At 35.1% G+C, this 144179-nt stretch overlaps 1 long non-coding RNA gene across 2 annotated transcripts; it reads left to right on the top strand.

The window, feature by feature from the left end:
* Positions 1-41179: 41179 nt before the first annotated feature.
* Positions 41180-140832, top strand: LOC108404661 (uncharacterized). 2 transcript variants are annotated; one of them, XR_012128764.1, is made up of 7 exons: positions 41180-41246; positions 41679-41754; positions 63225-63263; positions 96979-97190; positions 102292-102444; positions 128999-130204; positions 139382-140832. It is a non-coding gene; the product is annotated as an uncharacterized lncRNA (long non-coding RNA). The 2 variants fall into 2 exon arrangements; XR_012128765.1 differs by lacking the exon at positions 128999-130204.
* The last annotated feature ends 3347 nt before the right edge of the window (positions 140833-144179 follow it).

The raw sequence follows: 144179 nt of genomic DNA, 5'->3' as shown, positions 1-144179 counted from the left end.
TTTTTTTTTGTACCCTCTACTTTTAGTATTAAAATATCAGAAGCATGTAAGCATGTATGATATGTCCACATGGTCAGTCCTTAGCTATATACACATCTGATATAAAATACTCCTATTTTAAGAACCTGTTGCTGCAAGTTGGAATTACTTGAGAAAAAGTGTATGGCTGGGGATTACCATAAAGCATATGTAATTTAAAGGTTTGCTACTCTGTATATTCAGCTTCATAAAGTGAAGAAAAAAAACAGGAAACAAACATATTCTTGAGTGAAGCAACATCAGATATAAAATGAAATAGGTGACTCCTGTGCAATTCTTAAAGGAATTCAAAATGATGAAAAGTATTCTCTTTGCTAGTAAGCTTTATTAACATTTTGACAGTTACCTGAATTTGGAACTTTTGATGAACAGGTCTCTTGATTTTATGAACCAGAAGAATTTTATGCACGTTGGCTGTCTTTACCTCCTTTTGCTTTTTACAAAGACAAAACTATGCAAATTCAACAAAGAGAATTTAAACTGGAAAATTTCTCAGGAAGCTACTTTGGCTAGTCTTTCTTCAGGTTTTGTTCCCAATTCATATTGTATAAAATATTCAATTTTAAAACTTCATTACACAACAACACATATGTCTGAAAAGAATGAAATATAGTATCACTGCACTAAGGTAGAATAAAATTTAATAAACTAAATATCTCTACCTGTTTCACTATTATGTATTATAATATATAATTTGTTTTGATTTTATATTGTTCTTTTGATGGTTAATTTTCTTAAATATCACAATCTTTTTCCATATATCACACATTTTGATGTAAAAATATTTAAAATATTACCATTTCAAAAATTGAATACTCATATTTAGAAACACAAGTATTTTTTGACAGAGAAGGAAAGAACTAAAAATTGGTTGGCAGAAATTGATGTTTTTACTCATTGTGAAGATGTGGGGTGAGACAAGTGAAGGTGCGCAAATGGTACAAATTTCCAGGTGCAGTAGTGAACATGTTCTTTAAAAAGTTGTCTTTGAGGACATTTGCATATATCTTAACACCCATGAGAGTGCCTCTGTTTGATAATGAAATATGTATTTTATTAAATTTTTCAATCTAGAAATGGCAAAGCAGGTCTAGGGATTTGGTACACTGAGGATAACTGAAGGGACATTATCATTTCATGTTACTATAGTATTAATTACATACTATGAGGCATTAACATTGCTGTATCAAGAATCAAACTGCTTGAATTTGAATTCTGAATTATAGCTTCTCTCCCTTATTTCCCTTGGGAGGAATCTTAAACTTTATCTACTTTATTCTCTCATCTGTCAAATGAAGATAACAATGATATGTAGCTCATATGTTCATTTTGATTGTTGAATCTGCTAATACAATTTAAAATTTTGAGCAGTCCTTGGTCCTTGTACTCAAAGATGTTGGCAATATTTATTTTAGCCTTCAGTATGCTACTGATGACTGAGAAGGATATGTGCTTCGGTTCATAGAACAGCTAAAACAGAGATTAAGAGTTTCTTTACATTAGAACCATGTTCAGGGTGCAGGGTAATGTCAGAGTCAGGTATGGCAAGAAAGGCCTGAATAACGTGTCCTGCCACTGACATTCATGAAAAAAGGATCTTATCATACTGTTGGAGGTGATTGTGTTTGCAGTGTCCAGAAGCAAGGATTGCCAAGAGGTTTTGGATTTTCAGTGATGTAATTATTTTTACCTTGACATTTTGTAGATTACTGAACAGTTTTATAAAGTCCTAATTCCTATAATTCTTTGATATATTTACATTGAACATGTGTAATTCTCTATTCCACTCTGTAGCAGGCATATACCCATTAGATATATAATGATTGAAAACTAAAACTCATTTTTCAGATTTTATACAGAGCACCTGTGTTAGACAAATTCACTCCATCTGACACGAATGACTACACTATCTTTCTTATGGGAAAGCATCTGTATTTAAATTTCATTCCTTACATAGTCAATACCCATCAGAGTTAAGTTTCCGCTAAATGTTCAATAGCTGCTAGTTGGTGATCTTGACGATGAAAAATACACTTTTACATTGTTAACTGAGGAGACTATTTATTATTATGACATATAACTGTCTAGTACCATTATTCCAAACATAATGGATGGGGTGGGTCATGAGACTATTTTACCTTCCCGGTTTCATCCTAACTCAAATAATTGTTTTTAAAACCACACCTTTAAGGAGGAACAACCTAAGACAGGCACAGTCGCAGGGGGGCCATCAGGTGAGAAATTGGAGATCAACAGAGGTGAGGCTTAGAACCTCATCCCCCCTGTTTTGAGAGAAATCTTCTGCATCCGTGGATGTTTTGTTGCCCTTGTCTAGCTTGGATTAATACTTAGTCTATAAGCACACACCTGATCATCTACATTTGCCCTCTTACAGCACTAAACTATGTTTTCTACCTTTATTTTGCATCTACCTATCACTTCAGCATTTTATTTAAAAAAATAATAATAAGGGAGAAATGTGGGATTCACATATAAATCAAGTATAAAAATCAAACAAATATTCATATTTGACCTGATTGTTTATAGTTCATAATGTGTGATCAAAACTGAAAGTTTCTGTGATGACTGCCCTTGCACTGTTCACCATATAAGAACTTATTCACTATATAAGAACTTGTTCACCATGTAAGAACTTGTCTGTTATGCTTCAGAAGATTGGAGACTGTTGAGAATTAGGCTTGGGGTTGATTAATGATTGTGCATTGAATCCCCTATACAGAATTTTATTGTTGTTAACAACCATTTGATTAATAAATATGAGAGAGGCCCTCTCAAAAAAATAAAATAAAATAAAATAAAATAAATGTTGTTTAACTACAAAAAAAAACACACCTTTAACTACCTATACTATATAATTATCATTCTTCCTTGCTGTGACAGATTAAAGCAGCCTGTGAGTTATAAAACTGATTTAATTCTGGGTAATAAATGCCTTTCCTCAAATTTTAAACACCTTGTTCTTTTTATATGTATATATATCAAGAAACTTTCTTGATGATAAATATCACTTCGTTGCTAAAGCATTTTGCAGCTTTGATTTTTTTTGTAAACTCAGTATATTTTCAAATATTTCTATTATTCACAAAATACTTAAGAATTATTATTCTTTCTGTAGCTACAGGATGATTCCTTATTTTCTCTCTTGGGACATATAAATAACTAAGAGGCCACCCTTGGGAAAAACTGGATCCAGAAGAGGGTGCTATAGCTAAGTGGTGGATAACATACATAACAGATGAAACAAAATAAAATAAAAATTCTTTAAGGTAAATCTGGTTATGCATTCAATTTTTTTAACTTTAATGAATAATTTTATGATTTTGATTTTTGATACTCTCCTATGCTTTCCTCTTCATAAGTGAAATTCAATCTACCAATCCTTATATTTACTTACTTGTTTTTGTGGCTGTTGGTGAGTGTCTGTTGTACCAGATACTTGATTTCAATACCTGTTCTTGAATGTAGTTCTGCTCTTAAAATTAGGTGGCACGAGATTGCAAATAAAATAACATTGTGAAGAAAACATACCTCATTCTTCTTTTAGCATAAAAATTATTTTCAAGAAGGTTGACACCATATATTTCATTTCAAACAATAATTAGATTGCATAGAACTTACAATGTATCACATACTATAGCACAAATTTTATAGAATAGAAATTGTGGTTCAAAATGATAAACTGACTGTGGAGTAGAAGGAAGTTTTCAACCAGAATTCCCAGCTGGCCTTAACAGTGATACGCATATAAGAGCCTGTTTGCACACCAATGTGATGTTTACTGTGGCAGAGCCACCAGTTCCTCATGGGGTTGCCAGTCCAGGTAAGGGGTGAAGAGTGGCAGCCATTCTCTCCTCCCCTCTGTACCGACTTGGTTAGGCACCTGCATGTCACCAGGGTGCCACTCACGGAGCTCCTCACAGAAGGGGAGGAGGAAGGAGAATGTGCTGTGGCCAGAGAGAGGCCTTGGAAGTGCACTGATCAAGAGAGGGCCCAGCAGCCAGGGATAGGAGAGAGAGTGTGATGGGGAGAGAGACTCAGCTGTAAGAAATAAATTTTTTAGTCCCCAACCTACCCTTTCTCTTATCATCCTTCCATCTCAATGGTTCATAAGGAACTTGCCCTGAGCAGGGAACCTCTTTCCTCCTGGAGCCACATTGACTGTTAGGGAGTATTTGCCAGATCTAAGACTTGAATGAAAATATTCTAATTATTATTATATCTCTAAAATCTAACGTGTGAATGTAAAATAAGGTAACGTTGTTACACCTTATAATTTGGAATGTAACAATTAAAATAGAAAAGCACGTATTTATACATATGCAGAAATAATCTAAAAGTGCCCCAGATGTATTACTAGCAGCTATAATGTTTCAAGTCTCTAAGAACGGGCTTTGGCTGCTGAAGCTTTTTTAATTTGAAGGAAAGTAAAGTTACTGCATTTATTCTTTCTTTATTCAGAAACTCTGAAATAATTTGAAATAGGTCTCTATAACCACAGAGTATGCCACAGAGCAACTCTTTATATATGAGAGAAAATAAAGATTTGTTAATTGACTTAATTTGAAAAATTTGTCTATACTATATAATTACATATTTTGTAGATATAATTTTGTCTCAGATATGAGCTGGGCTGTGTGTATTTTGTGTCTTTTGTCTTTTTTCCTCTAACTTCAGCAATTAGATTCAGCCACAACATTAGGTGACTGATGCAGGTCTATATGCAATATTATTCTTATGTACTCATTTCTTTGCTAAAGATCACAGGGTGAATAAGGTATTGCTCTGTTCCTCATCAAGTTGATAGTCTAATAAGAAACACGTGTAGGTGGACCATTTCAAAATGTAAGTTAGATATTGCCCAGGAGCTTACAGAATCACAGAGGACAGGCATAAATGTGGTTGTCATCTGGAAAAATAATTCCTGAACTCATCTTGCATGGTGTAATTTTTTTTACAACTCTTGCTCATTTCATGTTAAAAACATGTTCTAGAACATCACTTCCTTTAACTTCAATAATTATGTGTTGTGATGGAAGAATTTCCTTGTAATCCAGGCTTTGTTCCTGCAACAATCCAGGGGAACCACTATAGAGTATATGTCTCCATGCCTGTGTGGCCACCTTTATCCTGAATCTTGCCTTCTTTCTATGTTTGAGGAGAGCAAATCATGGTTCTTCACTCCTGCAACCCATGTGCTGCACTGGCCCCTCAGCAGTGGGCTGCTCTGGATGTTATGCAGGTGGCCAAGCCCTGTGAGGCTATTGGAAGCTAACCACTAACCTAACAACTCAAACTGGTTTGGGTAATCCATATACCACTTATCATACTGCTGTGTAACTGTCAAATAACTGGCCTGTTTCCCCAAGATCCTGCCATCTCCTCAAAAAAAAACACAGGATTTTCTTTTTACCTCCACAAAATCAAAATATATAATTAATTAGAAGACATTCAAGTTTGCATGGATTCAGAGCAGTAAATTCAGCCATTTCTTTTCTTTTTAGCTCCAGAAGCATGAAGAGTATTTATAGAAAATAAGGTCTCATTCATTAACCTCAGAGATGCCAAGAGGAGAAATGACATGTATAAATGCCATAAAGCATTTTTTTGTTGTTCTGGGTTTACATATCATATAACAGATTAAAGGAAACCCTGTGTCACCACCACACTGGGAGCAGTGGATGAGAAGAGTTTCGGGCTTCAAGGATAGAATATCAGCCTGAACACAGATGGGCCAAAGATCAGCCTCACCAAACTGGGGTGACCTTGAGACTGAATGGATTCTGAAGGCATTACATACTTTCTTCCTTGATGATAGCAGTGTGATATCATTAACAATTGCTATTGGGACCTACCTGTCTAAGTGTCCCCCAAAAATCTGAGCTGCTCCTTGTATTATATAGAGTGGTGGCTTCTCAACCAGGGGCTAACTTTTCCAGGCTTCTAGCGTTAAGCATGACTGTGCAGATAAATTCTTGAGAATGGAATGTATGTGGAAGCAATGTGTGCATATCTTTGGAAACCTATCAATACAAATGATTGGACCAGATTGTTACCGTTATTTTTGTTACTCTTTTTGAGTTGGAATAGTTCTTTATATAATCTGGTTAATATTCCCTGAACAGATACATGATTTGCAAATATTTCCTTCCGTTTTGTGGACTGTCTTCTTACTTGCTTGATAATATCCTGTGAAACATAAGATGTTAAACTGATGAATCCCAGTTTTTTACTTTTTTCTCTTGCTGTTTGCACTTTGATTTTATAGCTATGAAACCATTGCTTAATTCAGAGTCACAAAGATTTACACCTATGTTAATTCTAAGACTTTCACAGTTTTAACTCTGAGGCTCTTACATTTTGAACTTTAAACAGATATTTTCTTGTGCATTTTTCTAGTCATTGGACCTGGCATTATAACAATCAGATGGTTCAACATGCTCAATAAAATAAGTTGAATAATTTGACAAGAATTGATTCTAACTCTTAAAACTGAAAGGCATTATTTTTCACTGCTAGGATACCAATAGTATTGTGTTTTAAATTGTGTGTGTCCTGAAAAGAGGAAGGGAAAATTAGTTTACCAACATAATACTAAGCAGCTGTTTAAAATAGATAATCCGAACCATTTTGAAAGGCTCCCTTACTTACCTTGGAATTTGACTTTTGGGAACACTGGTTTCACTTTCGTTATTCCAGGATGCGTCTTTGGTATAAATCTTCTAAGTTTTTACTTAGAAAGTGGTTACTGTAACTTGTCAGTGAGTCAGAATCCTCAGGGAGCAGGTGTGTACATCACAGGAACTGATGGCACAGGTACAGAAGAAGGAGGGGGTAAGAGAACAGACCACGTGATTACTAATATCTTGTCCATCATCTAAAATCACATCCTATGAAAAGCATATCTGCACAAAACTAGACTACGACTTGGCCATTCTATTAAACACATGAACACTAACCTAGCTAAAAATTTTAGCATGTTTAGTGCAATTATACCAGTATTTGTTGTTAGTTTTGACAATATCTTATTTCAATAAGATACTTGAATAAGAAATATTTGCAACATTTCTGTACCCTTATGTTTAAGGTTTCTCCTGAAAGAAACATAGATATTTTTGCTTTACAAAAAAAATCTTAGTTCCTTTATAGTTAGTTTTTCCTTTCATTTTCTTACATCAAAATTATCAGCCTACATCAACTCTGGTAACCAAACAGTATGGTATGCAAATGTTTGATTTCATTATTTAAAAATTTTTGAAGTTAGGTGGTAACAATATGAATCCCAGGAGTCAAATTTCAACATTGGCATGCACTTCTACACTGTAATTACAGAGTGATATAATCTGGTAAAAATGAAGAAGTTGGTTAGATTGTAACTTGCTAATAATGTCATTAATTAAAGGACACTGTTCTCATTATAGAAATTTTTAAAAAGCATTGATAATGTGGACCAAAATCATACTGAGCCCACTACTTTTCAGAAAATAGATCTTCATAGCTAGTATTTTTATGGATGGTAAAACAAAGTATTTTGCAATATGCACGTCAGTGTTTGAAATTCTTTATTTTCTATTTAAGCCTTATGGATTACCTATCATTATTAGTACATTTAAGCAAGATTCACATACATTAATATATATTCATTTAAAATGAGTTTTTCAATATATATGTATATTTAAATGATTATTTATAAATATTGTTGAAAACTGTTTGCTTTTCTTTTTATTAAGTTGAGGACATTAGGAGCTCCTTCACATCTCAGATATTGAATGAAATTGTCTTTTATTTCAGTCTTATTTTATTTTAGTTTCCTTTTAGTCCCAGCCAACAGAGCCACACGCAAGAGCGCACATTCCTCCAGTGCAGCATTCTGTTTTCCATGTTTGGTGTCATTACAGACATGCTGAGCGAATTATTTTGAAAGTATCTGGTTGTAGCTCTAATTTGATATTCCTAATATTTGCCAATAATCTTTAAAATTTTTGGAGTTAAACTGATTTGGAAAATTTTTTCTTATAAAACACTCTAGTAAATCTAGGAGTTCAGAGATGAACAATATCAATTTCACATGATTTACCAATTGCTGGTGCTCATGTGATTATTATTTTCAAGTTTCCACCACCGTCACCGATGGTATAACCAAAGAGGTGAGATGGTCTGCCAAGTCCAGGCTATAGGAGGATGCCTTTGTATGCTGGCTATTCTAAGCAAACTCAGTGATAAAGTTTTCTTCCCCTTGATTTTTGAACATGCCACTGGACAAATCTAGGACAATTTGAGCATCAAATTGAAAAAATAGGAACTTATGCATGTCTCCACTTATAAGGAAACTTAATATGGAAATAAAGAGGCCTCATCTTACAGTAGAATGTCAAGTACTGATGTGCAACTGTGGAGAAAGTCTGGAAAGGGGAAATTTAGTTATAAAATAAATAAGTCATGGGACCTAATATACAGCATGGCAATTATAGTTTATAATACTGTACTGTATATTTGAATGTTACTAAGATAATATATGTCAAAAGTTCTCATCACAAGAAAAAAAAGTGTGACAGTGTAGTGATGGACTTATTATGGTGTTCCTTTCACATTTTACAATGATTTGATATGTCAGTATCAAATCATTATGTTGCACATCTGAAATCAATATAATGTTATATGTGAATTGTATCTCCATTAAAAAATCAAAAACAAACGAAAAAGAAAATAATTTCCATCATATGGCAAAGAAGGTTGTGGATATAAAGCTAGTGTGAATAGAAGAGGTAGGTAAGTACACCTAATTCTACAGAGAAGTTAATACAAGGGTAAATTCTGTGGGGCAGCAATATGTTTTGAATGTTCTTAAAATAATATGATAATAAATTTCGTAGACATTATGACCTGTATGACTTAAGACCAAAGTGCTCTGGAGCGAGAATATTCTGGGGCATTTCACAAAAGTAGAAAATAATGGTTTTCATTTTTCCTATTATTTGCTTAAACTGGCAACAAATATACATAAAATCACCACAAGCAATCTGAATACAAAGAACTTTGGAATATTAGAATTAAAAAATTAGAAGTCTCTTTGTACAGAATCTACATCAATTTATATATTTCACTTTTAACTTCCCTGATAATACCTTGAGAAAAAGTGCATTACATACCTTGAACAATATGTTATAATAATTTTAAAAATATAATCATTAACCATTTAAAAATGCTGTTACATTGAAATATGGTATATATTATACATACAAAAGTGCTTATTTGACATGAATAAGTACATTTCATTTGAGGCCTTTTATTCAGCATCTGGAAAACTGATTTTCTTGTTAATTAATTCTCCATGCTAAGTACCTTTTTACATTATAACTACATTAATAGTTACTTAATATAAAGAAATTGAGATTTCCCATTTCCATGCTGTGTATTTATGATCTCATCAGGTAGATATCTACCTATTGTGTATCTTATTTGGAAGTTAAAGGATTACTTGCTAAGACAAATTTTAGATTGATGCGAAGCTTACCTCCTAAAATTCGAAAAGGTTTACTCTCTTTAGTCACTGAAAACCACTCTTACAAGGGAAAGGGACTGGGGAGGATGGGTGCGTAGGGAGATACAAGGGGGAGAAAGGGGCATTACGATAAGCATACATAAGCATACATAATGTATCGCAGGGGGGCACAGGAAAGGCAGTATATACCGAGAAGACAAGTAATGATTCTATAGCGTCTTACTATGCTGATGGACCGTGACTGTAAGGGGGTATCTGGGAGGAATTGATAATAGGGGGAGTCTAGGAACCATAATGTTGTTGATCTAATTGTACATTAATGATTTCAAAATAAAAAAATAAAATAAAATATAATAAAATAAAATAAATAAAATAAAATAAAGTAAAAGGCAACCATTACTTGGAGCATTAAACAACCAGTAAGGAGCCCCAGATAATTTTGTTTCAAAAACTGTGTGCTTATGAACTAGTAACACTGGGATGTCATTGAACCTCCATAGATTCCTCACTTTGGCTATCCCTGCCTTTATCTGTAAATAGCAGCATGTGCCTCAGAGAATTACTATTAAGATTAAGAAAAAAATGTTATGTGAAAGCGACCAATTCACTATCTGGCATATAGTAGACACTCAATTTTTAGTTGAAATGCATTTAAGAAAGACACGTTTTGTTTTGGAGAGAAAGGCATCAATTTTTTTGAAGCACAGAAAGTGTTGGGATATTTCTTGGTGAAAATAATGAAGATTTAGAGAATATCATTGGAAGGAGGAAATTTTAAAGAGTATGTTAAAGAGGTGCTCCCCTAAATTGTGGAATAGAAGGGCAAATATTAGATTCTTACCTACCATTGTATGTTACAATTCCATATGCATTTCCATTTAGTTACACATACTCAGATGTGATGTTACCCTGAGGTAGTACAGCAAAAAACTTTTGGATGTTAATACTTTTAAAATCATCTACATTGAAGTATATTTAATAAAATAAAGTTCACCAATTTTAATTTTACAGTTAGATGAGTTCAGAGAAGTATACACTGTCATGTAAATGCCACCATAGTCAGAAATGTCTATTTTGGAATTAATGTTTTTTCTGCTATAGAATATTCTTTCCAGTCATATTTTATGTAGAGGTAAAGAGTCTGAAAAGTCTAAGTGCCTAATGTAAGACTCCACTGTAAGATACAGCACGTTGGGAAGAAAATGGTTCCTGTTTCATCTTCCATATGATTAGAAAATTTTCTTGCACTAAATACACCTGCTGAAATCAGTCCTTATCTAGTAAGAGCTGTATCTTAAATATCACCATCTTCTGTTTCCAGCAATCCAGGCCTATAAAGCCCTTTAATCCCTAAAAGCGAGTAATGAATTTACAATTGGCAGTTGAAAAATATGAACTCTTTAGCATCATATTCCTGTAGAAGTAATTCTTAGAGCAAAATCTACACTCTATCTTTTTAATCATTTACTAGATTACCTATTAAATGTCTTCAATTAGTACATAGTTTCTATATGTGAGAAAGAAAAAGTGGTAATATAATAACATAAATTCTCTGTTCCATGAGAGAAATATGCGTATATATGTAAAACATAAACAAAAACATCGCTTCAATTAAAATTCTTCTAATTAAACTATACACAAAATCCTAATATTTACAAATGATGTCTAGGTCTAGTTGTGACAGGCATAGGTATACATAAATACTGAAAAGCAGAAATATAATTCAATCCTAGTTGTAGCTTACAAAACCTTTGAAACACGTGCAGGTAAAAATTGTTCCTTAACTCAGTTATTAAAAGTGATGTGTTAAAATAACTTCCAAGAAATAATGGTGTATATAGTTTATCTATTTAGCTCTCTGTGCCACACTTTTAAATGTCATTCATCATTATTCTGTCATTTTTCTATGACTGTTGAGGTTATTTTCCTTTGGAAGCATTGTATTTAAATTTCTGACTCCTTTAACATCTTCTCACTACTTAAGTGCTTTGCAAATGAACATGACAGTATAATTTAAAGCTTGTACTTAATTGTCAGTATGTAAACAAACTAACAAACATGGTATTAAATTGGTATTTCAATTTGACATCCATTTATGCTGGTATTAGGCAGACAAAATACTTCCACTTTTCTTTTGCTTCTCATTATAATTATCATAGCCCTCCTCCCCTTCTCATGAGTAAGAAAATGAGTCTGCATGTGGTACAATAGCTATATTCCATTTAAATTCCTTATAGCTGCTGAGGATGAATAACCAATCTCTTTGTATAGCACCAAATGGTATTACTTGTATGGTGGCTTTTTCAACTACTTTTGTTGTTAGGTAGATAGCCTTTAAGTCTGAAACATCATATGTGTTTTGTGAGCCTATATATTTAGAGACCTCTGAAAAATTGTAGTTTTCTTTAATTCAACTAGGTTAAAGAACATTCTTTTTCATATCACTAGGTGTCAGTACGACATAGAAGTCTGGTAGGAGATAGGTAGAGAAGAAGTAACAATAACAGGAGTTGGGTAAAAAGTATTTTCATATTATTTGACTCGATGTTATAAAAATTATGCACCAGTAGGCACTATTGCTCTTATACTGTCAAGGTAACTAAGACATAAACATTAAATTAATATTTTTGATGTTGTATATTTAATAAGTAAACTGGGATTCAATTGAAGTAACCTGACCCCAAACCCCAAATCGCTGCTGATTTCGCTAAGATCAGCCTCTAGACAAAAAACAGGTAGAACGGGTAGGGACAGCTGAGTCTTTGAAACATTCTAGTCCCTCATGAAAAGATTTCAGATTCAATGAACAAAGGGAATAATCAGGAGGTTCAGTATCCACCTCCTCCTAAGTGCAAAAAGCAGCTGAGAGGTTTCACAATAAAACGTAACTCAATTTGTAAAGTAATCACTATGGATTAGACACTTTTCTAATTTAATAGATTAAATTATTTAATAAACAAAATATTATTATGAAGTAGTTTATTATCCTTTTTATTTTAGATAAAACTAAAGTATAGAAAGAAAAATTGAGTTGCCCACAATCACTCATGTATAATTGGGTGATGAAATTTGAACATGAAATTTGGTTCTACAGTTTAATTCTTTTATTCACTGTATTAAGTTGCTTCTTATAGATACATAGAAAAAAGAAGTTAAGAAATAATATTTGCTTGCTATAAAATAAATACATTGGTTTGGAGCACTAAGAAATAATAAGTAAAAATGAGGATCTGGGCAAATTCAAGCCATATGCCAATGTGCACTGAAAATAATGAGCACCACCAGCACCATCATTACTAACATTAGCACTGTTCTTTATATTTTATGCATGTCTCTCATTTAATCCTATCAACAACTCTATTTCCTTCATGGAACCTATAGTATCCTACTTGTACTATGATTTTAAAATAAAAGCATGATTATTTCTCTACTAAAATGGAGTCTTCTGCTTGAAGGCCGCATATGACCTCTGCTGCATCTTTATATTTCCCTATAATAAGTAGAGTATTACACATATTAGCTACTTAATGTCTATTTATTAAATAAATGAGTAAATGGATGTATGATCTTTGAAGTAAGGTATGAAATGAATCACTGTATGCAAAGCCAAAGAAAAATTTCAATTTCAGAAATCTCTAAATATGGGAAAAGTAAACATAGTGAATATAAAAATTGAATTGTCATGAGTATAAAACTATAGCTCCTAGCATAGTAGTTTGCACATAGCAATGAATATAAAAATTAGAAGACAGTAATATAAAGGCCTAACACCAAAAATCATTTTCTGCATTTAAATTATTCTGGTTAGATATTCATATTCTCATCCAAGCAATATATTAACAGGTGTCTTCTTTTTAGTATCACCAAGATTAATTTTTATGGTTGTTTTTATAAATTTGATTTCATTAGATCAGAAAAATTCAGACATTTAAAAATTCTAAATGCCGAGCTATTTAATTATTTGATTAAAATCTATGAAATAAGTCTGTTTCATTTGGATTCAACTGGAATACAGAAATGTGAATAGTCAATATAACTAGCCATAGATAAATGGAAAATTAGTAACTGTTTATAACTCTACCCTAGGAGAATGTTTAAAAACTGTCATAACTGATCAGGGCTAGGGGGACAAAAACAAAAATTTCAACAAAATGTTCTATTTGTCCAATGAAAAATTATTTATTTTTATATAAGAATGAGACACATTTTCATAAAAATATATTTCAGGGTTGAATGTGAATATACACTGTAATATTTGAAATATTTACCAATGGCATCATACTTTTTTGGTATTTAATTAGCATAAGTGCAAAGATTGGTTGGGAAAATATTCAATAATTGAAAACTGATTGTATATTATATGTAAAGGATGGATAAAGGACATCATGATCTCCTTGATTAAAGTAAAAGTTGCTAAACATGCTTAATAATAATATAAATAATATGCACACTCAGAAGCAAGAGATGAGGTGAGAGCAGATCAATGTCAAATATCTAGAGCTTATGGTTATAAAATCTTTAATTTTTACATCAGAAGGAATTGTTTATATGTATCACATAAAAATTAGTTATGAAGTAAACTTTATTCAATAAAAATGAAAATGCTACAACTATTCAATTTTTTACCCCAAGGGTAGTACTTTCCTTTTCACTTTTTCTCCAGCAGGACTTCACTGAATGTTGAAAAAGTCCATTTTAAAAATAATGTAGGTCTAAATGATAAAACTCCAAATTTATTGTAGAAAGTCTTTTCTCATTCTGAATCATTCTGCAAAAGTACAGTATGATATTCTGAAACTAAACTAGCACTTAAAATGGAGCATTTATATCATGTCAATCTATTTCAAGAGTTCAGAATAGAATGAATGCATATGCAACACAGTAAAAAGAATACTGAACATATATGAAAGAAGCATTATGTGTTTCATGAGAGGTAATTTGGAATATGCAGAATATATGTTACATAGTCAAAGAGTTTTTAAACATATTTATGACCATTCTATTATATATTAATATATCTATTATTATGTTTATCATATTCATAAACACTCTCTTCTATAATTCTGTATTGTGTAATATTATTCTACTCTATTATTTCTTTACCAAGAAAAAACATGAGCCATTTAAGAAATCACTCAGATATATTAAAATAGATGCAAATATATTAATGTACATTGATGCATATTTATATGTATATAAATTATATATATATAAAGTGCATGTACATGCATATACACTCCTATGTATCTAGATGTAGCATGGCAATATCAAATCATCCCAGAAGATAAGCATAAATATCTTAAACAGATAACAAATTGCTTAAGCATAATCAGACACTGTTAATTAAAGTGCCCGAAGATATAACATCTTCCAGGTCACCTAGATCTGTATTTTGGGCTTATTTGATCAATATCTTTCATCTGTCCCTCATCTAAAGAAATTTCATCAAAATCTTGCTCCATTTTTGCAGGGAGAGAAAAAAATTCATGAATGAGATATAAGAAAATAAAGCTCACTGTTTGATAGTACTTTCAATTCTAATCAAAGCCAGTGGTACGTGGTATATTGTCTTTCATTTATTTTTGGTCAACTCTAAGGGCAAAGGGGTGGCAAAATAGAAAAGGTAACTGTACCCCCACATTTGTTCCAAATGAAGAGACTATATATCTTTATGTTTCATAGATTCCAATTACTAGCTGAGGTACTTCAGTGCAAACTTTTCTCAAGATTCCACTGTAGATGTCTCTACAAAAGGAACTTTGAATATAAGCAAGCAAATGAACATTATTCAGCATTTACTTTGCACTATGAACATTGGTTAAGTAACTAGCTCCCTTTCAGATGGCTGGAAAAGAGGGAGATGAGAAACTTTAAAATCAGATTGCTGGACCACAAAGCTTTGGCCATTTTCTTTGCACATTTTCTTTATATTATAAGCTCATTATGTCATTCACTCAGACTTGAAGGAAGTACACCAGAGTGTGAAGTGACCAATATTAACCTGATAAAGATTATGCAAATACTTTATTTGTTTTGGTTATGCTGGTATTTCAATTAATACAGTATAAAAATTAGTTTCCTTTTATTTTTTTAAATATGAAAATTACAAAGATTAGTTCATGTTCAAAGTAACAACTGAAACACTAAAATTATATTTTAAAATAAACATCTATCTCCTCATTTTCTCATCTTTGTATCACCGTACTTACAACTTCAAGCTAATCAAATAAATATCCTAGTATATTGTCTATTTATTATACATCTCAAAAACTAACAAGAGAATTATGTGAATGATTTTTAACTATGAGATATTTATATCCACAAATCTTGTTTTGGTTTGTAAAGATTATGACAGCTTTTAAAATGTATCTTTAATATTGATATAATTGCTTTTAAAAAACCTTTATGTATCTTTTTCTCATTAAATCTACACAAAATCTGTAAGACAGAGGTGAAGTGACTTGCCTAAGACCATAAAGTAAGTGGCAGAACCAGAACAAGAGCCCAAGCTTTCAGTCTTATTTCAAGCACATTCTTATTTTTTCTCTGCTGTTCTCACTCTCTTAAAAAAAAAAAAATCAATTCAGTGGAAGAAACCTTGAAACTCTCTGGATATTCTTTAAAAATTATAATCTATAAAAGGGCGGAGCCAACATGGTGGCATGAGTAGGACAGTGGGAATCTCCTCCCAAAAACATATATATTTTTGAAAATACAACAAATAACAACTAATCCTAAAAGAGAGACCAGAAGACAAAGGACAACAGCCAGACTACATCCACACATGCGAGAGCCTAGCGCCTGGTGAAAGGGGTAAGATACAACCCCCGGCCCAGCGGAACCCGAGCATGCCTCTCACCAGCTCCTGGTGGGAGGAGAGGTATCGGAGCGCAGGGAGGGAGAGGGAGCCCAGGACTGCTAAACACCCAGCCCCAACCACCTGCACCAGAGCGCAGACACAGTGCATGCATGGAGGGCTGGAAACTAGGGAAACAGGGCAGCAAGACCTTTGAGCAGGTTCCAAAGCTGATGCCCCTGTGACAAAGAAAAGCGAGTGCTTTTTGAAAGTCTTAAAGGGACAGGGACGTAACAGCTGGACGGAAACAACATAGGTCACAGCCCAGTGGCTGGAAATTACAGGGAAAACCAGGCACACTAACCCCATGGGCAATAGCTCTGAGACCCCTCACAGAGGTAAGCAGCTAAACAGCACCTCCATCCATTACCCCTCTAGGGCGCTACCTCCATACCGGCCGGGCAAGACACAAAGTCCCAGTCTACACGCAATTACCCAACACAAGCCACTAGGGGTCACAGTTGTCCCAGTAAAGAAAGGCCAGTAGCAAGTGAAAAGTTTGGCCTTCCCAACTGACAGTCAACAGCACCTATCAACATGAAAAGGCAAAAAAATATGATCCAGACAAGACTAACCCAGACAGCTTTGGCATCTGCTACATATTCCCCTGAGAAGGAACCTGGGGAAATAGATTTAACCAGTCTTCCTGAAAAAGAATTCAAAACAAAACTCATAACCATGCTGATGGACTTGCAGAGAAATATGCAAGAACTAAGGAAGGAGAATACAGAAATAAAACAAGCTCTGGAAGGACTTCAAAACAGAATGGACGAGATGCAAGAGACCATTAATGGACTAGAAAACAGAGAACAGGAATTCAGAGAAGCTGATGCAGAGAGAGATAAAAGGATCTCCAGGAATGAAAGAATTTTAAGAAAGCTGTGTGACCAATCGAAATGGAACAATACCTGCATTATAGGGGTACCAGAAGAAGAAGAGAGAGAAAAAGGGATAGAAAGTGTCTTTGAAGAAATAATTGCTGAAAACTTCCCCAAACTAGGGGAGGAAATGGCCTCTCAGACCACAGAGGTACACAGAACTCCCATGACAAGGGATCCAAGGAGGGCAACACCAAGACACATAATAATTAAAATGGCAAAGATCAAAGACAAGGACAAAGTATTAAAGGCAGCCAGAGAGAAAAAAAAGGTTACCTACAAAGGAAAACCCATCAGGCTATCATCAGACTTCTCAACAGAAACCCTACAGGCCAGAAGAGAATGGCATGATATACTTAATGCAATGAAACAGAAGGGCCTTGAACCAAGACTACTGTATCCAGCATGATTATCATTTAAATATGAAGGAGGGATTAAACAATTCCCAGACAAGCAAAAGTTGAGGGAATTTGCCTCCCACAAACCACCTCTACAGGGTACTTTACAGGGACTGCTCTAGATGCAAACACTCCTAAAAAGAGCACAGAACAAAACACCCAACATATGAAGAAGGGAGGAGGAGGAATAAGAAGGGAGAGAAATAAAGAATCATCAGACCATGTTTATAATAGCTCAAGAAGCGAGTTAAGTTAGACAGTAAGATAGTGAAGAAGCTAACCCTGAACCTTTAGTAACCACAAACTTAAAGCCTGCAATGGCAATAAGTTCATACCTCTCAATAATGACCATAAATGTATATGTACTGAATGCACCAATCAAGACACAGAGTAATAGAATGGATAAAAAAGCAAGATCCATCCATATGCTGCTTACAAGAGACTCATCTCAAACCCAAAGACATGCACAGACTTAAGGTCAAGGGATGGAAAAAGATATTTCATGCAAACAACAGAGAGAAGAAAGCAGGTGTTGCAATTCTGGTATCAGACAGAACAGATATCAAAATAAAAAAAGTAACAAAAGATAAAGAAGGACATTACATAATGATAAAGGGCTCAGTCCAACAAGAGGATATAACCATTATAAATATATATGCACCCAATACAGGAGCACCAACATATCTGAAACATATACTGACAGAACTAAAGGAGGAAATAGAATGCAATGCATTAATTCTAGGAGACTTCAACACACCACTCACTCCAAAGGATAGATTCACCAGACAGAAAATAAGTAAGGACACAGAGGCACTGAACAACACACTAGAACAGATGGACCTAATAAACATCTACAGAACTCTACATCCAAAAGCAACAGGATACACATTCTTCTCAAGTGTACACGGAAAATTCTCCAAAATAGACCACATACTAGGCCACAAAAAGAGTCTCAGTAAATTCTAAAAGATTGAAATCCTACCAACCAACTTTTCAGACCACAAAGGTATAAAAATAGAAATAAACTGTACAAAGAAAGCAAAAAGATTCACAAACATATGGAGGCTTAACAACAAAACAACAAATTCCTAAATAATCAATGGATCAATGACCAAATCAAAATGGAGATCCAGCAATATATGGAAACAAACGACAAAAACAACACAAAGCTCCAACTACTGTGGGACACAGCAAAAGCAGTCTTAAGAGGAAAGTATATAGCAATACAGGCATATTTAGAAAAGGAAGAACAATCCCAAATAAATAATCTAATGTCACAATTATCAAAAATGGAAAAAGAAGAACAAATGAGGCATAAGGGCAGCAGAAGGAGGGACATAATAAAGATCAGAGAAGAAATAAACAAAATTGAGAAGAATAAAACAATAGAAAAAATCAAAGAAATCAAGAGCTGGTTCTTTGAGAAAATAAACAAAATAGATAAGCCTCTAGCCAAACTCATTAAGAGGAAAAGAGAGTCAACACTAATCAACAGAATCAGAAACGAGAAAGGAAAAATCACGATGGACCCCACAGAAATACAAAGAATTATTAGAGAGTACCGTGAAAACATATATGCTAACAAGCTGGGAAACCTAGGAGAAATGGATAACTTCTTGGAAAAATACAACCTTCCAAGACTGACCCAGAAAGAAACAGAAAATCTAAACAGACCAATTACCGGCAACAAAATTGAAGCGGTAATCAAAAAACTACCAAAGAACAAAACCCCCGGGCCAGATGGATTCACCTTGAAATTTTATCAGACATACAGGGAAGACAAAATACCCATTCTCCTTAAAGTTTTCCAAAAAATAGAAGAGGAGCGGATACTCCCAAACTCATTCTATGAAGCTAATACCACCCTAATACCAAAACCAGGCAAAGACCCCACCAAAAAAGAAAACTACAGACCAATATCCCTGATGAATACAGATGCAAAAATACTCAACAAAATATTAGCAAACTGAATTCAAAAATGCATCAAGAGGATCATACACCATGACCAAGTGGGATTCATCCCAGGGATGCAAGGATGGTACAACATTCGAAAGTCCATCAACATCATCCACCACATCAACAAAAAGAAAGACAAAAACCACATGATCTTCTCCATATATGTTGAAAAAGCACTTGACACAGTTCAACATCCATTCATGATAAAAACTCTCAGCAAAATGGGAATAGAGGGCAAGTACCTCAACATAATAAAGGCCACCTATGAAAAACCCACAGCCAGCATTATACTGAACAGCAAGAAGCTGAAAGCTTTTCTTCTGAGATCGGGAACTAGACAGGGATGCTCACTCTACCCACTGTTATTTAACATAGTACTGGAGGTCCTAGCCATGGCAATTAGACAAAACAAAGAAATACAAGTAGTCCAGATTGGTAAAGAAGAAGTTAAACTGTCACTATTTGCAGATGACATGATACCGTACATAAAAAACCGTAAAGACTCCATCCCAAAACTACTAGAACTAATATTGGAATACAGCAAAGTTGCAGGATACAAAATTAACACACAGAAATCTGTGGCTTTCCTATACACTAACAATGAACCAACAGAAAGAGAAATCAGGAAAACAACTCCACTCACAATTGCATCAAAAAAATAAAATACCTAGGAATAAACCTGACCAAAAAAGTGAAAGACTTATACTCTGAAAACTACAAATCACTCATAAAACAAATTAGAGGGGACACTAACAAATGGAAACCCATCCCATGCTCGTGCCTAGGAAGAATTAATATAGTCAAAATGGCCATCCTGCCCAAAGCAATATACAGATTTGATGCAATCCCTATGAAACTATCAGCAACATTCTTCAGTGAACTGGAACAAATAATTCAAAACTTCATGTGGAAACACCAAAGACCCCGAATACCAAAAGCAATCCTGAGAAAGAAGAATAAAGTAGGGGGGACCTTACTCCCCAACTTCAAGCTCTACTACAAAGCCATAGTAATCAAGACAATTTGGTACTGGCACAAGAACAGAGCCACTGACCAATGGAACAGACCAGAGAATCCAGACATTAACCCAGACATATATGGTCAATTAATATTTGATAAAGGAGTCATGGACATACAATGGCGAAATGACAGTTTCTTCAACAGATGGTGCTGGGAAAACTGGACAGCTACATGTATGAGAATTAAATTGGACTATTGTCTAACCCCATATACAAAAGTAAACTCAAAATGGATCAAAGACCTGAATGTAAGTCGTGAAACCATTAAACTCATGGAAAAAAACATAGGCAAAACCTCTTAGACATAAATATGAGTGACATCTTCTTGAACATATCTCCCCGGGCAAGGAAAACAACAGCGAAAATTAACAAGTGGGACTATATTAGGCTGAAAAGCTTCTGTACAGCAAAAGACACCATCAATAGAACAAAAAGGAACCCTACAGTATGGGAGAATATATTTGTAAATGACAGATCCGATAAAGTCTTGACCTCCAAAATATATAAAGAGCTCACATGCCTCAACAAACAAAAAACAAATAACCCAATTAAAAAATGGGCAGAGGAACTGAACAGACGGTTCTCCAAAAAAGAAATACAGATGGCCAACAGACACATGAAAAGATGCTCCACATCACTAATTATCAGAAAAATGCAAATTAAAACTACAATGAGGTATCACCTCACACCAGTAAGGATGGCTGCCATCCAAAAGGCAAACAACAACAAATGTTGGCGAGGTTGTGGTGAAAGGAGAACCCTCCTACACTGCTGGTGGGAATGTAAATTAGTTCAACCATTGTGGAAAGCAGTATGGAAGTTCATCAAAATGCTCAAAACAGACTTACCATTTGACCCAGGATTTCGACTCCTAGGAATTTACCGCAAGAACACAGCAATCAAGTTTGAGAAAGACAGATGCACCCGTATATTTATCGCAGCACTATTTATAATAGCCAAGGATTGGAAGCAACCTGAATGTCCATCGATAGATGAATTGATAAAGAAGATGTGGTACATATACACAATGGAATACTACTCAGCCATAAGAAAGCAAATCCTACCATTTGCAGCAAGATGGATGGAGCTGGAGGGTATTATGCTCAGTGAAATAAGCCAAGCGGAGAAAGAGAAATACCAAATGATTTCACTCATCTGTGGAGTATAAAAACAAAGGAAAAACAGAAGGAACAAAACAGCAGCAGAATCACAGAACCCAAGAATGGACTAACAGGTTCCAAAGGGAAAGGGACTGCAGAGGATGCGTGGGTAGGGAGGGATAAGGGGGGGAGAAGAAGGGGGTTATTAAGATTAGCATGCATGGGGGGTGGGAGAAAGGGGAGGTCTGTACAACACAGAGAAGACAAGTAGTGATTCTACACCATTTTGCTATGCTGATGGACAGTGACTGTAAAGGTGTTTATAGGGGTACCTGGTATAGGGGAGAGCCTAGCAAACATAATATTCATCATGTAAGTGTAGATTAATGATAACAAAAAAAAGAAAGAAAAGGGGTATTACTCTTGATAGGATAAAGCTAACTGTAAATCAACGATTAATGCATGCTTTAAATATCCTTAATTTTGACTACTTAAAGGGTGTCAGAAGATCGGCTATAGAGGTACATTTTTCTGCTAATACTCCTTTCTCTTAAAAAAAAAAAAAGCAGTTCCTGTGTGGTGACCTCCAATGAGTTCTACACAATTGTATAAAGGGCATATCAAAGTGTGGGCAAAGGGTCTGTTTGTGTTTATACAGAGGATCAAAGCCTAATTTGGCTACCCAGAAAATGAACTAAGATACGATATGAAGAAGAATTTCCAACATCAGCACTCTCTGGTAGACTTATACCAGAAGATGATCATCAAAAAACCTCAACAAAGATCCAGGCGCTGCTACAGCTGTAGGTGCACTCATCCCACAAGTTCCTGGACTTGCCATGGGAATGAAGAAGGAGATATCTAATCTGGCCTGTGCATACAGTAAAACAACAAATTTGATTGGATCTATACTGTTGGAACTCAACCAAGAATTAGGAGAAGTGCAAATTGTAGTGCTCCAAAATCTTACAACTACAGACTGTTAAAAGAACATATGGGATGTGAACAGTCCCCAGGAATGGGTTGTTTTAATTTGTCTGATTTCTCTCAGACTGTTCAAGTTCAGTTGGACAATATCTACCATATCATAGATAAGTTTTCACAAATGCCTAAGGTGCCTAACTGGTTTTCTTGGTTTCACTGGAGATGGCTGGTAATTACAGGTATGCTTTGGTTACATAACTGTACTCCTATTATGTTAATGTGTGTGTGCAATTTAATTAGTAGTTTAAAACCTATACATACTGAAGTTACTCTACAAGAAGGTATGTCAAAGAAATAATCAATCTTCCCAGGTTTTCTTCCACCTGCTACTTCTATAGCTTTTCTTCTTCCTTCATAATTATAACCCTTAAGTAGAATTCGTGCCTCATATCGAATTTACCGAGTATCATAATTCTTCCAAGTGGTAAAGACACCTCAAGACAAATGCTGGGCATAGAAGCCACAGGGCATAAATCTGCAAAGTAAAAAGCTAACCTTTTCAAACAATAAGGCTTCTCTCTCACTTACCAACTTAACATTTCCCTGTATGGCCCCGGAAGATGACTGGTTAGCCAGAGACGGGTAAGATTCCTCAAGGAAGGAACAACCTAAGACAGGCACAGTAGCAGGAGGGCCATCAGGTGAGAAAATGGGGATCAACAGAGGTGAGGCTTAGAACCTCCCCCCACCCGTTCTGAGAGAAATCTTCTGCATACGTGGATGTTTTATTGCCCTTGTCTAGCTTGGATTAACACATAGTCTACAGGCACACACCTGATCATCTACATTTGCTCTCTTACAACACTAAACTAAGTTTTCTACCTTTATCTTGTATCTACCTACCACTTCAGCATTTTATTAAAAATAATAATAATAAAGAGAGAAATGTGGTATCCACATATAAATCAAGTATAAAAATCAAATGAACATTTATATTTGAACTGATTGTTTATAGTTCATAATGCATGATCAAAACCAAAAGTTTTTGTGATGACTGCCCTTGTACTGTTCACCATGTAACTTATTCACTATGTAAGCATTTGTTCTCCACGTAAGAACTTGTACATTATGCTTCAGAAGATTGGAGACTGACGAAAATTAGGCTTGGGGTGGATTAATGATTCTGCATTGAGCATTGACTCCCCTATACAGAATTTTATTGTTGTTAACAACCATTTGATCAATAAATATGAGAGATGCCCTCTCAAAAAATAAAAATAAAAAAAAGTACAGACTTCCAATTGTAAAATAAATAAGTAACCAGGATGTTATGTATAGCATAAGGAATATAGTCAAAATATTGTAACAACTTTGTATTCTGATAGCTGGTAGCCAGAATTATCATGTATATAAATGTTGAATCACTGTGTTGTACACCTGAAACTAACGTAATACTGTGTGTCAACTAACCTTCAATAAAAAATAATTATCTACAAATATATATATATATATATAATCTATGTGCATAGTTTGTGAAGTTTTATTTTTTCTAAATCCCTACTGTAAAATTTTTCTGGATGGCAAAATTCTAATTACTGTTTTGTTATAAAATCTATGACAACATGCTCTAATATTAATTGTAAAATGTCTACCATTAGCATGTAATTATACAAATTGCAAAAGTTCAGAATTAGCCAAGAAAGCATAATAAATAATACTGGCGCCAAGATTAAGGAAAAAATATTTTCGTTATATGTAATACTGACTTTTGGTACCTATTATAAAAACATGTTATTTGAGTTCCTAGAGTGTCACCCTATGAAAAGATCAGAATAGAGAAAAACATTCAATGTACATTAATGATATAATTACTAACCTATTAGATCAAGATGAGATCTTTGAGAAATACAAATAAACACATGATGATTGTTAAATCAACCTCTATGAAAGGTGGAGTCCTCTAATTTGAAGGGCTCTGTGGGTGATTTGCTCAGAGTAAAGAAAGGGGCACAGTATCACTAGAGTACTGTTCTATTCTTTATACAACATTATTCATGATTATGGCATAATTTTAAAACATGGTTTTGAAGAGGCTATAGTATGGAATGCTGCAGCATTGCTCCAGAGCTTAAAGATCTGCACTGAGACACTTCTCTCATTACTTGCCAGGAACCTATCAAGGCATCTTCATATATTATTGCTACCTCTTAGACTCACAGCGTGGACCTGATGCAGAGCCTTTGAAAAATGGCACCTTCTAGATACATGGCAAATAGATAAGAGGAGAATTCCAAAAGAATATTGCACATGTGTGTTCCAAAATTCAAAAGCAGCAGCTTAAACAGTATACCTCCTTCAGTTGTTACAAAGGTTCAAGATGAAATATATTAACCTTTTTTTGGATGAGTTATCTCAGCATGTTAAAGATCACTCAGTCCCTAAATATTTCACTTATCATGAAAGACCTTTGGAGAGTTTATCTTCCAACCACTGGAATGTAGACGTCTTACCAATTTATCTGAAATATATGTTGATCATCAAGTCTTACTAATATGATGTCACCAAAATAGCACATTAGTAGAATGTTCTGTTAAATGTCAGTATAAGAAAAAAATTATTTGGAGTATATAGTGACAGAGCAGGAGAGTTAACTCTGTCCCAGGGCAAGACTACTACAGTCAGATGTTCTTTCTTAATGGGACTGAAAAGACAGAATGTACCAGATCAATAGCTGAATATCAGTAGCTGAATTTGTGCAACAGGCTGTGATAATGTGAGCTAGAAAAGATATCACATCAAGTGAGACAGTGAAAATTGGGGGCACAACTTCTTTTTAAGTTTCTTAACCATCTCTGCTATAATTCACCTGGTTTTTGCACACGGTAAATATAGTGATAATGATAAATATAATGATGTGGTGGGCACCATAAGGCTCATTCTGAAAGGCTGTATGAATAGTTCTAATTTGTGTGTCATTGCACCTGTGGTACAGTATTGCTTCTGTTATATTAATTTGGTCAAAGGAGGGAAGTTTTAAAGATTTCTATGTTGTCTTTTGACCAATAATGGATCTTACTTCATAGGTCAGGAGAACCAGTGGTAGATGTCTACTAACTGTATGTAACTATTCCAATTACACACTCAGGGATAGGTGAAATAGCCACAGACTGCAGACTGGATCTGTAAACTCACAGACTTCCTATGAAATGGTCCTGGACAAAGATCAAGTCCTATCACAGTACTTCTGTACAATCCCACTGTAAGAGGGTAACTATGATGATATTATTAGTGTTCCTCTAGATCCTGTATCCAACATCCCTTGAAAGATGTCTTTCCTCAGTTTGTAGTTACTTAAATAGCAATTGATATTTCTAGGGATCAGCTACTGCTTATACTTGCTGTAACATTACAAGATCCCTCTTCAAGGGAATAAAACCTCTGCACTTGAAATTCTTGATGACTTTTATTTTTCTCCTTGTAAACCCTTTTGCATATAGAGTAAATTAGCCATCAGTTAAAGTATATACTTTGTTACTCAGAGTGTGGAGCTAGAGAATAACTGCCTGTCATCATCTGGAAGACTTGCTTGATCATTTAAATTTACTGAATCAGAAATCTGCATTTTATCAATATTCTTAGTTATTCCCTACATATATTAAAATTTATGGCATACCAATTTCTACAAATATATTGACCACTTGTATATAGTAATCTTTTAAGCATCATCATTTTTAGCTCTAATTCAACATAAATTGAGGATAAGAACTTTTAAAACTCTTTTGTGCCCTGAAAATAGTCAAAAGATCATTACTTACTGAATTAAGAATGAAGTCTATAATTTTTACCTGCATTCTATTAGTGTATAGAAACTGCCATGCTGGAGTTTTAGCTCATAAATTATGGACTTGTCTCCCAATATGAATGACCTTTCTAAACATCTCACAGAAATCAGTACTTTCTGGTACCTACATTCTTATTGGTTCTAGGCTGTACAATTTTGCTCACAAGGTGTTCTATTAACACAAGGTATTATTTGATTTTAAATGGAGAAACAACTGTTGTTCTATCTCTATGAGTATTTAAACTAAAAGATCCTTTGCTCAGAAAGTAACAATTAAAGTACATTTTGAATCACAAAAAACAACTACCAGTTATATAATAAGTTCTTTTTCTACTTAACGATATGGTAAATTAGATGAGGATCCTTGTATCCCTCAAGTACAATTAAGTCAGATGGTTTGTTTTGTGTTTTTAAATTATAAAGTAACTTTTATTTAACAATATTCAAGCACATTTTCCAAACAAACCATTAAGCATTATTTTTGAAACTGTTGTGAACTGAGATTTCTTTATTCATTTTCATCCTCAAAATGGTCTGGTTGGAGAATAAACTTTGTATTATGTTCCAAAATAAAATTACAGAATAAAGTGACACCCTAAACACTCTTAAGCTATATCACATCCATGCAGACAAATGTAAATGCAAACACACCTAATCTAGACATAAATATATAGATATACATTTGATAGGTAGACAAATACAGCTAGTTGTCAGCTTTATATAGATTTAAAGGTATAGATAATAAAATACATTTAATATGTCACAAAACTTTCAAATTTGATAATCATCATTGAAATTAGACATCAATTCTCTTTATTTGACTCATAGAGACACTGTAGCTCAAAGGTATGAATGACTGTTAAGAAAGCAATTCAGCAGCAGCAATATCTAAATTCAGACATCCTGACTCCTAACACCCTAATCTCTTCTGAGGTTTCCTTTTTAGGAAGTAACGTTCCAGTATGGCTCTTCACACTGCCTGATTAACATACATTTTAAAGTTTGAAAAGACACGTAGGTACTACCAATAAAGCATGCTCATTTTAATGTCAAATAATCCAATACTTAATGCAGCATTCTTCACTTTTAACAGCCCAGTGGGATTCATTCTGCCACTTAATTCTTCAAATTATTAAGTGTCCCAATTGCATGTGAAATGGTACACTGCATTAGTATGAAGGTATAATCAATAACTGGGAGGTTCATTCAGTATTTTGAAGACGTTACAGAATGGAAGGTCATATCTGATGAGAATACAATAGCAAAAGTGTCACAGAGTGATGACTGTGATTCAACACTAATTAGAGTATTACTTTTACTTAGATGCAGTATTTAACTTGGTCACTCTCAAAAGTGCAATTTAATATCGAGTTCTTCTTACTTTATATATTTTATCAGCAACACAATTCCTAACAGAAATGTAAGATCAGTTCCTAACCATAAATGTCTTCGAAGTGTAATCCATATTTATGAGTGTACTAGATTAGAGCACATACACCTTTAAACAAGTGATATTGCAAAACATAGCTAAATAGGCATATAGTCAAGTTTCTAATATTTTCTCATCAAATATTTATTGTGTATCTGAGCATATTCTGAATTAAGTACAGTACTGGAATGGAATGAATAGTAGGACTGATTCATTTTTTTTAAATAACAATAGCTATAATAAGATAAACTATACAAAATTCTTCTAACATCCATTTCCTTGGTCACTATAATCTCAATTTTATAAATATGCCAACTGAGACAAAGAAAGGTTAAATTACCTGTTCAGCAATATATAACTATATAGGTGTTCATGATTTTTTTTTGGTATCATTAATCTACAATTGCATGAGGAACATTATGTTTACTAGGCTCCCCCCTTCACCAAGTCCCCACACAGACCCCATTACAGTCACTGTCCATCAGCGTAGTAAGATGCTGTAGAGCCACTACTTGTCTTCTCTCTGTTGCACATCCCCTTCCCGTGTCTCCCTCTACATTATACATGTTAATCGTAATGCCCACTTTCTTCCCACACCCCCTTATCCCTCCCTTCACTGCCATCCTCCCTAGTTCCTTTCTCTTTGGTAACTGTTAGTCCATTCTTGGGTTCTGTGATTCTGCTGCTGTTTTGTACCTTCAGTTTTTTCTTTGTTCTTATACTCCACATATGAGTGAAATCATTTGGTACTTGTCTTTCTCCACCTGGCTTATGTCACTGAGCATAATACCCTCTAGCTCATCCATGCTGTTGCAAATGGTAGGATTTGTTTTCTTCTTATGGCTGAATAATATTCCATGTGTATAGGTACCACATCTTATTTATCCATTCATCTACTGATGGACATTTAGGTTGCTTCCATTTCTTGCCTATTGTAAATAGTGCAGTGATAAACATAGGGGTTCATCTGTCTTTTTCAAACTGGGCTGCTAAATTCCTAGAAGTGGAATTCCTGCGTCAAATGGTATTTCTATTTTGAGCTTATTGAGGAACCTCCATACTGCTTTCCACAATGGTTGAACTAATTTACATTCCCACCAGCAGTGTAGGAGGGTTCCCCTTTCTCCACAGCCTCGCCAACATTTGTTGTTGTTTGTCTTTTGGATGGTGGCGATCCTTACTGGTGTGAGGTGATATCTCATTGTGATTTTCATTTGCATTTGTCTGATGACTAGCGATGTGGAGCATATTTTCATGTGTCTGCTGGCCATCTGAATTTCTGAATTTCTTCTTTGGAGAACTGTGTGTTCAGCTCCTCTGCCCATTTTTTAATTGGATTATTTGCTTTTTGTTTGTTGAGGTGCATGAGCTCTTTATATATTTTGGATGTCAACCCTTTATCAGATCTGTCATTTATGAATATATTCTCCCATACTGTAGGATATGTTTTTGTTCTATTGATGGTGTCCTTTGCTGTACAGAACCTTTTCAGCTTGGTATAGTCCCACTTATTCATTTTTGCTTTTGTTTCCCTTGTCTGGAGAGATATGTTCATGAATAAGTCACTCATATTTATGTCCAAGAGATTTTTGCATATGTTTTTTTGTAAGAGTTTTATGGTTTCATGACTTACATTCATGTCTTTGATCTATTTTGAATTTACTTTAGTGTTTGGGTTAGACAGTGACCCAGTATCATTCTGTTACATGTAGCTGTCCAGTTTTGCCAGCACCACCTGTTGAAGAGACTGTCATTTCCCCATTGTATGTCCATGGCTCCTTTATCATATATTAATTGACCATATATGTTTGGGTTTAATATCTAGAGTCTCTATTCTATTCCACTGTTCTGTGGGTCTGTTCTTGTGCCAGTACCAAATTGTCTTGATTACTGTGGCTTTGTAGTAGAGTTGCTTTGGGCAGGATGGCCATTTTAACAATATTAATTCTTCCTAGCCAAGAGCATGGGATGAGTTTCCATTTGTTAGTGTCCTCTTTAATTTATCTTAAGAATGTCTTCTAGTTTTCAGGGTATAGGTCTTTCACTTCCTTGGTAAGGTTTATTTCTAGGTATTTTATTCTTTCCAATGCAATTGTGAATGGAATTGCTTTCCTGATTTCTCTTTCTATTAGTTCATTGTTAGTGTATATGAATGCCACAGATTTCTGTGTGTTAGTTTTGTATCCTGCAACTTTGCTGAATTTCAATATTAGTTCTAGTAGTTTTGGAGTGGAGTCTTTATGGATTTTTATGTACAATATCATGTCATCTGAAAATAGTGACAGTCTGACTTCCTCTTTCCTAATCTGGATTCCTTGTATTTCTTGGTTTTGTCTAAATAGCATGGCCAAGCCCTCCAGTAATATGTTGAATAACAGATGGGAGAGTGGGCATCCCTGTCGTGTTCCCGATCTTAGAGGAAAAGCTTTCAGATTCTCACTGTTCAGTATGATGTTGGCTATGGGGTTATCATATATGGCCGTTATTATGTTGAGATACTTGCCCTCTATACCCATTTTGTTGAGAGCTTTTATCATGAATGGATGTTGAATTTTGTCAAATGCTTTTTCAGCGTCTATGGAGATGATCATGTGATTTTTGTTCTTCTTTTTGTTTATGTGATGGACGATGTTGATGGATTTTTGAACAATGTGCCATCCTTGCATCCGTGAGATGAATACCAATTGATCATGGTGTATGCTCCTCTGGATGTATTTTTGAATTTGGTTTGCTAATATTTTGTTCAATATTTTCGCATCTATATTCATCAGGGATACTGGTCTGTAATTTTCTCTTTTGGTGGGGTCTTTGCCTGGTTTTGGTATTAGGGTGATGCTGGCTTCACAGAATGAGTTTGGGAGTATTCCATCCTCTTCTATTTTTTGGAAAACTTCAAGGAGAATAGGTATTATGACTTGTATGTATGTCTGATAAAATTCTGTTGTGAATCCATCTGGTCCAGGGGTTTTGTTCTTGGGTAGTTTTTTGATTACTGCTTTAATTTCATTGCTGGTAATTGGTCTGTTTAAATTTTGTGTTTCTTCCTTGGTCAGTCTTGGAAGGTTGCATTTTTCTAGGAAGTTGTCCATTTCTTCTAGGAAATCCAGCTTGCTAGCATATAGGTTTTCATAATATTCTCTAATAATTCTTTGTATTTCTGTAGGGTTCATCATGAGTTTTCCTTTTTCATTTCTGACTCTGTTGATGTGTGTTGATTCTCTTTTTCTCTTAATAAGTCTGGCCAGAGGCTTATCTATTCTGTTTATTTTCTCAAAGAACCAGCTCTTGGTTTCATTAATTTTTTTCTATTGTTTTATTCTTCTCAATTTTATTTATTTCTTCTCTGATCTTTATTATGTCCCTCCTTCTGCTGACTTTAGGCCTCAACTTGTTCCTCTTTTTCTTAATTTGGTAACTGTGACTTTAGACTATTCATTTGGGATTGTTCTTCCTTCTTAAAAGAGGCCTGGATTGCTATATACTTTCCTCTTAAAACTGCTTTTGCTGCATCCCACAGAAGTTGTGGCTTTATGTTGTTGTTGTCATTTGTTTCCATATATTGCTTGGTCTATATTTTAATTCGGTCATTGATCCTTTGATTATTTAGGAGTATGTTGTTAAGCCTCCATGTGTTTGTGAGCCTTTTTGCTTTCTTTGTTCAATTTAGTTCTAGTTTTATCCATTTGTGGTCTAAAAAATTGGTTAGTAGAATTTCAATCTTCTTGAATTTACTGAGGCTCTTTCTGTGGCCAAGTATGTGGTCTATTCTGGGGAATGTTCCATGAGCACTTGAGAAGAATGTGTATCCTGTTGCTTTTGGATGTAGAGTTGTATAGATATTTATTAGGTCCATCTGTTCTAGTGTGTTGTTCAGTGCCTCTGTGTCCTTACTTATTTTCTGTCTGGTGGATCTGTCCTTTGGAGTGAGTGGTGTGTTGATGTCTCCTAAAAAGAATGCATTGCATTATATTTTTCTTCCTTTTATTCTGTTAGTATTTATTTCACATATGTTGGTGCTCCTGTGTTGGGTACATACATATTTATAATGGTTATATCCTCTTATTGGACTGAACCCTTTATCATTATGTAATGTCCTTCTTTATCTCTTGTTACTTTCTTTGTTTTGAAGTCTATTTTGTCTGATACTAGTACTGCAACACCTGCTTTTTTCTCCCTATTGTTTGCATGAAATGTCTTTTTCCATCCCTTGACTTTCAGTCTGGGCATGAGGTGAGTCTCTTGTAAGCAGCATAAAGATGGGTCTTGCTTTTTAATCCATGTTATTAGTCTGTGTCTTTTGATTGGTGCATTCAGTCCATTTATATTTAGGGTGATTATTGAAAGATATATACTTATTGCTATTGCAATATCCAAAGCTATTGCAGGCTTTGGATTCGTGGTTAACAAAGGTTCAAGTTTAGCTTCTTTAGTATCTTACTGTCTAACTTAACTCACTTATTGAGAAATTATAAACACAGTCCAATGATTCTTTATTTCTCTCACTTCTAATTCCTCCTCCTTCATTCTTTATATGTTAGCTGTTTTATTTTGTGCTCTTTTGTGTTTCCTTTGACTGCTTTTTTGGGTAGTTGATTTTATTTTTTGCTTTTGGTTAGTATTTGATTGGTCTGCTTTCTTTGCTGTGATTTTATTTTCTCTGGTGACATCTATTTAGCCTTAGGAGTGCTTCCATCTAGAGCAGTCCCTCTAGAACACCCTGTAGAGGTGGTTTGTGGAAGGCAAATTCCCTCAACTTTTGCTTGTCTGGGAAGTGTTCAATCCCTCCTTCATATTTAAATGATAATCTTGTTGGATATGGATATGGATTCTTGGCTCAAGGCCCTTCTGTTTCATTGCATTAAATATATCATGCCATTTTCTTCTGGCCTGTAAGGTTTCTGTTGAGACGTCTGATGATAGCCTGATGGGTTTTCCTTTGTAGTTGACCATTTTTCTCTCCCTGGCTGCCTTTAATACTCTGTCCTTGTCCTTGATCTTTGCCATTTTAATTATGTGTCTTGGTGTTGTCCTCCTTGGGTCCCTTGTGTTGGGAGTTCTGTGAGCTTCTGTGGTCTGAGTGACTATTTCCTCCCTCAGTTTGGGGAAGTTTTCAGCAATTATTTCTTCAAATACACTTTCTATCTCTTTTTCTCTCTCTTTTCTCCTGGTACCCCTATAATGTACCTATAATGTAGATATTGTTTCTGTTCTTAATTTTAAGTCAAGTTTATTTGCAGGGTATCTATTCTGCATTTATGCCAAATTTTAAAACAATTTTTTTTATTCTTGAAGGGTTCATTATGCAGAGATAGAAAAAAAGACAATTAGCAACACAACTAGGCACATTTTGGTGAATATGTAAAGGTTTAAATAAAATGAAAAGAGGAGTTTATAGTTAGCATTTAAATTTGCCTGGCAAATGTAGAATGAGTCTTAGATAAGGCAATACTTGCCCTTGGAGTTGGATGGTAAATTTTGATAGACAGTCAAAAAATATTAAGCTATTATAACAATATTGAAGGCTGTAAGTAAAGGGAATGAGTCTTGAAAGTCCCTGGCATGCCCAGTATTAACAAGCAGTTTGGTACCTGCAAAGTAAAATATATAAAGAATAGCAGAAAAAGTGGGTTCAGTGATTAGAGATGAGATTATATGAAGTTATAAGGATAAAATTGATGAATTACCCTACTTGCCATGCTAACATATTTTACCTTTTTCCTACTGGTAATGAGAAAAGCATAAAAAAATGATAGAGAGATTAATCTGGCAATTTCTGAAGGTGAAATGCAAGCAGAGTGACTGAAATCAAAGATGTCATTTGAGAGGATATTGTAAGGACTGAGCTGTAGTTAGATACACTTCTCCACTTATCCATGCATCTAATGAATAAGTGTAGATCAAGAATCAGTTTCTAAATTAATTATGATAGTGACATGTATTTGGATATGACTTGATAGCTTAAACTTGTTTTACATATTAATGGGAGTGGGGAGACACAAAAAGGCAACAGAAGTATCCTATCAGGATTTCTGGAGATGCAGAATTTGTATTAGAGAAATAAAGATACCTGCTCAGAGTCATGCAAGTAATACCTGAAGAAAACAAAATGAGGCCTTGAGTCCTCTGACTCACTCATCTATCTTATAGAAAGTTTCAAGTAACAAACAAAAGATACAGCATTTTACTCCGTATTTGTAAATGCCAAAATTTAATTTGGTTATCTAGTTTTGTAACATTGGATAGATTGATGCTCTATATATGTTTGTTTGTTTAAATTTATGACACTATACTAATTTTAATTCAACATTTGTTGTTAGAGGAAATAAATCACTGATAAGGAAAATAATACTACCCATATCTTAATATCACAGGATATACTGAGGCAAAATGTCATTGTTTTAATTCTTATAAACTATTGGGAATCTTGCCTTAAGTATGAATCCACTTCTTGTAATCCTTTTTGGATGTAGTCTGGTAGCAAGACTTTTGGAAATACACTTCATAAGCTCTCGAATCAAAGTTTTATTGGGAAGTAGAGATGGCTTGTGAAAGAACAAGAAGAGGATGGAGAATTTTTAGCTGAGCTTCCCCACACAACCTCAACAAAAGAAAGTCAAGGAGATTTTTCTGTCAAAGGGAATAGATGGGATTGAATCATGATAAAGCTTTAAAAAGTATCTCTAGACACATTCAGATCAAATGACACATGGCTAGCATCAACCAGTGTAGGGTATCCATATTTTTAATCCACGGATACACAGAAAAATGAAAACTCTCAGAAAGTGGAAAAAAAATTGGCAAGCAAACTGACAGAATATGGGGGGAATCTCTCATTAATAAGGCATCAGAAGCTGTATTATGAAAATACTAGCTAGACTTTAGCTTACAGCACATGCCAAAATTGCTTCAGGAAGGACATCAAGGAAAAAGCTAAGAAGATACTTCATTTTTATATCCATCACCAACAATCCACTGACCCAGAAACTTGGGAACACGGCCTTATCACAGCATATGGCAAACATTTATTTCCTCACATATCAAACTGACTTGTAAGTTAATTTAGGGCTCCTTCAAGCTCTGAAATTCCATATTCTCCATATTCACAGTATATTTAAAAAATAGGGTAGATAGTTGTAAATGTCACAAGTCACAAGCTGAAATTAGGGGCTGACAGCTGGTAGCACTGTACATTTGAAGATATCTAGTCATTAAGTGGAAGGGAAATATAACTTTCTGTGTTCTGTAAAATTTTTGAGAATTTGAAAGCCAGGCAAAAGGAATGCAAGGAAGAGACCGGGAGAAAAGCAAAATGATTATAAAGTACTAAAATAAAGGACTTGTACTAAAAATTCAGAATTTCTTGAGTTTAGCTAGAAAATTGAAAAACAGAATTATAAAACTTTCTAGGAGACTGAAAGGTAAACTAAGGGTACTCCCCATGTGGGAGTAATCTTTGTGCTCACTTTTTTTTAAATCTATAGAAAGCAAGAATATGTTGTTTCCATGTATAACATTTAGAATCACAAGAAAAGAACTCTCTAATATGAAGCAAAAAAAATAAGCAAATACTACAATAGAAGAAATAAAGAATAATGTCACAGAAATGACAAATCCGTTCAAGTCTATACTGAAAAGAACAGCAGAATTAATCAGTCAACACACAAAGACTAAAAATAAAAACTAGAAACAAAACCAAAAAATCAATAAACCAGTAGAACTCACCAGTTATTGAGTCATCAATGTAATTACCAAAGGGAAAGGGACTGGGGAGGATGGGTGGGAAGGGAGGGAAAAGGGTGGGGAGAAAGAAAGGGAGCATTACGATTAGCATATATAGTGTGGGAGGGTACGGGGAGGGCTGTGCAACACAGAGAAGACAAGTAGTGATTTTACAGCATCTTACTACGCTGATGGACAGTGACTGTGAAAGGTTATGTCGGGGGGTTACTTGGTGAAGGGGAGAGCCTAGTAAACATAATGTTCTTCATGTAATTGTAGATTAATGGTACCAAAATTTAAAAAAAAAAAGTCAAAAAAAATTGGGAACAAGATTTAACATGAGAATATTAAAAATACCAGATTATATTATCAGAAACTAAACCTCTTGTATACAGGAGAGGATGATAGCTAGGCAAAAGCAATAACCACCACCACGGTGCAGGCAAATTTTCAACAGTAATACAGGGAAGTTTATTTTCTACTAAAATCACAGCAACCAACCATATAAAATGCTTGGTTTTAAACCAAAATGACTACTCTTAAACAACATTTCTCTTGCAACAAGTAAATAAATATATCCTGGCATCTAATGCACAGCATAATGATTATGGTTAACAATAGTGTATTAGAAGCTTCAAAGTTGCTAACAAATTAGATCTTAATTGTTCTCACCACAAAAAAATGACAATTATGTGATATGACAGATGTGTCAGCTACAGCTGCAGTGGGGTAATCATATTGCAATATATATTGTATCAAATATATCAAATCAACACGTTGCACACATTAAACTTACATTATTATATACCAATTACATCTCAATAAAAAAATAAAAACCATAAGCCAAAATGACTAGGCATGCAAGGAAATAGGTGAGTGTATCCCACCTTCAGAGGGAAAAATCAGTCAATAAACAATTTCCACAGGACTTAGATTTTAAATTTAGCAATAACAAGACCTCGAGGCAAATATAAATGTTATAATGACACAAGAATGAAGCAAGAAAACGAAATGAAAATCATACTTTTTGGAAAGGTAGAAGTTTAAAATAACTATTTTCAAAATACATTAGTGTTGTGAAGAAAATAAGAAAATTATAAAAATGCTACTAAAATTAAGTGGATTTAGTAATTTTTTAGAAGAGATCCATTTACAATGAATTTATTTTGTATATATTAGTAGTAATCCAACATCAATTTTTAAAAATACGTTCAGAATGCCATTAAAATAAAGTACTTAGGAATGATTTTTGTCAAGTTGTGCAAGTCCTACACACTGAAAACTACAAAACATTACTGAAAATTTCCACAAGTGATTTATAGATTTAACATTATCCTAAATAAATTCTCAGTAGGCGCTTTATATATATGTGTGTGTGTGTGTGTGTGTATATATATATATATAAAATATATAATTATATATAATATATATAAAACTTGGCTAGCTTATTCTACAATTTATAAACATAACTCACATTAAAAAGCCAACATTAGTTTTTAAAAAAAAGAGGACTTTTAGTACACTACTGCTATACTATCAAGTTATTATAATCAGGACTGTATGGTACAGTCTTAAGCCACTGAAGTAGAACTCAGGGTCCACATGTTGATCTGCACATACATGGATTCAATATATTTTTATTAAAGTGCTAAGGTAATTTATTGGGAAAAGTATAACCTTTCCAAAAAAGATGCTGAAATAATTGGATTCTCTTCCGGAAAAAAAAAAAAAAAAGATCCTTCACTCTTACATCATCTCGTATACAAAAACTAATTGCAAATACATTACATAGATTTGTATTTAAGATGGAAAAGTCCGAAACTACCAAAAGAGAATTTGGGGAACATACGTGTAATACCTTCAGAGTGGCAAAGCTTTCTTTGACAGGGCACAAACAACACAAAACTTAAAAAAAAAAAGATAAGTTATACTGTGTCAAAATTTAAAATCTACTTTGCTGGAAACACCACTAAAAAAATAAACGCAGGGACCGAGACAGGACTGCGGGCTCTGGCCTCTGAGGAGTCTCCTCCTGGGCGGCCCGCCTGGCGCTCCGGGGATGTGGATCCTCCGCGCGCACCGGGAGGCGGGGACGCAGGAGTGTGTGACTCGCATGCGCTCGGCCCACCCGGCGGCGGCACCCTAAAAGGCCTGTGTGTCCTATTCCAGCCAGGTTCTGGAATCGCATCGAGCCGAGTTTCCCCGCAGATACAGCTCCCCGCCCCCATCCCTCACTCTTTTGGTTCCCTGTATGAGGTAAGGGTTCGTCTGCGGCCACCTCACAGGGAAAAGGTGACACAGGCAACTGGCACCCGACGACCTGGAGCCTCGCTGACCCATAGGCAGCGCGGCTGTCCTCACCTGCGCTCTCGGAGCCAGTCACCCTACTGACCCCTGTTCCTGCTCAGCAGCTTGGACGACGCTCAGCTGCAAGTGCTGCTCCGTGCAGCTCAGCTCCCGACGTTTGGATGAGCGCGGAGTAGCAGGTTTTACTGTGCCAGCATCCACCTCATCCAGCGCCGTTTGTGCAGAGCAGGCAAGGGGAGGTGCGTGCAGAACGATGAGGCATCTCCACCAAGGGCTGGGGTCTGGATCCTGGGACAGTTGGGCACCTCGAGTGACAGCTGTCCCTACCTTGAGGAGAAGGCACTGGCCTCAGCTGCCCTACCACAACCTGCTTAGAGAGCCTTGCCAGGCGGTAAGACCAGGCCTAAGCCTGACAGGAGGAGGAGAAATGAGGCACCCACCATCATCCAGCCTTGTTCTGTGGTCGCCCCTCCGTGTTCCTATGTGGAACACGACAGACACATCCTGTAGCAGATGCTTCAGATGGACTCCAGTGGGCGGCTGCAGTGGGTGTTCCTGGAGGGTATGGGGCCACCTGGCCGCAGGGGTAGAACACCATCTCTCTCTAACACATTGCTTCAAAACAAAGAAAATGTTAGGACCAGATTACTTCACTGTTGAATTATACCATTTAAAGATTAACACCAGTCCTCTCAAACATTTCCAATAAATAGGAGAGGCGGAAACACTTCCTAATTCATTTTAGAGGAGCACTATTGCTTTCATACCAAAGCCAAACAAAGAACTGCGAAGAAATTACTGACCAATATCCCTTATAAACGGAGATGTAAAAATCCTCAACAAAATATTAACAAAACAAAATAGGTAGTATATACAAGGATGGTACATCTTGAACCAGGTAGGATTTATCTCCAGAAACCAAAGGGATATTTTATAGACTGAATGTTTGTATTCCCCCAAAATTCATACATTGAAACCCCAATCCACAATATGATGGAATTTGGAGATGGAACCTTTGGGAGGTAGTTGGGTCATGAGAGTGAAACCCTCTAGATGGGGTCAGGGGCCTTATAAGAAGAGGTGTGAGAGCTTGCTCCTTCTCTCTACTCCACCTTGTGGAGATACAACAAGAAAACGGCCCTGTGTAAATAAGGAAGATGGCCTTCACCAATAGCGGGACCATGCTAACACCTTCATCTTGGACTTCTCAAGCCTCAAACACTGTGATAAATAAGTGTTTGCTGTTTAAGAAAAAAGAAGAAGAGAAAAGCCCAGTTTGGTAGAAAATATGTGTGAAGGATATATCTGATAGGAAACACGTATCCAGAATACATAAAGAACACACAACTCAATAATAAAAAGATATCTGTAATTTTAAAAGGGCAAACAATTTGAAGAGGCATTTTAAAAAATAAGATACATGAATGCTAATAGCACATGACAACATTGTAAACATTATTTGCCATTAGGTAAATTTAAATTGAAACCTCGGTGAGAAACCACTAGAAATCTACTAAAAGCTGAAAACATCAAGTATCAATGAAAATACAGAGCAACTGAAATCTTCATTCATTGCAAACTAATATAGTCACTTTTAAAAACAATTTGGGAATATATTAAAAAGTTAAAATTCATGATACCACTCTGGAATTTTACTTCGAGGTATTTCCCCCAAGATAAATGTAAAACTACATCCACACACATGGAATGATATGAAAATATATGTCGCAGTGCCTTCTCTCTCCCTCTGCTCCAACCCCCTTTTGTCTCTCATCTCTCTTTATGCTCCTGTCTGGCCACCACAACATTTTGGACTTCCTCAGTTCATATCCTATCTGGTTTACATTCTCTTGAGTATAAACTTCTGTGGTTCTGCTAGGTTCTGGAGTGTGGGAAGGGGGTTCCTGTCAGGACAAGCTTGGTGAGACAATTCACCATCTACAGAAAACCATATTCGTTGAGCCCTGTATCTCTCCCAAGTCCACCACTAGTTCCAATTTTAAAGAAAGTTGGTGCTCTAACACCTGGTCTTGAGTGTTTATGAGGTGGTAGGGGGTGAAGGTGGAACCCTACATTACAAATCTGCATCCTTCTGGTTAGCTCTCCATTATGAAAGCACTTCATTTTCTGCATTTTGCACTTACGTCAGTGAGAATTAATGAATTTTCTTTCCATCCTCCAAAATTTGTTTTCCTGTTCTCTTCATAGTTGTAAATTTATACATTATTTATACTTTATTATTGTCACTGTAGTGAATTTTCAAGAAGGACGATAGATAATAAATTAGATTTTTCATTTTTACCTTGTAATATTCTGTTAATTTTCCACCTTTTTCTTCAGATGTACAAACATTGAAGTCCATACATTTATGTCCAAGTACTGTACTGGTTAAATCATAGTTTGAACGTGTGGTGCTTTCCTTAGTTTCTACTATAAATATATATAATTTTATTTTGATTTCCTTGATCCATGAAGTATTTAGATGTTAAATTTCACAAAATATGGAGATTTAGGGGTTCATTTAAGGCACTAAGATCTAATTTTTAACTTGACAGATTATCAGGTAAATATAATTTCAATCTTTGTGACTTTCATTTTGTAAGTGTGTGTGCACTTGAGAAAACTATCATCTGATTATTGAATGTAGGATTATATGTATATACCCCTGGTATTATATTTTTAGAATTACCTATGTTCTTAAATTATATCCTTAATTGAATATTTTCTGAAACAAGTTTATTAAAATGTTCCATTATGATTATGGATATTACTATGGGTTTATTATAAAAACAATACTTAAAATTTTGCCCTGTATATAGAGAGAATATATTGTGAAGTGAATATATAGGTACTGTTGCTCTCTGCAACAATGGCGCAAAGGAGATGAACAGGAGCAGGCTGTTGCTCCCTGGGGCTAAGCGAGAGGGCAAGTGTCGAAGACTTGATCCTCCCCCTCCTTCTGAGGCAGGGCGAACACAAACCACACCAAGCCTGGAGATGTGTCAGCCTTGGAGGTGTAGCAAAACTCAGCTTTATTGCATCAGAAGCCCAGTTATATAGGGGAAGATAAGGAAGTAGCAAAAGCCAATGGGAATTGATTATCTCAGCTGTCACTAGGGTTTTAGGCAGGTTTCGGGTTAGGTGGGGAGGCGGAGTTAGGGCCAAGAGCATTCTCGGGAAGCTAGTTAGGCCATGAATGCGGAAGTAACGAGGGAGGATGGAAACCTCTGCGGCTGTCACAGGCCTAAAAGAGGCAAAAGGTCCCAACAGGCACAAGATTTTTGCATGTTGTTTACATTGTTTATTTTACTAGTATGCAAAGGCTCTATTTATTCCTAATAATTATTTTGGTATAGAGTCTACTGTATCTTTTATCCCTGTTGTTTTTATCTTTTTACTTTCACATTTCTTTGCTAGAGCCTTCCCTTTTTCCACTCACTTTGAAGAGCTCAGGATTATAACCATTGGTTTTACATTTGTGCATATAAAGTGTTGCCAATTTACTTTTTGTTAATTCTATTTTTCTATTTCTTTGCTTTTCCCCTTTTCCTGTCTTTAATTTATTACTCCCTCTTTCCACCTATCCTTTTCTCACTAACACTTAAATATTCCATTTTTATTATGTTATTGGTTACCCTTGATTTTTACATAGATGTTTTTTAAACCTTAAATAAATGTATGTTTTTTTTCAGGCAAAAGAAATATTATATAACTCAGAAATATGGATCTATGAAAAGAAGAAGAGTGTTGAAAATGGAATAAGTGAAGGTAAAATAAAATGCTTTTCTTATTTTTAATTTATCTTTATAAATGTGTAAGGCAAAAATATTAATGTATTATATATTTACAGTATGTATAGAGGTATATATGACAATAACAAAAAGGATGTAAAGTAGGAATTATGAATATTTTGATATATGTTCCTTATATACAGTTTGATATATGTTCCTTATATACAGTTAAGCAGTAGTAAATTATTTGAAGTTCTTGAATAATAATTTTAAATTTATCTTGAAAAAACTTAAGAAATCACTATTTTTTAAAAGTATGTAATGATAATAAAAGAGACAAGATGCAATAATAAAAACTGTGCATATAACCTAAGATAAAGCAGGAGAGAAAGAACAGTGAAAAAATGGAAAAGACCTAGCATTGGTGTATTTAATCCAACTTTATCAATAAATAGTCTGAAAACATCTATAAAAAACAGAGATGATTAGAATGAATAAAAATGACTTTATTCTTTCTACAAAAAATCCATTTTGAATATGGATAGGTAGATTAAAACTAAAATGTAACCAAAAAAAGATGTAAGCATTAACCAACAGACTGCTGAAGTAGCTGTATTAATTTCAGTAAAAGTAGACTTCAGAAGACAGAATATTGTTGAGAATAAAGAGGAACATTTCATGATGATAACAGGGTTGATTTTCTAAGAATTCTAAATGTTCATGCATTTAACAGAGCTTCAAATTAAATGAAACAATTAGTGATTTAACTAACAGACTAATTCACAATTAATTTTTTTTTTTGAGAGGGCATCTCTCATATTTATTGATCAAGTGGTTGTTAACAACAATAAAATTCTGTATAGAGGAGTCAATGCTCAATGTACAATCGTTAATCCACCCCAAGCCTAGTTCTCATCGGTCTCCAATCTTCTGAAGCATAACGAACAAGTTCTTACATGATGAACAAATTCTTACATAGTGAATAAGTTGTTTCATGGTGAAAAGTACAAGGGCAGTCATCACAAAAACTTTTGGTTTTGATCATGCATTATGAACTATAAACAATCAGGTCAAATATGAATATTCATTTGATTTTTATACTTGATTTATATGTGAATCCCACATTTCTCCCTTTATTATTATTTTTTTTAAATAAAATGCTGAAGTGTTAGGTAGATGCAAGATAAAGGTAGAAAACAGTTTAGTGTTGTAAGAGAGCAAATGTAGATGATCAGGTGTGTGCCTGTAGACTATGTGTTAATCCAAGCTAGACAGGGACAATAAAACCTCCACAGATGCAGAAGATTTCTCTGAGAACAGGGGGGGTGAGGTTCTAAGCCTCACCTCTGTTGATCTCCAATTTCTCACCTGAGGGCCCCCCTGCGACTGTGCCTGTCTTAGGTTGTTCCTCCCTTGAGGAATCTTACCCGTCTCTGGCTAACCAGTCATCTTCCGGGGCCATACAGGGAAATGTTAAGTTGGTAAGTGAGAGAGAAGCCACATTGTTTGAAAAGGTTAGATTTTTACTTCTTTGCAGATTTAAGCCCTATGGCTTCTATGCCCAGCATTTGTCTTGAGGTATCTTTACCACTTGGAGGAGTTATGATACTTGTTGAATTTGATATGAGGAATGAATTCTATTTAAGAGTTGTAATTAGGAAGGAAGAAGAAAAGCTATAGAAGTAGGAGGCGGAAGAAAACATGGGAAGATTGATTATTTCTTTGACATATCTTCCTGTAGTGTAACTTAAGCATGTATAGGTTTTAAACTACTAATTAAATTGTGCACACACATTAACATAATAGTACACTTACATAACCAAAGCAGATCTATAATTACCAGCCATCTCAAGTGAAGCCAAGAAAACCAGTGAGGCACCCTAGGCATTTGTGAAAATTGTCTGTGATATAATGGATATTGTCCAACTGTACTTGAACAGTCTGAGAGAAATCAGACAAATTAAAACAACCCATTCCTGGGAACTGTTCACATCCCATATGTTCTTTTAACAGTAGATAGTCTGTAGTTGTAAGATTTTGGAGCGCTACAACTTGCACTTCTCCTAATTCTTGGTTGAGTTCCAACAGTATAGATCCAGTCAAATTTGCTGTATCTGTACGCACAGGCCAGCTTAGATATCTCCTTCTTCATTCCAATGGCAAGTCCAGGAACCGGTGGGATGGATGCAGCTACAACTGCAGCATCGCCTGGATTTTTGTTGAGGTTTTTTGATGATCATCTTCTGGTATGACTCTTCCAGAGAGTGCTGATGTTGGAAGTTCTTCTTAATATCATATCTTAGTTCATTTTCTGGGTAGGCAAATTAGGCTTTGATCCTCTGTATAAACACAAATAGACCCTTTGCCTACACTTTTATATGCCCTTTATACCATTGTGTAAAACTCACTGGAGGTTACCACACAGGAACTGCTTTTTTTTTTTTAAGAGAAAGGAATATTATCAGAAAAGTGTACATCCATAGCCGATCATCTGACACCCTTCAAGTGATCAAAATTAAGGATATTTAAAGCATGCATTAATCGTTGATTTACAGTTAGTTTTATCCTTTCAGGGAGTAATCCCCCTTCTGTTTCTTTCTTTTTTTTTGTATCATTAATCTACACTTACATGAAGAATATTATGTTTACTAGGCTCTCCCCTTTACCAGGTCTGCCCTATAAACCCCTTTACAGTCACTGTCCATCACCATAGCAAAATGTTGTAGAATCACTACTTGTCTTCTCTCTCTTGTACAGCACTCCCCTTTCTCCAACCCCCCCATGCATGCTAATCTGAATACCCCTCTTTCTCTCCCCCCCCTTATCCCTCCCTACCCACCCATCCTCCCCAGTCCCTTTCCCTTTGGTACCTGTTAGTCCATTCTTGGGTTCTGTGATTCTGCTTCTGTTTGGTTCCTTCAGTTTTCTTTTGTTCTTATACTCCACAGATGAGTGAAATCATTTGGTATTTTTTTTTTCTCCGCTTGGCTTATTTCAATGAGCATAATACCCTCCAGGTCCATCCATGTTGCTGCAAATGGTAGGATTTCCCCTCTTCTTATGGCTGAGTAGTATTCCATTGTGTATATGTACCACATCTTCTTTATCCATTCATCTACCGATGGACATTTAGGTTGCTTCCAATTCTTGGCTATCGTAAATAGTGCTGCGATAAACATAGGGGTGCATCTGTCTTTCTCAAACTTGATTGCTGCGTTCTTGGGGTAAATTCCTAGGAGTGGAATTCCTGGGTCAAATGGTAAGTCTGTTTTGAGCATTTTGATGAACCTCCATACTGCTTTCCACAATGGCTGAACTAATTTACATTCCCACCAGCAGTGTAGGAAGGTTCCCCTTTCTCCACAGCCTCGCCAACATTTGTTGTTTGTCTTTTGGATGGAAGCCATCCTTACTGGTGTGAGGTGATACCTCATTGTAGTTTTAATTTGCATTTCTCTGATAATTAGTGACGTGGAGCATCTTTTCATGTGTCTGTTGGACATCTGTATTTCTTTTTTGGAGAACCGTCTGTTCAGTTCCTCTGCCCATTTTTTAATTGGATTATTTGATTTTTATTTGTTGAGGCGTGTGAGCTCTTTATATATTTTGGAGGTCAAGATTTTATCGGATCTGTCATTTACAAATATATTCTCCCATACTGTAGGGTTCCTTTTTGTTCTATTGATGGTGTCTTTCGCTGTACAGAAGCTTTTCAGCTTAATATAGTCCCACTTGTTCATTTTTGCTGTTGTTTTCCTTGCCCGGGGAGATATGTTCAAGAAGAGGTCACTCATGTTTATGTCTAAGAGGTTTTTGCCTATGTTTTTTTCCACGAGTTTAATGGTTTCATCACTTACATTCAAGTCTTTGATCCATTTTGAATTTACTTTTGTATATGGGGTTAGACAATGGTCCAGTTTCATTCTCCTACATGTAGCTGTCCAGTTTTTCTAGCACCATCAGTTGAAGAGACTGTCATTTTGCCATTGTATGTCCATGGCTCCTTTATCAAATATTAATTGACCATATATGTTTGGGTTAGTGTCTGGAGTCTCTAGTCTGTCCCACTGGTCTGTGGCTCTGTTCTTGTGCCAGTACCAAATTGTCTTTATTACTATGGCTTTATAGTAGAGCTTGAACTTGTGTAGTGAGATCCCCCCCACTTTATTCTTCCTTCTTAGGATTGCTTTGGCTATTCGGGATCTTTGGTGTTTCCATATGAATTTTTGAATTATTTGCTCCAGTTCATTGAAGAATGTTGCTGGTAGTTTCATAGGGATTGCATCAAATCTGCATATTGCTTTGGGCAGGATGGCTATTTTGACGATATTGATTCTTCCTAGCCACGAGCATGGGATGAGTTTCCATTTGTTAGTGTCCCCTTTAATTTCTCTTAAGAGTGACTTGTAGTTTTCAGAGTATAGGTCATTCACTTCTTTGGTTAGATTTATTCCTAGGTATTTTATTCTTTTTGATGCAATTGTGAATGGAATTGTTTTCCTGATTTCTCTTTCTATTGGTTCATTGTTAGTGTATAGGAAAGCTACAGATTTCTGTGTGTTAATTTTGTATCCTGCAACTTTGCTGTATTGTGATATCAGTTCTAGTAGTTTTGGGGTGGAGTCTTTAGGGTTTTTTACATACAATATCATGTCATCTGCAAATAGTGACAGTTTAACTTCTTCTTTACCAATCTGGATTCCTTGTATTTCTTTGTTTTGTCTGATTGCCATGGCTAGGACCTCCAGTACAATGTTAAATAACAGTGGGGAGAGTGGTTATCCCTGTCTTGTTCCCGATCTGAGAGGAAAAGCTTTCAGCTTCTCGCTGTTCAGTATGATGTTGGCTGTGGGTTTTTCATATAAGGCCTTTGTTATGTTGAGGTACTTGCCTTCTATTCCCATTTTGCTGAGAGTTTTTATCATGAATGGATGTTGAATTTTGTCAAATGCGTTTTTTAGCTATGGAGATGATCATGTGTTTTTTGTTTTTCTTTTTGTAGACGTGGTGGATGATGTTGATGGATTTTCGAATGTTGTACCATCCTTGCATCCCTGGGATGAATCCCACTTGGTCATGGTGTATGATCCTTTTGATATACTTTTGAATTCGGTTTACTAATATTTTATTAAGTATTTTTGGATCTACATTCATCAGGGATATCTGTCTGTAAGTTTCTTTTTTGGTGGGGTCTTTGCCTGGTTTTGGTATTAAGGTGATGTTGTCTTTATAGAATGAGTTTGGGAGTATTCCCTACTCTTCTATTTTTTGGAAAACTTTAAGGAGAATGGGTATTATGTCTTCTCTGTGTGTCTGATAAAATTCCAAGGTAAATCCATCCGGCCCGGGTGCTTTGTTCTTGGGTAGTTTTTTGATTACCTTTTCAATTTCTTTGCTCATAATTGGTTTGTTTAATTTTTGTGTTTCTTCCTTGGTCAGTCTTGGAAGGTTGTATTTTTCTAGGAAGTTATCCATTTCTTGTAGGTTTTCCAGCTTGTTGGCATATAGGTTTTCATAGTATTCTTTAGTAATTCTTTGTATTTCTATGGAGTCTGTCATGTTTTTTCCATTCTCATCTCTGAGTCTGTTGATTTGTGTTGATTCTCCTTTTCTCTTAATAAGTTTGGCTAGCGGCTTATCTATTTTATTTTCTCAAAGAACCCGCTCTTGGTTTCATTGATTTTTGCTATTGTTTTATTCTTCTCAATTTTGTTTATTTCTTCTCTGATCTTTATTATGTCCCTCCTTCTGCTGACTTTATGCCTCATTTGTTCTTCTTTTTCCAATTTCAATTGTGATGTTAGACTATTCATTTGGGATTGTTCTTCCTTCTTCAAGTGTGCCTGGATTGCTATATACTTTCCTCTTAGGACTGCTTTTGCTGCATCCCACAGAAGTTGGGGCTTTGTGTTGTTGTTGTCATTTGTTTCTATGTATTCCTTGATCTCTATTTTAATTTGTTTGTTGATCCATTGATTATTTAGGAGCATGTTGTTAAGCCTCCATGTGTTTGTGAGCCTTTTTGTTTACTTTGTAGAATTTATTTCTACTTGTATACCTTTGTGGTCTGAAAAATTGGTTGGTAGAATTTCAGTACTTTAGATTTTGCTGAGGCTCTTTTTGTGGGCTAGTATGTGGTCTATTCTGGAGAATATTCCATGTGCTCTTGAGAAGAATGTATATCCTGTTGCTTTTGGATGTAGAGTTCTAAAGATGTCTATTAGGTCCATCTGCTCTACTGTGTTGTTCAGTGCTTCCATGCCCTTACTTATTTTCTGCCCTGTGGATCTATCCTTTGGGGTGAGTGGTGTGTTGAAGTCTCCTAAAATGAATGCATTGCAGTGTATTTCCCCCTTTAGTTCTGTTAGTATTTGTTTCACATATGCTGGTGCTCTTGTGTTGGGTGTATATAGATTTAGAATGGTTATGTCCTGTTGTTGGACTGAGCCCTTTATCATTATGTAGTGTCCTTCTTTATCTCTTTTTACTTTCTTTGTTTTGAAGTCTATTTTGTCTGATATTAGTACTGCAACCCCTGCCTTCTTGTTGTTGTTGCCTGAAATATGTTTTTCCATCCCTTGACTTTTAGTCTGTACATGTCTTTGGGTTTGAGGTGAGTTTCTTGTAAGCAGCATATAGATGGGTCTTGCTTTTTTATCCATCCATTACTCGGTGTCTTTTGATTGGTGCATTCAGTCCATTTACATTTAGGGTTACTATTGAAAGATATGTACTTATTGCCATTGCAGGCTTTAAATTCGTGGTTACCAAAGGTTCAAGGTTAGCCTCTTTAGTATCTTACCACCTAACTTAGCTTGCTTATTGAGCTGTTATATACACTGTCTGGAGATTCTTTTCTTCTCTCCCTTCTTATTCCTCCTCCTCCATTCTTCATTTGTTGGGTGTTTTGTTCTGTGCTCTTTCTAGGAGTGCTCCCATCTAGAGCAGTCCCTGTAAGATGCCCTGTAGAGGTGGATTGTGGGAAGCAAATTCCCTTAGCTTTTGCTTGTCTGGGAATTGTTTAATCCCACCATCATATTTAAATGATAGTTGTGCTGGATACAGTATCCTTTGTTCAAGGCCCTTCTTTTTCATTGCATTAAATATATCATGCCATTCTCTTCTAGCCTGTAGGGTTTCTGTTGTGAAGTCTGATGTTATCCTGATGGGTTTTCCTTTATAGGTGACGTTTTTCTCTTTAGCTGCCTTTAAAACTCTTTCCTTGTCCTTGATCTTTGCCATTTTAATTATTATGTGTTTTGGTGTTGTCCTCCTTGGATCCTTTCTGTTTGGGGTTCTGTGTATTTCCATGGTCTGTTCGATTATTTCCTCCCCCAGTTTGGGGAAGTTTTCAGCAATTATTTCTTCCAAGATACTTTCCGTCCCTTTTCCTCTCTCTTCTTCTCTGGTACCCCTATAATATGGATATTGTTCCTTTTGGATTGGTCACACAGTTCTCTTAATATTGATTCATTCCTGGAGATCCTTTTATCTCTCTCTATGTCAGCTTCTATGCTTTCCTGTTCTCTGGTTTCAATTCCATCAATGGCCTGTTGCATCTTATCCATTCTGCTTATAAAACCTTCCAGAGTTTGTTTCATTTCTGTGATCTCCTTTCTGGCATCTGTGATCTCCCTCCGGACTTCATCCCATTTCTCTTGCATATTTCTCTGCATCTCTGTCAGCATGTTTATGATTTTTATTTTGAATTCTTTGTCCGGAAGCCTGGTTAGGTCTGTCTCCTTCTCTGGTGTCTCTGTGATCTTGGTTTGCCTGTAATTTTGTCTTTTCATGGTGATAGGAATAGTTTGCCGAGCTGGGACTAGTGACGGCTGGAAGAACTTCCCTTCTTGTTGGTTTGTGGCCTTCCTCTCCTGGGAGAATAGCGACCTCTAGTGGCTTGTGCTGGGTAGCTGCATGCAGATGGGGCTTCTGCTTCCTGCCTGACTGCTATGGAGTTTATCTCTGCTGTTGCTGTGGGTGTGGCCTGGCTCTGGCTGCAGCTCCAAAGTGATGGAGTTGCATTGGAGGGGGAGCAGCCGGGAGGCTATTTAACTCTATAAGGGGCCTTGGTGCTACCTGCAGCCCAGGGATTACAGTGCCCAGAAATCCCCAGATTCCCTACCTCTAGACTAAGTGTCCCGCCATGACCCTTTAAGACTTCCAAGAAGCACCCGCCAAAACAAAACAATGACCACACACACAAAAAAAATGGCTGCTCATTTTTCTTTATTCTCTGGCGCCAGCCTCGGGCACCCGCTCACCGGAATTGCTGACCTGTTTCCCTAGTATTGGAGTTCTTATCACTTTAAGACTTCCAAAAAGCACTCGCCAAATCAAAACCACAAAAAAAAAAAAAAAAAAGTGGCCGCTCATCCTGCGCCGGCCTCCGGTACCCGCTCACCACTCTTGCTGCCCTGTTTCCCTAGTATCCAGGCCCCGCACATGCAATGATTCTGCGCTCTGGTCCGGATGGCTGGGGCTGGGTGTTCAGCAGTCCTGGGCTCCCTCTCCTTCCCGCTCTGACTCCTCTCCTCCCACTGGGAGCTGTGGTGAGGGGCACTCGGGACCCACCGGGCCGGGGTTTGTATGTTACCCCCTTTGCATGGTGCTGGGTTTTCGCAGGTGTTGATGTGGTCTGGATGTTGTCCTGTGTCCTCTGGTCTTTATTCTAGGAAGAGTTGTCTGTGTTATATTTTCATAGATCTATGTGTAATTGGGTGGAGATTTCCGCTGCTCTACTCATGCCACCATCCTGGCTCTGCCCCTTAATTCACAATTAATTTTAAATTCTTCACTAACTATTATTTCAGTAATTTAGAGAATAAAAAAGATAGTAAGGATATAGATGACCTAAGCAACCAAATTTACCTAAGTGGCATTTATACATCATTTTACCAAGCCATAACAGAATATACATTCTTTTGAAATACATAAAGAACACTTACCTGATAGACCATATTCTGCGCAACAAAATCAAATCTTAAATAACTTTAAAATAGAGAAATAATCCAATGTGCATTCTTAGATTATAATGGAATTAAACTACATATCAATAATAGAAAAATATCTGGAAAAATTTATACTGCCATACATGACAACACTGATGTACCTTGAAGACATTATGCTAAATGCAATAGCTTGTCACAGAAGAACAAATGCTACATTATTCTATTGATATGAGATAGCTAAAATAATCACAGAAACAGAGAGTAAAATGGTGGGTACAGGACAAGGGCTGAGGGGAGGGGGAATGGGAAGCTGCTGCTCCACAAGGACAAGGTTTCATTTATGCAAAATGGACAACTTATAGAGCTCTATTGTACACATCATGCCCACAGTTAATATTACTGTGTTGAAGAATTAAAAATAATTAAAGGGGAAAAGTCTCATGTCATGTAAAAACATTTATCACCTAACACTTAAGAAATAACAATTGGTATCTGTGCTTCCATGCTCTTGACTAGTGACCTCTTACCCTAATTCTCAGCTTAATGATTTGATTAGCCATGATGATGGAATAATAGCATTATCAAAAGGGGTAGAAACAGAGACTTGAAAAGTACTTGAGCATTGGGTATTGACATCTTTTTACTGTTGGGAACACTACTGGCTGATGAAAGACCATGGCATGCTTCCCCATCACCATAATGGAAGTCAATCCAGTCACCAGACACATGAGTGAGGCTATCCTAGACCGAAACAAGTCAACTTGAAACAAAGTACCACCACACAGCCATACCAGAGATTCTAATAATAATTATGTGTTGTTTTAAACTACTAAAAAATATTGGGAGTTGAAATGTGGGGAAAAGATTCCAATTAATAGAAGAGGGTAATGATTTAAGTTGAAAGAAAAGTGTGTGTTTGAAGAGGGCAGGAATTAGAATGATGTCCAGTGCACCAATGCAAGTCAGGTTCGGCTGGAGTGACAAATTTATTTCAAAGTTGGTCAAAACGATGTAGGGACATGTGACAGAGTTTTGAAATGTCAGGAAATTTGAAGTTTAATTCATAGAAGTGTAGGAGGACTAGGCAATATTGACAGGTGGTTCTGAATTATTTTTTCATTGGATCTGTAGAAATTTAATTATAGAAAATTGATTAATAGTGAAAACAAGTCAGAGTCTACTTTAGGTGATAGAACATGAGACTACATGGAATGGAAATGAAAAGTGAAGAATAGGCATAGATAATTTTTAGGAAGGAGTAACAGAATACCATCATTGGTATTCCTGTTGCATGAAGGAACTGGGAAAAAAGAGTAAATAGTTTGAGGAAGAATAACAGCTCCAACAGAAAAAGTAGATTCGATTGGGAAGTTCATTTTTTGGCATAATAAACATAGGGCTATGCATTTCACTTTAACTTTTAGTCTGGCAATGAATTTAAAATGATATAAAGAAATCTGTCGGTAGCTCCCAATATTATTTCTCTAAACATCTTTAGTCTTCTTCCCTTTTGTCCCATTCTATTCCTGTTCTCTTTTTCTTTTTACCTATTTATTCTCTCCTATTTAGTATATAATTTTTAAATATTTCAAATTAAATTTCTGTAGCCATAATTACAAAGATCTTTCCTGAATTCCTTGAAATTCTAAAGTATTTACATGTCACTTTATGATAAAGCAAATCAACTTTCATACTTCCAGTTCCTTTCAGTTTGTTAGATGGCTCTTTAATAGTTGGATGGACTATTTTGCATCCTCTTGGAGCCAGTCTATGAAAAAAATTATGAAATTTCCTAGAAAAATATGTGTCAGTCCAGAAAATATCCAAATGGGACCTCATTAACAGTAACACATCTGTCCTGACTCAATAGGAGCTTTTCTTCTGTTTCTACATGTGCCATCTCTGGCCCTTTTAATTTTTCCTCTCTGCTAAATTGCTGTGAAATATTTTTTCCTCTCACCTCTATGTCCACATTAGCCCTTGTAGATCTTCTGGGAAATTGCTCCAGCTTTTAATGTCATTAAGTTTTACAGTGTGTGTGTGTGTATATGGTCACAGTGAAATATAAGCTAGTCCTATTTTTTACTCATTCATGCATTCATTTATTCAACAAATATATATGGAGTACATGGTATGCAAAAGCATCTTCTAAGTATTGGAAGTCAAGCAGGAAGCAAAACACAAATATTTCTGTCCCCTTGGAGCTATGATCTAGCTGAACTGCTAATGGGAGTACAGACAGTAAAAAATAAGTAAATAAAATGCTCCTCAGAAGGTGGTAAATTATACAAAGAACACTGAGCAAAACAGAGACTGAGAATGTATGGGATGGGATGTAGAAGAGTTTTAATTTAATTTAATTATTTTATTGGTGCTTATATATTATATAATTTTATTTAATTTTTAAAAATTTAAGTTTTTAAAATGATATTTTATTTTCATTAGTTTTAAATTTTTTTATTATTTGTTTAATTTTATTTTAATTTTTAATTTAATTTTAAATAGAAGCTCATAGAAAACAAACATTTAAGTAAACACCTGAAGAAAGTAATAAATCAAGCTCTGGCACCATCTGAGAGTAGGGGATCCCAGGCAGAGGAAGCAGCAAAGGCAAAGTCCTAAGGCAGGAATATAGGATAATTGTTTAAGGTACAGCAAAAAGCCAGTGGGTATAGAGCAGGGTGAGCAATAGAAAGAAAACTATGTAATGATGTCACAGAAGAAATTGGGAGCCTGATCATGTGGAGCCGTTGAGGTGTTTGTACATACTCTGGATTATATGCTGACCATAGGGGAAGCAACAGTAGGGGTTTTGGCAGAGGAATTACACTACCTAATCTTAGGTGTCTTTTTTTTTTGGTAAGACCAAAAATTCTAAATTTCCCTTTATTTCATATTCATATAGTTTAATATCTCCTTCAACCCTCTACTACTATATTTTTAAAACTCATCTTGAACCTAAATTTTTTAATCCACTAGAAAAATCAAATACATGGCATTAATACTATCCCTTCCTTACTTTATAGCAGATATCACTAATGTGTTACAGTAATAATAACTTGTCTTGTTGAGACTGGCAAAGCTTTTGACTATTTTGTATCTCAATTCTTTAGGTAGCCACCAGTGAGGGAAAATATTCTCATATTTTTCATATAGTAATAACAAATTTAGCAGCCCTAAAGCCTCCACCAAAAACAAACAAAAAAATAAACAAAAAAACCTGTCAGATCTGATAAAAGAATTCAGCTAAGTTAAAAGATATGAAATCAATATATAAAAATCTGTTTCTGTACATGAAAAAATGAACAATGAATATTAGAAAAAGAAATTAAGTAAATAATGAACATGAATATTGGAAATAGAAATTAAGTAAACAATGCCATTTACAGTTGCACCTAAAGGAATACAATACCTAGGAATAAACATAACAAAGGAAGCAAAGACCTGTGTATTGAAAACTACACCACACTAATGAAAGAAACTGAAGAAGACACAAATAAATATTTGATTTGAAAGATACTCTGTGCTCATAGATTGAAAATATTAAAATTGTTAAAATGTCCCTGTTACCCAAAATGATCCAAAGAGTCAATGCAATCCCTAGGAAAATTCCAATGGCATTTTTCACATAAATAGAACAATTCTAAAATTTGTAAGGAACCACAAAAGACTCTGAATAACCAAAGCCATCTTGAGAAAGAATAAAACTGTAGTCATCACACACTGTGATTTCAAACTATATTATAAAGCTATAGTAAAAAAAGCAGTACAGTATTGACATAAAATCAGACAGATCAGTGGGGTGGAATAGAGAGTCCATAAAAAATCTCATATATATGCTTAATTAATTTATAACAAAGGAACCAAGTATGAGGTAAAAACAGTCTCTTCAATAAATGGTGTTGGGAAAACTGAATAACCACGTGCAGAAGAATGAAATTGGACCACTGTCTTATACCATATACAAAGATTAACTCAAAATATATTAGACTTGAACAAAAGACCTGAAACCCTAAAACTCCTAGAAGAAAACATGGGTGTTAAGCTCCTTGACATAGGTCTTGGTAGTGAGGTTTTGAATCTGACAACAAAAACAAAAACAAGAAAAGCAAAAATAAACAAGTAGGACTATGTTAAACTAAAAAGCTTCTGCAAGCAAAGGAAACTACGAACAAAATGTAAAAGAAACCTATGGAATATAGAAAATATTTGCAAATCATATATATGAGAAGACGTTAATATCTAAAATACATAAAGAATTTACACAACTCAAAAGCAAAAAGAAAATCTAATAAAAAAAAATAGGCAGTGAATCTGAATATACATTTTTCAAAGGAAGACAGATGGCCAACAGGTACATGAAAAGCTGCTCAACATCACTGATCAACAGGAAAATGCAAATCAAAACCATGAGGAGATATCACCTCATACCTGTTTGAGAAAAAAATAAGAAATAACAAGTGTTGGTGAGGATGTGGAGAAAAGGAAACCATAGTGTACTGTCAGTGAAATGTAAATTGGTTCTACCACTTTGGAAAACTCTATGGAGTTTCTTCAAACATATTGATCCACCATATGATCCAGCAATTTCACTTCCGAGTATTTATCCAAAGAAAATAAAAATACTAACTTGAAAAGGTATATGCATCTATCTTTACAAAAATACAATGTTTATTGCAGCATTATTTAAAATAGCCATGATGTTGAAAGTGTCCACTGATGGATGAATGGATAAAGAAAATGTGACACACACACATATACACAGATACGTGGAGTATTATTCAGCCATATAAAAGAATGAAATTTTGCCATTTGCAACAATATGGCTGGACCTTGAGGAACTGTGCTAAGTGAAATAAAAAAGAGAGAGAAACACAAATACAATATGATCTCACATGTGGAACCCAACAACAAAAACAGAACTACATACAGAAGCTCGTAGATACAGAGAATGGAATGGTAGACATCAGAGATAGGAGTTAAAGGATGGGAGAAATGGGTAAAAGGGGTCAAAATATATGACTTTCCAGTTATTAAATTAGGCATGAGAATGTCATGTACATCATGATGGCTATAGTTAATAATACTGTATTGCATATTTGAAAGTTGCTAAGAGAAGAAACCTTAAAATTCCCATCAAGAGAAAAAAATTTTGTAACTATGTAAGGTGACAGATGTTAAACAGACTTATTGTGGTGATCATTTGGTAATGTATATAAATATCTAAACATAATGTTGTAGACCCGACCCTAATATATTAATGTTAATTATACCTCAATAAAAAAATAAAAAGCTAATTAGAAGGAGATGTGTATAGCATTCCTTTTTGAAAACAAAGTATTTAGAATACTTTCAGGTTTACAGAATAGTTGTAAAGATAATGCAAGAGAGTTGCCATGCTGTATCCTATTTTGTTAACATGTCACATGGTATATTTTCACAACTAATAGACCAATAGTACATTATTATTAACTAAATTCCATCCTTTATTCAGATTTCCCTAGTTTTTATGTAATATATATTTTCTCTCCAGCAGCCCATCTAGGATGCTATATTTATTACATTTAGTTACAATGTCTACTTAGGTTCCTCTTGTCTGTGATAGTTGTTTAGACTTTTCTTGTTTTATGACCTGGATAGCTTTGAGGAGCCTTGGTTAAGTGTTTTATAGAATATCCTTAAGTTTGGGGTTGTCTGATATTTTTCTTATGATTAGACAGAGGTTATGGGTTTTGGGGAGAAATGCCACAGAGTTAAAAGGGACTCTTTTATCACATCATACCAAAGACATGCAATCAACATAACAGCATGACATATCACAATTGTTAACCTTGAACACATGGCTGAGGTAGATTTTTTTCAGTTTTTCTACAGTAAAGTTATGTTTTTTTCCCACTTGCCATACTGCACTTTTTGGAAGAAAGTCACTATTTTTAGTCCTCCCTTAATGCATGGGGAATTATCTCTACCTCCCCAAGGTGAAATTAGCTATAGAAATTAATTGGAATTTTTCTGCACTAGAGATTTTTCTGTTTTCCCCTACTTATTTATATATTCAATAATTTGTTTATCAGTATGGGCTCATGGATATTTAGTTAATACTTTGGGTTATAATGTAATACTATATACTTTCTTGCTCCAAGTTTTTTCAGTTTGACCACTTGGAACTCTTTCAGTTGGATCCTGTGTCCCTCTGACAAACTTTTCTCATTTTATGTGTGTGTATGTTTGAGCACTGAAATATACTCCAGGTTTACATTGGACCTGCCATAGAATTATACATTTCTCCAAGGATTCCTGAATCATTGTGCTTGATAATAATATTAGAAACTAAGTATATGTGTATATACTAATTGCTTCTGCTATGTACTGAATTGTTTTCCCATCCAAATTCTTATGCTGAAACTCTAACACTTACTGTGACTATATTTGAAGACAGAACATTTAGGACAATTAAGATTAAATGAAGTCATAAGGGTTGTGTCCTAATCTGATAGGATTAATATTCATATAAAAAGAGATGCTAGGAGGCAGAGCCAAGATGGCGGCATGAGTACAGCAGTGGAAATCTCCTCCCAAAACCACATATATTTTTGAAAATACAACAAAGACAAGTCTTCCTAAAAGAGAGACCAGAAGACACAGGACAACAGCCAGACCACATCCACACCTGCGAGAACCCAGCGCCTCGCAAAGGGACTTTTCTTCTTCCTTCCTAATTACAACCCATTAGTAGAATTCATGCCTCATATAGAAAATTACTGAGTAACATAATTCTTCCAAGTGGTAAAGATACCTCAAGATAAATGCTGGGCATAGAAGCCACAGGGGATAAATCTGCAAAGAAGTAAAAAGCCAACCTTTTTAAAGAATATTGCTTCTCTCTCACTTACCAACTTTACATTTCCCTGTATGGCCCCAGAAGATGACTGGTTAGCCAGAGACGGGTAAGATTCCTCAAGGGAGGAACAACCTAAGACAGGCACAGTCGCAGGGGCGCCATCAGGTGAGAAAATGGGGACCAACAGAGGTGAGGCTTAGAACCTCATCCCCCCTGTTTTGAGAGAAATCTTCTGAATCCGTGGATGTTTTGTTGCCCTTGTCTAGCTTGGATTAATACTTAGTCTATAGGCACAGACCTGATTATCTACATTTGCCCTCTTACAGCACTAAATTATGTTTTCTACTTTTATCTTGCATCTACCTACCACTTCAGCATTTTATTTTATAAATAAATAAATAAATAAATAAATAAATAAGGGAGAAATGTGGGATTCACATATAAATCAAGTATAAAAGTCAAATGAATAATCATATCTGACTTGATTGTTTATAGTTCATGATGTGTGATCAAAACCAAAAGTTTCTTTGATATGACTGCCCTTGCACTGTTCACCGTGTAAGAACTTGTTCACCATGTAAGAACTTGTTCGTTATGCTTCAGAAGATTGGAGACTGTCGAGAATTAGGCTTGGGGTTGATTAATGATTGTGCATTGAGTCCCCTATACAGAATTTTATTGTTGTTAACAACCATTTGATCAATAAATATGAGAGATGCCCTCTCAAAAAAAAAAGAGATGCTAGAGAGATCTCTTCTACCTTTCTTTTCCCTTCCCTTCCCTTTCCTTCCCTTCCCTTCTTTTCTTTTCTCCTCCCCTTCTGTTTCTTTCACGCCCATCCCCTCCCACCTCTCTCTCTGACATGTGAACACACAGCTAGAGTGCAGCTATCTACAAGTTAAAAAGAGAACTCTCACAGAAACTGTATCTGCCAGGATCCTGAACTTAAGACTTTTCAGCCTCCAGAACTGTGAGAAACATTATTTCTGTTCTGTTGTTTAAGCCACCCAATCTATTGTATTTTATTATGTCAGCCCAAGCAGGCTATTACTCCTTTTATGAACTTGTATCTATAAATATTTCTGTATGCATCCACTGTATCAACATTAAGCTAAACATGGGTTCATACAGATGGTCCAACTCTAATCTAGGACCACAGAAATCATTCTTTTTCTCCTTACTAATTTGTAATTTCCCATTCCAACAGTAAGAAACCTGGCTCCTACCACCCACCACTTAGTTGTTCAATTCCAGCATACATGTATAATGGCTTCAGAAATATTAACTGATACCTCTATGGGAAATAAATTTATCAGCTGTAGAAGAATGTTTATGTAAACTTTCTTTTGCATGATTATTTCATATGTTTAGAATGCAGATTCTTTTTCACAGAGTGTAATCCACCCTGCAATCCCTCAACTTCCTAAATTATTTCTCTTTAATTGGCTTATATTAAGGTCCATTCTTTGTGCTATAAATTTCTATGCGTTTTGACAAATACCTAATGTCATTTAATTATCATTACAGTATCACTCAGAACAGTTTTAGGGCCCCCCACAAAAAAAGGAAAAACCTGTTTTGCTTAACCTATTCAGCCCTATAACCCCTCCAATAATAAACTCTAATTTTTTATTGTTTATAGTTTTGCTTTTCAATGATGTGTCTTATAAATGGAATCCCACAATACTAGGATTCTTTTGTATTCCCTCCCATTTCATAAATTCTCTTATGGCCCCAGAAGATGACTGGTTAGCCAGAGACGGGTAAGATTCCTCAAGGGAGGAACAACCTAAGACAGGCACAGTCGCAGGGGCGCCATCAGGTGAGAAAATGGGGACCAACAGAGGTGAGGCTTAGAACCTCATCCCCCCTGTTTTCAGAGAAATCTTCTGAATCCGTGGATGTTTTGTTGCCCTTGTCTAGCTTGGATTAATACTTAGTCTATAGGCACACACCTGATCATCTACATTTGCCCTCTTACAACACTAAATTATGTTTTCTGTCTTCCTGCACTCTTTTTTTCTCTTCCATCTTTACATTGATTCTGCACAATTTCTTCTTAAACATTTTTACTTTTTCCCTTGTTAAATTCACACTTAAACATGTCCCTTGAATTTTTCACTCCTTATTCACCATCCTAAATTCTATGTCTTTAAATTTAACATGCCTTAATTGAAACTAAATATATTTTGGTTAAACCCTTTGCTTAAATCCTATGGCAGTACTTCCTCCATCCTTCATACTGATTAACTTCTATCTCTGAAAAATATTAAAAGTATAAACAAAACTTCTAGCCTGAGTCACTGGGATAATAAAAATGCTAAAGTGCTCTATGAATTCTCTAAAATGGCATAGAAATTTTTTGTTTAAGTGCGCTTGTGTTTTTTCATCATATCCTTAAAATGGTTAAGAATTACTTTTTATGGTTGTCTTTGAATATTTTCCCTCTATGTCATACATAACAGGAATGTGAGAGTAAGAATTACTCAGTCATGTTAATTTTGACAATAACCATGCTCAGGGTGAAGAAATAGAGAAAAAACATGAGAACAGGGTTATTAAGGAACTTTCTATATGCCCCTCTCTGTATTTACACTGTTCAAAGAAAATCTGTGCCTCAGAGAAATTTTCCTTACACTACTTAGCAGAAAACTTGATTATGTACTGAGTCTATGATGAGGCTGACTAAAACCTGTAAAAAAATTGTCTCATGAAATAAACTATATAATGCCTCAATTTGAGTTATTTCCTGGCTGCACAGAAGATGGCTGTCACTATCACAAAAAAGCCCTAGTTTTGAAAATTTATTAGGTTTGGATTTATAAGGATTGAGTTTATATTTCTGTGTATGTTTCATGATATGCAAAGACTTTGTTGACCTACTAGCTTGCCTCAATATTTTCATTAGCTCTAAAATGCTTCAATATCTTTCTTTGAACATGGATACTCTTTGTCTTTTCTATCTATGCACTAGCATCCTAAACATTTAATGAATTACATAAATTATCCTCACCTTAATTAAATTACTGAATAAACATTATAAAATAAATATTATAGTTATCAGTAATGTTTTCCATTATATCTTTTTAAAAAACAACAACAGAAATCAATTTTCTTACAGTTCCACAGGATAGAAGTCTGAGATCAGGGTGCATGGATGTTGGGTTCAGGTGAGGGCTCTCTCCCTGTTTTGCAAATGGCTCACGTGGATGGGAAAGAAAGAACAAGCTCACTGGTGTCTCTATAAGGACACTAATTGCATCATGATGACCTCGTCTAACTGAATTATTTCCCAAAGACATCATCTCCAAATACCATCACATTGGGGGTTAGGGTTTCAACATATTATGCGACACAGTTTAGTCCAAAGTGTTTCACCCCTGTCCTCCCAAAATTAATGTCCTTCTCACATGAAAAATACATTATTCCATCCCAACAGCCACAAGAATTTTAATTAATTTCAATACCATATCTAAAGTCTAAAGTCCAAAGTTTCATCTAAATATTATCTCAAGTAGATATGGATAAGACTAAATTTATTGTTCATCCTGAGGCAAAATTCCTTTCCTGTTGTGAGCCTGTGAAACCAAATGAGTTATGTGCTTCCAAAATACAATGGTGGGACAGGCATAAGATAAACATTTCCATTCAAAAAGGGAGAAATCAGGATGACGGAATTGGTGCAAGGGCCCAATCAAGCTTAAAACCTAGCAAACAAAAATTCCATCTATCTTAAGCCTTGATAAGAAACCTCAATGGCTCAATGTTCCACCTTCCAGGCCCCCTGGCATGGCAAGGTCACGCCTATGGTGGCTGGAATCTTTGATGGAGCCTGTCCAACACTTGCAATGAGGCTATGATCCTGATGATCTGTGAATCTCTTTCAGAGTCATTTTCCCACTCTTGAATAATAGTGCTTACTAGCTCTATTGCCCAATCCTGTCAAATCTAAGAAGTCCAAAAGCCTTCCTTTATTTCATACCATCTCTGTCCCCTTCAGGTCAAATTGGCAGTGTTTTTGCTCATAAAATCCTATGAACTCTTTATCAAATGGTTGTTCAGCCACGCCCTTAAAATAAGCTTTCTCATTTTTTTTTGCAATGTGAATAGTTTAAGAATTTTCTAAGTCCTCAAGTACCAGTTTAGTTTTGCTTAAAAGTTTTATCTTCTATTTATCTCTGCCCTTTCTCATTTGATGGAACCAAGATACTCCTTCAACACTTTGCTTAGAAATCTCTTCAGCTAAATATCCAATTTCATCACTTACAAGTTCTACCTTACATAAAGCACTAGAACATAGTTCAGCCAAGTTCTTTATTGCTTTATACCAAGGACTGCCTTCCTCCGATTTCCAATAACATAGTTCTAATTTACTTCTGAGACATCACCAGAATTGTCTTTAATGTCCTTATTTCCAGCCTGAGTACATCCACACTGTTTTTTTTTTCTATTTAGGCAGCTTAAATACCTATTCTATTATCAACATTTCATATACACCTGAAAGAATGAAAAGCAATATCTGTAACGTACTTTTAATATTTTGGGGTAGTTTTAATTTGTTCCTTCAACTTCAATATTTGTGTGTGTGGTGCATGCCTGTGTGTGTGCAGTGCTTTAAGTTTACAGATGCATTATGAAGACTAATCCATTGACATGTGGATTATTAAAATATCCGTTTTGTCTGTTAATTTCTTGATTAAGTGAAATTTCAATCTAGTCTGACTCTGTATGAATTATTTTTTCAATGAGACTCATCTTATAAATGACTTCACAGTCTTTGAACATTAGACCACACAGAATTTACTGTTGGATGAATCATTGTAAATCCTTAAACTTGATAGAGCTGAGTAGTTGTGGGTAATGCAAACAAAGAAGAGCTGGCTTTTTAAATAAGAAATGTCAAACTAGATCTACAATACAGTTAGGTTGGGCAGTGCATTTTTAAAATAAACTTGTTGAATTTAATATTCCAAACCTTTTAAGAGTTGACATCTATAATCCTGTTCAACTATGAAAATGGAAGTAAGTTCAGTATGACAATTCATAGTAATGTATAGTAAATATATAAAAACAGTTCACATTTTATTTCTGTTTAGAATTATAGACAGAAATCTCAATTACCATAATTTCAAAATGAGTCCTTACCACAGTGATATTTCTTATTATAAGCAATTTAGACTGATCTTATTATCCCAAATATCGGTAGATCGTTAAACATCCAAAATAATTTCGTTCTTAAACCATGTCACTATAAATGAATTCTAAGGCAAGAATTTATGATAATTTATATTTGTTTTTAATCTTAGCTGTATTTAAACAATTTTAGCTACTTCTGATGTTAAATCTAGCCTTATAAAATAAAATGTAAACAAGTGAAGGTAAAATATTTAGGTTTTTACTCTTCTGACCTTTTACTGTTTAGTGAAATCACTATATAATTAATTATTTTGCAGCTGCACACCAATTTAAATAGCAGATGTGTTCTAGAAAGCATTTGTGTACATACAATTTTTAAGATATGATCATGTTTTCAGGATACTTGGTATATTTCCTGTTAAAAGAATCCTGGGGTGACTCTTTTTGTTTCTAAAGCATAAAATAATTAAGAACCATAAATAACCCCTAATAAACATTAACTCTATGTTCATGACTGCATGTAACGTACCCTGAATTAGCAGGTGAGTTTCAATACCTTGTGTTTTCTTGTTCTAACAGAAGCCCTCACTGCTCCAATATGAGATGGTAATTTAAATGGTATGTATGAAGTCATTTAACATTTACTAAAATTATTTTTTGGCACATGCATGGATGAAAGATTTTAGATGACATATAACTCCTTTCAAATCTTCCAGAATTATCTTTATTCATCTCAGCAAGTGTATTGAGTTCCTAATATGTGAAGATCTAGGCATGGGATACAAAAGAAAGACTTCCATTTCCTGCCTTTTTGAGACTAAAATATATTTCGTTACACTGCAGGTGAAAGTAATGAACTTTATTGGGTCTTCTGACCAAATTGAGATTATGCAATGAGCAAGAAAATTTTATTATGTCAAAATATATCTCAAAATGACAAAAAAAGATTTTAAAGAAGACTCACAAATTTTAACAAAGATGATCCTTTTAGGATATTAGCTCATGAAGACTGAGAACAGCCTCATAAAAAGACCAGGTCAACAGATACAAACATGTAGGTAGTAAATAGCTGCTGAGAGAGACAATAAAGAATCTTATTCCTAGAGGACTACTCTTTCCTGAAGGAGTAAGTTGCTACTGTGTTAGAAGATAGTCCTTTCTCTGTGCTTCACATGCATTCAGGAAACTGACTCCAAAGAGGAGGTACTAAATTTTTTATTTGTATCTTTTTATTTTTATTTTTATTTTGGTATCATTAATGTACAATTACTTGAACAACATTATGGTTACTAGACCCCCCATTATCAAGTGCCACCCATGTACCCCATTATAGTCGAGGAGGTGCTAATTTTTATGTGAGAGAATTTCTCTCAGTTGGAAAAAAAGAGAAAATTTTGTGGAGAGATTTATTAGCTAAAGAGAAGGTTCACAGTGTCATCCATCAGGTAGCCATCAGATAGCATGGTTATAGAGGCAGAAATTATGACTAAAGCATAAGCACTTAGCATTAAATGCATGTCGGTTTGTTACTGCAGCTTTAAAATATCCTACAAAATATTTCAGAATCTCATAATAACACTGTAATTTTATAATAAAATTCTAAAAATGAGGATATCCTAACTTGAAAAAAATGCAATTCCTTTAATCATATAATCATCTAAAGCAAGGACCAGCAAACTTTTTCTGTAAAATAACATTGTTTTAGACATGACAGGTAACATGGTCTCTTCTTACAACTCAACACTGCCATTCTAGTGCTACAGTAGCCATAGATAATGTGTGAACAAATGGTTGTGGCTATTTTCCTCTAACACTTTACTTATAAACATAGTATGTGAGCTGGATTTGGCCAACAAGCTATAATTGTCTACCCTGAAAGTAATATTTACAGGGTATTTTTTAAATCCTCTCCCTAATTATAGGTATTTTTCAATAAAAATCATCTTTAAATTTTAAGTCATATTTTTAGATGATAAAAAAGTGATGTCAATGGGATTTAAAGATGGCGGTGTGAGAGGAGAGACAGAGGCTTCCTCCTAAAACTGTATACAATTAGAAAATTTAATTGGCACAACTAATCCTGAGAGAGCAACAGGAAAGAGGACGGCATCAGACTGCATACACCTGGAGAAAAGACCAGACCACACAGAACAGGGTAACGTACCAGAGCTGTGGCTCCATGGGACCCAAGCCCTTCCCCCACATCAGCTCACTGGCAGGAGGGAGAGAAATGGAGCAGGGAGGGAGTGGAAGGCTTGGGACTGCTGAATACCTAGCTCCGGAGATCTGCTCTGGAAGCACAAACCTACAATTCATGGTGCTCTCATGAGACTCGCATGACTGCCGGGTTGGAAAGTTAATACAGGCAGAGTTCCTGGGGAGACTGGGATTCTGACTGCTTGTGGAAAGCAGGGATCCATATCCAGCTGCTCTGGAACAAAAACATACCTGTGCCCAGCCTGCTGGTTGAGGCAGTGAAGAAAGGCACAGGAGCTGGGAGTCATGGAGCAGCTCTTTCCTCCCCCCAGGCACCAGTACCGCTCCCCTGTGACTCCTGGCAATGCTCCAGGGGCTGAGCAGCTCCAGAATAGAGCTACTGGACACTAGAGGGCGCCATATACAAGCATGAAACACCAAAGGAACCTTGTCCAGAGTAAAATTATTAATACAACTCCCAAGAAAGATTTAAATGATATGGACCTCATGACTCTTCCTGAAAGGGAGTTCAAAATAAAAATCATCAACATTCTAATGGAGGTAAAGAAATACATCCAAGAACTCAGGAATGAATTCAGGTCAGAGATCCAATCATTGAAGAGCACAATGGAGGGTATTAAAAGCAGGTTGGATATGGTGGAGGAGACAATTAATGAAATAGAAATTATAGAAAAGGAATACAAAGAAGCTGAGGCACAGAGAGAAAAAAGGATCTCTAAGAAGGAAAGAATATTGAGAGAACTGTGTGACCAATCTAACTGGAACAATATTCACATTATAGGGATACCATACGAAGAAGAGAGAGAGAAAGGGATAGAAAGTGTCTTTGAGGAGGTAGTTGCTGAAAATTTCCCCAATATGGGGAAGGAGATTGTCTCTCAGGCCATGGAGATCCACAGATCACCCAACACAAGGGACCCAAGGAAGACAACACCAAGACACATAGTAATTAAAATGGGAAAGATCAAGGACAAGGACAGACTGTTAAAAGCAGCCAGAGGCAGAAATAAGATCACTTACAATGGAAAGCCCATCTGGAGAGCCAGAAATATATGGAAATAAATGACAACAACAACACAAAGCCCCAACATCAGGCTAACAACAGACTTCTCAGTAGAAACCTTACAGGCCAGAAGGGAGTGGCATGATGTACTTAATGCCATGAAGCAGAAGGGCCTGGAACCAAGATTACTTTATCTGGCAAGAATATAGTTTAAATATGAAGGAGGGATTAAACAATTTCCAGATAAGCAAAAGATGAGAGAGGTTACCTCCCACAAACAAACTCTGCAGTCTATTTTGGAGGGACTGCTCTAGATGGAAGTGTTCCTAGGGTTGGATAGCTGTCACCAGGGGTAGTAAAACCACGGAAGGGAAAGTAGAGCAGCTGATTGCGAGGCAAATGTAAAATTTATTGACTATCCCCAAAGTCAATCAAGGGATAGAGAAAAAGTACAGAATTTGATACCTAATATATAAAGAATGAAGGAGGAAGAAAAAGGAGGAGAAATAGAAAAGAAACTTTATATTGTGTTTGTAACAGCATACTAAGTGAGTTAAGTTAGACTCTTAGATAGTAAGGAAAGTAACCTGGCACCTTTGGTAACCATGAATCAAAAACCTGAAATGGCAATAAGTACATACCTATCAATAATCACCCTAAATGTAAATGGACTGAATGCATCAATCAAATGACATTGAGTCACTGAATGGATAAAAAAACAAGACCCATCTGTATGCTGCTTACAAGCGACTCACCTCAACCCGAAAGACATGCACAGACTAAAAGTCAAGGGATGGAAAAAGATATTTCATGCAAACAATAGGGAGAAAAAAGCAGGTGTTGCAGTACTAGTATCAGACAAAATAGACTTCAAAACAAAGAAAGTAACAAGAGATAAAGAAGGGCATTACATAATGATAAAGGGCTCAGACCAACAAGAGGATAGAACCATTATAAATATATATGCACCCAACACAGGAGCACCAGCATATGTGAAACAAATACTAACAGAATTAAAGGAGGAAATAGAATGCAATGCATTCATTTTAGGAGACTTGAACACACCATTCACTCCAAATGATAGATCTACCAGACAGAAAATAAGTAAGGACACAGAGGCACTGAACAACACACTAGAACAGATGGACCTAATAGACATCTATAGAACTGTACACTCAAAACCAACAGGATACACATTCTTCTCAAGTGCACATAGAACATTCTCCAGAATAGACCACATACAAGGCCACAAAAAGAGTCTCAGTAAATTCAAAAACACTGAAGTTGTACCAACCAACTTTTCAGACCACAAAGGTATAAAACTAGAAATAAATTGTACTGAGAAAGCAAAAAGGCTCACAAACACATGGAGGCTTAACAACACGCTTCTAAATAGTGAATGGATCAATGACCAAATTAAAATGGAGAGCCAGAAATATATGGAAATAAATGACAACAACTACACAAAGCCCCAACTTCAGTGGACGCAGCAAAAGCAGTCTTAAGAGGAAAGTATATAGCAATCCAGGCATATTTAAAGAAGGAAGAACAAACCCAAATTAATAGTCTAACATCACAACTATAAAAATCGGAAAAAGAAGAACAAATGAGGCCTAAAGTCAGCAGAAGGAAGGACATAAAAAGGTCAGAGAAGAAATAAACAAAATTGAGAATAGAAAATGTTGAGAATAAAAGAATAGAAAAAAAATCAACCAAAAAAGAGATAGTTCTTTGAGAAAATAAACAAAATAGATAAGCCTCTAGACAGACTTATTTAGAGAAAAAGAGAGTCAACACAAATCAACAGAATCAGAAACGAGAAAGGAAACATCATGACAGAACCAACAGAAATACAAAGAATTATTAGTACTATGAAAACCTGTATGCTAAGAAGCTGCAAAACCTAGAAGAAATGGACAACTTCCTAGAAAAATACAACCTTCCAAAACTGACCAAGGAAGAAACACAAAATCTAAACAAACCAATTACCAGCAAAGAAATTGAAGCAATAATCAAAAAGCTACCCAAGAACAAAACCCCTGGGCAAGATGGATTTACCTCGGAATTTTATCAGACGTATGGAGAAGATATAACACCCATTCTCCTTAAAGGTTTCCAAAAAATAGAAGAGGAGGGAATACTCCCAAACTCATTCTATGAAGCCAAAATCACCCTAATACCAAAACCAGGCAAAGACCCCACCAAAAAAAGAAAATTACAGACCAATATCCCTGATGAATGTAGATGCAAAAACACTCAATAAAATATTAGCAAACCGAATTCAAAAATATATCAAAAGGATCTTACACCATGACCAAGTGGGATTCATCCCAGGGATGCAAGGATGGTACAACATTCGAAAATCCATCAACATCATCTTCCACATAAACAAAAAGAAAGACAAAAACCACATGATCATCTCCTTAGATGCTGAAAAAGCATTTGACAAAGTTTAACATCCATTAATGATAAAAACTCTCAGCAAAATGGGTATAGAGGGCAAGTTCAACATAATAAAGGCCATATATGACAAACCCACAGCCAACATCATAATGAACAGCAAGAAGCTGAAAGCTTTTCCTCTGAGATCAGGAACAAGACAGGGATGCCCACTCTCCCCACTGTTATTTAACATAGTACTGGAGGTCCTAACCACGGCAATTAGACAAAACAAAGAATTACAAGGAATGCAGATTGGTAAAGAAGAAGTTGAACTCTCACTATTTACAGGTGACATGATAGTGTACATAAAAAAACCTAAAGATTCAACTCCAAAACTACTAGAACGGATATTTGAATACAGCAACGTTGCAGGATGCAAAATTAACACACAGAAATCTGTGGCTGTCCTATGCACTAATAATGAACCCATAGAAAGAGATATCAGGAAAACAATTCCATTCACAATTGCATCAAAAAGAATAAAATACCTAGGAATAAAATAAAAGACCCATACCCTGAAAACTATAAGACACTTTTAAGAGAAATTAAAGAGGGCACTAACAAATGGAAACTCATCCCATGCTCTTGGCTAGGAAGCATTAATATCATCAAAATGGCCATTCTGCCAAAAGTTATATACACATTTGATGCAATCCCTATTTAATTACCAATGACATTCTTCAATGAAATGGAACAAATAGTTCAAAAATTCGTATGGAAACACCAAGGACCCCGAATAGCCAAAGCAATCCTGAGAAAGAAGAATAAAATGGGGGGGAATCTTGCTCCCCAACTTCAAGCTCTACTACAAAGCCATAGTAATCAAGACAATTTGGTACTGGCACAAGAACAGAGGCACAGACCAGTGGAACAGATTAGAGACTCGAGACATTAACCCAAACATATATGGTCAATTAATATTCGATAAAGGAGCCATGGACATACAATGGGAAAATGACAGTCTCTTCAACAGATGGTGCTGGCAGAACTGGACAGCTACATGTAAGAGAATGAAACTGTATGACTGTATAACCCCATACACAAAAGTGAATTCAAAATGGATCAAAGACCTGAATGTAAGTCATGAAACCATAAATCTCTTAGAAAAAAACATAGGCAAAAATCTCTTGGATGTGAACATTAGTGACTTCTTCATGAATATATCTCCCTGGGACAAGGAAAACAAAAGCAAAAATGAACAAGTGGGACTATATCAAGCTGAAAAGCTTCTGTACAGCAAAGGACACCATCAATAGAACAAAAAGGTACCTTACAGTATGGGAGAATATTTTCATAAATGACAGATCCGATAAAGGGTTAACTTCCAAAATATATAAAGAGCTCACACACCTCAACAAACAAAAAGCAAATAATCCATTAAAAAATGGGCAGAGGAGCTGAACAGACAGTTCTCCAAAAAAGAAATTCAGGTGGCCAACAGACACATAAAAAGATGCTCCACATCACTAGTTATCAGAGAAATGCTAATTAAAACCACAATGAGATATTGCCTCACACCAGTAAGGATGGCCACCATCCAAAAGACAAACAACAACAAATGTTGGAAAGGTTGTGGAGAAAGGGGAACCCTCTACACTGTTGGTGGGAATGTAAATTAGTTCAACCATTGTGGAAAGCAGTATGGAGGTTCCTCAAAATGCTCAAAATAGAAATACCATTTGACCCAGGAATTCCGCTTCTAGGAATTTACCCTAAGAATGCAGCCCTCCAATTTGAAAAAGACAGATGCACCCCTATGTTTATCGCAGCACTATTTACAATAGCCAAGAATTGGAAGCAACCTAAGTTTCCATCAGTAGATGAATGGATAAAGAAGATGTGGTACATATACACAATGGAATATTATTTAGCCATAAGAAGAAAACAAATCCTATTATTTGCAGCAACATGTATGGAGCTAGAGGATATTATGCTCAGTGAAATAAGCCAAGCAGAGAAAGACAAATACCAAATGATTTCACTCATATGTGGAGTATAAGAACAAAGGAAAAACTGAAGGAACAAAACAGCAGCAGAATCACAGAACCCAAGAATGGACTAACAGTTACCAAAGGGGAAGAGACTGTTGAGAATGGGAGGGTAGGGAGGGATAAGGGTGGGGAAGAAGAAAAAGGGTATTATGATTAGCATGTATAATTTGGGGGGTGGGGAAAAGGGGAGGGCTGTGCAACACAGAGAAGACAAGTAGTGATTCTACAACATCTTATACTATGCTGATGGACAGTGACTGTAATGGGGTTTGTGGGGGGGACTAGGGGTAGGGGAGAGCCTAGTAAACATAATGTTCTTCATGTAATTGTAGATTAATGATAGAAAAATAAAAAAAATACTCAGAAAATAAAACAGGGAAAAAAAAGTGATGTCGAGCATATACTGAATGCTGTGTAATTTGTCTTTTCCATGGCAAAATAAATGTATCTTATTATTATAATTAGATATAGATATGTATAAATTAATTATATATATAAATCTTAGGTTGTATTTAGATACCTATGTCTATAGAAACAACAAATTTATGCAATGGAATAATCCATATTTTTCCATACTTTATTTCATAATATAGTAACAACTATATTTGTTATTAGGGGTTGTATCCAATTCTTAGAATCATGGGTAAAGGAACAGAAATGTAATTAACAAAGAGAGGACTGTGTAAATTATGTTTGGTGGGGTTTGGAAGGTCACTTCTGACTCTCTGACTTTATTTTTTACTTACCACTTTCCTTTAGGTATAAAACTCTAAAAGTATCTTTTTTAACTTTCTAAGGTCAAAGTGATGCTGACTTCCTTTTTCCAATTTCCTCCATATAGTCCTTAGAGAGATGTGGCCAGACCTGGTTAGTTTTGGGAAGTCATAATATTTCAGGCCATGCATGTAATCAAGTGGCTTTTTACATCTGCTGAAAAGATGGGCTTCCTCTTTTCAGTTAAGACACAGCATGCTATGTCAGGTAAAAAGGGACTACTTGGTAAACAGGAATAGCCTACTTTCTTCCTGTCTACTTTAGTGCTCTCTTTCCTAATTACTTTTGGTTGGTTGTAGGACTTCCTGCATCCGTGGCTTAATTTTCTTTCTCTCTCAACCCTTTTTTTCTTTTTTCACAATCTGTATTTGTCCTACTTCTACAGATTGTTTTTTTACTTTATATTGGATTTTTTGGTGGACTCATTTATTTTTTAATTTCCAAGTCCTCCTCATTCTTTTCTGTTCCCATTTGATTATAGTCTATTCTTATTTTATGAATACACTGTCTTGTGTTGAGTTTTAAGAATAACAGAGATCTTTTAAAGAATGTTTTTATGCTGTCCACATTGCCTCTTTCTTTCACATTCCTTTCCCATTGTATTGTTCTTTTACTCTTTTTATTTTTTTTGGTCGCTTATTCAGTCTTCATTCTTGTATGTTGATGAATTTCACCACAGCACAGTCAGGCGATAAGTTCCCTTTACTAGCCATCTCCCACAATTGTTAGTTCCCTCAGGAACTCAATAATTCCTGATTTTAGAATTAGAAAATTAACCTTCTCCACTAAAGTATCTAGTGAGTAAGATCCTGTGCCACTGTTGTTCTATAGCTGGGACAAGAAAGGATACTTGCAAGTTATAAGTTCCCCACTTTCTCTTTACCTTACCTCAGTACCTCTGCTTACATTTCTTAGAAAACATTCTGTGTTGAGGGAGTGAGAAATGTATTGTTCGGTATTGTGGAGTTACACTGAACACTTGAGGATTTAATGTATTCTTGAGTTAATTTGCTTCCAGACTGTTTTATCTACATGTGTCACCAGCAATTTCCACATTACCCTAGAGCATTCAACTTCTGAAACTTACCAGGATTTTGAAAAGAAAATCAACTTACTCCTCTTTTGGTATCTGTATTTGCATGAATTTAATTTTCAATCCCCTCCACTTGCTTAAAACAACTACCATTTAATCATTTTTGCATATATGTATATATGTGTACCACATCACCATGTACGCCTTGCACGTTATGTCGATCACATCTCTAATCTCCCCTTCCAGTACATCTGTTAAAGTCACTACCTTAACTTTTGGGGAATTGCGTGGTATAAATGGAGTTAGATTTAGTCTTCCTCATTTTCAGCTTAGGTTTTAGGCTTCCTAACCCTTCTCCCTTCACCAAAGAGTTGCTAAGCGTTTTGTTGCTGGCATCTACTTTTCAGCTCCCCACATTTTTTTAGTTCTCATCTAAATGGCTATGTTTAATGTAAAAACAAAACAGTTTTTAAAAATTCAAAACAAAACAATAATAATAATAAACAATAGCAAGACAGAAGAAAAAACAGACGAATTTCATATGCTGTCTTTATGCATTCCATTTTTATTTTTGAAATTTAGCAGTTTTAACTGAATATGTTTTGGCAGTTAATCACCACTTTGTTAATTTTGCCTGATACAAATTGATACCAAGATTAAGGCTGTTATCCAGTTTAAATTTTCTCCTCCCTTTTCATCAAAAATTGCCTATGTTACAAATTCTGTCTTGTCTTTCAGAGGTATCATTTAGACATTGTGTCTTCATTAATGTATTGAAAGAATTTGAGAGAAAAAATGTAGCACTATTTAATTTTTGCCATTATAGCTTAATAAATTACTTTAGATTTTCCTATAAGGTGATGAAATGTTTAATAATGCTTGAAAGTGAAGTAACTGTGTCTAAAATCTCTTGAATCTTTTTATAAAATGTTGGTCTGTGGCATTAAATTTCATGAAGCATGAAACTTGCATATGTTTTGGATGGAATCTTCAAAAATGTAATTGAACTTCAGTTTGGGAGAATAATCATTTAATAATTCAATAACTAAAAATTTTTTAGTATTTTTAAGGATAGAGGAATAAATTATCATAATTTAAATAACAAATAAGTCATTATTATAATAATACAATCTAGGGTTTTTGTCTGTTTATAAGCTGGTTGCTCAGATATGTTACTCTTAACTTCCCTCAATGTTTCTTCAATGTTTTAGTGTTTGATTTGATTTGTGCTACATCAAACTAGCTCAGATTAGATTCTCTTGTTTATATCAAGGTTATCCAGATACACACACACACACACACATACACACACACAAACACACACATTTATATATATATATAAATACACACATGTAAATATATATATAAATTTATGACCCCTTAAGGTAATATATCTATATATCTGTATCTATCATCTTTCTATCTCTATCCATCCATCTCTATCTATCTATCAACCTACCTATCTACCTACCTACCTATACGTCTATCTATAGAGAGCGAGCTGATTTTAGGGAAAAAAGTACATCTTGGTTCATGCAATTGTGTAGCATGGAAACTCCAAAGTTTGTAAGGCAGGTTAGAAATTATGGTAAGAGTTGATATTGTAGTCTAGAGTCTATAGGCTGGAAACTCATGCAGAATTTCTATGCTGCAATAAAGAAAGCAGAGTTCTTCCTCTTCAGGGACTTCTTCAGATCTTTAGTAATTGGATGAGGTCCACCCACATTATTGAGGATAATTTGCTTTACTCAAAATCTACTGATTTAAATGTTAATCACTTCTAAAAATATCTTCACAACATCTAGACTGAGGTTTGACCAAATAATTGGGCACCTAAACCTAGCCTAGCTGACACCTGAAATAATTAAGCATCAAACTGTGTTTGTATACACACACACACACACACACACACACACACACACATATATACAGACTGAGGCATTTTCAAATAGATAAATAAAAAAATAGATGTGGTCACCTATGCATGTAATTTGTTGGAGAGAAAGATTAGGAAATTGTTGAAGAAAAGATTAAGCATAACAAAAATTGATCCCTTAAATTAACATCCAATTATGGAAGATGATCAAATTTTTAAAAACTGACTCAGAATTATTTTTTAAAAAAGCATCTTTCTGAAAGTCAAACTGTATTAAAATACTTTACCAGACAAGTTCAATTTATGGTATTAGGTTCTTATATATGGATCGTTTAGATAAGGACTAATCCTAATCCTTAATCATTTTTTTATTATCCAGGGTTCTAGAATGATGTGTTGGGTTTTAGTTTACTCTTATTAAAGGCCCCTTTTGGTATTAACACCCAATTTATGTGTTTTTTTTCCTTTTTAACTGCTATAACCAGAAAAAGTCTTTTCATAGAGTCACTCAGTCTTTTTGGAATTAGTTTTTTCCTTGTGTGTCTTCTCATTTCTTAGTGTTTAATTTTACCACTTATGAATTCCAGTTTCTCTTATACTTAATTTTCTTTCATCAGCATGTATTTATAACATACAAATCCAGTTACCAGTGTTGCCAGTGGTGGCTGATTTACTTAAAGGTAAAATAATAGAATAAAATAAGGAGGCAGGTAAAAATTGTACAATTTGGAAAATATTTAGGGAATACTCACTGAAAGCAACTTTGCAATCATTATTTACTTATATTTTGCTAGGTGACTTTTATATTTGAGATTCCTTTCACCACAATTTCATTTCTTAGGAAAAATTTTAATGCCACCTACAACTGATCTAATGACCTGTAGAAAAGTACATGCCAGAGGTATGAAATTTGCCTGTCTTCTCACAGATATCTAAGCCTTTGTATACCAGGGAGCAGAATTTACTTCATGGCTTTAGCTACTATTAAATACAAAACTTCTTGATTGACAATGGGATTACATATTGGCAAACCATTGTACACTGCAAATATGATGCACCTAACCTACCAAATATCATAGCTTAACCTAGCCTGTTTTAAACATGTTCAGAACACTTAAATTAGCCTACAGTTGGGCAAAATCATTTAATGCAAAGACTATTTTATAATAAAGTGTTGAATATCTCATGAAATTATTGGAGACTATACTGAAAGTGGAAAACAGAGTGGTTGTATGAGTACAGAATGGTTGTAAGTGTACAGAATGGTTGTAAGTGTACTGGTTGTTTACCCTTATGGTAACTGACTGACTAGGAGCTATAAAGCCTGCTGCACAGAATCATGAGATAATACTATACTATATATCACTAGACCAGGAAAAGATGAACATCAAAAAAAATTGAAGATGTTTTTCTATTGAATACTATTGCACCCTCATAAAGTTGTAAAATTTTAAGTTGAACCATTGTAATTTGGGGACTGTCTGTACACAAGAGCAAAAAGATTGATAGTCTCAGTCACCTAAGAATGGGAATGAAGCTGTTAGTCATGTAAATATTTACTTTAATGGATTTTATATAACTAAGTAGCCTCATATTTGAAAGTTATACAGGTCAATCAATTATACCTTTGATATATTTCTTTCTAGTTATATTTTTATAAATGCAGAGTAGTTTATGATGTTTATCTTTGTTTCAATCAGAAATAAATAGAAATACAAAACTTAATTGTTTATTAAACATTGAAATAGAACATTTTATTTTGTTTAGTCTCTACCATTTAACCAATAAAATGCCAATCATGATTTTAATTCCCAGGGCTGTGGTTGCATTAATGGCCCTAATTCTGACTCTACTGAATGTACACTCGTTGAAATGTGGATTTGCAGATCCTCCCATGCAGCATCAGGTGTAATTCCCCACATCTTGATTCTGAGTTCAGATATATGACATGTTTTAGCCTTTGCTGTATTAGCAATTGTGATGAGCAAAGACTGACAAATAACTATGCAGTCAATACCTTCATTATGGAAGCACACCCAGCCTACCCCCTGGAAGGATATAGGAGAGAAATGAAGTAGAAGCAAGTCACCCCAGCCAACAGCCAGTGCACTTCAAGATTCTTGGTTCCCCAGAGAATAGCTAGATGATACTCAGACATGCTAGGCAGCCCAGGTGATTCCAGAAGATTTGCCCAGGTGAATTTGCCAGTCTGCAGACTGGCGTCTCTCACTTTTTAAAAGTGCGTATGTGTTCGTGCATATATTAATTTATTTATTTCAAACTCACTCCAATTGTCCTCCCCTAAATACATTTAAACTGCATATGTTTGAAAATAAGTTTTGCTGTATTTTCCTTTATGTGTATGAAGTTTTAACTTACAAATCCATATTGTTTTAGCTGTATTTTATCTTTTATCTTACTGTTATGTTATTTAAATGTATCTGTGCCATTCTATACATATATTGATTGTTGACTATCACTGCTCCATAGAATTTCACAGTGTGTATACTAGTCATGTTTTACTTACCCATCATTCTAGAAATGGAAATTAAATTTTTCTCCATTTTCTCACTAACGCAGAAAACATTGTAATGAAATTTTCTATGTGTATATATATATATACTTATATATATATAGTAGAAATTTTCTTATACATATATTTTTTCTCATATGTATCTTTAAATATTTATGTATTTGTCCCAGAGTATCATTACATAAATTTCCTAAGACCTTCTATTGTTTATATAATGTTCTCATTTTGTAATATTTTTATTATGCTTTAATTTTTTTACTTTTGTTAAGATTTAGGTATTATTTTCAAGTAGTAAAGATCTGCTTTTTTTAAAAAAAAATATGGAGATAATTTATAAAATTTCTCTGCCAAACTCTATTATAGAAACCTAAATGTAATAAAAATATTTTAAATTATTGTAGGGGAGATCTTGGTTGTCAATCTCTGAAATTATTATAAATGTAAACAGGCCCCAGGGCAATAATTGAGAATTTGTTGAGCAGAGTTCTGGGGGTACCTGTAGGCTAGCTGGAGGGATCTGCAGGAAAAGGATCCCCAGCAGCTTGTGAGTGGTCCTCCCAATGCAGTCCATGACGCGGTTGGTAGGATCCACATCCTTGTGCTAATTTCTGTTCTATGACCTGCCTGCTGTTCTCCCACCTGCTCACTGCCCACCAGTTGTGCACCTTATGACTCAGTACTCTGGATGGGACGAGAGGTTGACAGTGTCTGGCACAGCTGCGGAAGCTGGGCATTCACTCACACTCTCATTTTGCACCACAGGAGAAACCGTAAGCTGAGAAAGGCTGTTTTGGCACTGATATGCTACCTTGGGGGAGGGGTGACATTGGTAAAGTCTAACTATTCCTCTTAATCCCCTTCAGAGTGTCCAATTTCAGATTCTTTTGCTCCAGTGGTGTGATGTAACTTCTCTGCAGGACTCAAGGACTTCCACAAAGACTTTCTCACCTGTGGGTGATTGTCTAAATCTGTTTTCTCCAGGAGCTTCTGGATTTTAGCCAAGTGAGCCGGAAGTCAGTTCATGGACTACTTCAGGGTCTACAGCTGAGAATGAGGGCACTTTGCCTATTATGCTTCACACAAGGTGGTGAGACTTCTCCCATGTCCCTTGGTATATGGTGTGTCTAACACAATCAGAGCCAGATGGAGCTGTAGCTGAGTCATGAAGTGAACAGTGCTGTTTCTGTGTCTACTGCTGAGACCATGGCTAGAAAGTCAGCTTCCTGGGCACTGGCTTATCTTCTCAAAAAGCTCTCCTCATTCTTACACTCCACTGGGATTTCACAATATCTTGTTTGAGCCCACAGCTACCACAAAGTCACTTTTGTCTGTAGCATGATGCCAAAGTATTTTTGTTGAGGTGAAATACTAACAAAGGACTCTTATTCAGCCCATTTTTATGATGTCACTGCCCTTCACTAGTTCACTTTCATAACGACATCAAAAACAATATATTTAAAGAAATTCAAGTGTGTACTTACTAGAAATTTGTATAATAAATTATTTTTGTAAAACGTTCATTCATCAATGTTTATTTTAAGGAAAGGAGGAAGGATTATCTAATACATATTTAATGTACATAAGTATCATTCATATTAAATATTTTTTTATATATGAAAAGATAACAAAGAAACATTTCTTTCTTTTTAGAAATATGGATCATTATTTAATTATATAACTATTTCTCCATTCCCTCTTATGTGTATTTCCTAGTTACAAACATCTAAAAAAGATCATGATGGACATTTTGCAAACACACACATTCCCTTTGCTTTTCTCGAGGTTCCTTGATCATATGGATATTGTTGAATACATTGACAACCCTTAGATTCTTTAGACTAAACAGAAGAGCTTTTTTTAAAAATAGAAATTGAACAATTTAGACAATAAGCCCAAGTATATATAACTTGGGCTGATTTCATCTAAAAATGTAATGTAGTCAGAGGAATGATAGATTTGGGGGAATCAGGTTCTCCATTAACTCCATATCTAGTCCTTTATATATTTGGTGGGGGCATTGTTTTAGTTTCTTTTAATTGACAGACTTTTCCCAAAGCCTTAGACTGTGTAGGGTGGTATTTCCTTTTTGACAATAATATAGACTATAGGAATGGAAAAGCATGTAAAGACATATAGAACACCTATCCTTGGCCTTTCCATACCTCCTTATAGTTGGGGCATATTTTCTGTCTTACAATTAAGCTTGGCCGCATGGTTTGCTCTGGCCAATGTAATGTGAGAAGGCTTGACATACATCAAGAGCTTTAAAATCTCTCGTATGGTTCTACCTCGAGCAAAAGAAAAATAAATGACTTAAGTGGGAGTTACTACATCCTCCTTAGCCACAAAATAACAAGTATGGAACATAGCAGAGCCATGACAAGCAGAGCCGAGCACATGTGGCATACAAGATTCGTGAATTAGAAATACATTTTTTGTTGTAATCCACTGAGATTTGGGAGTTGTTTGTTACAAGTAAGAGCTATTTTGAACATCTTGAAATTGATCTGATTTGGTGGTTGATATCTCTGTTTGAGGAAAATAGTTGCTAAAATTATTGGGTGGTTGTTTAAAACTCTAATTTAAAACTTTACATTAGAACATTAGAACAGAGGGTCCAATGATTTTGGAAGTTTTTTTGCATAAAATTACTGAATACTCAGTAAAGCAAAAATAACTCAGTATTGAATAAAATATTGCAGATATTGAGCATAGAGTTCATTTGCAAATTTTGAGTCCTTTAGAAAAGAAATGATAAGGAAAATTGTTAGAATTGAATATTTTCTACTTCATTCATGTTGTACTTTTTATGGAGCTAGATACTATAACCATGGCATCGAAACTTTAAGCTTTATGATGAATACTTGGTTTTAATTTTCAAAAAAAAATTTTCAAAAATATGTTTAATGATTATGGGACAATTAAAGAAGTGATCAAACTTGCAAAAATTAATTTTTTCAGCTTATTTATACAATGTCCTCACACCACAACTTTTCTCAAATATTAATGCACCATCATGTTCTACTATGGTACATATTTTTGGGGAGGAAAAAAATTTAAATTGCATACAGCCAGTTAAACAATATTATTTTTAATAAATAGGGAAAAATTATGAAGGAAAGGGGAAAGTGAAATAGTATGCTGTCTTGACTAGCTACCTTGTTGTTGTACTCTATGAAGCACTTTGTTTTCACTTCTTTCTTGAGAAATATATTTTTAATATACTATCATATATATACTTATTTCTATACCTATGTGATTATATAATGAATTCTAGCAATTTAAATTAAAATACAAATAACAATGTCATTTGCATACAATTTAGTACAAATCTATCAATTGACATATATATATCTTATAATATCTTATACTATGGAGTCAGTAAAATATTTACATTACAAATTATACCACTATCCTAAATAAATTTTGCTCTAGCTCCTTAAATATAAGGTTACATTATATTGTACACTGTGTGATGCTAACCTTCTTATACCATCTATACAAATCATTTTATTAGAGGGTGAGTTTGTTCTCTTTGGGTCTTGTCCCCACTGCAACAAAGAATTGAAGGGCAAACACCCAGTAGTGAAGTGAAACAAAAGTTTTATTTGAATACACTCGAAGGAATGGACTGAGTCAGGGTAAACAAAGGCAGGTTTACTTGAATAAACAGAGAGAGAGGGTAAGGTCACTAAGGGGAACTTGCAAGTTCAAATCAGAGCTCTCAGTAGCCCCTCCCTACTTAATCTGAACTAGGACAGAGAGTGAAGACTTGTGCTTAAAGTCTGGAAAATAGAATGAAATAGCAAAGTGATAAAGACACCACTGGAAGAGCACAGAGACAAAACATAGTAAGTTGAGCAGTAAGAAGGCTTTTAAAAATACATACTCCAAGAAAGGGGAGTGTGGGCAATGGGGAACCTTAGAGAGGAGGCACAATTAAGGGCTTAGGATTCTGTCTTCTAAGGCTTTCAAGATTGTGGCATAAGATGTGGGGGTTGTTGGGCATAGGCTTGATTTGTGATCTCATGATGTCTCTCTCCAGTTAGACATTATGTCACTATCCACAGTCATTCCTCAAGATAATTCTGCAGGGTAAACTTCTTGTTCTTCTCCAAGACAGTGGTTACATCCAAGCACTGGAAACATATCAGGTAACACTGCCTGCCCTGCCTTAAGATAGGGTGGGTTATTGTCTGATTACCAAAGAATATGTTAGGAACTCACTTCCCAACTCCCTGGTTTTTAAAATGTAATCTTAGCCTTTCCTCCTTTTCTTATTATACTATTTATATCTCAGCATTTTTCATCACATGCAGGAAAAGTTAATCATGATTCTTGTTCCACGTCTCTGCCCCATCTCACCTGCATTACCTTGAGTGAGTCTGAAGGTCAGCCCAGATTCAGAGCGTGTGGAATGAACTCACATTGCTAAGGGCGTTAACTCTGTGAGTCCTTTCTGGTCCTTTGGCTTTATCTGACTAACTCCCTGAGTTTTGGTTGGGCCCCACCCTCTTTTCATCCTTCTCATGTCTGTCTTTCTAACTAACAATTTCACTGGATTTTGTGGGCCAGTAGAAACATCAAAGGATTAAAAGGGATAAAAGACAATTAGAGGGATATTATACAAAGCAAACCCAAGATTAATTTTCACCTGTAAATATTTAATATTATGTGTCTTTCTTTTCATATTTCATCAAAAGCATGATGCTATATATTTCAGGGTGTGTCATTATTTTATGTACATTTATATACTTCTAAAAAGAAAAAAAATGTCTCCATGGGCAATATCAAAAGAGACCTCCGCATAAAACTGAGCCACCCTAAAGTTATAACCTCAGAGAAAAGTTAAACAAGAAATTAAACTCCACAAGAAAAGGAGAGTAAGGAAATTCACAAGTTTCAACCTTGGTACCATGTAGACAGGATAAGTTTTCCTGACCATTTAAATCACTGGGCTTTCCCTTGTGAAGTTTGCATTCTGAATTTACACTTCTAGTATGATCCCAAAAGCCTCAAGCAGAGAACTTAATGAAAGTGGTCTCAGTTTGCTTGTGCCCCTAGATGACTGGAAGAAGCAAATGTAAATCTTGGTGTCTGTAAATGCCAACCTGGGTTTGTAAAATGTCTTTACCAGTAAGATCCATCCTGATTTCAGGAATGTTAAAATACATAACATTCTTAAAATCTATTAAATAAATATCATACAATGAAATGCAATGCATGCTCAATGGCAACATCAGAAAACACCATTGATTCATATTTTCAGATTTAAGGGGTAGAGGAAAACTGCAGAGAGGATGTTATTTAACACATAATAATAACAGCAACAACCAAAGCAGCAGCAGCAAAGACACAGAACCCTTTTGTGTGCCAGGAACCATCCCAGAAGCTCCCATATCATCAGTTGTTTAAATGCTCACATCAACCCACTGCAGTAACTATTCTCCCCATTTTGTAGATAAGGAAACAGAAAAGCCATGACTTAAAGCCAGCAGTCTGTATGCACAGCCCTCTCCTGGTCACTAGTGCTTTGAGAATGAGAAATGTCTTAGTAAGCACCGCTCACAGGGAAGACACAGAACACAGGGCTAAGGAAAGCGGTGGTATGTGGACTAGCGTGGCTAAGATAAAAGGAATGAGATGTAAGTAACTAGGTGATGATCCTGGAAAAATAGATGTGAGGCCATAATATAGATTATTTTAATATAAAGGTATATGAGATTTAATCTGTAACTAATGAGGATTCATTGAAAATACTGGAGAAAGAGAGTATCATGACCTGCATTTTTAGACAATAATGGATATCAACATGATGTATCAGCTGAAAAATTTGACAGCAGCTCAGTTCCTTGTGAAGGAGTCCCTTATAAAGAAGCATTCTTAAATAAATTATATATGAACAACATAACACCAAAACTTTTTAGACTGTTTTTGGAAGGAAGAGAATGTTTCCAAGTGAGCTGGGGAACGAGGGGGTGGGGAATGATATTTGGCAAAGGATGTTCAAGTTCTGTTAGTTGGGGTTAGAAGTAGTTGTGGAAGTTTTATGTGGTTTTTGTTCTAGTGTAGGACATAGATGGATTTTTGGGATGCAAGAAAATCATGGAAACCATTGGGATTGATAGAAGAAAAAAATACTGAAATAAATTTACATAATATCTGAAACAAAAGCATATGGGTGCATTCTTATACATATTTAATAGCCTTGAGTGTATTAAACATTCAACTGATTTTCTTAAACTAAATTTTTTTTAGAGAGTCCATTTCTTCTTCCTAAAAAATTTTGAGCTTTTGAAACGTATTTATAAGAAAGCCCCATTTGATGATATTCATTTCTAGATCTGTCTGCCTCTTTCTGATATTCCTTATAGATTTGACATTGTAGGGGAGGTAAAATTTTTCCTCTGCCTTTCTAGGTCCTTTTTGGTGGTCTATTATTTAAATCACTTTGAGATAGATTAGCAGGGGAAAAATAAATTTACTTACTTACCCATGGGAGCCCCATTAGAATATAAGATCCACAGGCAATCAGGCAATGGACATTTACCTGCCATCTTGTGCTAAGGAGAAGGGACCTGAGACTTCAAAGGGGAGTCAAACAGTTCACAGGGAGATGGGAGGAGCTAAGATTCGGTAAACGTTTGCCATGCTGTACACAGACTAAGGAATCCAGAGAGGGATTTGATATCCAGGCCCTATAGATCTCACCCCACACCCCCTGCTCTGGCTGGTCACACCTAGCCCATATTCTTTGTTGTTAATTGTTCTCTTTCTGTGCCTAAAATTTTTTAGGCAATTAACACTGAGGTAAAAGCTCTTCCTGAGTCTTTTGGGGCTTGACTAACTTCAGCTGAAAGTAACCCATGTGATTAAGTGTCACATTCTGTGAAAGCTTGTTCTGAACCCCTTCCAGGTCTTGGATAATTTTTACCTTCTCATCTTAAAACTTGGTAATTTCAGTTTCCACATAGTTGATCACCTTGATATTGACTACATTCTGTTTTTTGACCCAGTCTCTCTTCCAGTAAATTTGTACTTTGAACTATTTTAGCAGTCTAGTACCATAACAGTATGACAGGAATTATCATCTTTAATTATTTTAACCCTCTATGTGATGCTGATTTTATGTGTCACCTTGACTGGGCTAAGGGATGCCAGATAGTTTATAAAACATTTTTGTGTGTGTGTGTCTGCAAAGGTGTTTCTGGAGGAGATTAACATTTGAATCTGTAGACTGAAAATTGATCATCCTCATCAATGTGGGTGAACACTATCCACTTCCCTTGAGGGCTGAATAGAACAAAAGAGTGGAGAAAAGGCAAATTCATTCTCTCTGAGCTGCAGTATATGTTTTTTCCTGCCCTTGGTAAGCAGAGCTCCTGATTTTAGGGCCTTAGAACTCAGACTAGGGGCTAACACCATTGGTGCCCTGATTCTCATGCCTTTGAACTTAACCTGGGACGGACATCATCAGTTGCCTTGGTTTTTAAGCCCTCAGACTCAGAATGAATGACAGCACCAGCTTTCCAGGTTTTGCAGCATGCAGATGGCACATCACAGATCTGTCTGTCTCCATCATGCACAAGCCAATTCCTGTAAGAAATTATCTTTCTATCTTATCTATCATCTATCTATCTATCTATCTATCTATCTATCTATCTATCTATCTATCTATCTATCTATCTATCATCTATCTATATCTATCATCTAATGTACCTGTCTCCAATATAGTTACATATACAGACATTTCTCTGGAGAATCTCGACTAAAACATCATTCTTTTAATTTTTTTATATTCAATTTTTCAAGTAAAAATTAATATGAATGAGATAGATTGAGAAATTACAAGTCAAATTTATTAGTTCCTAAAATATAGTTGAAAATGTATATAGATTTTTCATTCCTCTTTTATTCTGAGAAGTCTGTAGAGATGCCACTGCAAGCACACCTTTGAGCAGAATCCAATGTACTGCTACTTCTTGTTCATGTAGAACTGTTTGTACTGTACCTGCATATACCATCACTCAGCTTAGTATATTTTTCAATCTGTTTATCTTTGTCTCTTCTGTCATTTAGTACCCTTGTGTTGGCCTGCCCTGTATGGAATGTAGTCAATATCAGGGTGATCAACTATGTGGAAACTGAAATTACCAAGTTTTAAGATGAGAATGTAAAAATTATCCAAGACCTGGAAGGGGTTCACTGTACCTAAAATGTCCTGCCGGTATTTCAGCCTGTCTAGTCTGGCTTCTTCATCTGGCCAATAGTTAAAAATCAACCAGGTACTGGAACCAGTGTTATTGAAATGAAGAACCATGTTCTCAAATATATTATTTGGGGACATAACACATGATGAAAAAAGCACACAGAGCTTTGTTCTAAATACCATTCTCCAATAAAGGAATCAGACTTCCTTTGAGAAGAGGTTGATCCTCTGCTGCAGCAGGGAAAATACAAGAAGAGCCTGGACAATCTTGCAATGCCAGTTTACTCCTTTAAATTATTCAACTGTATGCCATATCCTTTAATGTGTCTCTACTATGAGACAATTTAACCTACCCAAATTTAATCTATCTTTAGATGAAAAGACTGGTTTTACAATTGCTAGAACAGCTGTATCCTCAACTTGATACTAGGAAAGTCTGAGTTTTAATAGCTTACAGTTCAAAATATTTTTCAGTTATCATTTTTAAAATTTTATTTTGATATCATTAATATAAAATCACATAAGCAACATTGTGGTTACTAGATTTCCCCCATTATCAAGTTCCCCATTACATACCCCATTACAGTCACTGTCCATCAGCATAGTAGGATGCTCACTACTTGTCTTTGTGCTATTCTGCCTTCCCCGTGCCGCTCCCCCATGTTATGTGTGCTAATTGTAATGCCCCATTCTCTCCCTTATCCCTCCCTTCCCACCCACCCCACCCAGTCCCTTTCCATTTGGTAACTGTGACGCGGTCCAGCCGCACCGAGTAGAGCAGGTCCTGAAGTGCAGAAGGGGGGCGAAGAAAAGAAAGAAAGACAGAAAGAGCTGGGAGGGCTGACGCTCCCGTGGGTAGCCAGCAAAACTATTGAAGGTCCAGAGTTTATATAATGCAGTGGGGTTACATGATACCAGGACATAGTATTATCCAATAGACAATCAAGCACAGTATTGACATCAGCAGTAGCCAGGCAAAGGTAGGCTCAGCAGGGTTCCAGTTAGTTGCTCCTGGAATGCGTAAACAGAATGTTCTTTGTTCTCCATTCCCACCACATAGGCAAGTGGGGGAAGGGCATAGCCAGAAGCAGGGGCGGTGTTTCCACACATCTTCAAGGTCTCCCTATTTTCAGAGTGAGGAGTCTTGGCTCATCTTCAAGGACAAGATATGTTTTTGTGGACAGGTAACTTCCAAGGACTGAACCGGTTGTTCTCAAGCTTGTGCTTTCCCATGCTGCATTCAGACATGGGGGAAGGTGCTTTCCCATTCTGCCTACAAACATGTGAGAAGACAAAGGCGGTCCCCAACATGACTGTTAGTCCATTCTTGGGTTCTGTGAGTCTGCTGCTGTTTTGTCCCTTCAGTTTTTGCTTTGTTCTTATGCTCCACAGCCAAGTGAAATCGTTTGCTACTTGTCTTTCTCTGCCTGGCTTATTTCACTGAGCATAATACCCTCTAGCTCCATCCACGTTCTTGCAAATGGTAGGATTTGTTTTCTTCTTATGCCTGAATAACATTCCATTGTGTATATGTCCCACATCCTTTTTATTCATTCATCTACTGATGGACACTTAGGTTGCTTCCATTTCTTGGTTATTGTAAATAGTGCTGTGATAAACATAGGGGTGCATATGTCTTTTTGAAACTGGGCTCCTGCATTCTTAGGGTAAATTCCTCAGAGTGGAATTCCTGGGTCAAATGGTATTTCTATTTTGAGTTTTTTGAGGAACCTCCATACTGCTTTCCACAATGGTTGAACTAGTTTACATTCCCACCAGCAGTGAAGGAGGGTTCCTCTTTCTCCACATCCTCATCAGCATTTGTTGTTCCTTGTCTTTTGGATGTTGGCCATCCTTACTGGTGTGAGGTGATATCTCATTGTGGTTTTAATTTGCATTTCCCTGGTAATTAACTATATGGAGCATCTTTTCATGTGCCTGTTGGCCATCTGAATCTCTTCTTTGGAGAAGTGTCTGTTTGTATCCTCCATCCATTTTTTAATAGGGTTATTTACTTTTTGGGTGTTGAGGTATGTGAGTTCTTCATATATTTTGGATGTTAACCCCTTGTCAGATATGTTATTCACAAATATATTCTCCCATAATGTAGGATACCTTTTGTTCTGCTGATGGTGTTCTTTGCTGTACTGAATCTTTTTAGCATGATGTAGTCCCATTTCTTCATTTTTTTAAAAATTTGTTTCCCTTGACTGAGGAGATGTGTTCAGGAAAAAGTTGCTCATGTTTATATTCAGGAAACTTTTGCCTATGTTTTCTTCTAAGAGTTTTATGGTTTCATGACTTAGATTCAGGTCTTTGATCCATTTCAAGTTTACTTTTGTGTATGGGGTTAAACAATAATCCAGTTTCATTCTCTTGCATGTAGTTGTCCAGTTTTGCCAACACCAGTTTTTGAAGAGGCTGTCATTGTCCCATTGTATATCCATGCCTACTTTATCATATATTAATTGACCATATATGTTTGTGTTTAAATCTGGGCTCTCTATTCTGTTCCATTGATCCATGGGTCTCTTCTTGTGTCAGTAACAAATTGTCTTGATTACTGTGGCTTTGTAGTAGAGCTTGACATAGGGAAGTAAGATACCCCCTGCCTTATTCTTCTTTCTCAGGTTTGCTTTGGCTATTTGGGGTCTTTTGTGGTTCTATTTGAATTTCAGAACTATTTATTCCAGTTCATTGAAGAATGCTCTCTGCATTTTGATAGAGATTGCATAGAATCTTTAGATTGCTTTAGCCAGAATGATCATTTTGACAATGTCGATTCTTCCTATCCATGAGCACAGGATAGATTTCCATTTCTTGGTGTTTTGTTTAATTTCTTTCAAGGTTGTCTTATAGGTTTCAGCATATAGGTCTTTCGCCTCCTTGGTTAGATTTATTCGTAGGTATTTTATTCTTTTTGATGCAATTGTAAATGGAGTTGTTTTCTTGATTTATCTTTTTGCTAGTTCATTGTTAGTATATAGGAATGCAACAGATTTCTGTGTGTTAATTTTGTATCCTGCAACTTTGCTCAATTCAGGTAATAGTTCTAATATTTTTGGTGGAGTCTCTAGGGTTTTCTATGTATAATATCATGTTATCTGCAAACAGTGACAGTTTAACTTCTTTCTTACCAATTTGGATGCCTTTTACTTCTTTTTGTTGTCTGATTGCCATGGCCAGGACCCCCAGTACTATGTTGAATGGAAGTGGTGAGAGTGGGCATCCTTGTCTTGTTCCTGAACTTACAGGAAAAGCTTTCAGCATTTTGCTGTTACTTGTGTTATTTGCTGTGGGTTTGTCATATATGGCCTTTGTTATGTTGAGGTACATGCCCTCTGTACCCATCTTATTGAAAATTTAAATCATGAATGTATGTTGAATTTTGTCCAGTGCTTTTTCTGCATGTATTGAGATGACTATGTGGTATTTGTCCTTTTTGTTGGTGTGGTATATGATATCGATTGATCTTTGAATAGTGTTCCATCCTTGCATCCTTGGAATAAATCCCACTTAATCATGACGGATGATCTTTTTGATGTATTTTTGCATTCGGTTTGTTAATATTTTGTTGAGGATTTTTGCATATATGTTCACCAGGAATGTTAGTCTGTAATTTTATTACTTGCAGTGTCTTTTTCTGATTTTGGTATATAGAGTGATGCCTCAGAATGAGTTTTGAAGTATTCTCTTCTACTTTTTGGAATACTTTAAGAAAATGGGTATTAGGTCGTCTTTAAATGTTTGATAAAATTCTGCCATGAAGCCATCTCATCCAGCCATTTGTTCTTAGGTAATTTTTTGGTTATCAATTCGATTTCATTGCTGGTAAATGATACATTCAGATTTTCTGTTTTTCCTGGGTCAGTCTTGGAAGGTTGTATTTTTCTAGAAGTTGTTCATTTTTTCTAGGTTGTCCAATTTTTTATCATATAATTTTTCATAGTATTCTCTAATAATTCTTTATATATTCATGGTGTCTGTTGTGATTTTTCTGTATTAATCTCTGATTCTGTTTATGTGAGTACACTCTCTTTTTTGCTTGACATTTATGACTAGGTGTGTATCTATGTTGTTTATTTTCTTGAAGAACTGATTTCTTTGATTCTGGTTTCACTGTTTCTTTCTATTGTTTTATTATTCTCAATTGTATTTATTTATGCTCTGATCTATATTATGTCCCTCCTTCTGCTGACTTTGGGCCTCATTTGTTCTTCTTTTTCTAGTTTCATTAATTGTTAGTTTAGACTATTTGGGATTGTTCTTCTTTCTTGAGGTAAGCTTCTATTGCTATGCACTTTCCTCTTAGAATCACTCTTTTTTTAATGTCAAGATACTTTTATTGAATTAGTGCTTTGTGGAAAACCCTGAGATATGCTTGGTTAGTCAATGTAACTATTGCCTGAGCAATTTCATCTAAACTTCTATGAACACTGCCTAAACATATTTGAGTTATTGCTGTGAGTGGATGGAGAGTTTCCAAGTTAAAATATGTGTTCCAACTGGCACCATCAGTTTCTATTTAACATTGCTCATAAATGTTTTTACTGCAAAGATTTTTGAATCTCATTATTTTTAATCTAGTTATTCTTTCAACTTCCTTACACCATCTACATATGCCAAGCAGTTTTATGGATCTGTTATAGATTAATGGAAGAAATAATTTATTATGTCATTTGTTGTGTGGCTTGTTAAAAGCATGTAACTTTAATGATGATGTAAAGTAAAGCTTATAAAGGAGGCTAAAAGCCAAAAGAAGTTGATCAAAGAACATTTGTATTTTTATTATCAGATATCAAGACTCACATAAGCTAACTTTTCATCAGTAGTGCTGGTCTTTATTTCATTCTGATGTCTGCTCACATTTATTGATCATGTACTAAGTGTAAAGAATTTTCATTTGTAATGTGAAAAATTATATATATCCCCTACCCAGGATCCAATGGATTGAGGAAATGTAATGTTTAATAATCAGCAATTCTACAATCTTGATCATTTTAATGTATCATCTAATATATCCAATTGCAATCCAGTAGTAGAGGAGATATGAAAACATGATCATGTGTCCCTTTGCTTTTCTAAATTCTCCAGTTATTCTTAACTGTTAAAAAGTTTAAGCCTGAACTTTTGGGGAATAAATATAAAAGTTTTGTGACCAAGCCAATCTCTCCAGCCTTATGATATACTCCTAAATTTTCCCTGGCCTTGCCTCATTCAGTATTACTTAATTACTTATATTTTCAGATAAATCATGCTCAGATAGATGTCTGTGCTTTTTCTCATAACATTGCCTTTGCTAATGCTCTCTTATCTTGAATATTTTTAATGGCATGAAAATATATGCAATGTATTACACTGTGAAAAATAGAAAACAGTACATCTGTATACATATTATGACTCACTTTGGTAAAAATGCAAATATGTTCATAGAACAATGTTAGAAATACATGACAATATAAAATATTTATATATTGGTAACAGTTATCAATTTTCATGTTTATATTTAATGTTCTATAATGAAAATGTATTATTTGTAATCAGAAAAAATAAATCTAAACCTGCTATTACTTTCAAAGTAACAGTACTTATTCCATTTGTTCAACTACCACACACCTAAAACTAATTTCTTAATCTCAAACCAAACACCATTTTTCTCTGAACAAATTTCCTTCTTCTATACTATTATTGTGCTTTGTATAACTTTCCAGATTATCAATTTTCCTATTGTGTGATATCACTCTTTAATTTTTATGTTTATAAGAGGTCAAGGATCATAATATTCATTCTTTTTATTTCTGGCATCTAGTACGGTAAATATATTAATGGAAATAATAAATGGGTTGAAGTAAGATAAACAAATAATTAAACAAATTAAATAAATTACTGAATTAAGCAACTGCCAAGTAGAAACATGAAAAATTAGTAAATGCAATCAAGAGAAATGTTTCACTGTAACAAGAATAATCCAGGAAGGTAAATGGTGAAACTAATCTTTAAAAATTATTTGTAAAATGAATGTTATTTTCATGTCATTCTTATCTAAAACTTCCCTAACTTCATTATTTTACACAATGTTATTCAAATGCTTTCATATCCTTTTCAATCTTCTGCACTTTAACAAAATAATTAATAAGACTGTGTTATAGTAATAATAGACACTCATTGTTTTTTAAAATGAATTTTTTATTTTAGGAGAGTTTTAGATTTACAGAAAATTTGCATAGTGTTGGAGCATTCCTGCAGGGCCTTTACATAAATCTTCCTTTTGTTATCATCTTACTTCATTATATTTGTCACAACTAATTCCCTAATATTGATATATTACTATTAATAAACTACATAATTTTTTGAGATTTTATCAATTACCCTCAATGCATGTTTTGTGTTCCAGGACCCTATACAGAATATCACACTATATTCAGTTACCATGTATCTAAACTGTCTCTGGAATGTGAGTTTCTTAAACTTTCTTTTTTCATGATTTTGACAATTCTGATGAGTACCAGTCACATACCTTGTAGAAATTCCCCCAAAATGGGTTTTCTCAATGTCATTCTTATGAGACTAGGATTATGAGTTTTTAATAGGAAGACTACAGAGGTTAAATGATCTCATCACATCATAATATACCATCATATCACATTGCTAAGGTCATATTTGCTAGATCTAGCCACTGTAAAATAACATTGCTTTCTAATTTCTGTGCTGTGCTATTTGGAAGGAATTCACACAGTGCAGTTCATATATAAAAGATGGGAATTACAGTCAACCTCCTGAGAGGGGAATATCTACATAAATTAATCATCATTCTTTCTCATGGGAAATTACCTATTCTTCCTATTTATTTATATCAGTATGGACCTGTGGATATTTATTTCATACTTTGAGTTTTAATCAAATATTACTTTATTCTTAAGTTGTTCCACCTTTGGCCATTGAGAATGCTTTCGTATTGACATATGTGTCCCTTTGACACTTTGACATACCTCCATCATTTTTTTGTTGTTTGTGTTTTGTAAACTTCCTTAATTTCTAGACAGAAAGCTTTTCATAGCTTTAAAAGTATCAAGAGCATTCTAGTTTGGGTCAAAGTAAAACTGTCGTAAGTGGGAGTAATGTGGGAAATGTTCAGTGTATTGGAGTGTCATGGATGGAGCCAGTGGAGAATTTGGGGTCATAGTGAGAGACTAGCCTCATAATGGCAGTTGTGTCATATAGTGAAAGATTTTTAATGTCTTTTAGTAGCATTTTGATTTATCATATAAATGGTAAAAATATTTTCATAGGAAGAGTGATGAAAATAACTTTTGTTTTAGAAAATAATTTAGATATTAGTATGAACTGTGCTTAGAATAGGAAGTGTCCAGAAGCAGGGAAGTTATTTATTAAACTTCAAACAGTTGTCTTGCACTTAATTTATGAGGAAATGAATTAGAGACAGCACTAAGCAATGTTTCTTACACTCCTTTATACTTTGAAAAAAAATGGATATTAATACACAGTGACTTCAAGTTTTTTTTCTCTCTTGGATTGTTAATGACATATTAAATTAAAAGTGTGCCCATTGGCTTGCTGCTGGCAATGGTGATGAAGTTGCTTCAGATGAACCTTCTCTCTAAGAGAATTGAAAAATGTGGGATATATCAGTCACAAGACATTGAATAAGTACTAAGGAAGAAGACACTTAGATCCAAGATACTGAAGAAAACTGAGGCATGGAGAGGTGACTTGAATATTTGATCCTCCTTTTCTCCTCTGTGCATTTCCAATTCTTAAAGCAATTACTGAGAGCCTGGGAAGCTAAAATTGAAAGAGTTAAAGAGTCTGAAAAGACACAAACTAAAATTAGGCAATGTTCAGAGGTTTAGAGCTCTGAAACTCCTGTGGTGTTTGGGAAGCTCAAAGCACTAAATAAAACTAAGAAAAAACTGGGTAAAATATGCTTGTAGAGAGTGAAACTTCAAATCTTTCGAATCTTGTTAGAATGGACATGGTTGGTATAGCTTGTGGTTTTTATTAAATATCTATAAAAGCAAATATAATTCCTCTCTGTAGAAAAACGGCATTAACCAAAGCATCATTATAGTTATAGTTTTACATAAAGAGTGGCTAACATTTATCAAGCATGTGAGAAATCCAAAATGTATAGAATATATGATTAATAGAAACAGAGCAATAGTAGATCTAGATTATGGCGTTATCACACATAAACTTTAAAATAACCATGTTTCGTTATGGCAAGTAGTAGAGGTAAAGAGGGAACTTTTAAATTATAAAAATCTATTAAGTAACAAAACTTACAATTGATATAATTAAAGGGTGAAATACAAATAGCTAAAATTATAGTGATTTAATTACATCTCTCTGAGTAATTGATAGAATGCACAGACAACAAATCAATTGTCAATAACTACAGAGTACATGATCTTTTAAAAATGCACAGAAGTGCATAGTAGTAGAATTAAACCAGAAATTAAAAAACAAAATGTAATTTTAAAATAGCCACATTTTTCAAAAGTAAGCAACATATATCAAAATGACCCTTTGATCATATTAAAATATCAAAATGTCAAACAACTGGGATGTAATTAAAATATACTGTATCAAAATTACTGAAATGTACCTATAGTTGTGTGTATAGAAAAAATTATAGCCCTGAGTACACACGTGAGAAAATTAGATAAGCTAATCATAAAGCTTTAAGGATCCATTTCAAGAAGTTTAGCCCACCAAATTAAATGTAAATAAGCAGAAGTAGGAATCATAAAGATAAGCATAAAATAAATAAAATTAGGAAAAAAACTAAGAAGAAAAAATTGAGAGCACAATAATTGGCGTTTTGAAAAATATAAAATTGACAAATCCTAAGATTAATAAAAATTTCAAAAAGAACATATACTTTCAATAACATAAATGAAAAAAGAGCTATTAATACAGATCCTACACATAGTAGGAAATTTATAAAAAGTTATTAACAAATTTATGTCTATAAAATTACAATTTTAGATGAAGAAAAAATTGAAAAAATATAGTTTAAAGAAATTTAATCTATATATAAAATTACTCTTGCAAAAATAACTCAAGACTTGGAATCTTCACTTGATAACTCTAGAAACTTTTAGGGAATAAAATAACATGTATGTACAAATGCTTTCAGAGAAAATAAAATGTTGAAATAATTCTCAAATAATTTTGTAAAATCTATGTTGTTTTGACACCCACAAGTGACACAGAAATTGCAGGAAAAAATATCAAGGGACACACTCTCTCTCATGTACATAATTAATATTCTAAGTACTGTATTAGCAATTTTTTCCAGCAATTTATTTAAAGGGATATTATAGTTAACACTAAGTTGAGTTTATCCAAAGAAGCAAAGTTTAATTACTATTCAAAACCAGTCAGTGTAATTCAAGAAATTACCAGAATAAAGGAGAAAAAAATATTTAGATATTTGTGGAGATAGACTTTAGTTGAAGCTGGCCTGCAAAAGCTCTCTCATTATCTTCGGTGATGCCTGGTTGTCTGAATTTTGATTCCTGGCCAAGATAAGGGTACTATGTTTCAGATGTCTTATTTTAAGGCCCAAACACTCCTGAGGATCCCCAAAGTTAGTTTCTTTATGGAGGCTTTGCACCTGGCCTTACAGGTTTGGGAACGAGCTTGACTACTTCGAGCCTTTGAATTTTTTTTTGGTGAGCTTTCCCTAAGTCAATGTTCCCTCTGTAGAACTTGGTGTTTCAAGCCAGTGGCACAGTACAGTCTGCATGTGCAGACTTGGACACAAAGGAAGCTTGAACTAATGGAATATCTTTTGGATCTCTGATACTTGTTAGAGTTCTCTTTTCTCTTACTGCAATATATCTTTGTTGTTTAGTAAAAGCCTTAAGCAAATGTGCACTATGAAGTCTAGTGAGTCCTTTCAAATACTCAAGCAGGATAAAACAATATAACATTTCAGAACATGTTGGAACTCTAATAAACCTCAATCTTTTTCATAATAAATTTAAAAACTTCCTAGCAAATTGAAAGTAGAAAGAAGCTTCCCTAATTACATAAAAAGTGTCCCCAGGAAAGAAACTTAAACAGGCATATTTTAATTATTAAATACTAAAATATTTATTCTGGTCATTGAAAATAAACAACAGTGTCCCAAATCATCAGTTGTACTAAACATAGCATTGCTGATACTAGCCAAGGTAAAAAAAAGAAAACATTTGAGAATTAAAAGGGAAGGGAAAGAAGAATTTTATTTGACATTATTCTCAGATAACCTGCTGAAGTAGTGATACAATTAGGAAGAATGCTTAAATTAAAATATTAAAATATTAAAAGAAAAAGTAAATTTAGTGAGATAACTGGATATAAAACCAATACAAAGCAATCTTATTTGTCTATATACCAAACCAAAATAATTATTTAAAAATATAAAAGTAACACCATTTACAACAACATCAAAAACACGTAGGATTTAATATATCAAAAATATGCAAGACACCTTACCCCAAAAATAAGATATTAACAGGAACATGCATACCTAAATAAATATACTATGTTTATAAAAGTCATTGTAGTAGTTTATATTGTGAGGATTTTAATTCTTTCCAAATGTATCTATATTTCCAATAAATCTGAAAACAAAATCCCAGGAGGTATGTGCATTTGTGTGTTTGTGAAAGTTAACAAAATAATACTAGAATTTATATGGAAACACAAGAATTAATAATTACAAAAACTTATAATGAAGTGGAAAACCAAAGCTGGCATACCTACTCTATGTCAAGATATACTAAAACTTTGTATAAGTTAAGACCATAGGGTATTTGCAAAAAGATGGAGACATAGTAAAGGACTAGATGAAATGTATAAAATCATTCTCACATATATAAAAGAGATAATTTGCAAAGTTGGAACGGCACATCAGTAAGGAAAGATAAATGCTTATTTTCTTTTTTAAAATGACCCTGTAATAATGCAAAATGCCTTAATTGAATTCCCACTTTGCCATATACACAAAAGTCAATTCCAATTTGGTTAAGAAGTGAATTTATGAAAGTCAGAAAACCCAGTCATTATTAAAAGCCAACTTTGTTTTTATATACTAGCAACAAGCAAGAGAGAATGAGTTAAAAAAAATACTACTGAAAAAAGCATCAAAAATGAACATGCATAAATTTAGTAAGTGATGTACAACTACAAAATATTGAAATCATGAAACATTGCCAAGAGAAATTTAGAATGCTTAAATAAATGGAGAAATATGCCATACAGTTCTCACCAAATTAATATATATTCAACAAAGCACTAATCAAAAATCCCAGCAGCTGATTTTGGTAAATTTTGGCAACTGAGCCTAATATCTATGTAGAAATGTAAGGTCCTAGACTAGCCAAAACAATATAAAAAAAAGTTGTAGAAGTTTACATGATTTCAAGACTTACCATAAAGATTTAGTAGTCGAACACAGTGTGCTATTGGTAAAAGCGCCAGAAAAGATACATCATCAGGACAGAGTAGAGAGTTCAGAAACAGGACAAAAGCATCAAGATATATCAAGCTGGTAAGGAAAGTTTTTCAATAAATGGTGGTAGAACAACTGGATATCCATATGGATCATATAAACATTAATCCCCCCCCCACACACAAAGCACAAATATATATTAGAGATGTATTACAGAACTAAACATAAAATCTAACACTAAAAAGCCAAGAGCACATGAGAATATCATATGTTCTCACATATGCGGTATGCAAAGATTTCTTAGTCGAAATACAAAAAGATCTAATCATGAGATAAGAGTTTGATAAACCTGTGCTTATCAATATTTAAGTTACCTATTCTTGTTTAAATTGAAGTACAGTTGATATATGCAATATTATATTGGCCTCAGGTGAATAACAGTGATTCAACAATTATGTACATTATGAAATGCTCTCCATGATAATTACAGTTACCATCTATCACCATACATATTGCATATCATGGACTGTATTCACTATGCTTTGACTTTTCATCCCTGTGACTTACTCATTTTATAATTGGAAGCTTCTAATTCTTTGTCCCTTCCCCTGATCTCCTCATCACTCCTCTCTCCTATGGCAACTTCTAGTTTATTCTCTGTATTTATGAGTCTGACTCTGTTTTGTTTGTTTGTTTGTTGATTTATTTGATTAAATATCACATGTAAGTGACATTATATGGCATTTGTCTTTCTCTGTCTGACTTATTTTACCTATCATAATACCCTCCAGGTCCATCCCTGCAGATGCAAATCATCATAGAAATGCGAATCAAGAGAGAACCAAAATTGTGGCATGAGTAGAGCAGCAGAAATCTCCTCCCAAAACCATATATATTTTTGAAAATACAACAATACAACTAATCCTAAAAGAGAGACCAGAAGACACAGGATAACAGCCAGACTACATCCATACCTGTGAGAACCCAGTGCCTCGTGAAGAGGGTAAGATACAAGCCCCAGCCGAGCGGGACCCGAGCAGCCCTCACCCCAGCTCCCGGAGGGAGGAGAGGAGTCGGAGCAGGGAGGGAGAGGGAGCTCAGGACTGCTGAACACCCAACCCTAGCCATCCACACCAGAGCACAGACACACAGTGCTTGCATGGGGTGCTGGAAACTAGGGAAACAGCACAGTAAGACCTGTGAGCAGGTCCCCGTGGCTGGCGCCCCTGAGATAAAGAAAAGTGAGTGCTTTTTGAAAGTCTTAAAGAGACAGGGACCCCACAGCTGGACAGAAGTGCCCCAGAGCACATAGCCCAGCAGCTGGGAATCACAGGGAACTCTGGGAACCCGACCTCCGCAGCACAGCATGGAGACCCCTCACTGCAATAAACAGCCTCCCGCCTGTTCCCCCTCTGACACGGCTCCGCCATATTGGAGAAGCAGCCTGAGGCAGGCCACGCCTACAGCAACTGCAACACTAAACTCCATTAGCCGATGGGCAAGATCAGAAGCCCTGTCTGCACGCAGATGCACAGCACAAGCCGCTAGAGGCTGCTGTTCTCCCAGGAGAGGAAGGCCACAAACTGGCAAAAAGGGACTTTCTCTTACCCAACACATACGCCAGCTCCCCACAAATATATCTATCACCATGAAAAGGCAGAAGAAATTGATACAGACCAAGATCACAGAGGCAAACCCTGAGAAGGAGATAGACCTAACCAGTCTTCCTGAAAAAGAATTAAAAATAAAGCTCATAAACATGATGATGGAGCTGCAGAGAAATATGCAAGAGCTAAGGGATGATGTCCAGAAGGAGATTACAGAAACAAAACAATCTCTGGAAGGATTTATAAACAGAATGGATAAGATGCAAGAGGACATTGATGGAATAGAAACCAGAGAACAGGAACGCACAGAAGCTGACACAGAGAGAGATAAAAGGATCTCCAGGAATGAAACAATATTAAGAGAACTGTGTGACCAATCCAAAAGGAACAATATCCGCATTATAGGGGTACCAGAAGAAGAAGAGAGAGAGAAAGGGATAGAAACTGTATTTGAAGAAATAATTGCTGAAAACTTCCCCAAACTTGGGGAGGAAATAATCGATCAGACCATGGAAGTGTTCAGAACTCCCAACAGAAAGGACCAAGAAGGACAACACCAAGACACATAATCTAAATGGCAAAGATCAAGGACAAGGAAAGAGTTTTAAAGGCAGCTAGAGAGAGGAAAAGGACACCTACAAAGGAAAACCCATCAGGCTATCATCAGACTTCTCAACAGAAACAATACAGGCCAGAAGAGAATGGCATGATGTATTTAATGCAATGAAAGAGAAGGACCTTGAACCAAGAATACTGTATCCAGCACGACTATCATTTACATATGAAGGAGGGATTAAACAATTCCCAGACAAGCAAAAGTTGAGGGAATTTGCCTCCCACAAACCACCTCTACAGGGTATTTTACAAAGACTGCTCTAGACGGGAGCACTCCTAAGACTAAGCAGATGTCACCAGAGAAAATAAAATCACAGCAAAGAAAGCAGACCAACCAAATACTAACTAAAGGCAAAAAAATAAAATCAACTACCCACAAAAGCAGTTAAAGGAAGCACAAAAGAGCACAGAATTAAACACCCAACATATAAAGAATGGAGGAGGAGGAATAAGAAGGGAGAAAAATAAAGAATCACCAGACAGTGTTTATAATAGCTCAATAAACGAGTTAAGTTAGACAGTAAGATACTAAAGAAGCTAACCTTGAACCTTTGGCAACCACGAATCTAAAGCCTGAAATGGCAATAAGTACATATCTTTCAATAATCAGCCTAAATGTAAATGGACTGAATGCACCAATCAAAAGACACAGAATGATAGAATGGATAAAAAAGCAAGACCCATCTTTATGCTGCTTACAAGAGACTCACCTCAAACCCAAAGACTATAGGAACAAATAAAGACTGAAGGAACAAAACAGCAGCAGAATCACAGAACCTAAGAATGGAGTAACAGTTACCAAAGGGAAAGGGACTGGGGAGGATGGGTGGGAAGGGAGGGATAAGGGTGGGGAAGAAGAAAGGGAACATTACGATTAGCATGTATAATGTGGGGGTGGCATGGGGAGGGCTGTGCAACACAGAGAAGACAAGTAGTGATTCTACAGCATCTTACTATGCTGATGGACAGTACTGTAATGGGGTTTGTTGGGGGATTTGGTGAAGGGGGGACCCTAGTAAACATAATATTCTTCATGTAATTGTAGATTAATGACAACAAAATAAATTAATTAAAAAAAAAAGAAACGCGAATCAAAACCACAGTGAGATATCATCTTACACCAGTTAGAATGACTAGTATCAAAAAGACAAGAAATAGGAAGTGTTGGTAAGGAAATGAAGAAAAGGAAGCCCTTGTGCCCTCTTGCTGGGAATGGAAATTGGCACAACCAAAACAGACATCATGGAGGTTCTTCAAAAAGTTAAAAATAGAAATGCAATATGATCCAGTAATTCCACTTCTGCATGTTTATCCAAAGAAAACAAACTTACTAATTCTAAATGGTATGTGCACCCTTATGTTTATTGCAGCTTTCTTTATAATAATAAAGATATGGAAGCAACCTAAGTAGCAACTCAAGATGAATGAGTAAAGAAACTGATGTACATATATAAAATGCAATAGTACTAAGAAAGACAAAAAAAATCTATTAAGATAAATCATTTAGAAAATTTTATATCTGACAAAGAACTTGTGTCTACATATATAAGAAAATCTTAAAGTCAAAATCATCACACATAAATATATGGACAAATGTCTTAGAAATTTTTATATAAAAAAATTTCACAAATTGCCCATAATCACCTGTAGATGCTCAAGATCATTAGTCATCAGGAGAATGAAAATTTAAATTCTGAAATATGCTATTTCATACCCAGAGGAAAGTTCATATCTCTTATGTTTTATAACTACATACTAGAAACAATAAAACAAATTCATCAATTGCATAAATTGTGATATACTCAAAGTAACCATGAATGAACTTTTAATTAGGTGACAGCATGGATGAGTCTTAAAAAAAAAAAGCATGACAAAGGAAATCATGGTATTTTCAGTGGAATAAGAAATAGAACTGTTTAAAAATGTAAACACACATGTATAATATATTTGAATCATTTGTGGTTATTTTCGTTTGCATTTGCTGGAAATTGAACAATACTAAGCATATGCTAAAAAAATTAAAGAAGACAAGACCTAGTGGCTATGATTTCCAGTTTCAACTCAGAGACATAGAGAGAAGTCTATCACTTGTACACATCTTTACAAGACTGCAAAAGATATTTCAGAAGCAGTAATAATGTGAAAAATTCTTGGTATATTAGAATCTGTAATGGATGAAGCCAAGAAAAATATTGAGGAAACAGTTTAATACCATGCCAATATCCTACTACTAATCCTAATGTACAGTAGATTTAGCATCCATTGATGACTTCTGTCAATTCCATCTTTCCTAAGATGGTCAACTCATGCTAAATTTTCCCACTCCAGATACTTCTCCACTTACAAATCAGTAGCTTTCTGCTATAAGAAGAGGTCCCTATTCTCCTATATTCATCATAAGTACAGATTTGCATAAGTTCCTATTTTTTTCAATTTGGTGATCAAATTGTCCTAGGTTTGGCCAGTGGCATGTCCAGAAATCAAGGGTAAAAAAGCCTTATCACTGAGTTTGCTTAGAATAGCCAGCATACAAAAGGCATCCTCCTAGTGTCTGAACTGGCACACTGTCTCACCTCTCTGGTTATGCCATCAGTGACTGTGGTGGAAATTTGAAAGTGATTATCACGTGAGCACAAGCAATTGGTAAATCATGCAGAATTGATACTGTTCTTCCCTAAACTCCCAGAATTACTTGAGTGTCTCACAAATTTTTCAAAATCCATTTAACACCAAAGATTTAAAAAATTATTGATAAATACTAAGAGTGTCAAACAAATTATAGTGCAATAAGATACTTTCTACATAAATCCTTCAACACATCTGTATTGACACCAAACATGGAAAAGAGAATGCTGCACTGGAGAAGTGTGCGCTCTTGCGTGTGGCTCTGTTGGCTGTGGCTGTAGCTACCTACATATCCCACCAGCGTTGGCCAGAAAACTGAAAGAAAATAAGACTAAAAGGAAGCAATAATAAAATGATTCTATTTATAACCAATTATTTTAATCATATGTGCATATATTTGGAAAAATGACATGTTTTAAATGAATATATATTAATGTATGTGAATCTTTCTTAAAATGTATTAATAATGATAAGTAATACATCAGATGTATATAGAAAATAAAGAATTTCAGACACTGACTTGCATATAGCAAAATACTCTTTGTTTTACCATGCACAAATATTAGCTATGAGGATCTATTTTCTGAAAAGTAATGATGGACTCAGCATGTTTCTGTGTCCATATTATCAATACTTTTTAAAAAATTGTAATGAGAATAGTGTCCTTTAATTAATGACACTATTAGCAAGTTACAATCTAACCAACCTCATCATTTTTATTGGAAAGCAACTGATTATATCACTCTGTAATTACAGTGTAAAACTGCATGCCAATGATGGAATTTGATTCCTGGGATTCATATTGATACCACTTAACTTCAAAAATTTTAAATTATGAAATCAAAAATTTGCACACTATACTGTTTGGTTACCAGAGTTGATGCAGGCTGATAATTTTGAGAAGATGAAGGGAAAAATTATAAAGGAACTAAGACATTTTTGTGTAAAGTGAAAATATCTATGTGGCTTTCAGGAGAAACCATAAACATAAGGGTACAGAAGTGCTGCAAATAATATCTTATTGAAATAAGATAATTGTCAACACTAACAACAAATACTGGTATAGTTGCACTAAACATGCTAAAAGTTTTAGCTAGATCAGTGTTCATGTGTTTAATAGCATGGCCAAGTTCAGTCTAGTTTTGTATAGTTCAGAATATGCTTTTCATGGGATGTGATTTTTGCTGATGGACAAGATATTAGTAATCACCTGGTCTGTTCTCTTACCCCCTCCTTCTTCTGTACCTGTGCCATCAGTTCCTGTGATGCACACACCTGCTCCCTGAAGATTCTAACTCACTGACAAGTTACAGTAACCACTGTCTAAGTAAAAACTTAGAGGTTTTATACCAAAGATGCAGCCTTGAATAACCAAAGTGAATCCAGTGTTCCCAAAAGTCAAATTCCAAGGTAAGTAAGGGAGCCTTTCAGAATGGTTTGGATTATCTATTTTAAACAGCTGCTTAGTATTATGTTGGAAAACTAATTTTCTCTTCCTCTTTTCAGGAAATACACAATTTAAAACACAATACTATTTATATCCTAGCAGTGAAAAAAAAAATGCCTTTCAATTTCAAAAGTTAGATTCAATTCTTGTCAAATTATTCAGCTTGTTTTATTGAGCACATTGAACCATCTGATTGTTACAATGCCAGGTTCAATGACTAGAAAAATGCGTAAGTAAATATCTGTTCAAAGTTCAAAATGTAAGAGCCTCAGAGTTAAAACTGTAAAAGTTTTAGAATAAACAAAGGTGTAAATCTTTGTGACTCTGAATTAAGCAATGGTTTCATAGCTATAACACCAAAAGTGCAAACAACAAAAGAGAAAAGTAAAACATTGGGATTCATCAATTAAAAGCCTTATGTTTCAAAGAACTATTCCAACTCAAAAAGAGAAACAAAAATAACTGAAACAATCATGATCCAAGGATTTGTATTGATAGTTCTCCAAAGATATACACACATTTCTTCCACATACATTCCATACTCAAGAATTTATCTGCACAGTCATGCTTAACGCTAGAGGCCTGGAAAAGTTAGCCCCTGGTTGAGAAGCCACCACTCTATATAATACAAGGAGGAGCTCAGATTTTGGGGGAACATTTAGCCAGTTAGGTCTCAATAGCAATTGTTAATGATATCACACTGCCATCGACAAGGAAGAAAGTAGTAATGCCTTCAGAATCCATTCAGTCTCGAGGTCACCACAGTTTGGTGAAGCTGATCTTTGGCCCATCCATGTTCAGGCTAATATTCTATCCTTGAAGCCTGAAACTCTTCTCATCCTCTGCTCCCAGTGTCGTGGTGACACAGGGTTTCCTTTAGTATGTTATATGATATGTAAACCCAGAACAACAACAAAAAATGCTTTATATCATTTATACATGTCATTTCTCCTCTTGGCATCTCTGAGGTTAATGAATGAGACCTTATTTTCTGTAAATACTCTTCATGCTTCTGGAGCCAAAAAGGAAAGAAACTACTGGATTTATTGCTCTGAATCTACGCAGAGTTGAATGTCTTGTCATTAATTATACTTTTTGATTTTGTGGAGGGAAAAAAAGAAAAATCTGTTTTTTTGGGGAGATGGCAGGATCTTGGGGAAACAGGCCAGTTATTTGACAGTTACACAGCAGTATGATAAGTGGTATATGGATTCACCCAAACCAGTTTGAGTGGTTAGGTTAGTGGTTAGCTTCCAATAGCCTCACAGGGCTTGGCCACCTGCATAACATCCAGAGCAGCCCACTGTTGAGGGGCCAGTGCAGCACATGGGTTGCAGGAGTGAAGAACCATGATTTGCTCCCCTCAAATTCCTGTTCTACATAGAAAGAGGGAAATGAAGGTGACCAGGAAATGGAGGCATATACTCTACAGTAGTTTCCCTGGATTGTTGCAGGAACAAAGCCTGGAATACAGGGAATTTCTTCCATCACAACACATAATTATTGAAGTTAAAGTGATGTTCTGGAATATGTTTTTAGCATGAAATGAGCAAGTGTTGTAAAAGAATTACACCAGGCAAGATGAGTTCAGGCATTATTTTTCCAGATGCAACCACATTTATGCCTGTCCTCTGTGATCCTGTAAGCTCCTGGGCAATCTCTAACTTGAATTGTGAAATGATCTGACTACACATGTCTTACCCATTAGACTATCTTGATGAGGAACAGAGCAGTAACTTATTAACCCTTCGATTTTTACTAGATATTAGTACATAAGAATATCACTGTATATAGACCTGCATCAGTTACCTAATATTGTGGCTGGATCAAATTGCTGAAGTTAAAGGGAAAAAGATGAAAGATACAAAATAAACACCCTCCAGTTCAATATCTAAGACAAAATTATATAAGCAAAAAGTACCATACTTACATGATGTAGATAAATTTTTCAGATTATGCAGATTATCATATAATCTTTACTTGCATAGGTAAAGAGTTGCTCTGTGTTTATACAGAGAGACCTATTTTTAATTATTTCAAAGAATCTGAATGAAGAAAAAATAGACACAATGACTTACTTTCCTTAAAATTAAAAAAGCTTCACTGGCCAAAGCTAATTCCTAGAGACTCAAACATTATAGCTGCCAGTATTATATTTGGCACACTTTTAGATTGTCTATTATTCCATACATATAATATGTACTTTTCTATTTTAATCATTACATTCCAAATCATAAATTGTAAGAGTTATCTTATTTTGCATTTACATGTATGTTAGTTTTTTAAAGATCTAGTAATTCTTCCAATATTTGCATTCAAGCCTTAGGTCCAGCAAATAGTGCCTAATGCCGAGTTAGTTTATCATTTTGAACCACAGTTTCCCATTCTACAGAATTTGCACTAAAGTATGTAATATGTGAAAGTACTTTGCAACTTTAAATTACTGTTTGAAATGAAATAAAGTAAGGTATTTTCCATGGTTTTCAAATTTCTCATAATTTTTTATGCTGAAAAGATGAGGTATGTTTTCTTCAAATGTATTTTGTGCAGGATCTAGTGTCACCTAATTGTAAGAGCAGAACTACTTTCATGCATAGGTTTTTTTAACCAAATATCTGGTAAAACCTATAGTCATCACCAGCCACAAAAACAAGTAAGTACATATAAGGATTGGTAGATTGAATTTCATTAATGAAAGGGAGAGCATTAGAAAACATCAAAAATAAAAATCATAAAATTATTCAATAAAGTTATAAAACTTGTATACTATATATAACAGGATTTACTTTAGAGAATTTTTAGTTTTATTTTGTTTCATCTGTTATGTGTGTTATCACCACATAGCTATAGCACCCTCTTCTGGATCCAACTTTTCCCAGAGGTGGTCTCTTATTTATTTATTTGTCCCAAGAGAGAAAACAAGGAATCATCCTGTAGAATGAATAATAGAAACAGAATAATAGAAACAGAAAGAATAATAGTTCTGAAATCTTTTTTGAATAATAGAAATATTTGAAAATATACTGAGTCTACAAAAAAACCAAAGCTGCAAAATGCCTCAGCAAAAAAGTGGCATTTATTAAGAAACTTTCTTGATATAAAAAAAAACATGGTGTTAAAATTTTGAGGAAAGGTATTTATTACCCAAAATTAAACCAGTTTTATAACTCACAGGCTGCTTTAATCTGTCACAACAAGGAAGGATGATAATTATATAGTATAGGTAGTTAAAAGTGTGGTTTTAAAAACACTTATTTGAGTTAGAGGATGAATCCTGGAAACATAAAGTAGTCTCATGACCCATCCCATCCATTATATTTGGAATAGTAGTGCTAGACAGTTATATGACATAATAATAAAAATAGTCTCCTCAGTTAACAAATGTAAAAGTGTATTTTTCATCATCAAGATCACTAGCAGTTATTGAACATTTAGTGGAAACTTAACTTTGATGGGTTTAACCCTGTAGAGAACAAAATTTAAATACAGATGCTTTCCCAGAAGACAAGATAGTGTAGTCATTCATGTCAGATGGAGTGAATTTGTCTCACACAAGTGTTCTGTGAAAAATGAATTTTAGTTTTCAATCATTATATATCTAACAGATATATATATATACCTGCTACAGAGAGGAATAGAGATTTACCTGTGTTCAATGTTAATATATCCAAGAATGATAGGAATTTATACTTTATAAAGCTGTTCAGTAATCTACAAAATATTAAGGTAAAAATTATTAAATCACTGAAAATCCAAACCACACATCTGGGCAATCCCATCACACACTGGACATCTTGCTCCTGGACACAGCAAACATGATCACCCCCAACAGTATATTCAGGCCTTTCTTGCCATACCTGACTCTGACATTACCCTGCACCCTGAATGTGGTTCTAATGTAAAGAAACTCTTGATCTCTGTTTTAGCTGTTCTATGAATCCTAGTAATGTCTTTAACCAATTGAGCTGCTCATGCTAGAAGCACATATCCTCCTGTCATCAATAGCATAGTAAAGGCTAAAATAAACATTGCCAACATCTGTAGAGTAGAAGGTACCAAGGCCTTGCTCTGAGTTTTAATTTGTGTTAGTAAATTAAACAATGAAAATCAGTGTATGAGTTACATATCATTGTTATCCTCATTTGATAGGAAAGAATAAAATACATAAAGCTTAAGATTCCTCCTAAGGATAGAAGCTACAATTCAGAATCCAAATCCAAGTAGTTTGATTCTCTATCCAGCAATGTTAATGCCTTATAGTCTCTCATTTAATCCTGTAGTAACATGACATGACAATGTCCCTTCATTTATCCTCAGTGTACCAGATCCCTAGACCCATTATACTCTTTCTAGATTGAAAAACAGTAAAATATCACATTTCTTTATCAAACAGAGGCACTCTCATAGGTGTAAATATATATGCTAATGTCCCCAAGGACAACTTCTTAAAGAACATGTCTACTAATGCATCCTTTAAGTTTTTAGTTGTTATTTTGTTTTTTTAATACTTATGTTTGCTGATTTTGTTGTACCAAAAAGATGTCCATCTTTCTGATAAAAATACAAATGCTTCCCAGTTCTCTTTCACAACTGACAGGTAAACTTAGCTGAATTTATGAATTAAGGAAAAGATCACTCTTCCTAGTATTTATCAAGTCCAATGGAAGAGTGGAAAATAGGCAAAATTTACTCCCCCTTCTCCATAAGCATGGGATCCCTCCTTATCTGTGCTGTTGCTCTGGCCTGGTATGTAAAAGATTGCAGTTTTTGTCACTGAGGGAGGGGAGGATTAGGAATAGCTAGTAGGGTAATCTATTCTAGAAAAGTAGTCTTCAAACATGATAAAGTGGGCAGTCCACACAAAGTAGTGTCATCATGGAGGTCAAGACTCAATAACAGTATCTACACAAGAAGCAGCCTGAATGAAACTGCAGAAACATCTGTATAGGATTGTTAGACACCCTTCCTTCCATTTAAATCATAATAACATTTTTGAATAACTAAGGCAACAATTTAAAGAGGAAAATTCTGAAGCAGATCCAGATTGTTAAAACAGTCTAACCGTAGAATAGAACAACGTCACTTTATTTTGTTCTGTTTTGTTTCATTTTTCTTCTTTAGAACAAAATATGCAAAACAGTTTTAACTGTCTTTAGAACTTTCCTAAATATCATCTACCTTTATTTTGGTATTTTCTATGTTTACTTTTACCACTATGTAACAATTCAGTCTTATTTGTTCTTCAATACATTGTCAATCTTTTTATTATTTGTTTATATAACTTAAACATACGAATTTGGAAAGTCCCATAAATTGATTCACTGTCTTTCATCCATCTGTCCATCTACCCATTAATCTAAATGGTAAAAGATACTATGTTTCAGGCACCACGCTAGGCCTTTTATAGACAGGTAAATAAAAGACACATCATCTCTATGCTTAGGGACTTTACAGTAGAGAGAGTCTGATGTTAAACAAATGAAGAAATAATGAATAGTTGTAATTATGGTGGATGAGCTAGGATAGAAAAAAGAAGTTATCGTATACTGAACATGGATGTTTATTTACTAAAGGTATCCAAGAAAAGTTTGTCTAAGCTAAAATTTGAGTAAGAAAAGGCACATTATATTCAAGAAACTAAGAGACAAATGTGAAACAGGTTTCCCTTTTTCTCACTAGCCATCTAAAGACTATCTCCACTGACCAGGCCATAAATAAGCATCCAGCCTAGCAGGAGAGTGATAACTTCCTCATGCAAGAAGCTTCTGGATAGATTCTGGAAAGAGTATCTCCACTAAGAATATGGTAGTGAACATTAAGAAGTAGAGAGAGAGCCTTCAACTCTTACAGTCTTTCAATGTTCATTAAGGAGGCCAGTTTAGAGAGTTGACATTTTGCTTAGTTTCCTAAGAATTAATTTCTCTGCTAGGTTTTTCCAGACTTTCCTGCATATACGCCTATATGAGAGACAAGAGTGGTGGAAAATGTAGAAAAGTAGCCTAGCACTGAAAACCAAAATCAGGTTAAAATACAAATCTACCACACCAAATTTCTACTAATTCAGACTCTAGAATTCTATCTTTTCTCTGGTGTTTTTATATTCCTCACACAGGAATCTCATCAATGCACATTAAAAGCAATTTCTAACTAGCATATCAAAGTGCTGCATTCCACCTTTCCTCCTTGACTTGTTAATCCAGCTTTCATACCTGCAAGTTCATGAGTTATTCCCTGAATCCCGTGTCAGTTATTACATAATACTTTTCTTCTCCTCTTTCCTTTCTCTCTCCAGTCCTTTCTCCTTTCCTTTTCATTATTTTCTTGTGTCCTTCATTCCTTTTTAATCATAAACATACTTTAAAAATATGTCAAGTATTTGTGATATTGAATGTGGACTGACCAGAGTTGCCTTACCCAACTCTGAATGAACTATTCATTTTAATATAAATATTTTCTTCTCTTTGACTCATTTCCCCTTTGATAAGAATTACCAGTATATGTGGGTTTATATCCCAGCATTGGATGAGTAGTGTGCCATCTATTTGAGCTATAATTGATTTCTCTCTTTCTTTTCCTTTCCCTCTCTCTCCTCCTTCGTTTTTTCTCTCTCTCTCTCTCTGTTTCTTGCTGATTTCCCATGGTTCTTTTGCTTCCAAATTATTTTGTGTTACCTGTACTCTCAAGGCCACTTAACCTCTACTTCTACCAGGCATGCTTCTGTTATTTCAAATTATATCTCTTTCTTATTTCAATTATTAGGGTTTTCATAAATTCTTAGACCATTCATTTTGTAGTTAATAACCTGTGGTTAATATCTCATTTTTTTAGTTTATAAGTGAAATATTAGATGGTTTTCCTAGTTTTATTTTCAATGAACGACTGGTAAGCTTTTCCATTGTCATTCTTTTGTATAAACTCTAGTAAAAATAATTTACTTTTCATAAGTTATCTCTTAGTTGTATGTGAAAATTCTTTCTCATTTATGTCTACTTTGGTTTAAAAATATAATATCTAGTGTTCCTAGTCTTAAAGGAATATGTATTAATTGAATTTATATGATGGAAATTTGGTGTTAGATAATACATTAGTTAATATTTGTTAGTTTTTTCTACTGACTAATCAGTTCTTTCTTGAAAGGAACAAAAGTAAATATCTATGTAAATAATATTGAAGTGAGCACTGATTTCACAAATATTGAACGAAGATGAGTGGAAAGAATTTGTACTAAGATGATAAGACTATAAAGAGATAAGGTAATATGTTACTATAAAGAGAGGATATATAAGTATATTAGTTTCCTATTGCAGCTGAAGAAATTTAACACACATCCATTTACTTAGAATGAAAATTTGTTATCGTTCGTTCAGGAAGTCAGAGGTCCAAAATCAGTCTAACTAGGCTAAAGTCAAGAGGTCAGAAGGGTTCATATTTTTTTTTTTCTCCCCCCTTCACCAAGTACCCCCCACATACACCTTCACAGTCAATGTCCATCAGCGTAGTAAGATGCTGTAAAATCACTACTTGTCTTCTCTGTGTTGCACAGCCCTCCCCGTGCCCCCCCACACTATACATACTAATCATAATGCCTCCTTTCTTTTTCCCCACCCTTATCCCTCCATTCCACCCATCCTCCCCAGTCCCTTTCCCTTTGGTAACTGTTAGTCCATTCTTGGGTTCTGTGATTCTGTTGCTGTTTTGTCTCTTCAGTTTTCCTTTTTTCTTATACTCCACATGTGAGTGAAATGATTTGGTACTTGTCTTTCTCTGCCTGGCTTATTTCACTGAGCAAAATAGCCTCTAGCTCCATCCATGTTGTGGCAAATGGTAGGATCTGTTTTTTTCTTATAGCTAAGTAATATTCCATTGTGTATATGTACCACATCTTCTTTATCCATTCATCTACTGATGGACACTTAGGTTGCTTCCGTATCTTGGCTATTGTAAATAGTGCAGCGATAAACATAAGGGTGCATCTGTCTTTTTCAAACTGGAGTGATGCATTCTTAGGGTACATGCCTAGAATAGAATTCCTGGGTCAAATGGTATTTCTATTTTGAGCATTTTGAGGAACCTCCATATTGCTTTCCACAATGGTTGAACTAATTTACATTCCCACCAGCAGTGTCGGAGGGTTCCCCTTTCTCCACAACCTCGCCAACATTTGTTGTTGTTTGTCTTTTGGATGGTAGCCATCCTTACTGGTGTGAGGTGATACCTCATTGTGGTTTTAATTTGCATTTCTCTGATGACAAGCGATGTGAAGCATCTTTTCATGTGTCTGTTGGCCATCTGAATTTCTTCTTTGGATAACTGTGTGTTCAGATCCTCTGCCCATTTTTAAGTGGATTATTTGCTTTTTGTTTGTTGAGGTGCGTGAGCTCTTTATATATTTTGGATGTCAACCCTTTATCGAATCTGTCATTTATGAATATATTCTCCCATACTGTAGGATATCTCTGTGTTCTATTGATGGTGTCCTTTGCTGTACAGAAGCTTTTCAGCTTGATATAGTCCCACTTGTTCATTTTTAGTTTTGTTTCCCTTGCCCGGGGAGATATATTCAAGAATAGGTCACTCATGTTTATGTCTAAGAGATTTTTGCCTATGTTTTTTCTAAGAGTTTTATGGTTTCATGACTTATGTTCAAGTCTTTGATCCATTTCGAATTTACTTTTGTGTATGGGGTTAGACAGTGATCTAGTTTCATTCTCTTACATGTAACTGTCCAGTTTTGCCAGCACCAACTGTTGAAGAGACTGTCATTTCCCCATTGTATGTCCATGGCTCCTTTATTGAATGTTAGTTGACCATATATATTTGTGTTAATGTTTGGAGTCTCTATTCTGTTCCATTGGTCTGTGGCTCTTTTCTTGTGCCAGTACCAAATTGTCTTGATTACTGTGGCTATGTAGTAGAGCTTGAAGTTGGGGAGCAAGATCCCCCACATTTTATTCTTCCTTCTCAGGATTGCTTTCGCTGTTCAGGGTCTTTGGTGTTTCCGTATGAATTTTTGAAGTATTTGTTCAAGTCTCTTGAAGAATGCTGTTGGTAATTTGATAGGAATTGCACGGAATTTGTATATTTTTTGGGCATGATGGCCATTTTGACAGTATTAGTTCTTCCTGGCCAGGAGCATGGGATGAGTTTCCATTTGTTAGTGACCTGTTTAATTTCTCTTAAGAGTGTCTTATAGTTTTCAGGGTATAGGTCTTTCACTTCTTTGGTTAGGTTTATTCCTAGGTATTTTATTCCTTTTGATGCTATTGTGAATGGAATTGCTTTCCTGATTTCTCTTTATGTCAGTTCATTCTTAGTGTATAGGAAAGCCACAGATTTCTGTTTGTTAATTTTGTATCCTGTAACTTTGCTGTATTCCAATATCAGTTCTAGTAGTTTTGGAGTGGAGTCTATAGGGTTTTGTATGTACAATATCATGTCATCTGCAAATAGTGACAATTTAACTTCTTCTTTACCAATCTGGATTCCTTGTATTTCTTTGTTTTGTCTAATTGCCATGGCTAGGACCTCCAGTAATATGTTGAATAACAGTGGGGAGAGTGGGCATCCCTGTCTTGTCCCCAATCTCAGAGGAAGAACTTTCAGCTTTTCCCTGTTCAGTATGATGTTGGCTGTGGGTTTATCATTTATGGCCTTTATTATGTTTAGGTACTTGCCCTCTATGCCCATGTTGTTGAGAGTTTTTATGATGAATGGATGTTGAATTCTGTCGAATGCTTTTTCAGCATCTATGGAGATGATCATGTGGTTTTTGTCTTTTTTTTTTGTTGATGGGGTGGATGATGTTGATGGATTTTCGAATGTTGTACCATCCTCGCATCCCTGGGATGAATCCCACTTGGTCATGGTGTATGATCCTCTTGATGTATTTTTTGAATTCGGTTTGCTAATATTTTGTTGAGTATTTTTGCATCTACGTTCATCAGGGATATTGGTCTATAGTTTTCGTTTTTGGTGGGGTCTTTGCCTGGTTTTGGTATTAGGGTGATGTTGGCTTCATAGAATGAGTTTGGGAGTATTCCCTCATCTTCTATTTTTGGAAAACATTAAGGAGAATGGGTATTATGTCTTCTCTGTATGTCTGATAAAATTCCGAGGTAAATCCATCTGGCCCAGGGGTTTTGCTCTTGGGTAGTTTTTTGATTACTGCTTCAATTTCATTGGTGGTAATTGGTCTGTTAGATTTTCTGTTTCTTTCTGTGTCAGTCTTGGAAGGTTGTATTTTTCTAGGAAGTTGTACATTTCTCCTAGGTTTTCCAGCTTGTTAGCATATAGGTTTTCATAGTATTCTCTAATAATTCTTTGTATTTCTGTGGGGTCCGTCGTGATATTTCCTTTCTCGTTTCTGATTCTGTTGATGTGTGTTGATTCTCTTTTTCTCTTAATAAGTCTGGCTAGTGGCTTATCTATTTTGTTTATTTTCTTGAAGAACCAGCTCTTGGTTTCATTGATTTTTGCTATTGTTTTATTCTTCTCAATTTCATTTATTTCTTCTCTGATCTTTATTATGTCCCTCCTTCTGCTGACCTTAGGCCTCATTTGTTCTTCTTTTTCCAATTTTGATAATTGTGACATTGGACTATTCATTTGGGATTGTTCTTCCTTCTTTAAATATGCCTGGATTTCTATATACTTTCCTCTTAAGACTGCTTTCGCTGCATCCCACACAAGTTGGGGCTTTGTGTTGTTGTCATCATTTGTTTCCATATATTGCTGGATCTCTATTTTAATTTGGTCATTGATCCAGTGATTATTTAGGAGCATGTTGTTAAGCCTCCATGTGTTTGTGAGCCTTTTTGCTTTCTTTGTACAATTATTTCTAGTTTTATACTTTTGTGGTCTGAAAAGTTGGTTGGTAGGATTTCAATCTTTTGGAATTTACTGAGGCTCTTTTTGTGGCCTAGTATGTGGTCTATTCTGGAGAATGTTCGATGTGCACTTGAGAAGAATGTGTACCCTGTTGCTTTTGGTTGTAGAGTTCTGTAGATGTCTATTAGGTCCATCTGTTTTAGTGTGTTGTTCAGTGCCTCTGTGTCCTTACTTATTTTCTGTCTGGTGGATCTGTCCTTTGGAATGAGTGGTGTGTTGAAGTCTCCCAAAATGAATGCATTGCATTCTATTTCCTCCTTTAGTCCTGTTAGTATTTGTTTCAGGTATGTTGGTGCTCCTGTATTGGGTGCGTATATATTTATAATGGTTATATTCTCTTGTTGGACTGAGCCGTTTATCATTATGTAATGTCCTTCTTTATCTCTTGTTACTTTCTTTGTTTTGAAGTCTATTTTGTCTGATACTAGTGTTGCAACTCCTTGGGTCCCTTGTCCTGCTTTTTTCTCACTGTTGTTTGCATGAAATATCTTTTTCCATCCCTTGACTTTTAATCTGTGCATGTCTTTGTGTTTGAGGTGAGTCTCTTGTAAGCAGCATGCAGATGGGTCTTGTTCTTTTATCCAGTCTATTACTCTGTGTCTTTTGATTGGTGCATTCAGTCCATTTACATTTAGGCTGATTATTGAAAGATATGTACTTACTGCCATTGCAGGCTTTAAGTTTGTGGTTACCAAAGGTTCAAGATTAGCTTCTTTACTATCTTACTGTCTAATTTAAGTAGCTTATTGAGCTATTATAAATGCTGTCTGATGATTCTTTATTTCTCTCCCTTCTTATTCCTCCTCCTCCATTCTTCATATGTTGGGTGTTTTGTTCTGTGCTCTTTTTAGGAGTGTTCGCATCTAGAGCAGTCCCTCTAAAATACCCTGTAGAGGTGGTTTGTGGGAGGCAAATTCCCTCAATTTTTACTTCTCTGGGAATTGTTTAATCTCTCCTTCATATTTAAATCATAATCATCCCGGATACAGTATCCTTGGTTCAAGGCCCTTGTATTTCATTTCATTAAATATATCATGCCATTCTCTTCTGTCCTGTAAGGTTTCTATTGAGAAGTCTGATGATAGCCTTATGGGTTTTCCTTTGTAGGTGGCCTTTTTTTTCTCTCTGGCTTCCTTTAATACTCTGTCCTTGTCTTTGATCTTTGCCATTTTAATTATTATGTGTCTTGGTGTTGCCCTCCTTGGGTCCCTTGTCATGGGAGTTCTGTGTGTTTCTGTGGTCTAAGAGGTCATTTCCTCCCCTAGTTTGGGCAAGTTTACAGCAATTATTTCTTCAAAGACACTTTCTATCCCTTTTTCTCTCTCTCTTCTTCTTCTGGTACTCCTATGATGCGAATATTGTTCCTTCTGGATTGGTCACACAGTTCTCTTAATATTCTTTCATTCTTGGAGATCCTTTTATCTCTCTCTGCATCAGCTTCTCTGCATTCCTGTTCTCTGTTCTCTAGTCCATTAATGGTCTCTTGCATCTCATCCATTCTGCTTTGAAGTCCTTCCAGAGATTGTTTTATTTCTGTATTCTCCCTCCTTAGTTTTTGCATATTTCTCTGCAAGTCCATCAGCATGGTTATGACTTTTGTTTTGAATTCTTTTTCAGGAAGATTGGTTAAATCTATCTACCCAGATTCCTTCTCAGTAGAGTATGTTGAAGGTGTCTGGGTTAGCCTGGTCTGGATCAAATTTTTTTGCCTTTTCATGTTGATAGATGCAGTGGTATGCTATTGACTCATCTGTCAGCTGGGAGAGCCAAGACCTTTTCTACTTGCTCCTGGCCTTTCTTTCCTGGGACAACAGCAACCCCTAGTGGCTTGTGTTGGGCAATTGCATGTAGACTGAGTCAGTTTCTTGCCCAGCCTCTATGGAGGAAGCTCCTTTGCTATGGGCGTGGCCAGCCTCAGGTTCCTGCTCTGCCATGGCAGTATGCCAGAGTGGGAACAGACTGGGTGGCTATTTATTGCTTTGAGGGGTCTCAGAGCTGCTGCCCAGTGGGTTAGGGTGCCTGGAGTTCCCCAGGATTCCCAGTTGTTGTGCTAATTGTCTCAGGATGCTTCCATCCTGCTGTGGGGTCCCTGTCCCTTTAAGACTTTCAGAAAGCACTTACTTTTCTTTGTCCCAGGGGCATTGACTGTGGGGACCTGCTCACAGGTCTTACTTTTCTGTTTCCCTAGTTTTCAGCACCCCACGCACACACTGTGTCTGCACTCTGGTGTGGATGACTTCGGCTGGGTGTTTAGCAGTCCCGGACTACCTCTCCCTCCCTGCTCCAACTCCTCTCTTCCTGCTGGGAGCTGGGGGAAGGGGCGCTCAGGTCCCACTGGGCTGGGGCTTTTATCTTTCCCCATTCACGAGGTGCTGGGTTGTCGCAGATGTGGATGTAGTCTGGCTGTTGTCCTGTATCTTCTGGTCTCTCTTTTAGGGATAGTTGTATTTGTTGTATTTTCAAGAATATAAATGTTTTTGGGAGGAGATTTCCACTGTCCTACTCATGCTGCCATGTTAGCTCCGCCTCTCAGAAGGGTTCATTTTCGCTTAAAGCTCTAGAACAGTTTCTATCTTTGCTTTTTCCAGCTTCTAGAGGCTACCAATTTCCTTGGCTAGTAACCACATCACTCTAATCTCTGCTTCTGTCACATTTACTTCTCACTTGGCCCTTTTTATAAGGATCCTGTGATTATATTTGCCCATCTGAATAATCTAGAATAATCTCCTTTTCTCAAAATGCTTAACTTAATCAGATGTGAAGTCTCTTTTACTATATAAGGAAACATTTCACAGGTTCTAGGAATTATGACATAGGCTAATTCTCTCATAGGACATATTCTCTAATGTTTTTTTCTTAAAATAAAAGGAAGATCAACCATTGGAACAATTAAAGACTGCCTGAGAAGTCTATGACCAGACTGCCTAAGAAGTCTATGACCAGTAGCACTAGTTCTCCAAGTCAGGCACTATTTTGTATGCACAAGGGTAAACACAGTGACTGACACATAGTAGCCACTTAAGTAAAGTACGATGAGGAATAATAATGGATTAAGAATTTATACATGTGAGTTGATTTGCAATTTTCCCTATTTGATTTATTTAATACTGATATGCAATGTCAACTGAAACATTCATTTAAAAGAGAAATATTAACATCTCCTCATGGATATTTTGTATTGCTTCTCTGCTTGGACACCTTTGTTCATTTATTTCCTGTTGACAGCAAAATATGAAAAATCAAAGTTAAAGTAAAGTTGAAAGCAGAAAGATAAATAATCTTAGTGGATACTCCAAGTTTAGCTAAGATTCTGTAACATCAGCCACCCTCTCATCAAGTGGTTATGATGGATGGTTCCAGGATTCTCTATATTCATTTGGTGTGATTGGTGTGTGTTGAAAATAAGATCAATGCAAATCTCAAAACTGCTGTCACAGAACAAAATGTTCAGTGAACCAATTTTTCCACATTCCCTGTGATTTTCCCTGAAGGCAACAAAGAGCTGTTTACGGGTGTTATATATTTCCCTCATGAATTCTCTGCTTCAATCTGTGGCATATTGTATGGTTTTGTTTCCCATGGTCCATCTGTTTTGAATGCCTTCAGTAACTCCCCTCATCTTAGCATAGCATCCTTTCCTATTTCCATGATCCAGAAATTGGCCATTAAACTTGCTTTAGCTAATGGGTCGAGTGGTTCTGAAGTCTTCAGAAGCCATACATGTATTTGTGCAATTTGACTTGGTCATTATGCTCCTCTTAAGAGAACATTCCTTAGGTGGCTTCTAACAAAGAGATAAAGGACGTAAGCCATAGTTTTAGGCCTCACCCCTGGGATAGATCAAAGTGTCACTTAACTACTGCTTGAAAAAGAGCTGCGCAGCCTGAACCAACTGATATTATCCCAAGCTTTTTCAAACTTACACACCTATGGTCATGAGAATAAATGTTTGATCTAATAAACCACTGAATTTGGCGTGATTTTTAAACAGTGTTTTTGCTTCAAAACCTGAATGACTAATCAACCACTCCAAAATAACTCAAAGTTCACCCAGGCTGGCTATTGATTCATATCTCCATCTTCCTCCCTCTTCCTATAACCTATGACTCTAGCTTCTGTTATAGCTCAGCTACATCTCTTTGCTTTTAAGATCCTTCCTTAAACTGTGGTGGAAAAGAGTTGACATTTGGAAATAATTTTAATACCAACTATATTGGAAGATCCATTATTCGCATTCTTTCTTTTTTCCGTTTTCATGGAAGGCTGAAAATTACCTAATTAATTAATTTTCAGGTTGTGACTGCATGGTATGCAATATCTTGCTGAACATATTACATTTTTGCTATTGTTACAAGGTAAAAAGTGTACTTTTGCTTTAGAATGTCTATCTTCCTCTTATCTTTTGAATTTTCCAAAGTTTTATCTTCCTGTCCTATGAAGTAAGCCAAGGCAGACAAATGATAAATGAGAACTGTTGATCCAATGAGACTGTGTTATACATTCACTTCAACATCTTTTAGTCCTTGTTCAGAATTCACACTGTGTAGAATAGAAATGACTTAAAAATATCTCAATCATTTTAAGTCATAAATTATCTTATGACATTGATCACTGTTTTTTAGTGATTATTATCAAATTTTCACTAATTTCTTTATTTATTCACTGTTATAAATTCACTGATTATATCTGTTGACTGTTCTTTTGCAAAATGTTTTCTATATGCTGGAATATAGTATGCACATGTTTTGATGGTGATTCTTTAGTGTAGACTAGCAAAGTCATATGCAAACTATTTGATTCCAGGCTAGTATTTATATTTTTGTCATAAAACAATTAAGTTCTTTCCATGCTATCGCTGTTACCTTACTCTTGTACCCTAAAGGGCCCATATATAATGGCCATCAAATGCTACTTCTGAGGCCATTAATCCTTAACTTTCTGACTTAGAGATACTAAGTCTCTTACATATTTTCGTTAAGTTGAAATAATGTGACTTTTTCTTATAGTAGGTCCTACTAACTTCAAGAAGATTCCAGGTATAGGAAAGATCTTACGTTTTTTCATTCATGTTCATATTTTACATGTAATCTCTGTGAAATGGTTGGGTTATCATATACTTAAAAACCCTCCCACTAATCAAGCATGAGAAGCCAACAAATAATGTGCTGCACAGATTGTCAGTTAATTTCTTTCCCATTGAGCTTGCAATGTGCTCCATGATGTTGCAGCAGCTGTGGTGAGAATGGTGGATGTCCCCAGTCTATGCTTCATTTAACTTCAGGAATTATAAAACGGTGCATTGTGTAGAAAATAAAAATGTACTTTAAAGCAAATGAAGCTTAGTGTCCTGAAGCAGCATTTCCTCTTTAACAATAAGTTTCAGCTCAAATATTGGTACTTGTGTATTTCTTTCTTTTGACAACTTTACCCTCAACTTAGATTGTGTTTCATCACTAAACACTTACTGTCGATCTAGTCCTAGATATGCCATAAAAATCAATGGGATTTTGATGCAGGAACTGGAAGAATTGTATAGTAAAAATTGCATTTCAATTGTTTGCCACTTGTTTATTTTTCACAGACACTGGCAATACCACATTACATTTGTATAGCACTTCTTATATTCAAAAGCTTTCTCCTGTCGGGAATAAAAATGCTTGTCCTACCTCTTCACAGAGCTGATGATGTGATTACCTGACATAAAAGAAATAAAAACACTTTTTAAAGTAAAGAGTGCTATAAGAGACATGGAATTATCATTGTCATGATGCCTGAGGAGAATTTTAGTCAGTAAAAAATGTAGAAGCTTTGAAGTAAGACCTGGATTTCATTTCTGGTTCTACTACTTATAATGAGTATAAAACTTAGTGATATCCTTACTTTTACACTGTCTTCTTTTTTGTGTATAAAAAAATTTGAATAATTACAAATTAACAAATAAGAGGTACTTGCGTGTGTGTGTGTGTGTGTGTGTGTGTGTGTGTGTGTGTGTGTGTGTGTGTTGGAAGTTACTGGAGTTTATATATGGAAAATGCATAGTTCAGTGTTGGTTTAATATATGACAGTCAATAAAAATGTTTAGGCATCATAAAAGACATTATTTAAAAGTATTAATTGATGAACAGACTGGCACAAGGCACATTTTGGCAACAGATATTAAAGGCCCACATTAAATCCAATAAAGAAGAGGAAATATAATTTTAATGGTTGAAGAGAATCATCTTTCACTTGTCCTCCATTTAGTGTGCCTAAATGGTATAGCACTTCTGCTTGGACACAGCCCTTTGATGACTGTTATTTCTGGTGGTTCTATAACTGCTCTGTTACATATCACAGATCATAATCCTTTTAGAAATAATACATATAGAATTACTAGAGAACTCAAGACTCCTCCATATTATCCATCCTCTTCCAGTCTTCAAGAATTGGTCAAGTCACTCTATCCCCAGGGACAAAAGGAATATTTAAGTTTTAGGGTAATAAAAGGTCTGAATGGGTAACACTGCTTTGCTAAGAGCTAAAATTTGGAATATATATACAGTTATAATTCCTTTTGAAACTTCCTTCAACATAATTTTGGGTAGTTGCTTTTTTTTTTTCTGGTTAGTTCCCTCATTTCCATAGTTTACTATCAGTGTTTGATTAGAAATTATCTAGAAAAACACTGTTTGATTTTACAGAGTAGAAAAACTGAATCTATGAAGGTTGAAGTTAATTATCCAAACATCATATTTTAAGAAACCTTGACTTTGAACTCTAACTTTAAAATTCTTATCCCAGTACTCTTTAAAAATGCATTTCGTCATGAAAAATAAGTTGCATGACTCCTTTACTTTCATCACGAAGTTAAATTGTGCTCTGGCTATCTGATAAAAGAAACCAGCCAGGGTAAAATTAGAAACCTCTTAAAACTGTTAGGGAAGTTTTGAGTCATACATTTTATCTCATTAAGATTTTATTTAATTTTTAATGAAAATATTAAAGAAATGCAGGTATTTATAAAATTAAGTATATCTAAAATAAGTCAGTAATCAGCACATACTCAGAAGTAATAAAGGGGTGGCTTCTGGATAGTCAGCTAGCCCTGAATATCCGGAGGTGAAGGAGGAGACCACATTGGGAGGGAAAAGAGAAAGGAGGGCTGTGGGCACTGTTTTCATCCTTTATGGGTTCCTCGGCTGGTGTTTCTTCTAGCAGTGGGTTCAGTGATATTACCCTGCTATATGGAATGGAAAAGGACACAGATGGGGAAAAAGATGGCCACATTCATTTAAAAATGGCTTGTTTATATTTATGCATACATGAATGTGAGTATATGTGTGTGTAGGTGTGTGTGTGTGTATGTATTTCACAATGTTATATACACATGTATTTGTACATGTTCCCTAAAACAACTCTTCCAGGTTTAAAAATACTAATTTAGATGGAATAAAAATGTATTTTGTTTTAATGGTAGTACAATATTTAAATTCCACTGTATATTACTTGATGAAGTTTAATAGGAAATGAGAATGAAAAGAGAGATTCTAAGAAAATCTATTTTAAATAATATTTTTTAAAAAAACACTAATACTAAGATCTTGTGCTCGTTGTCTAAAAATGATCACAGTTTAAACTAATAAGTAGTTCTTTTAATTAATTCTAAATTATAATGAAAACTCCATAAATATTAATATGATAGTCATATTAATAATTAGTATCTCTGGACAGATGTTATGACAATAATTACCAAAGGAATTGATAGTAATTAGGTCTTACTTTTAATTGTTGCTAACATATTTTTAATTTTCAATTTTACTTATTTGTGGACAATCCTGAAATTAAATGTTCAAAGTAGTTTTCAGAACCTAACAGGTGTTCTGGTCAATAGCTTGACTTTGTTGAAATTCAGGGAGAGTTTTGAAAACTAATTAAACATTTGAAAAAGAAATACTCCCCTATGAGAGCTCCACTTTTCCTGTGAAACCTTTTTGGAACTGCCATATTCAGAGCTGGAAAACTAAGCACCTGCTTTTGAGGGACTCATGAATGTTTAATCCTAATGAAGAGCTCGCTCCAGTGGCATCCAGGCAAACAGCAGATCAAGCAAACACCAAAACAAAATATTTTCTACTCCAGAGGCATTTCCTTATGCTTCTTTCCTTCAGTTATTCTATTTCTACTTATTAATACTAGAATTTCTAATTGTTCATGACTATATATGTTTGGATGTGTATTTTTATAAAGACAGGAATATATATATTAATCATAAGTAAGACTATTTGAAAAGACTTTTAATCACTTTCTTAAGCTGTTATAATGTATATAAAGCACATTAATTAAAATTGTATCGAAGGTTATTTTCAAAATTTTTAATAACTGGGGCTAATCATAGGGAAATAATTTTTTGTCTGTATAAAATATAATACCTTCTTTAAACAAGGAATTCCTAGAATGTACCTTAAGTATGCCTATGTAACCTTTGGAAAGGGTAAGAACAATGTCCTCAGTGGGTTATTTTGTTTACATATACCCAGATTGCATTTGATTCAAAAGATTAACATGCATCATAAAATTTATAAAAAGCTAATGTAACTTGTAGGTTCAGAGGATAAATTCTGAATGAAATATTAGATAGATATAAACTTACTTAGATACAAACTTAAGCAATTTAAATCAGTTAGATTATTGTATTCTGTTTTTATTTATAGCCAGTCCCTCAATCCACTTATTCTATAAGCTTAAATTAGAAAGTGCAAATAAAAATTAAAAAACAAATTTTTTTGAATAATTACCCAATTCTCTACAGTAATTACTCAATTACTTATAATACTCAATTTTTCAAAAGTCTGGTATAACAAAATGAAGACTTTGCCAGTCTTTCAATATCTGTTTTACTGTAACAGGTATTTGTGTGGATTTTAAGTCCTTTGTTGGCAAAGACATAACTAAGACATTTAATATTTTGTCATATCTTAAATACAGTACTTTTCTGGGCTGTGCAACTGAATCCAATTTTACAGTTACTCCGATCACTAGGAAGAAAACCAGAACTAGGCTGGAACAAGGTGGGCAAGAGGTGTCTAAATCTGCAGAAAACTCAAAGCCAACAGGAACTAACAAAGCAGAAGAATGCCTGATTCTTTTTGTCTTCATACCTCAAATGCTGTCAGTCCCATCTTTCAAATATATATTGCATTTGTTCCTTTGTTTCCACATCTACCATGGGTGCCTCCAGAATACGTCACTTTCTCTCACATCTGATTGCACATCTAGCCTCCTAACTGCCCTACTCTTCTTCCTTCTCCCACTCTAGCCTATGCTCCATCAGCTACAGAAGAGCTGGAGGGAACTCAATGTGTATTTCGGGTCATGTCAAACCCCTGATAAAATGACTTGACTTGATGATTAGAAAATAGCCAAATTCCTTGTGTGGATGCCATAATCTTGCCCTAGAATATAATTTAGCACTAAAAAGGAAGAAATGATAGGTTAACTTCATGGCAACATAGATTAATTTCAATGGTATTGTGCTGAGTGAAAGAACTCAGTTTCAAAAGATTACGTATTTATGATTCATTTATATGACATTCTGGAAAGGACAAAACTATGTGACCAAGAATATTCAGTGTTTGCCAGAGTTTAGAGGTAGAAAGAGTGATTTTTCAAAAAAGCAGCACAAGGAGTTTTTTTGGAGGTGATGTAATGATACTATGTTGATTGTAGTGGTGGCTACACCAATGTATACATGTGCTAAAGCTACATACCCTAAAAGGATTCCAACTTGCTATTTGCTAATTTAACAACTAAAATTATTTAAATAATAATCAGTTCCAGTTTTTCACTTGGCCAGATATAATTTTGTATTCCTGAATAAATTTTTCAACTTCTCAAGTCAGAATTTCTTTATAAATGAAATGAGAACAATGTTTTTATTTTTAAAAGACTACTACCTCTAAAATATAGTGCTGTCTCTTTATCTTACCCTTCTGTCTTCTTTGTTTAGTCTTATTTATTCAGTAAGTAGGGAACAATGAATTATTTATATTTCTCAGGGGTGCTTCAATTGATCTACTCGTTTCTGTTAATGCAGTCCATGCAGCTACCTTGTTTTTTGTCAGGGAAGCAATTTTGTTGGAATCCTCATGGTTTTATTTAGCAAAGTGGGTACTTTGCAAATGATATATACACATAGAAGTTATCATAACTGCTAGATCTCTTTCTATAAAAATATGATGACAGACTTAAATATTCTAATTTTATTTTTCAATTGTGAAGGTGATATGCTTGAATAAGCAATTACAAAATAAGTCAAAGAGCCCTCCTAAAACTTAATAGGTTATACTGAGTCATATTTTCCTAATTCAAGTCAAGTACAATAAAATGCCCTGACTTTATTATTATTATTATTATTATTATTATTATTATTATTATTATTGACAGTTCAGACTAAAATTCCTTTTAAAAACAATGATCTTCAAGTGTCATACATCTGAATTTAGGTAGATACCCAGCATGTTTATTCAGTCTTTTTGCAATCACAAGGAGCCATGTGCCTCTTACTGATTTAATATGAGGGGTATAGAATATTTCTGCAGTGAAGGGTGATTATTATATTTCCTTCACGAGTATGAAAGTCTCATAACTCACAGACATCACAAAGTGCCCATGGAATTTGTGAATTATTAAGGTCAGCTATAGGAATAAAGAGGATAATCACTCCTTTCTGGTGAAATATTCAATTTATTTTATGAGAAAACATTTTTTATTGATTACCAGTTCAAGAATGGCAGAAACTAATAAAGCACACAGGGGACATTTCTGTCCATCTGTCCATCTGCCTTATCTGACTGAGCCTTTGATTATTTCAGTGATGATCACATTCAAAAAGCAAAGAAGAATAAAGATTTCTTTCACTTAAATTGTGAATGTTTAATTTAATATTTAAACATAAAATAACTCTTTCCTTTACCCATTAATTTATTTTCAGGCAAATGGGGGGGAAAACACTGGCAAGTAGGGTCCTAGTCGGTATGAAATAGGAATGTAGTTTCTGGGTTTCTAAATTGGTTTTCCTTAAAAACCAAAGGCAATAAAACAAAAATCAAGGACTACCTAGGAATGTTTGACTCCAACATCTAAAGAGCAGATTTTAAAATGTGATATTCATTTTGATAAAGTATGTTTATGTAATCACTAAACAAAATTCTAAAGCTGTGAACTGAGCAAAGAAATTGAGCAGGGTGAAAGAATCTTAAATTTCTGAATAGCAGATGACATAGTATGTGTGATAAAGTGTGTGTGTGTGTTTGTCCTCCACCTACTTACAATGCTAAAACTACATAAAATTTAGGACAATAAAGAATAATGTGGGGAAATATTTAGATAATCTCAGAAATCAATGCTCTTTTTATCTCTCTCACCACAAGTACTTGTTACTTATGAGGATGGCTATTTTGTTTTGTTTTCCTTGTATTCACTTGTTGATTCACTAAACTTTCATTCATTAATTTCTTAGAAAGCTCTTAATTTTATTGAGAAACATTTCTCTCTGTTTTTCTCCCCTAGAAATAGTTCTATTCCTTATCAATATTTCAACAGCTCTAATAGTATTTCTTCACACATTTGAAGATAAATATCATTTCCTTAAATTGATCTTTTTTATAGTAAAAAGCCACAAAATCAAGTTTTCCTTTCCTTATTTAGTTTAGTTTGAAGTTCCTTCATCACCCTACTTATTTTTCTTCTTACTCAGTTTAGTTTTTCTTGCAATGGTATTTTAAAATTGAAGTTTCTGTGTGGCATGGACATAGAATACATGTGAAGTTTGAAAGCAAGAGACCAAATGCAATATGCAGATTGTCAAAAGTAATTGGAGAGAGCTTGTTCCAGGCCTCTTGAACACTCAAACATCTTCCCTTACTTGAAGAGTGAATTAAGGGAAGGTTGTGAAGACATTCTTTTACTGAGAGTAAATAGGGCTGTAGATTTTGCATACTATTGCCACCTGAAAGGGAGAAGGGAAATCTGAGGAAGGAGACTTTCAGCGAACCAGGGGAAATCTTCAATCTGAGAAAGGAAATGTTTTAGCTTCATGAAATAAGGATTCCCAGGCAAAAACAACCATTGGTAGAATGTGCCTAGTGATGGTGATCTCAAGCATAAAAACTTCCCAAAAATACCGTGAAAGAAAAGCTACCTTTAAATTATTACCATCTTAGAACACTCTAAGCCAGATTTTGAAGCTACTAGCTCATGTAAGAATTTTCTGTCCCTTTTTATTCCCCTCTTCCCAAATTCCTGCTCCAAAGTGATAAAGTGGCATACTTTAAATGTTCCCTATTGTAACTTCATTTGATATGTTTTTTTAATTTCAATTTATACTTTCCTTTCTGAAAGGAGGGCATACTTTCAGAATTCTTGACTATTTGTTTAATTTAGTTATTGTTTTATTTATTAACCACTGTGTTTCTAAACTGCATGAGTTTGAAAACTCTGGGGGTGCAATATTTTTCCCTTCTCTTCTATCTTCTAAAATCTAATGTTAAGAAAAATAGACCTAAAAGATAGCTTACTTTTTTTTGGTCATGTTTTCGGCCATCTGTTTCTTTTACTTGATAAATTTTATCGTACTAAGACATAAAAATTATACATACAAACTCTTTCAGTAAATTTCACTTATGTTTCATTTGTTTTCTACTTTAGGAGAGTCTCTTTTCTACTTCTACCTTATCAGTAGCTCTTTGTAACTCCTAAAGCTTATTACTATGTTCTATATTTGTTTCGTTTTCTGCATTTTAGGTGTTCATAATTTATTTAAAAATTTTTTTAAATCACTGTTGTTTCCCCTTGTCTATCTTAGACATTATTAGATATATGTTCATTTCACTCTGCTGTCTTAATTCTTATCATCCATTTTTTAAGCAATGGATTCTCCTTTTTAATCTGATGCAATTATAATGTAGTTTTTACCTAAAATTAAAATTTTCTTCTTAGACCTTCTGTACTTTTCAGCTGTTCTTTCTTATTTTATTCAGAATTTTTCCAAACCAACTGTGTACTTTTTCATTTTTTTTAATGATAGCAGTATTATAGATTCCTGTAAATATAGGTAAGTACAGGGACTTTCTGTTAAAAATTTGATTGCTCTGATTAGAAAGAAGAAATAACTAAAACTACCAACTACATTTATTTACTAATAGTGCATATTGAAAAAAGATCTTTTAAATTATCAGAAATTCTTGCAGTAATATTGTGCTACTATCGAATGTAATTTCCTACTTTTGATAATAAAAGTAGGATTTGACTCTGGGAGACAGTGGGCACACTATATTCTTCCTTTAGGTGGTATCTTGAAAACTGGATGACACCACAATTTCTCTGGAGCAATCAGTTAAGGTTTACATTCCCTATTTATTGGTAAAGTTGAATTCAAGGGGAATACTGTCTACAACATTCCTCATAAGCCACACTTATTTCTAAGTAATAATCATATATTGTCATTAAATAATATGTGTATGATTTAATATTATATATTATATATCATATCATTTAACCTAATTCTGTAGGATAAACTTCTTGTTCTTTTTCAAGATAGTGGCTACCCCCACGCACTGAGAACATACCAGTTAAGACTGTTTGCCTTGCCTTTCAGATAGCTTGGTGGCTAATTACCAAAGAATATGCCAAAAATATAACTTCCAATTCTCTTTTAAAATGGAATCTTAGCCTTAAAACACTATTCGTATCTCAACACTTTTTAGGAAAATTAACCATGATGCTTGTTCCATGTCTCTGCCCCATCTCACTTGCATCAGAGTGGGTGGAATGAACTCACACTGCAAAGGGCATTAACTCTGAGAGTCCTTCCGGGCTGTCTGGCCTTATCTGATTAGCTCCACGAGTTCTTGGTGGACCCCACCCTTTTCATCCTGCTCATATATTTCTTTCTACCTAACGGTGGTAGTAGAAAACTAATGTACTTCATAAGAAAAAAAACAAAATGGAGTGTGTTAAGTGTTCTCTCTCACTGTTTCACACTAGTAGATCAGAGTTTGATCCATAAAACAAAAATCTCTGTTGTATTATTTCATCTGATACCAGATATCTAAAATGTCATCATAGTGCCTAGAAGTGAATTAGAAATAAACCAGTTATGAATAAATAGTCTGACAGGAGAAAATTTAAATGATGTCAAATTTCAAAAAGTTCAGATGGGGAAGAAAACAAAACAAAACAAAACCATAATATAAACAGAAAACAACATTCTCAGTTTTCTAATGGTCTCAGCACAGTAATAACCAAAAAATTGTTCTTAAATCTTGAGGTCTTAAGAAAGCAGCTGAAATTGCATACAGGTGTGGCTTTGGGTTATTTAACTGCACTATGATTTATTTTTCCTGTGTTTAAAACATTAATACAATAGCAATACCTATTTCAGAACATTTTCTTGTGCATGAAATGTTAGTGCTCATAAGACACTTAAAATATTTTTTTCCAAAATATAAATGATAAAATATGATAAGGAAAACCAGAAATTGGTTGGTTCTGATTCTAAGTATTTTTATTTCTGTACAGATGTACATAGCATTGTCCAGTGAACTAAATATCCCCTGGAAAATAACTAATGAATAAAATTTTTAAATAATATTAATATTAATAAAAAATAATTCAAAATTTAAAATAAATATTAATAAAAATAAAAGATAAAATAATCCAAAAACAAAAAAAAATAAGAATTAGAAAAAATCTATATATGAGAAGCATGGGAGAACAGAAAAGATTTCATTCTGTCAATAATCTGTACGTGAATAATATGAAAAGTACATAATGATTTCTTGCATTTTAGACAGGCAAAATATAAACCATCTTAGGGGTGTCAATTTTCTGATTGTAACTCTGGCGGAAAACCCTGGGGCAAAATACCTTTGAAACTGAAATCAGTCAAAAGGAGAAATAAAGTGGGAGAACCCAAACCTGTTTATTGCCTACAAGCAGTCCTACACTTCTGCTCCTCAGGGTCTCTAATAACCCTGCTGCAGAAAAAGTTGCCCTACTCAACCTCTCTGTCCAGATCTGCCCGGGCTTGCCCATGTAATTAACTATTGATATGGAGATGGCTACTTATCTCCACCCCTTGGAAACACCTATTGATATGGAGATTCAGAGATTCTAGAAATATTGCAATTTTATCCACACTGATGATATATGGTTTCAGATGTTGAAATTAATTATCACGATTTCAAGCAATAGTCACAATTAATCAGATAAGGTTCTTTTTGCCAGCTCTATTGAATATTCAAGCTGTTTTTACAAACAGCCCATGTCCAATTCCTATATACTATGCAATATGGAAGACTTGAGGTAGGAGAGGAAAGGCCTGTCTGCTCATTAAAATGTCAACATTTATTTTTGATGAAATGATATTGATTTTTTTTAACTTAATTTCTATTTTGTGACTTTTAAAATTGTGCTTGCCTATAAAAACATGGCATTTCAGGGGCTATTCATACTGACATTTCATTAGCTCTTATATAAACAACATTTTATAGGTAATTTAGCTTCCTCTCTGACCCACCTTCCCTTTTCTTGAATCCTAATAGTAACTATTTCCAAAACTCAGCTCTGAAATATTTTTTCTCTCCTTTGCAGAATTGCTCTTCTCTCCTTGGAAGAATCAGCCCATCTAAGCTGTCATCTTTGTAAGATAAATTCTAGCTGAAATAAGCAGGCCAAGAGAGGCAACAAAGGGCCAGGTAGTTTATTTGAATGCAAATTCCTGGATGATGTTCCATGGTCTGGCTATCACAGGCCAGGGAAGTCACACTCAGCAGGGCAGGCAGTGAGTTTTTAAAGAAGGTAGGGGGAGGCAGAGCTTAGATTTACAGCGGCATGAGGATTGGCTAGCTTAAGGCACATTTTTCAGGTTGAGAGGGGGTAGCAGCCGGGGACTTTGGCACGTCATCAGTGTCTGACGTGCTCACCCCTCCCCCCAGTGCCTTCAACCTTACATTCCAGCCTTTTGGTCATAATGGACGACGACTTGATCTGGCTACTTTTGACTGACAAGGGGAGTCGTTGGGGTGGGGGGGCGTTTCGTAGCATGTATTTACATTGCTCTGACTGCAAATATCTTGCCTTGCTTTCTCTAGAGGCGCTCACCCCATTCTGTCTAAGCTTATGGTCCCTGTCTCATTTTCTCTTCTACAGATAGAGACTCTAGCTGCTGCTAAGGAAAAGGGGCGATGACTGCTCTGGCTGCTTCATGCTGAGGAGGGGTTGCAGTAAAGGGTGCAGCTAGGTTTCTATCACTGGTTAGTTGAGAGGGCCTCAGAAGGTTGGCGCTTCTATTCTGGAAAGACAAACTTGATGAGTTTAAGAATGCATGGTTGAATATGAGAACTGGAAATATGAAGAGTCTAATTGAGAATCATAGCCAGGTATTATTGGGAAATTTAAATTCTGGATTGAGTTTACATCTCAATGACTAGTATTAGGACTTAGTATAGATAAGACTGCATTATTGAAACAATACTTTTATCTAAAATCACCCTTATTTTTATTAGAAGTAGCTAGATTAAGAAAATAATTAACAGTTGGCTTGATTATTTGCATAAGTGCAGCAAGAAGAGCGATTAATAACATAGGCTCTTTTTAAATGTGCTTTGCTGGAACTTTTTATAAGGAATTTCAGATTGAACTATTAAAGGCCTCTCAACGCCAGACAACCAAGCCAGACTTGCCATCAGGCTTTGCCTGCAGTACCTGTAGATTTGGATGAATTCTTCTCTTCTCGAGGTCTCAAAGAATTGTTGAGGTTCCTGCACCTACCAAGAAGTGACCTTCCTTACTCACCTGGTAAGGTTTCTGGGAACTCTGTAAGCAAGGTACTAGGCTAGTTCTTTCAAGGGGCTTTGTTGGCTTTATAAAGTCAACCTTAGTTCTTTAAAGCTGTTAATATCTGAGTTTATGCATGTGTTTTTCAGGTATGACATTCCAGTCAAAGCCTTGGTAGTATAACCTGTATTTTTAACTGGTCGTCTTACAAGGAAAGCAGGTTCTTATTGAACTTATGCAAATAAACATACTGCCATGAAATATAATAATAGTCACTGAGGGTTTTTAAATTTTGGAAGGATCAGGTAGAGAGAAAGATAAAGTTTCAATTCTGCTTATAAAGGCAGTCATTAACTAAACTGTTGTCAGCTTAAGAGAACAAGCTTAAAACACTTTATCAGTAACATTTGAAACAAAAAGCTACAAAATCATGTTCCTTAGTTTACTTAATTTTATGTAACTAATATCTGTTTTGCTGAAATCTAGTTTTTTGCTAGTTTAGGAGTAATAAAACAGTGACTATAAATGACAAAAGACTTACAAATGACAATGGCTAAAGATCTGATGAAAGCTTACTGTAAGACAGTTGACATAAGGAAGTTCTGATATTTCTGTAACAAAACATTTATAACAAAGTTTAGCATTATTCTTTTTGAAAGTGCTTTCTAGGTAATTAAGCAGGTAATTATATATCAGATAAATAAGCTAAATTAGCCAAATACTTTCTCTAATGAGAAAAAGTTCTGACATGTTCCAGGGGCTCTCTGGAAAATATCAGAGTTAACTAGAGGTAAAAGTACTTTTTTGAATTTGATTTTAGGAAGCTGTTAAAAGTTTTAAGGCACTTGCTTAGATAGGATTATAGGTTGCTATGAAGCAATACTTATCTATTTAACCAGAATGACAACAAAATACTTCAAAGGCAAATAAAGAAGGTTACACAGTAGTTAGCAAACTTTAGCTTTTAGTCTTTTTAATATTAAGATCTCATTTTCTTAAATACTCTGACAACTCATTGAGACTTTAAGCATGAGAAACTGCTTTGATAAAACAATTAGAGAACTTTTTGCAATTTTTCAATATTAAGAGAAAACTAACAGTTAAGAAAACTTTGTCTTTTTAACCAAAAATAAAATTTTAATTTTGCTGTGTGCTCCATACTGAGACTCATTTGCTTTAATTTTATATAGCATGACCATATTAAATTCTTCCAAAAACTTTCTACAACTTTTTTTACATTTAGATTTCTCCCTCTAAATAAACAGCTGTACTTTAGAACAAAGTTACTTTCTTTTATCAAAAGACACATTCTTTAGCATGCAGAAATATTTTCCTTATTACTTTAAGTAGTTTTAATTAGAACTTAAAACTACTGGTACCTTAATTTTTAGTGAACACTGAGAAGTAGGCTATTATAAACTGTTACACTAGCATTCTTTAGATTGACAAATTTATGAACATTTTATAATTTCTGTTAACGATGAGCTTTACAACACAATCTCTCACTAAGCACAAAGTATATCTTTTTAACTCAGCAAAATTTTAAGGTTTTAGGTTACTATAAAGATTTCTAGGCTGTAGATAGGTATACACACTGTAACACACAATTAAAAAGGTGTTCACTTGCCACACTTATTTAGTTCACTCATTCGTAACAACTATGCTAGATTACTTACAAGACCTTTACTGAATATTAGACAAAGCCAAGCCTTTAAGATTTTTATTCTTAAAATATTTAGCAGATAACATCAACTTAAATGACCTTAGGTAAACTTAGGCAGCTGATAACCACAAGGACATGCTCGCCTCAGCCAAACTCATATTAGCATTAATGCTTAACATTTTTTATCAGATTTTCTGGAAGTTTTAGAATGCCCAATTTTCACAAGTGTTTGTTTTTAAATCAGTTTTTTTAATACCATCCAGAGGTAGGAAAATATTTTTCATCCATACACCTAGACACACAAACATACAAACTGAGATACAGTGACTACAGTCAGCAACACTCCCCACCAAAAACGTATACACAGACAGACAAACCAATATAAAGATTTGAGTCATTGATATCCAATTGCTTTCCCTCTAATTAGCTTCTTGTCCAGGGCTTCTGAAATTAGAGGGTGGGAGGAGCGTGTTCTGGTGGGGAAAGAGGCGGTGAAGGTGGAAGGAGAGGGGGAGGGGGTGGTGCAGCCACGGGAAGAGGAGAGCAGGACAACGGTGTGGTTGAAAATGTAGGACTTTAAGATGGCAGTGACACGTGTGAAGACAAAGGACTTAAAGATGGTGGTGGAGAAAGCGGGATGGGATTGCGAGCTGAGAGAGGCAGGTGACTGAGGTCTTCTGGCAGATTCAAAAAAGAAGAACTGAACAGAGTAAGAGGCTGACAATCTTTAACTGGAGATCAGGCCTGGAGAACCTGAGTCATTGAACACTTAACATAAAGGTCTGGGCAGGATTGCAAAGTCCAAAAAGCCTGCACATATGGGATTTCACTCTACTGTCTTCTCCAGTGGCAATAATTAATCAAGTTGGTGAGGAGGCCAAAATTGAAAGTTCCCTCAGAGGGCCAGTGAGATTGATTGTCTAAGGGATACTGAGGCCCGGCCTCAGAGCAAAGAAAGACTAGCTTCCATTTGCAAACTTCCCAGGACAAATATAGAGCAGCCAAATTAGAAATGAGACACCGCAGTGGGGTCTGAGCCTCTGCTTTTGAGGGCTGGTTCCCTATGTCTGCGCCACTTCCCAACTAATCCTGCCTAGAGGAGTGCCCAGTGTCCCAAGCGTGCCAAGTCAGGGGAGACGTCCTGGGGCCTGGGGTAGGGATGTCTCTCACACCACAGGGCCAGGTGTGGGCTGGATGCCTGCAGAGGCTGGGCTGGATGTCCAAGGGGCTGGATGTCCCCACCTGGACGTAGTACAATTTCTAACGGACCAGGTGAAACGGAGTTAGGAAGGGAAGCGGACCAGGGGAAACTGAGGGACTCACCAGAAAATAGTCCATGCAGTGGAGATCAGGCTGAGTTCCCATGTTGGGGAGGGAGCGGGGATCACTGGTGACCAGTCAGAGCCCCATGCTCATGCCCCTTCCCGGGTTTCGGCACCAAATGTAAGATAAATTCTAACTGAAATAAGCAGGCAAAAAGAGGCAACAAAGGGCCAGGTAGTTTATTTGAATGCAAATTCCTGGGTGATGTTCCATGGTCTGATTATCACAGGCCGGGGAAGTCACACTCAGCAGGGCAGGCAGTGAGTTTTTAAAGAAGGTAGGGGGAGGCAGAGCTTAGATTTACAGCGGCGTGAGGATTGGCTAGCTTAAGGCACATTTTTCAGGTTCAGAGAGGGCAGCAGCTGGGAAATTTGGCACATCATCAGTGTCTGATGTGCTCCCCCCTCCCCCCAGTGCCTTCAACCTTACAATCTTTACACTGCTGCTTACAAAGTTTAAATCTCTTCCTTTTACTCTAATTGATTTATAAACTGCATCACCCAGCTTTCTACTTGGTAGCTAACTAGCCATCCCTGAGAATTTAATATGTCACACATGAAAAGTATTTCTTTCCTAAATAAACACTTATCTCCCCTGATTCCTGTTTCTGTTGCCTGCATTCCTATTCTTCTAATCACTTCAGTTTGAAATATGAAAGTCATCTTTTACTCATTGTTTCCTTCAGCTCCTGTACCTTTTCAACTTCTCAAGTGTATGTCTCACATCCCTTCTTCCTTCTTCACTCTTCTGAGTTTAGTGTGGGATTTATCTCTTCACAGTCAGACTATAGAAAGTGCCTTCTCACTGAAACCTTAGTCTCTGGGCTGTAATCTCTTCAAATACATCCTGTTGTGATTGCTGTGATTGCCCAACTAATCATCCAAGACTATTTAGTTATGTCCCTACCTCTTAAAAACTGGCAAGCCTCTCTGTTTCTTCTTTTGAAAGTTTATTTTAAACACAGATTATGTATATTTAAATTGTGTAACATGATTTTATATACACATGCAAGTGAAATGATTACTACAGTCAAGTTAATTAATGTATCCATCTCCTCCCAAAGTTACCATTGGTATGTATGTGGTGAGCACCTGAAATCTATAGTCTTAGCAAATTTCCAGTATTCAGTACATTATTATTAACTATAGTCATCATGCTGTATATTAAATCTCTAGACTTACTCATCTCCATAATTGCAACTTTGTATCCTTCGATCAACATCTCCCTATTTTTCTGCACCTTCCCATCCCTGGTAAAATACCTTTTTCTCTGTCTGTTTCTATGTATTCAACTTTGTAAGATGCCACAAAAGAAGTGAAATAATGCAGAATTTTCTTTTTGTGTGTAGCTTATTTCACTTTGAATGATGTCCTCCAAGTTTGTGTATACCCTAAGGAAATGAAATAAGTTCTTCAAAGAGATATTAGCACTTCTGTGTTCACTGCAGCATCATTCATCTAGCCAAGATATAGGAATAACCTAGTGTTCCTCTATAGATGAATGAATAACGAAACTGTGGTGTATATACAATGGAATAGTATTATACCTTAAAAAAGAAGGAGCTCCTGCCAGTTGGGACACATGAATGTTTCCTCTCCTGAATTCTTAAACTTCATATTATCTTGACTACTCTTACATCTGTATGCCCCTACTGGCACCCACTCATTCTTGATTCCATGTCTACAATCTATAAGTGTAATTCCTTGGTTCTAGAATTATTTCTTATTTTGTCCCATTCAAGTCTTACTAATTCTTCCAATCTGCTTTCTATTTCCCTTTGATGACTTAACACTTGCTGAATTTCTGTCCTCTGTCTCTCTTCACAAAACTTGCTGATCATATCAAATGGTTAGGCTGTAACCTCTGCCCTCTTGAGTTTGTTACTGCATGGTACATTAAGTTGAGAAGAAACTCTGACAAAGATCATTCCAGATCTTTTATTTTACAGTTAAGAATTCTGAACTTGCCATATTTGGTATTTGAAAACTTCTTGAAGGTAGATCGAATGTTGTATCATTCCTCTGTATTCTGCTTCCCTACATTGTGCAGTTAGTTCAGGGCAAGAATCCCCTAGGTACAAATTAATTTTGACACCCAAAGTGACTGAGTTTATATTGCAGTTGTAAGAAATCATCATGAGAGATCCAGAAATCCTGGATGCTCATCTCCCCAGTGGTAACATCTTTTATCGCAATAGTATAAGATCACAACTAGAAAACTGACTTGATGCAATCCATCAAATTTACTCAGATTTCACTAGTTTTACATGCAATCATTTGAGTACATTTATGTATGTTTTGCATACATGTAATTTTATGTAATTTCTGTGTAGTTTTATCACATGTATAGATTCACATAAGCAGCACCACAGTTAAATAACAGAGCATTTCCATCAGGAGGATTCTTCATGCTACCCTTTTGTAGCCTCAGATACCTTTTTTCCTCCACCCTTTTCCTAATCCTAGTGGCCAGTTTTAAAACTGGTTTTGATTCTAAGTCCTTCTGCTTCCTTTTTTAAAAATTAAAATTTCATGTTCATATTGTCTTAAGGGGGGATAAATGATATTGTTTCCCCTGATTGTCCAACTTTGGCCCTTCATTCTTATCCACAACTGTCTTGATGAATTTATAATTCATATTTCATTTAATTAGGTTGAAGATATAGAATTAAGAATAAGGGCATATTCTGTATAAGAAAACAATGTGGGGACAATGACAATAACCAAATATACTTTGATTTAACACTTACTTGGAGAAATCTGCATTTCTTCTACTAATCCCTCAAATGTGGAATGTGGGAAGAATTGGAGATTTCCAGTTTAGGAACTGTTTCAGGAATGTCAAGAAAAAAGTGGAGAGCTGCAATGAAAGAAGCACTCATACACATTTCTGAAGTTGAGGTATGTGAGTTTGGAAAGTACTTTGGTAATGCACACTCCAGCATTAAAATTCAATTTAATATTTCCACTCTAAAAGTGTATTTTGAGTAAATAACCATTAGATGTTTGTTCTCATCTTGTCATTTCTGAACTCAAAATATTACACAAGGGAACTAAGAGACCAACGGAGTCAAATAGATAAAATATGGAGTATTTATTTGAAACAATCACACTTTACCAAATACAAATAATCTTCACACTTAACTTGTAATAACATCAAAATGTTTGGATTATCATATTATATGAAACATCAGTATTTTATTTTTTCAGTTTATCAAAATATGCACACAGAGTATGCAAGAAATATGACTATGTTAGCACTTATATGTTTGAGTGATGTTGACCTTCTTTTCTAAAATTCATTCAAAAAGTATATATTTTACTCTTTAGTTTTTATCCAAAAACAATAAGTACAAGCAAAGTGTGCTGAAATATAAGAAATAACAAAACAATTAAAAAATATATAGTCCCCCTCTGTCACTCTCTCCTTTTCATCACTGCCCCATTCCACAGAGGCAATCACTTTTAACCAATATCTATTTTTTCTGGTATTTTCCTTGATAGTTTTACCAAAAATGTATACAAATTGTTCCCTTGATTCATTTTAGATTAACTTCCAATTACAGTGTATTACAGTGTATGAATTTTTCTATTTCCTTACATCACTCTGCCTTCTAACCATACTCCCAAAATAGTTCAGTTATAATGACTTGGTTCAGTACTTGTATGTTCTTTGTAAATGCTATGTATTGTATGTCTTATTAATAATTTCTCCCTGCTAGTCCAAGAAGTGTACTATGATTAAATTTCCTTCCACGTGCAACTTTCTATTATCCTTGGCATTGATGATTCTGTTTTTTTTGTGCTTAGATTTCTTTAAACTCATTATTAAGATATTCCTGTCTAATAACACTGCAAAATCTACTATTATATCTAATTTCATTCATCAAAAGATATTTAGGAAGTTTGCCCATTTTGATTGCTCTTTTCTGAAGCACTGGGACCCTACATGTTTTGTTGCAATTTGAAATGTTCTCCATAGGGTTGCTGTTCAGCTGTAGTCTGAAACTTTCCTTACTTTTACTCAGGCAATCAGTCTGGTAAATTTATTTAATTTTTATCTTCCAACACCTTTAATGATTCTCTTTATGTCAGCATTTAAATAATGTGCTGTAAATGTTGTGTGTGTGCATGACTCATTCTGTTCTCCCTATTATGTGGCATCCTGTTCTGTTTCCCATTCCTCATGAAATTAATTATGACTCCTTTAAAGTTTCGCTCATTGAATTTCCTCTGCTTCTCCTAAATCCTCTTAATTTTCATTGGGTTCTTTGCCTTTTATCTTGGGAATTCTCTGCAAATGTCTACTGATCCTTCTTTATGCATTATAATTGAATGATGCCCTGAAGAGTTGACTGGAATGTCTTGGAAGATTCTACTCAGCTCACCCTCGCCTGCCTGTGGCACCATAAATCTGATTGTTTGTAGTATCAGGCCAAGTCAGTGTGACTGTTTCAAAATAAAATCAGTTTAAAAAAAGGTAGGCTAAGGAGACTTGCCAGGGAATTAAACTGTTCAATTTCTTCTTGCTTTGTTTTTCTGACAGGCTGAGTTCAATAGTTGACACAATCTTAATCTAAAATTGAATTTGTGATTTTGATTGCTAAAGCAGTGTGAAAAATTTTTTATCAATTTTCATGTTTTTATAATGGAGTTTTGAGTAATTGGGAGTCCTCCATTTTACATTTAAAAAGGATTTGTGGTATTTTCTCTATTACATCTCTCAGTTAGTTAAAATTTTCCAGAAAATGATGCTATTGCCTGTCAGTGCCTGTCATCTAGAGTTCTGGGACTGATTGGGGCACACTGGCAGTGTGCAGATATTTTCATTTGAACATTTTTCCAATCCTCCTCTGATGCAGGGTTCCCAAGTATTCTGACCTGGAGAATATACTTGTTTCCTTCAGATGTGAATAGAGTTGGACTTTAAGTCTAACTGTTCTTTATACAGATGTGCACACATTTCCTCTGTTCTTCAGCCCTTTCTCCCTCACCCCTTAACACTTCCTTTTTATTACATGTCTTTCCAACTTCTGAGACTTTGAAGAGCTACATGAGTTTTATTAACCTACTGCTCAGGAGTATTTTCTTCTGCATGCAGTAAGTTTACTATGCTCATTTCTACAAAATCATTTACCATTCTTCCAATTAATTTCAGTCTTCATGGACAGTAATCTAGGTGTACAATTGTCCCTTAGTTTTATCAAAGTTGTTATTTGTGTTTTTTTTTCTCTGTATTCAAAGTGACTTAAAAGAAGAGTAGGTATGATGCTTTTAGTTTACCATCCTAATTTAGGAAATTTGTACTGCTTTTAAATTAATTGAAAATCTTTGGAATAGTTAGACTGATAAGACAGAGATAGGAGAGTTTAGATCATTGGAATAATGTTCTAAAACTGCTTCTTCCAAAAGCAGAGAATGGTAAGAAAGAATGTTTAAGGTTGAAAGTTTTGAGGAGAGGAACTGAGAATGATATGCAGCCTCATACACAAAACAAAGATAAAAGGAAAAAACATGAGATTTGGAGGACCATGTGATCTAAGATGAGGAAAGTTTTTGTATTTGATTGCAAATCACGAAGATCTCTGCAAGAGCCCTCAGCAAGACTTTTCTGATCATCATTGAAATGCGAAAGAAAAAATAAATATGCATACATACAAACACACAACCCACACACATCCTTCCATACAGACACATATTTCATATATTTATAGGTAAGATTCATATATTTATGCATATACACTGTATATATATATTCTGTACATTTAAGATAATGGTAACCATAATGGATAATTTTGTGTTAGCTGGCTAGGCCTTGGTACCCAGTTTTTGATCAAACATCAGCCTAGATGTTGCTGTGATTTGTATCTTTTTGAGATGTGATTAATACTTAAATCAGTAGCCATTGAGTAAAGCAGATTACCCTCTGCAATGTGGGTGGGCCTCATGCAGTCAGTTGAAGGCCTTCAGAGAAAAGACTGAAGTCCCCAGAGGAAGAAGAAAATCCTACCAGCAGATTGCCTTTGGACTACAGTTGCAATATTAACTGCCATGGGTCTCCAGCCTACTCCAAGGAGTTTGGACTTGCCAGTCCCCACAATTATCTGAGCCAAAATAAAATCTATCTCCCTTTTAATGTGTATATATACATTCCATTGGTTCTCTTTCTCTGGATAACCTTGCTTAACACAGTTACCATTGTTCTGTTTATAGGAGGCCTAAGGAAATGAAAGGAATAGTTAGGGTCTCGGCAGAAACCGGTTCATGTGCAACTCCAGATCTTGAAGCAGCTCTAGCAGAAGTCTGTGGAGCTCCGTAGCTGCCCCTGTTACCTGTAAGGGTCCCTAGGCCCGGTGGGCAGCCCAAACTAGTGAAGAGGTGCAAAATGAGGTGTCTGTGGAATGGCAGACAGTGCCCAGCTGGTGCTGCTTCTGCATCAGTCACCTGGAGGGGCCTAGTGACAGGACCACGTGCAAGTGCAAAGGAGTGAACACCAGCTTTAATGAAGAGGAACGGAAGGGGAAGGTGGAAGAGGAAGCGCGTGTGCATAGGCAGAAGCAAGATGAATGCTTCTCTACCGCTGACTGACCCCACCATGGGCGGTTCTCAAACGCAGTAATTCACGGGCCTGCTGTGATGGTGCCTTATGAAACTGAGCAATTAGCTGAGCTTGTTTGGCAACTGTGGATAGCCTAGAAAAACACCCCCTTGTACTTGTTCTCCATCCTTCCTTGCTTTACATCCTTCGATCTCTCACTCTTGCTTCCTTGGGATTGTGCTGCTGTTAGCACATGTACTTTTGCCTCTATTTTGTGTGGGACTCAGGCCAAGATAGGGCCCCTGGGACTTTTCTTTTTTACTTGTGCAAACTCACAGTTCTGCTCTTTAAGTAAGAAGTAAAGGTTTATCTGTGTTGCAACTGATATTAATTTCATATATAGTAAAATGTATGAATGTCGATTATAGCATTCTGGCAGACTCGAATGTAAAGAATTCAAGTATAAAATGTGTCATTTATTATTAGGAAACACAAATAATAAGAATATTATTTGAACTATGATTCTTTTGAACTGAAAGTACCAAATAATGTGTATACCTTGGGCAGTGCAACCTGAAAGGTAATAAAATATGCAGTTATGGAAGCATTGATCAGTTTCAAAGGGTTTCTCTTATGTGTTTTTCTTATGTTTTGATATTCTAGCTGAGAGTTAAATATAAAGGTGAAATCCAAATTCTGCTATCTCCTTCTCCTTCTCCAGAGAAAAGCAGAACTCTTAGAGTGTATATTGCTTTTACACTCTATAGGGTTAATAACCTATTAATTTGTTAGCACTCACTACACAATATTTTTTACTTTATAGGATCACTTTTTTCCTGCCTTTAATCCAAATTAGTATTTCCCCATTTAATTCCTTTACTCAAGGTGGCTAAGTTCTCTGTACATTAACTAAAATATCTCAACTTTAAAATTTACTTGCTGAGCAAACAAGGGGATCAGTGAGGAAATGGTAACCACCTCCTGAGATTTAAGCCACCTGAATGGTGGGATTAAAAACAAATCCCAGATTTTATTTTGGAATTTGAGGACCAGGAACTTCTTAGAAGCAGAAACACATCTGTGATGTGAAATACTTTACTCCTTGTTATTATGCTTCTACATTGTCAACACAATATGATTCTAAAGAAATCCATGTTTGTTATAAAAATATCATTTTATATTACATATAATTAGAAACCATTCGACCATTGCTTACCATCTTATATAATTCTTTTCATTTATTATTTCTCTGATTCATTTACCTTTTAATATGATCATTGTTCAATAAAAAATTATTTCTAAAGATTTTCCTGAAAATATATTTAAAGTGCATATTTTTTGAGGGTTACAGAAAGACAAATGTAATACAAGGTGTGAAGAGAAAAAGAGGACAGACAGGGTTAGATTGGAGAGAATCTTGACTAGTTAAAATTTTTTATCATTTTTCAATAGATAATAGGAGGGGAAAATTAGACTTCTGAGGAGAATGTGATACTGAACTTGAGAATGGTAACCTGGAATCCATTCAATAGACTAGAGTGGACAGAGTATGGTGATAGCATAACCAAATGAGACACTAAAGAAATAATTCAGATAGTAGATGGGGAGTGTTTGAGCCAGAACCAGGAGATAAGGAGGTCTTAAAGGCTATAACCTCATTTCCTCCATATGGAAACAGTCTTTGTGCTTGGAGAGCTTCTCTACTCTCATGGTTCTGTTTATTTAGCCAAATTGTGAAATTTGGCAACATCTATTTTTTAAATATTCCATGAGGCTGCCCATCATCCTTATCACTTTGGTGATAAGACCCCTTATTTTTCCACACTATTAAATCCTGATCTCAGAAAGCATGTGATAACTTAATTCACAAATAATGGGTGAATTACAAATGATGTTTTTTGCTAGGGCTTTGTGGAATTTAAGTAGGAATATTTATGAATTGTTCATGAATTGTGGGGCTCTTAGATATCATACAGCATGTGAGGTGATTTTTGATTGTATAGGGAATTCTTAATACTTTCCCTTAAAATACTGTCACATAGATGACAGCTTGTTATAGTAATATGTAAAGTATATCAAATCAACAAGATGAATAAAAAAGAATAATAAAATGTTAAATAAGAAAGCTTGTTTTTCAAATCTTCTTAGATTCTGAAAAATTTGGTTCACTTCTCTAGATCTAAATTGTCTTGAAAAATCAGAAAAATATGATTCGTTAATCCTGTCCTACTTTGAAATTCTATGTTTAGATCCCTTCCTATTTTTAAAATTCTGACTATGATCCAAGTATTAGAGATTTAGACTGCAAAATAGACTATTTTATTATTATTTATTTATTAAGGACACCAATATAAGTTATGTTTTAAATGAAAAAAGAAGTTTACAAACTAAGAATGACCAATTTAGTTAACCAATTAAATGGGATGGAGGATAGAACTTTACAAGTAAAGGTGTTCATAATTTAATTAATGATATGGAAAATGTTAACTCCCAAATTATAGAGGTTATTGTATATCATTTTATATGACTTTGGACCTCATATCAAAACACCCTATTACTTTACCCTTCCTTACTTTTCTTCAGAATACTTCTCACTGTTTTATAATATATCAGATTTTATCTGCTTACTCTGTTATTGCTTTTCCAGCTCTGCCATGGAAAGAAGAGGATTAATCCTTATTCTCCGGTGTATCCCCTATGCCTAGAAAAAAATTTAGCACTTAGTCACCACTTAATATTTGCTGGATGAATATTGCAAAATAAAAACAAGGGAAAAATTCAATTATTGAAAACTCACAACTTTGAACATTATTATGACAGATATATCAGAGGTTAGTAAATATAAATGGAAAGAATAGTTTAATTCAACTTTTTACAAAGTATGAAATCTGCAAACATGACATAGTTACAACTACTGGGGAAAAAAGAAAGGACCCCTGCTGTATTCTCAGAGAGCTTAATTATACCATAAACGAAATAAAAGGAATTTTGTTACAGTAAAGCTAGCATGTTTATGTCACTAAGGATAGGAGGCTCACACTCCTACAGTCCCTGGCAGCTGCCTCCTGTTGCATACTATAGCATAATGGAAGACATTCTGAGTCTCCGTTTCTTTATGTTATGAATTGGATTAAAACTCTGCTCTGCCTAACACCGGGACCAGAATACTGCAGTATTCAGATATGACAATATGTCAAAAAGAGAGGAAAGGCTATACAAAATGCATTCAATAATTTTCATCTTAAAATGAGCTAAGACATATTTTGTTCAAATATTTAAAAAATAACAAAACTTTTTGAAATGTTATGTTTAATCGAGATGAAATCAGTAGATCAGGGGTGCGAGAGATTATTTTACATCTGGACTAGGTATTTGTATTTTCAGTCCAAATTCCCCTTTAATTTTTGGAGAAATTAGGGAGTATTGTATTTAGTCATCTATATCAATCAAGGCACAATAGATATTCAAAGTAAAAAACTAAAAGGGACCTATGAAACAATGTTATTTACACTAATATTCTTTAGACTTTTTCTATTTATTAACAGTTAAACCATGCATTGGCTCATGTGTTTAGAGTAATTTATAAATTGATTCTGATAATCATTCTCCTTTAGAATAATGGTGATTTTGCTCCTGACTTAAAAACATATTCCAAAATTTTTGAAAATTTTGAAAAATAGTAACACTGCAATGGATGTTTCCTAATCCATTTCTTTTCCCTTTCCCTTTCAATCACCTCCCCCGTTTCCTTCATTTTGTTTTCTCATATTATATACAGAAACGCTCTTTTAAACCAAAGAAAAAATTACTGCCCATGCAAAATGGGCATCAAGGTAAGGACAGCTTTATTCTTAATACTTTGTCATCCAATAATTATAGCATTGAGGTGACGTATCTATGTCTATGTCTATCTCTAGCTCCACCTATCCTCCTGTCTATCCATCTACCTCTCTGCTTCTATATTTATAATGAATTTATAATTTATAATGAATCTGTATTTATAACAAATCTACCAGTTAATAAGTGTATGCTCTTTCTAAGTTTAAATGTCTTCATTTGCAAAAATAAAAAAATAGAAGAAAATAAGAAATTAGAAAGAGGAAAAGAAGGAAAAGAAAAAAATTATGGGATAAGCCATAAAGCAGTGATGTTACACTGCAGTTGTTTATTTTTCCTCAGAAAACATATGACTTTGACAAGAAACATTTTTCGTTGTCACAGCTGGTGTGGGGACTGTACTACTGGCATCTAGGGGTAGCGTTCAAGGATGATGCTAAACACTGTGCAGTTCACAGAACAGCATCCCCACAGCAAAGAATTATCTAGTTAAAAATGTGAGTAGTACTGAGGTTAAGAAACCCTCACTTAAAGGGACACATTATGAGAAGTAAATGAAATTAACACATGTAGAAAAAATTCCAGTGGCATCCTGGATCTGCTACATATCAGTCTGTGAGAACAGTTTTTGCACAT

The sequence above is a fragment of the Manis javanica genome, chromosome 3, assembly GCF_040802235.1.
Source record: "Manis javanica isolate MJ-LG chromosome 3, MJ_LKY, whole genome shotgun sequence".
Lineage (NCBI taxonomy): Eukaryota > Metazoa > Chordata > Mammalia > Pholidota > Manidae > Manis > Manis javanica.
This window is presented reverse-complemented; position numbering and strand designations above follow the sequence as displayed.